This window comes from Ascaphus truei, chromosome 8 (genome assembly GCF_040206685.1).
Source record: "Ascaphus truei isolate aAscTru1 chromosome 8, aAscTru1.hap1, whole genome shotgun sequence".
NCBI lineage: Eukaryota > Metazoa > Chordata > Amphibia > Anura > Ascaphidae > Ascaphus > Ascaphus truei.
In genome coordinates this window covers 57940621-58084799 of record NC_134490.1, presented here as the reverse complement: position 1 = coordinate 58084799, position 144179 = coordinate 57940621, and the positions used below count along the sequence as shown (strand labels likewise).

Genomic DNA, 144179 nt, shown 5'->3' with positions numbered 1-144179 from the left:
TACCATTCTGGATTTTCACCTCTCACAGGCCATTCTTGCCCGAGTCTGTCCTATCAGACAGGGGCATTAACCTGTATCCACACCACCTGGACAATTTCTCTCTGTCAGAGACTTGTGCTATTTATTTTATATATTTTTGTGTAATTATTCATGCAAATTTATGCTCATTTCATATGTGGTTTTCAACATAAAGTGGCTGCTGGGCCTGATCCTAACTCATACAGTATACAGTAGCGCTTCCCTGTTTGTTTGTTTATTGCAAGCAAAAAGCAGTTTGTAGTACTGAGTGTGAGATAAATTACTGTACTGTATTTATCAGTGTTGATCAAAGAGAGTTGATCAGAAGGATTCCCCTTATATACAGTACGTAGAATTAATAAAATTGTATTATTTTCCGATATCCGCAGTGATTCTGGTCAACCTGACAGATTTTTAGTAATACAGTATACTGCAAGACCATGTGTTGTCTACCCTTTACTACAGTATACTGTACTGTATGAATGACAATAGAGTGCTGTATACTTTATAAGGGGAATCCTTCTGATCAACTCTCTTTGATCAATACTGATAAATACAGTATCATATTTACTGTATACCCCTTTAGCACCTGTCGTTCCATCCTATGCACCCATTTACTGTACAATGGTGATTGCGGTCGTATTCACGTACTTTATGTGAGATAAATTAACCAGTTCTTTTATTGCTGAAGTCGCCACAAAATACTTTTATTTACAAATACAGTACAATACAATGGTGAAACTTTTCAAGTTAACAGCAATTCAAAACATCAACACACAATAATACATACTTTACAGTACTGTACAGTATACTGTACTAGTATATTTGGGCCTTGTCTTTGGGGGTTTATTCATGCAATTATTAGGGTGACCTGGCGTTGGAAATACTGACACAGTACAATCCTACAGCTACACCACCCACCCCCTCCCTTAGAGATTTTAATCCCTCCCTGGCCAAGCATCAATCGTCTGGCTAATCCAATCCAAGCCATTGTTTTGTTAATCTGGCCCTGGGCTGTTCAGAACAGCCACTGCTTCTAAATTACTGAAAATATACAGGATAAATATACAGTGATGTGAAATAATCCTTTCTGTGGGTCTGAGAGGGTTGAAAGTCACCAGGTCCTCATACAGTAGAGTACATTCTCGAATACCTTTAGAATAAAAATACAGTATATATAAATATACAGTATAAATATTGCACAGTATACTGTAATGTTAAATAACCCATCCTGTTCTTTTTCCCTTCATACTGTAACAGTATCCTCATTGTGTCTGCGGTACAGTAGTTCATTGAGAGAGGAGAGGTTTTGTGTACATCATTACTGCTGTTTATATACTGTACATTTGACTGCACAAGCAGATTTGACGAACACAAGGCCCCCCCTCCACCCTGGTGCACCCTTTTTCCTGGAACGACAAGAAAACAAAAACTTTGTTTAGTTACTGTACTGTACTGTATGTGCGTACTGTATTATGGTAGACCTACTGTACAGTAGGTGGCTGGTGCAGCTTTCTCTGGAAAGAAAAAATGGAGCAGTTAGTAGGCAGTTACTGTAGTATGTCAAACTAGTCTACTGTACTGTATACTGGAACTACTGTAAACTCTGACTATTGGGAAAGCTAAAATCTGTGCCATACTTACCTGTATCATAGTGTACCTACTGTACAATACTACAGCACTGTACTACTTTCCTGATGCTTGTCCATTGCGCGCGATGACAATGGGCAACACAGTGGCAATATGGTCTATATATTTATTGCATCGTTCCTCGGTGAGTACATCGTTCCAAAAACTCATTATGGCTGTATACAACTCGTCCTTCTTGGAGGGTTTCGCCACTTTACGGATGTGGTCCTTCAGCTGATGCCAGACCATTTCGATCGGATTGAAGTCTGGTGATCTGTGATTGGAAAGAAAGGACAATTAGTTTAAGAGATAGAGTACACAGTAAAAACAGTGGGGAACATATAAATGGGACACGGTCTACTACACTTACTCCGCTGGCGTCTTCACCCAGTTGATGCCGCGCTCAAGGATATGCGCCGTCGACGCGGTGTGCTTGGGATCATTGTCCTGGTAAAAGCGATGACCATTGGGAAAGTCTTGTGTGATGTATCGCACTATCACGGGCACAATGTTGTCTTGGAAGAAATCTTTATTCATGATTCCTATAGCAAGAAAAGAAAAGTGCTCAATAGTACAGTACAGTGCATACGGTAAGGCAACACTAGTCAAGTACAGTGCATTAGGCGGCATTATATTTGAGAAATTGTACCTTCAAAGACGACAATGCATCCCGGTCCACGCCTAGAGATGGCACCCCACACATGCAGCTTCACAGGGTGTTTTGGCCGTGGCTTCAAAGTTATGCGGCCTTTTTTGTGGAACGCAAATCTTGCAAATCTCTCCAGCGACACAGTAGACTCATCAGTGAAGATGCAATCCTGGAAAGTCTCACCGCTGTCGATCCATGCCTGGGCCTGGAGCACTCTTTTGATTTTGTTTGCGTCCCGTATCATGGGGTACGCTCTGTAATGACAATGAATAAAAAATGTTAGCGTCACAGCGCAGTACAGTTTGCAAAACAACATTTTTACTTTACAGTACAGTACCTCCTGTACTGTCCACTACTAACCTCACACGTCCATATTTCCATCCAATTCTGCGTCTCATCTTCTTTATGCTGCTCTCGGATACAGTCAGATTGTGGTTTTCCTGAAGAGTGTTTTTAACCCTTAATGCGCTCCTCTCATCATTCTCCTCACTTATTCTGTCCACCAGAAGAGTAGTCTCCCTACAATGCAAAGAAATTATATTGTGTTATTAATATGCAGCAATATAAAATGTATACTGTATACTGTACATGTAATGTTGTAATATACAGTAAATATAAATATACAAAAAATGTATACTGCTGTACTATAAATATAAATAGACAAAATATACAGTATACAGTACTGTTGTAATATAAATATACTATATAAATATTCCGTTGTCAGATGAATTGCAATATACCAAAAGTGTATACTGCTGCACAAAAAATATAAATTGACCACACATACAGTACACTACAGTATATACTGTTGTAATATAATAAATATACTATATAAATACGGTATACTGTTGTTATATCATAATAAATACACATCATATACTGTATATTCCGTTGTCAGATGAATTGCAATATACCAAAAGTGTATACTGCTGCACAAAAAATATAAATTGACCACACATACAGTACACTACAGTATATACTGTTGTAATATAATAAATATACTATATAAATACGGTATACTGTAGATGTACACTACAGTTTTCTATATTTTTTTTGGTTAAGTTTTATAAATACAGTATACTTACGCATTTGTTACCCTTGGTGCCTTTTTGCGGTCTCTGTTTTTTCCTTGTGCATGATAGCACACAGTGCTTGATGGCACAACGAGGCCAGAAGCAGTTAACCAGCGCTGGATATCTGCAATTCGTTGTCCGCTCGTGTACATCTCCTTCATTCTCATGCTGAGATCCTTTGAAATCTTCTTAACAGGCATTGCTGCGAGTACTGTAGAAAGAAATACAAACACAAGAATGTGTATTCGATGTTTAGTCGATGTGTATTCAATGTGCAGTGAATCCACAAAATGGATGGTGTATTTATATGTTAATGACTCACATAACAGACCACCCACTTTCAACACCTGTACCTGGCCACCATGCATAAAAGGTTGTACACGTTGCATAGCCCACCACTTGCTGATCTTTATCTGAGGCATTGTCCAGATACTGCATTGTGCCTCCCGCTTACATGGAGCAGCCCCGGTTCTATGGAAGAAAGAATCATCTCACCTCTGCTGTGCCTGCCACACTGAAAAAAAGAAAGGCAGTTACCGTTCCCAAGCCAAAGGCAAAGCGACAGGCTAAGGCCAACAAAGAAAACCTTCTGCTGACCCCAAAGGCTAAGGCTTTTAAAACACGTCAGCCTTATTATGTGAAGAAGAAATACGGTACTGTGCTCGGTTCGCAAGACGCATGGCAGCCAACTCACCGAATCCGCAGACCACTTGCTCCCATATGCTTCGACGACTCTGCTGTAGCTGTCCCGGAAATCTTCAGCCCGGCTTCTCCACCCCCATCTTCTCCGGTTCCATCTGAAGATGCTGCTGCCTCTGAAATCAACGGGTCACTGTCTCCTTTGCTCTTGGACGACTCTGCTTCTCTCCCGGAAATCCAGCGGTCACCTTCTCCATCCCTCTTCCACCACGCTGCAGCTTCTCCTGTACCGGGCATCCCCAGGTCACCTCTTCCACTCTCCATCGATGCCGCTTCTCTCCAGGGAACCCCCATCTCATCCTCCGTTGCACCCATCCCCCCAGATCTCCAGATGCCATGCACAAGCAGCTCGTTGGACCGGATCCTGAATGGGCTAAGTGTGGATCTCCCCGGGAATTCTAGTGTGCTGGCAAAGCTAGATCTGCTTCTGGAGTCGGTGCTACATATGGAGCAACGGCTGGATCAACGGATGCTACATATGGAGCAACGGATGGATCAACGGATGGACAAGATAGAGGCAGACATAGCGGGCATACATTATTTGCTCGGTGTTAATGCCCCTGTTTCCCCGATGCTGGAGCAGGGGGGTGACATGGATGTGATGCATGGTACCTTCGACCCCCTTCCATCACCAAGCACACACCCTCCACCAGAAGATACAGTGTACTATGCTATTGAGGAGGACATGACAACCCCATCTAGACCACGCCAGGAGACAACCCGGCGACCACTACCGGAGGAAAGCTTCCTCCCAGACACCCTACCATTGCCCATCGCCTCAAGTACACCCGCTCCCAAAAGACTTCCTACACCCGCTCGCATACAAACAGTGCCCGACATCTCCCTGTGCGATCTGACACCGGCGCTGAGGGAGAAGTATAGGGTGAGGAGTGCTGGTATACCACACAAGTATGCCTTGATCATATTTAAACACCATGTTCCCTACACATTGTACTGCGAGTGGGTGTTCAAAGTGAACTATGATGGGAATCGCCAAAAAAATGCCCTTCCTGCCAATTTAAGGAAAAAGATTGTGGAAGAAATGCAGCGCTATTACCCTGTTACAGATCCTGTAATGAGAGGCGTTAGAGACTGCATTAATGGCGTTTTGCGCCATGCAAGGCATCGGCCATGGCTGGAAAATGGGGAGGACTTTCAGTGAGACCATACTGTAATGTTGTGCTGTACTGTACAGTACATGTTTTACCCTATAGTACCTGCTGTACTTAAACAAAGGATACTGAATGTTGTTGTGTGTTGCACGGTTTTTGTACTGTATTTGTAAATAAAAGTTTTTAGTGGCGACTTCAGCAATAAAAGAACTGGTTACTTTATCTCACACACAGTACTACAGTACAAACTGCTTTTTGCTGCCAGACTGCAAACCCGCAAGACCAGCAACATTGTAACAAAAGAGCAATGAGCGCGCAATTGGCGTGGGAACTTCTGTTCTAAGGCCCCTATAAATAATATTCTTTATTTTATTTATAAACTCACATTTATAAACCCCGTCACCCACCCCCGCTAAACACAATAAAAAATAATCACACACAGCAGCCGCCAAAAAATAAATAAATAAATGACAATAAATACATTGGAAATACATTTTTATTGATAGTGTAGATGTGCAGGGGGTCTCTGGAGCTGAACCGCACAGGTTTTAGGTCTGGGGACCCCGTGCCCCCCGAGATACAGGCCCCTTTAGGGGGTGCCGGTAGCCCTCTGCTTGGTTTAAAGGTCCGATCACGTGACCGCGGCCTGTAAACCAAGCAGAGCAGAGGGATACCGGCACCCCCTAAAGGGGCCTGTATCTCGGGGGGCACGGGGTCCCCAGACCTGAAACCTGTGCGCTTCAGCTCCGGAGAACATCTACACTGTGAATAAAACACACACATCATTAAAGAATCATTCTTTAGCTTAGCGGCTATGCGCTATGGTAAAGAAGCAGCATTTCTGTCTTTTTAATAATATTGTAGAGTGAGCAGGGGGTTCCCTGAGACAGAAATCTAATCTCAGGGGACCCCCTGCTCCTGCACAATATTATTAAAAGTTCAGAAACGAGGCTTCATTAGCATAGCGTATAGCCGCTAAGGTAATGAAGGGGTTAACGCATAATAACCAATAAATACATTCAATACACTACCCACTACCCATGGCAACCTCCGCTGCTGTACAGTAAAACAGAGAAAAAAAATAACACTTTCAAAGTAATGTCCCCTAACCCCTTAATCACCATAGCGGTTATTAACCGCTACAGTCATGAAGGGGTTAACCCGCCCTCACCCACCACTTGGGACGCCTACTGTACATACCCTCCCACTCTAACCCCCCACCCCGTGAGGCCTAACCACCCTCAACCCTCACCCACTAACTACCCACAAGGGAGGCCTACCCACATACCGTTGGGGAAACACCCCACCCCCACCCCAGTACCCACAATAAAAACAGTACAATCACCCACAATAAACAGCATTCTATTTATTAAATACATTACCCACCCCCTGTGCCCCCCCCCCCCCCATAAATACAAGATTTATTCTTTTACATTCAGGGTCCATAACGCAGCCCCACGCTAGTCCCCGGTGGGCTGGCAGGGCACCTGGACAGACCTACAGTTTACCAGCAGCATTCCACAGGTTCTGGAGGCCTGCTGGTGGATCCTGCCAGCACCATGGCGCCCAGGTGGTCTCCTTGGGTCACCGTGAGCCTCAATTGGGTCCACACGGTAGGCCCAAGGATGTCTGGGAGCCCCGGGTCAAACCCACAGGTGTCTGCGGGGCCTCGGGTGGTTCCCATGGGGGTCTGGGGAACTCACGGGTGCTCACTACGGGTCCGCGGTGCCCCCACAGAAGTGGGACCACACATCATCATCCCCGCACCTACGGCTCGGAGGTGCCCCCACAGAAGTGGGACCACACATCGTCATGCCCGCAGACTACGGGTCCGCGGTGCCCCCACAGAAGTGGGACCACACATCATCATCCCCGCATGTGTCACCCGTGGAACCACCAGCCTGCTACCCTTTAGGATACCCGAGGATTCCCCGCGGGTGGTCTCCAGAGGTCCCACGCAAAACCACGGAAGTAACCCTGAATGTAAAAAAAATAAACCTGGCCAATACATTCAATACATACACCCTCCCCCCCAACACCTACAGTACAATAATGTGCAAAATAACTATTATCCAGATATGGATAATAGATTAATTGCCCATTATTAAAAACATTAACTAGCATACTGTATACAAATAAATAAAGTACTACTGACCTCATCAATACGAAGTGTCCGATGCCAGCGCCTTCCTTCTCTTGCCCACACAAAACATAGCCAAAACCAAGCCAATACATTGCAATTACATTCAGATATCAATTAACCCCTTAAACACCTTATCGGATAATAACCGCAAAGGTAATTAAGGGGTTAAGCCACACAGGCACGATACCCACCCTTCACCCATGAATTTGTACTGTGGCTTCATCATGCAACTATATATATATATACTGTATATATATACATACAGAGAGACAGAGAGAAAGAGAGAGAGAGAGATATATACAGTATATATATATACACACGTTATATACACACCCATGATAAACCAAATATACAGTACAAATAAATGTAGAAGGGTTATCAAAACCATACTGTTCTACAACCAAACACTTCTCCATACAGATACTACATTAAAATCAATTTCCTTTAAAAATCCTAACTGATCTCACAATCTACTGTACTGTATATGATCACAAACCAATGAAAAAAAAGTCACATTCCAAAATGCATAAAATCTATGCACCATACTGTATACATTCTGCAAATTAATCAAACGTAAACAAAAATCAGTTAGCAATCATTATTTACACCCCTAAACATTTCACACTCAATCAAGAACAATGAGACCATTAACAGATTCACGCCTAGAGCAGAACAATTAAGCCTTTGAAAAAATATAAGTACCGACAAAAATACAACCTTTACAGTACAGTACAACCAAGGCTATCTATCCCTGACCTTCCTCAAACACACAATACAATACCAAGGAATAATACATCTATCTAATTTTAAAATACTTTAAACTCACAAAATAATTAAAAACACATCTAATCCAGCTTTTAAAACATCATCATTTCTTACCCTGAATGTATACTGTACAGTATATCTCTCTAGACATATATATTGTACATACATACATACAGTGGCAAGAAATGATATACCACAAGCAAAAAAAAAATACACAGGTTAAAAAACCTTTTGAAATAATGAACAAGTTAAATAAAATACATTTCTTTACTGTAGTTCACTTACCATTACTTGCCCCCACCGACTCCCGTTGCCCAGCTTACTCACGAACCAATCCACGATCAGGAACCCATAAAATAATAAACCATTGAAAATAATAAACATTAAACTAAAAATCCAAACCAATCCACGGGTCTTCTACTTGTAATACACCTTCATCTGTATTCTTCTTTCTTCTATCTCCTTCCGGGCGGGGCAGGGCGTGGTCTTCTTTCCATCATCGGCCACGCCCTTGTCTTTTTCCTTCTCCGGAGGTCCTTCCTCCGCGGCGTCTGGCTGCAAAATGAGACGACATAGGCTTTTAAAGGCCTATGACGTCACATTTTGCGTCATGGTTCCCACGGTCCTGATTGGACCGTGAAAACCATGTGTGTTGGCCGATAATAAAAAAATGATGACGTCACTTAAAGGGAATGAAAGCACAGCCAATCAGAATGGCTTTGCTTCAATTGCCTTTAAGATGACGTCATGAAAAGGCACATGGTCGTGCACACATGGTACTAGAGCCAATCAGAGCGTGGGAACTTTATGCCTACTCTGATTGGCTCTGGTATACCATGTGTCAGGGGCTTGGGGGAGAAAGGATGTGACGTCAATGAAAACCTGTCACGTGGTACGGTAGCCAATCAGAGCGTGGGAACTTTATCCTTATTGACGTCACATCCTTTCTCCCCCAAGCCCCTGACACATGGTATACCAGAGCCAATCAGAGCGTGGGAACTTTATCCCTACTCTGATTGGCTCTGGTATACCATGTGTCAGGGGCTTGGGGGAGAAAGGATGTGACGTCAATAAGGATAAAGTTCCCACGCTCTGATTGGCTACCGTACCACGTGACAGGTTTTCATTGACGTCACATCCTTTCTCCCCCAAGCCCCTGACACATGGTATACCAGAGCCAATCAGAGTAGGCATAAAGTTCCCACGCTCTGATTGGCTCTAGTACCATGTGTGCACGACCATGTGCCTTTTCATGACGTCATCTTAAAGGCAATTGAAGCAAAGCCATTCTGATTGGCTGTGCTTTCATTCCCTTTAAGTGACGTCATCATTTTTTTATTATCGGCCAACACACATGGTTTTCACGGTCCAATCAGGACCGTGGGAACCATGACGCAAAATGTGACGTCATAGGCCTTTAAAAGCCTATGTCGTCTCATTTTGCAGCCAGACGCCGCGGAGGAAGGACCTCCGGAGAAGGAAAAAGACAAGGGCGTGGCCGATGATGGAAAGAAGACCACGCCCTGCCCCGCCCGGAAGGAGATAGAAGAAAGAAGAATACAGATGAAGGTGTATTACAAGTAGAAGACCCGTGGATTGGTTTGGATTTTTAGTTTAATGTTTATTATTTTCAATGGTTTATTATTTTATGGGTTCCTGATCGTGGATTGGTTCGTGAGTAAGCTGGGCAACGGGAGTCGGTGGGGGCAAGTAATGGTAAGTGAACTACAGTAAAGAAATGTATTTTATTTAACTTGTTCATTATTTCAAAAGGTTTTTTAACCTGTGTATTTTTTTTTTGCTTGTGGTATATCATTTCTTGCCACTGTATGTATGTATGTACAATATATATGTCTAGAGAGATATACTGTACAGTATACATTCAGGGTAAGAAATGATGATGTTTTAAAAGCTGGATTAGATGTGTTTTTAATTATTTTGTGAGTTTAAAGTATTTTAAAATTAGATAGATGTATTATTCCTTGGTATTGTATTGTGTGTTTGAGGAAGGTCAGGGATAGATAGCCTTGGTTGTACTGTACTGTAAAGGTTGTATTTTTGTCGGTACTTATATTTTTTCAAAGGCTTAATTGTTCTGCTCTAGGCGTGAATCTGTTAATGGTCTCATTGTTCTTGATTGAGTGTGAAATGTTTAGGGGTGTAAATAATGATTGCTAACTGATTTTTGTTTACGTTTGATTAATTTGCAGAATGTATACAGTATGGTGCATAGATTTTATGCATTTTGGAATGTGACTTTTTTTTCATTGGTTTGTGATCATATACAGTACAGTAGATTGTGAGATCAGTTAGGATTTTTAAAGGAAATTGATTTTAATGTAGTATCTGTATGGAGAAGTGTTTGGTTGTAGAACAGTATGGTTTTGATAACCCTTCTACATTTATTTGTACTGTATATTTGGTTTATCATGGGTGTGTATATAACGTGTGTATATATATATACTGTATATATCTCTCTCTCTCTCTTTCTCTCTGTCTCTCTGTATGTATATATATACAGTATATATATATATAGTTGCATGATGAAGCCACAGTACAAATTCATGGGTGAAGGGTGGGTATCGTGCCTGTGTGGCTTAACCCCTTAATTACCTTTGCGGTTATTATCCGATAAGGTGTTTAAGGGGTTAATTGATATCTGAATGTAATTGCAATGTATTGGCTTGGTTTTGGCTATGTTTTGTGTGGGCAAGAGAAGGAAGGCGCTGGCATCGGACACTTCGTATTGATGAGGTCAGTAGTACTTTATTTATTTGTATACAGTATGCTAGTTAATGTTTTTAATAATGGGCAATTAATCTATTATCCATATCTGGATAATAGTTATTTTGCACATTATTGTACTGTAGGTGTTGGGGGGGAGGGTGTATGTATTGAATGTATTGGCCAGGTTTATTTTTTTTACATTCAGGGTTACTTCCGTGGTTTTGCGTGGGACCTCTGGAGACCACCCGCGGGGAATCCTCGGGTATCCTAAAGGGTAGCAGGCTGGTGGTTCCACGGGTGACACATGCGGGGATGATGATGTGTGGTCCCACTTCTGTGGGGGCACCGCGGACCCGTAGTCTGCGGGCATGACGATGTGTGGTCCCACTTCTGTGGGGGCACCTCCGAGCCGTAGGTGCGGGGATGATGATGTGTGGTCCCACTTCTGTGGGGGCACCGCGGACCCGTAGTGAGCACCCGTGAGTTCCCCAGACCCCCATGGGAACCACCCGAGGCCCCGCAGACACCTGTGGGTTTGACCCGGGGCTCCCAGACATCCTTGGGCCTACCGTGTGGACCCAATTGAGGCTCACGGTGACCCAAGGAGACCACCTGGGCGCCATGGTGCTGGCAGGATCCACCAGCAGGCCTCCAGAACCTGTGGAATGCTGCTGGTAAACTGTAGGTCTGTCCAGGTGCCCTGCCAGCCCACCGGGGACTAGCGTGGGGCTGCGTTATGGACCCTGAATGTAAAAGAATAAATCTTGTATTTATGGGGGGGGGGGGGCACAGGGGGTGGGTAATGTATTTAATAAATAGAATGCTGTTTATTGTGGGTGATTGTACTGTTTTTATTGTGGGTACTGGGGTGGGGGTGGGGTGTTTCCCCAACGGTATGTGGGTAGGCCTCCCTTGTGGGAACTGATTGGGTGGTTAGGCCTCACGGGTGGGGGGGGGGTTAGTGTGGGAGGGTATGTAGGCATCCCGAGTGGTGGGTGGGTGAGGGTGGGTTAACCCCTTCATGACTGTAGCGGTTAATAACCGCTATGGTGATTAAGGGGTTAGGGGACATTACTTTGTATGTTTTAATTTTTGTGTCTGTTTTGCAGAAGCGGAGGGGCCATGGCCAGGATGGGGGGGGGGGTTAACGGTATGTGGGTAGGGGGTGAGGGTGGTTAGCAATGCAGGGAGGGAGATTTACTGGTAACAGAAACATCTCTCTCCCTTCAATGTACTGTAATCTGTTTAAAGCCCCCTCCCCCCTAATGTGTGTTTCTGTAAAATCTCTCTCCCTTCAATGTACTGTAATCTGTTTAACAGAAACATTAGGGGGGAAGGGGCTTTAGGCCTTTATATCTCTCTCCCTTCAGTGTAATCTACTTAACAGAAACATTAGGGGGGGAAGGGGTTTTTAAACAATGCTGTGTATAATGTACTGTATAAGGTTTTTTACAATTAGATAGATGTAATCCTTGGTATTGTAAGGGTTAGTTTGGTTTTAAATTGTCTTTTCTGGTTGTTACTTACAGTATATATTGATTTTGGTTTACTTGCTTGGTTAAAATACTTTTTGGTATTGTAGTGTGCATTATCCTTAGCGTTGTATACTGTAGGTGCCTTTAAACCCAGTAACCTACTGTATTGTGATTCACTTTGATTCTCCCTAGTGTTTTTTGAGTCACTATCCTTTTCATGTTTAGGGTTGACAGTGTGTGTCGTTCCCTAGTGCTGTTCATTAGTGTTTAAGGGTCCATGCCTCTTTTTTAAGTGTTTTTAAATCATGTACTGTTTATTCATCCCTTTTTGCACTGTGTCAAATAAATAAACAAATATATCAATTGCATACCTGAGTGCTCCCATACGGGTTACTTTTTTCTCTTTTCACTCACATACAGTATGTATATATATATATATATATATATATATATATATATATATATATATATATATATATATATATACAGTATATATACACAGTGTATATATGTATACTGTATATATATATATATATATATATATATATATATGTATACAGTGTATATACTGTACAGTATATACAGTATTTATTTCTCTTCATGTCTTTATTTATTTATTTATTTATTTAGATTTATTTATTAATTGTGGGGCTGCTGTGCGTGATTTTTTTTTATTGGGGTTGAGGGGGGTGTTTGGCCCTTGGTGTGAGTTTACGACTTGCAGCAGCAGCAGCACAATTAATAAATAAATATAAATAAATAAATAAATAAATGACAATAAATACATTTGAAATACATTTTTATTGATAGTGTACATGTGCAGGGGGTCTCCGGAGCTGAAGCGCACAGGTTTTAGGTCTGGGGACCCCGTGCCCCCCGAGATACAGGCCCCTTTAGGGGGTGCCGGTATCCCTCTGCTCTGCTTGGTTAAACGCAGAGCACTCAGCACTCAGAAACACAGGCCAGCCAGATTGAAACACACACACAATAGGGGGAGGTTTTTTTTACATAGCTTGCAGGGAAGCTTAACGCACACACACAATAGGGGGATAGGGGGATAGGGGGAGGTTTTTTTTACATAGATTAGAGAGAAGGCAGGGCGTTTTAAAAGCGAGAATAGGGGGAGGGGGTTTTACATAGATTTTATTTATTTATTTATTTAGATTTATTTATTAATTGTGGGGCTGCTGTGCGTGAATTTTTTTTATTGGGGGTGAGGGGGGTGTTTGGCCCTTGGTGTGAGTTTACGACTTGCAGCAGCAGCAGCACAATTAATAAATAAATATAAATAAATAAATAAATAAATGACAATAAATACATTTGAAATACATTTTTATTGATAGTGTACATGTGCAGGGGGTCTCCGGAGCTGAAGCGCACAGGTTTTAGGTCTGGGGACCCCGTGCCCCCCGAGATACAGGCCCCTTTAGGGGGTGCCGGTATCCCTCTGCTCTGCTTGGTTAAACGCAGAGCACTCAGCACTCAGAAACACAGGCCAGCCAGATTGAAACACACACACAATAGGGGGAGGTTTTTTTTACATAGCTTGCAGGGAAGCTTAACGCACACACACAATAGGGGGATAGGGGGATAGGGGGAGGTTTTTTTTACATAGATTAGAGAGAAGGCAGGGCGTTTTAAAAGCGAGAATAGGGGGAGGGGGTTTTACATAGATTTTATTTATTTATTTATTTAGATTTATTTATTAATTGTGGGGCTGCTGTGCGTGAATTTTTTTTATTGGGGGTGAGGGGGGTGTTTGGCCCTTGGTGTGAGTTTACGACTTGCAGCAGCAGCAGCACAATTAATAAATAAATATAAATAAATAAATAAATAAATGACAATAAATACATTTGAAATACATTTTTATTGATAGTGTACATGTGCAGGGGGTCTCCGGAGCTGAAGCGCACAGGTTTTAGGTCTGGGGACCCCGTGCCCCCCGAGATACAGGCCCCTTTAGGGGGTGCCGGTATCCCTCTGCTCTGCTTGGTTTACAGGCCGCGATCACGTGATCGGGACCTTTAAACCAAGCAGAGGGCTACCGGCACCCCCTAAAGGGGCCTGTATCTCGGGGGGCACGGGGTCCCCAGACCTAAAACCACCGCGGTTCAGCTCCGGAGACCCCCTGCACATCTACACTATCAATAAAAATGTATTTCCAATGTATTTATTGTCATTTATTTATTTATTTTTTGGCGGCTGCTGTGTGTGTGTATTTTTTTATTGTGGGTAGCGGGAGGGTGGGTGAATGGGGTATTCGCCCCAACGATGGTTGGGGAGGGCTTGCGGGGGGGGGGGGGGGGGGGTGGGGTAGCGGGAGGGCTTAACCCCTTCATGACCGTAGCGGTATTAACTGCTACGATCGTGAAGGGGTTAAGTGCACCCGCAACCCCCCCCCCCTCCCGCAAGTCCTAAACTCACACCAAGGGCCAAATACCCCCCTCACCCATCCCCACTACACACAATAAAGCGGGCACGGTGGGTTAACCCCTTCATTGCCTTAGCGGCTATCCGCTATGGTAATGACGCAGCATTTTCCGTATTTTTAATAATATTGATCAGGAGCAGGGGGGTTCCCTGAGCATTAATTTCTGGCTCAGGGAACCCCCTGCTCACTGTACAATATTATTAAAATACAGAAATGATGCTTCTTTACCATAGCGCATAGACGCTAAGGTAAAGAACGAGTGTTTATTTATACTGTATATTGTATGTGTTTTATTGATAGTGTACATGTGCAGGGGGTCTCCAGAGCAGAAGCGCACAGGTTTCAGGTCTGGGGACCCCGTGCCCCCCGAGATACAGGCCCCTTTAGGGGGTGCCGGTATCCCTCTGCTCTGCTTGGTTTACAGGCCGCGGTCACGTGATCGGGGCTTTTAACGCAGAGCTGGATACCGGCACCCCCTAAAGGGGCCTGTATCTCGGGGGGCACGGGGTCCCCAGACCTAAAACCACCGCGGTTCAGCTCCGGAGACCCCCTGCACATCTACACTATCAATAAAAATGTATTTCCAATGTATTTATTGTCATTTATTTATTTATTTTTTGGCGGCTGCTGTGTGTGTGTATTTTTTTATTGTGGGTAGCGGGAGGGTGGGTGAATGGGGTATTCGCCCCAACGATGGTTGGGGAGGGCTTGCGGGGGGGGGGGGGGGGTGGGGTAGCGGGAGGGCTTAACCCCTTCATGACCGTAGCGGTATTAACTGCTACGATCGTGAAGGGGTTAAGTGCACCCGCAACCCCCCCCCCCTCCCGCAAGTCCTAAACTCACACCAAGGGCCAAATACCCCCCTCACCCATCCCCACTACACACAATAAAGCGGGCACGGTGGGTTAACCCCTTCATTGCCTTAGCGGCTATCCGCTATGGTAATGACGCAGCATTTTCCGTATTTTTAATAATATTGATCAGGAGCAGGGGGGTTCCCTGAGCATTAATTTCTGGCTCAGGGAACCCCCTGCTCACTGTACAATATTATTAAATCTCTCTCTGCTGCAAACACATCTCGCCCCCAGTATGTGCAGTAATTTACTGAACATGTACTGTAGAATAAATGCATACAGTAGTTTTATTTATTCGGGTTTATTACACAGTATACTGTATGGCCGGAAAACATCAGCATACAGTACAATATAATCCATCGAAATCCCCCCATTAGCCGTTTTCTTTTCTGAGGAAAAACAAAATGAAAAGTTTTAATGTACAGTAATGGTCAGCCCCCTAAAGAAGTTCCCAGCCAGCCCCACCAAAATAATACGGCAAAAATACAGTACTCACCATACTGTACAGTACAGTATTACTAAATTTCCCATTCAGCTTGCGCTGGCGCCGGCCCACTTCCAGTCCAGCTTTCATCATTTTGCAGAGGGACTAGCCCACCTGTAGTCAGCGGGAAATCGCTTAGGTACATGCAAGCTTCATCAAAACTGGCTGCGAAATCCATCTCAGATTTGTCACCGACGGCAGGACCATGATGATAAGCTGGTGCTGCTGCTGGTTCTGGTTCTGGTTCTGGCGCATTGCTTGGCAGGGACTGTCGCTTCTTATTTCGTTTTAACACGACCCTTCGCCTTTTGCCGCCTCCATTATCATAGATACGGGAAAAACCCTGTGACACACACCAATACCCTCCAACAAATTGGGGCTCAATACGGTGAAAACAGGGGTCACTACATAACCTTTTCCTTATTGCATGCTTCCACAAATGAGGAGTTGGCGAAAATCTGTAAAAGTCATAATTTTCGATAAAATACTGATAAATTTGAACAACTGTTGCCATCTTATCCTCTGTTGCATTTATAGCGGCCCATATCAAATAAGCATAACTTCTGTCAGGTTTTTGGAACACGGGCTCCACTTGTTCACTCATGTCTCTGTAGAATAGTGTAAGTGAAAATGATCTTTGTCTTTATTTAATACATTACTGTATGTAAAGCCTAAATTGATACATTTTTTGCAACTATTCCTTCAGTCTCAAGGACAAGTTACACAATAGCATACTGTACTGGGATAAAGTAACTTTTTTTGGAAACGAAACAACTTGCAAAGGCCACACATTACTTAAGTCATGAGTTTATGCCATCTGGTGGACAATCGAAACATCGCAGCCTAGTAAATCATTCTCATTATCATTTAACAAGATCAGGCCCCCGTCAGCCAGGCATGAACCGTGGCTGGGAAGGCAAGCGCAACGAAGCATGCAAGAGGTGAGCAGTGGCGGATTCCAGGTTTCTGCCAGGTACAAACCAGGCATTTGCTCGAATAAAGTGTGTCGGTGCAGTAGCTGGTCCTCCTAACTGCTAGGAAGACTATCATGATGAAATGGCTTGAACCAGAAGCCCCAAATATGGAATTCATTAAATCCCTACTAATCAAACTCATTACCAAAAATAAAATTAATAAAGATCAGAGAGGAAATAATCCAGGGAATAAATTCCATACTACACTGGCGACACACTTTATTCGAGCTCGGCTAGTCCCACGAATTCGGGTATACCCGGGTGTATTGAGGTTTGTGACTGTTTTCTGCCCGAGTGCATTGAGGTATTTTCCAAGCAGGGATTGAAGTATTTTATTCCCGCTGGCTGCAATACTGCACAGTATATATATATATATATATATATATACTGCATTACAATTCATGAATTTATGCCATCTGGTAGACACGCGAAGCATTGCAGCCTATTAAATCCTAATCATTATCATTTAACAGATCAGCCGCCCGTCAGCCAGGCATGAACCCAGGCTGGGAAGGCAAACGCAACGGGGCTTGTCAGAGGTGAGGAGCGGCGCATTCCAGGTATCTGCCAGGTACATACTGGGTTTTTGCTCGAATAAAGTTTGTCGGTGCAGTAAATGGAACCTAATTATAGCATCCTTTCCTAAACAGGATCAGACTAAATTCCTTGAGGAACAAATAGAGCTACCCCAGAGATTAGATCACCCCTTAAAATCTTTATCTAAAGACAAAGACTAACTAGATCCCAGTAAACATAATATTTAGAAATAATCTATAAAAATGTTAACGCCAAATGGTGCTTAGATCAATATGCGCTCCAATGTTTGAGGGAGAGGTTAGTGCTTCTAGGAGCCCGAGTTATAAGGGAAAAAGAAAAAATAGGTGATGTAAACTGATGTCCTCATGGTCCTGAGTTTGTAGATAGTCTTGGCCTCCAACTGTAGTAATAGTTTATTTCTGTCACCCCCACGGGGGGAAGCCTGTGCCTGCAATATGGGCATACAACGCATGGTTGCCAGGCTGTGCTTGTATTTCCTGAAATGCCGTGCCACCGGTTGATATTTAAGATCTTCGTCATGTCTGTGCCCAAAAGTACTTTCCTGATTGAGCTTCTGTGAATGGCAATACGCTCATCCAACATCTTCATGGTCTTACTAATGTAGTAAAGCCCACAAGGGATGAGCATAAGACATGCCTGTTTGCAGAAACTGGCAGTTTGTACATCCATGACACCTGTATTTATTTATTTATTTATAAAATATTTTACCAGGAGGTAATACATTGAGAGTTACCTCTCGTTTTCAAGTATGTCCTGGGCACAGAGTAAAACAAATAATACATGGTTACAAGTACAGTTACATAAATGACCAGGGTATACATTATATACAAGACATTGCGTGCACAGTTAAAGACAATATATATTATGAGCGTATGAAACAGTTACAGACCAGATTAAAGTGTGAGACAGCCTTAGATTTGAAAGAACTTAAGCTGGTGGTGGATGTGAGAGTCTCTGGTAGGTTGTTCCAGTTTTGGGGTGCACGGAAGGAGAAGGCGGAACGTCCGGATACTTTGTTGAGCCTTGGGACCATGAATAGTCTTTTGGAGTCTGATCTCAGGTGATAGGTGCTGCATGTGGTAGGGGTGAGGTTTCTCGCCAACCAGGTCGTGGTTGGTGTATACTTCGTCACAGGATCAGAGTTCGTAAGCATGTCGCCAATGTTTTTACCCCTCCGATAGCAAAAAAATGGTGGGGCTACAAAATCCTTGCCAATCTTGCAGTCATTGGCCAGTATATGCTAGTGACTCTGTATGCTCTGTTTAATTTGACTTGATGCAGTGCTGAATGTGCTCATAATCTTGAAGCAATTAATGTCAGCCTTTCCTTGAGCTGTAAATCATCCCTGTTAGGCAGTCGTGCTTTAAACAAAGCTTCCTTGATTTATACAATATATATATATAGTGTAACCAAAATATACCCAATAGTTTGGCAGAATGATTGGTCGAAACTGCATTTCAAGAAAGCTAGCAGAAATAAAGGAGCATATTATGTCCTTGGGCATATCTGTCTATCGAAATTACATGTATAATAGCCCTTTTAAAATTTCTCAGAAAAAAGACAATTCATGGGGAAAAGGCGCTACATATAATAATAGACAGCAAAGAAAATGAAGCAATAAAATGTTGCTGAACAAACTATGCATCCAAGATAATGGAACATTTTAGTGGTACCTGCAGAATAGGTATCTTCAGCCTCCAGACAATATGATATTGTCACTACTTGGTATCATAGTAGTCAGTGATGTATCATTATGATAATGCTAGTCTGATGATCTACTGCAATCACATGTTCAACAACCATGATTACAATTGACATTGTAAGAAATGAATCATTATAGTACATGCAAAGTTCCATTTCTTTTTCTCATGGTCAAACAGTAAAGTCAATAGCCAGTAAGCAGTGTGTAAGAGAATGGGGAAATCCGCTCTCAGTCCTTCCATACAATATAAAATCCATGTACCACTTCTATTAAATGTGAAAAGAAATGATTAAATACCATGTAAAAGTCCTGTTAAAAAAATAACTGTATATGTATGAGAGAGAGAGAGAGAGAGAGAGAGACACACACAGAGAAAGAGAGACAGAGAGAGACAGAGAGAGAGAGACACACACACACAGAGAGAGACACACAGAGAGAGAGACACACAGACACACAGAGAGAGAGAGACACACACGCACAGAGACAGAGAGAGAGAGAGAGAGAGAGAGAGAGAGGGAGACAGAAAGAGAGACACAGAGACACAGAGAGAGAGACACACAGAGAGAGAGAGACATATAGAGAGAGACACAGAGAGAGAGAGACACACACACAGAAAGACAGACATACAGACACAGGCATAGCAAGGCATAGCATAGCATAGCAGCACACACTGAAAAAAAAGGCCTCAGCAGAGGCAGGTGTGGTGCACGGTAAATTATAAATAGTTTCAGTCTGTAAGGATCCCTAGAGATTCAATATACTGGCACAGCACAAGAGATAATTACAAAAAATGGTTTATTGGACCCAAAATGCACACATATGCTCAACATTTCGGTCCCCATGGGGACCTTCTTCAGGGGTGACATGACGTGAATGTGTTTGCAAGCGATATTTTTTTTAGTTGCTATGTATATATACAGCTTAACCCTGTTATAGAATGGTCCTCGGGGGCCACCCGCGACCACCGCGTTATAAACGGGGTCGCGGAAAAAAATGGCCACTTAAATTTTTTTTTTTTTTTTTTTAATTTGATTTTTTTTTTTTTTTTTGTGGTGGTACTGTGTCTGCCGGAGGGGGAAAGCTGAGAACTCTCCCAGTATTTTCAGACCCAGTGGGGCAGCGGCAACAGCACACAGCACTTACCCGGCATCTGGCAGCTCTTCTCCCTGTCTCTGCTTCCTGCTTCTGCTTCCGTCTTGCGAGAGCAAGCTCCCTTAAAGAGACAGTGTGTCTCTGTGTGTGTGTGTGTGTGTATTTGACTGTGTGAGACTGTGTGTGTGTCAGTGTGTCAGTGTGTGTTTGTGTGTGCAGTGTGCTGTGAGTGTGTGCAGTGTGCTGTGAGTGTGTGCAGTGTGCTGTGAGTGTGTGCAGTGTGTGTACAAAAAAAAAACATTTTTTTTTAAATTCGGGGTCCACTCTTAAACCGCATTATAAGCGGATCCGCATTATAGCTTTACAGTACACACACACCATCTACAATATTACTTTTTATTGTAATTCCTAGCTTCCAACTATTATTTTTTCCTTCGTTGACAAAAAAAAGTAATGAGATGGTGATTAATATAACAGCTATAGTGGATGTTATTGCGACAGATTATTTAACTGTAGGGCCATTGAAAACAGTGGTCTAGGAGATGACTCACGTGTTATGCAATTGATTGCGTTATTTTGTGCATTCAATTTTATTAAGCATTGAATGATATTATAATAATAATAATAAAAAAACAAAAAAAACCTTGGAGGCGTTTTTAAATCGGGAGCCACGCTCAGACCGCGTTGTAGCAGATCGCGCTATAACGGGGTTGAGCTGTATATATTTAAAAAAGGGGCCAAGGGAATCTGCTCCATTAATATTAAATAGCTTTAACATTTAAGAGTTTTAAATAATAACGCTGTTTCTTAAGGGTGGTTATAATGTGTTTCAACAATATTCTGCGAATGTTGCGCATATCAAATGCACGGTCTTTCCCTTGATGAAACTGCATTAGACTTTTTCAATCTCTTACCTGTGGGCTCTGCCTACTTTGTATAGTGTATGAGGGAAACAGAATTGTTAATTTAGGGAAGCATTATGTGCAAAGAAGTAATCTCAAAGCAAGGTCAAAGTTGGTGCAGTGACATATCCTTGGCCGTGCTGCCCGCCCCATTTTGGGTATGCCTAGTGCGCTGTAAAGTGTAGTTTATGCGCTGATGAGTTTTTAAGATGCCTTGAAGATGGTCCTTTTGATTTTTCTGAAGCGCTACGAATTACTTTTTCACAATATTCTCTCGGTTCTATGGAAAAGCATAAATAGCAATAAGGTAAAACTCTGGTGAGATTGCTTTCTTGTGATACATTTCACTCCGCTGAAAAGTGAATCATAAAAAGTTACACTAAGGAGTTCTACCCTTATCAAAAATAAACAAATTATGAGGTAGATCCTCAGAAGGTTGCTAATTATTTAACATTACATTAATGTCAATCTAACGCAAGGGTGCGCAAACTGGGGGGTGGAAGATTTTTCATGGGGGGCGCAGCGGTTGCAGAGGCCCTGCGCTCTTCCCCCAAGGCATTTAAATTAATGCTGGGGGATCGCGTGAGGCCTCTGCAACTTCACTTACCTTGTCATTGACAATGGCATGCGGCGTCAAATGACATGACAATGTCCACACACACACTCTTACATTACTAATATTCAGAGACTATTTAACACCTCAAGTCATAAATCGCATACTACACAGGGGGGAGGAATAGGCTTCAGTCACAGATAACATTCCAAGATGCACTGTTTTTAAGTAAAACCCTTGCTTGCTTTATTCAGTGTAACACCGCTGTCGGAAGAAGAGATCAGTGTATCTCGAAAGCTTGCACAAATAAAAGCATTTTGTTAGCCACAGAACAGTATAGTCTATTCATTTTTTATTATTTAAGCTCGGCTAACACGATACAGATACCTCTAAATATATATATATATATATATATATATATAAACACAGAAGAAAAAGAAACCTCTAAAGTAGCACTCAGACAATAATTTGCAAAAATATAAAGGGTACTTTAATTAAATCCAAAAGATAACAGAAATACAAACAACTGACTGATGAGACTGCCTGTCTAAAAAATAAATTGGTGGACACAAAAAAAATTAATCAAAAACACAGTGTAATAAACCCAGAAAAACTAAAACTAAAAAATTGATGCCCTAAGAGAAACCTTGCTCACTGAGGGAAAGAATAGTTTCCCGCAGTGCAGCAGTACAGACCGGCCGGTCACAAAAGATTTTAATGACTAATAGACATCATAAATCAAAAAAATGCAAAACTGAGAGAATATACACAGAAAAAAAATATATACATGTGCTGTACTGATAGCAGTGAGAGTGTCAGATACAGTGTCACTTTTTGCCTCAATAACCATGGTGGTTTTCTGGGTATGCACCTTAACCCTGGCTGTGCTCAAAGCTGTGACCATGCAGCAAGCTTAAGCCTATAGGGAACCATGTTAAAAATGGTTATTGAGGCAAAAAGTGACACTGTGTGCTCATTTGCATGTCATTTCCCAGAATCCCTTGCTGCAGTGGAAGTGCTGTATGCTGGGTGATAATGGGGAAAGGCGGGGTTGCAGACCTGCCTAAGACATGCAGATGAGCATACAGTTATATTTGCATATATATATATATATATATATATATATATATATATATTGTGTGTGTGTGTGTGTGTGTACTAGCTGAAAGTACCATGCATTGCTCAGAAATTTTAAGAAACCAACCTCATCCTTCTCCTCCTCCTCCTCTTACCCCTACCCCTGCTCTCTTACTTCCCTCCCCCTTCCTCACCTCTCTCTCTCTCCCTCCCATCACTTTCCATTTATACCTTATGATGTCCCCAATTGTTTCTGCCTCTCTCTCCTTCTCCAGCGGTCTTACTTTTTCCTCACACGCCAACTAACTTCTTCTCTTTCTTTCTTCATCTGCTTTCTGAGTTAACCTTATAGCTATATGACTCTCATTATTATGTCACCAGTATAATGTCACATGCCTCCCAGGTACTGTACAACACCCAGTGACTGGCTTGCTTGAGAAATTGTAATAACTCTAAAGTTCGTAGCAGCGCTCCCCTTAGGGTGTTCGAGAAGATCCAAACCATGACAGTTCGCCTTATTTTGATACAGAAAGTAATCGTTCCAAGTTTGGCTGTTCTAGGTCTTATAGTTTGGATGCAGAATGAGACACGCAGACAAACATTCTGAAATATATATAAAATATTTACTTTTTTACATGTTGCACATCATCAACTTCCCTCTCCCCCTCCCCCCAACTGAAATCCAAAAGGGGATAGGTGGACAGAAATCTTTTAGGGAGGCTGTTGCCCATTAAGTACCCTAGCCCTCCCCACTCATCACTTTATGGCTCCTCGGGTCAAGCGTCATGTTACCCTTCACTAATTGGTCAGGGCTGTCTTTATTTGATGCACTGCCCATTTTACTGCTCCAATCTGCTTGATTTGTTACAAACTAGGCAATGACAAGGAGGTTGTACAAACAGCCAAAGATGTTTATCTTCATCTCACACTTGGTAGAGAGTTTATGATGCAAAATGTATGGACACAATTGAATACCTCTCATTATAATATTTACAACATGTAACTGCTCCTGTAGACTAATGGTGAACAAACCGGAGCACAACTTGGCCAATAACTGGTATAGACAAAGACCAAAATTAAAGATTTATTGAATTAAAACATAACAAAAAACAGTCCTGGCAGATCCTCTGATGCGTTTCACGCACTGGGCGCTCCTGTAGACTCCCCTCCAAACACTCCTTAAAGTTAAATGCGTCAGTAAATTAACCTTAAAGGGCACAACGTGAAAATTGTGCTTTTTCAATTTTTGCTCCATAATAACTTTTAGACATAATTACCAAAGACTACAGGTCACATCTTCATAAAGATTCCAAAACTTCACAAGTCTCTTCATCTGCAGACGTTTGGGGACGCCCTATATACTCCTCTATGAAGAAATCTCTTCTTCGTCTATCGAAAAGGATTTAGCAAAACGAAAACAAAACTAGAAGGATAATTACTGTAAACATACATTACAAAGGCAATTTAGAAGAGAACCATAAAGATGCACATCAAGCTGATTGCAGCTCATTCTTGCTAAGGCTCCGATGTAACTGATTGTAACTGACCTCAGGTTGTTTTTTAATTGAAGCAATTTAGTTGGCACTATACACAAATATATCAAACTAGGTGTATAATGAATGTCTATTTGTTGGCTAGGAATGGTATGTGTTGTAAAACAGAGGATGACAGTGAAATAATAATCAGTTTAACAGTGATCTGAAGAAAGGGTCGTAACCAGACAAGTACACCGGAATAATAATTAAAGCAAACGGCAGAGCGACAGTCAACAAAGTCATAAAGATTTGCTACCAAATGATAAGTTTATTAAACTTCAAGAACTAATTAAACTTTTGTAATCTTGTTTCTTAACCTTTTAGCCTTTCCAAGACATATTCATGAAAATGAAAAGGCAGAATTATCTCTAGCGATGGAGATAATTTGTTTTTCACATCACACATTTAAACAAAACAAAGAAGGTGTGAAATAAAAATGAGGTTTTGGATTAAGAAGGCAAGGGGCATCATTTATCATTTATGCCATCTAGTTATTATACTGTAGCACATGTTTAAATCATGTCTGTTTTGAGTGCTATATATGTATATATGGGTGGGGGGGAGGCATCATTGGCCCTTATTCTGTAAAGTACAAATAGCGCAGATCCGACAACTTCACTGGTGGGCGATATTCACACTTTACAGAATAACGGCCATTGACACACAAGGGGAACCATATTACTGAAACAAATGCATACAAATTACCAATGTCAATATTTTATATTTGCAATTTTATGAGATTATTGCATATATTATAAAAAAAAAATGTAGTCCTTATTGTTGAATGTACTCATCTGCATGTTACCACTAAACACTGACTTATAATAAGTGAAGTAGGACTTTTGTGAGATTGATACTGTATAATCTTCAAAAACTGTTATTTGGATGGTGGTTTTTTTAGACTATAATATTGGGGAATCGTTAGAACATATGTTAACTTTACCAAATTTGCATCGCCTATGTTTTGCTCAAGCTTTCAAAAACCGTTGAACCAGTTTGTTAGAACTTTTTGCCCAAAAGGTTTAAATACAATTCACAAATCAAGCAACATGCAACACTTTGAATATAACTGTTGAATTTTACAAGTCAAGTCTATCCTAAAATATAGTCTTTGCTAGAGAGAAGAGGAAATAACGCTAATTTAAGTATGCATATAGGATAAATTAAATATAGAAATTAGCTTATTTTTTCCCAGTTATCACATTTGTATTTACAGGTATCTCTCCATGTGTGATGTAGATACTTTGGGAGGTATATAAGGGAATGGGTACTCTCCTAAATAAAGCTCCCTATCTCTTTTTTTGGGGGGATTATTTTTTTTTTTTTAAAACATGATCTTTTTTATAAACAAATAAACTATTGCAAAGATTTCACAAAATTTCAGAAAACTCTGTTTGCAGAGCATTTTAGATTGTATTTCTAATTTCCCTGCATTGGAATGAATGTGATTATTATTGTATGCGTTCTAACACTTTATATCATTATGTCGCTATTCTACAGTCCTCTTTTTCCCAGTAACTAGTAAGCGGTAACGACAGACTGATCAGCTGTAGGCCTTTTCATTTTGTGCCTGAGATCTCCTGGCGAACGCTCTCTGTTTTGCTGGGTCATTGGCTGCTGATTCATTTTTGATTTATATCTCAATCTAGAGATACACTGTTGCAAAGATTTATTTTGATTGTTTTCATATGAACATTATGTTTGTGTATCTGAGGTTAGAATTCCAGCTGATCGCTAAGCCTCACACTCATATCAACATGAATGATTGTATTCAACAAAAATAGTGTTATAAAGTGCATACTACTTTTGTTACTATTGAGGATCACTATTAAAGAATTTAGAAAGAATTAAGACAAACAGAACAATAAATAGTTAAATACTCAGTAACATTTCAGCAAGTAAAGTGCCTAAATCTGGTCTGTAACTGTTATATACGCCTATAGCATATTTTATCTTGAGCTTTGCATGCAATGTCTTGTATGTATTGTATAACCCTGTTCACTTAATGTAACTATGTATTTGTAACGATGTATTTGTCATCATAACTTTATGCCCAGGGCATACTTGATAAAGAGAGTTAACTCTCAATGTATTACTTCCTGGTAAAACATTTTTATAAATAAATAAATAAATAATTTTGATAGGTTTTTGTAAACCAGTAAATGTCCAAATTGTAAGATTTGATAAGCAAAGACATGAGGTCATCTTCATATTTTTTTTTATACATTTCCCAAGTTGCTTTTTTCACTCTGTTATTCTCTCACTTCATATAGCACATAACGATTGGATAATGTCATAAGCGTTTTATATCATGTTTTAAATCAAAATTTTATATAGACTCCCTATATCAGGTATGGCACAGTTTTTACAGTGAAGCCTGAGACAAGGTATAGAACCGTAGTTGTGGGAGGGTAACCACCCAAGTCTCTTTACAAGAAGGAGCTACACGTGGGGTATACATCTAGAAAACACTGCACAAAATAGGGAAAGAGATCCCAAGATACCTCTTGATTATGTGCACACAATCAAGAAGTGTCTTGGGATCTCTCTCCCTAGTATTTGCAGTGTGAAGGCATAGAACCAGTTTACCCAATTCAGACATCTGTTTGGTTATTCTCCCTTCTCCACATTTGGTTACAGTTCATTCACTGCGATGTTGGTACTTGTTAGAAACCAACACAGTAAACTAATGGGAGAAAAAAGTGACAATAGTCTCCATACAGTACATGATACTGCAAAGACTAAGGACCCGTGAGTGCATTTCTATCGGTCTCCCAAAGGTGCTTCATTCGCTGCATTTGTATATAATATTTAAACTAAAGAAAACGATTCTGTGTAAAGACCTGCAAATGATCATACTGGGTGTGTCACTTTTATCTTCCCATTCATTTTTACATGGCAGGTTTAGCCATAGTACGTTTGATAAACATCTACTAAATGGATTGCATTATTTAGAGCTGCGGTTCCTGTTGGCTTATAAAGGAAACCTTTTCAATACAACTTACAAATGTAATTTACAAACTAACTTTTAAAAATACATATGGGTGTCTGTTTTTTTGTTTAAAAAAAAAAGAAGGTGTCAGCCACCATGATTTAATGCCTTTGACATGTTACTGCCATCGGTTAATTTTGGTCCAAGGAGGGGACGCAGTTTTGAGCCATTCTTCAAAACCATAATGGGTAATAGTGTTCAATACCCCTTTACCTGTACCAGCATAATCTGCTGTGCTGGCACTAAATGTTAGCACATTTGCAGGTCATTACCCAGAATCCCTGGCTGCAGTGGAAGCACTGTATGAAAATGGTGAAAGACAGGTTTGCAGACCTGTCTGAGACATGTGAATGTGCTCACAAGGGGTATTTTTGTTTTCTGTACACTGTATGGTGGAGGGTGTTTGTAACTTTTTTACACACGATAACTGTGTTGTGTCTCAATATAGGAGGCAAAGCCAGTAAATGGGCACTGATAAATTGTATGAAACTGGAAAGTCATTACAGCAAAAATAAACACCAAATAATTACAAAGGTGTAAAAATGACTATTTTTGGTCATGGATGAAATAAAATAAAACCTTGTTTATATATGTAGCGCAGTTTCCCCCACCCTATGGGAGATATAGCAGCTACTGAGTGTGTGTGGTACTTTACCTGTGGCTCACAGGAGGCCTGAACCTCCACTGCAGGGAGCCTGGGGTGTACCTGATCCGTCTGGTGACAGCGCCTCCACCTGGGTGGGATCCTAACTATGTTTGATAACCCCGTCCCAGGACCCAATGCAAGAAGCACACACACTGGTATAGATAACAGTTTACTGCATGCATATGATGATAGGGATAGCGATATAACACCTACACCAACAAGGCCACGCATGGCCGTAACTCCACAGTGCTCTCCAGCCCAGTGTCCACACCCTGATGGGATATCCCCAAAGTACTGAGGTGCCCCTGGTCACCTAACCACCCGGTATCCACAGAAGTCAACCCATCCAATATGTGTGACAGCGCTGCCCACAACTAAAATTTTATTGTTGGTGCACTTGGAGATGTAGAGATAACTGCCATCAGCGATGAGTCCGCCTCCACGTGGGATGTTATCCTGCTGGAGGGTCCCACCTTAAGTCTCTGTATGCGTTGGTGGTCTGGTCCCAGACCACAGGCCGCATCTGCTGCGTGGCATCCTTTGCTGTATTCCTGACACTAATGAGATAATGGGACAGTGTCCCTGTCTAAGGGCCTGTCCCTGTAGCAGCCACAAACTTTACAGGGGAGTTGGGGCCTAGCTGGGGCCTATGGGGGTCTTTAGCCTTGTGCAGGGGCCACAGACACCCTGCACACACACACACACCCTACCCTCTCCTTGTCCCAGCTCTGACTGACTTGCGAGGTCTGAGCGTGCCAAATGTATCTATCTTCTGGCAGGAGAATCCAGGAGCCCTATTGGCTGCTGTAGGCCACATGGTACCAGCCCCCTAAGGCTCATGTGACATGTAGTTCCTGCGTGGAAACTTTCCCTGTAATGACCGCCGCTATGGATCCTACTACGCATGCCGCCGCGACCTCAGGTGCCACTACGCATGCGTGAGAACCAATGCGCATGCACGACTACCAACAATATGGTGGTGCTCTGTAAAGGGTGCCGCTGCAGATCTCCGGCGATCCGGTCGCCCCTGCAACAACCTCCCTGCACCAACCTGTCTACAGCGGTCTATCCGCAACCTCCAGCGGCATCCTGCACCAACCACAGGGGAAGCCCAGGAGGGAAACCTGGCCACATATATTTATTAGCAGCCATTATTTAATTTGTAACTAAAATATTGCTTCAGAAACCCATTTTTGTGGAGCCTTTGAGTTCGACACGTGGAAGATTTCAGAGATAAAAGAAGCTAACTGAATTGTTGGATCTGACAAATATTATTTGACCTGTCCTTATTACCCAGCTGTTATCGGCAAAAGTGTCAACTGTTATAGTCTTTAACTCCAGCATTGCTTTATACAGCACCTGTAGTGTACTGTCGTGAAAAAGAACACATTAATTACAGTAGTAAATCATAACATACAGCACTAAAAATCTGTCTTCTCTGCAAAGTATTTTGGGAACGGTTAAGTTTGCTTTAAAGCAGGGGTGCTCAACTCCAGTCCTCAAGCCCCCCCCCCAACAGGTCAGATTTTCAGGATATTCCAGCTTCAGCGCAGGTGGCTCAATCAGTCCCAGCTTCAGCACAGGTGGCTCAATCAGTCCCTGCTTCAGCACAAGTTCTGTTTGAGCCACCAGTGCCGAAGCTGAGATATTCTGAAAACCTGACCTGTTTCGGGAGCTTGATGACTGGAGTTGAGCACCCCTGCTTTAAAGCATAGTAGAATGTAAAGCTCTGACATTTTCAACTGTATGTCTCTGTGAAAACGATGGTACTGTACTGGTACTCGTGGCAGAACGTTCAAGTAAGCTACTATAAAGTGCTATAACTAGTGATGGGGGCATTTTTGGGGAGTGGATTTGGATCCGCAGCAGACCAGCCGGTTCCTTTGGTCCGTGGATTTCTGCAGATCGTGTTTTGCGGATTTTCTATTATTATTACCAATACACTCGGCGTATTCTGCAACCCGTGGACGGATTTATAGAATACAATCCGCAGCTTCAGCAATCCATTGCGCAGAGTCTTAAGAATCCGCCAAAAGATTGCTGAATCTGCGGATTGGATTCTACATATCTGTCCAAGGGTTGTGTCCAATGGCAGATTTTGATTAATCCGCGCAAATAAAAACTGACCAAATTCGTTTGCGGATTTTACACCGCGAAATGAATTTTGGCGGTAAAATGCGAGATTATCCGGGAAACAGATTTGTATGGTTTCGCCGATCTCCAGCTACTGTACATCAGTTAGTAAAGCTTGTTTGGTTAGAGGGCAGGCGTTGGGGTCAGTCTCAGGATTTAGTCGTGTCGGTAGCATGGTCTTACACTGGGGGCAGTGGAGGTAATTGGATCGTTGACGTGGAACAACAATGTCTGAAATACATCTAATTAGCCTCAACTTAAAATGTATTGTAGCATAATGTTGCTTTATCTTCCAATAATGTGACTTTTCGTCAGTCTTGGCATTACTCCTATCCAGACCCAAAATAGGTATTTTGCTGAAGTAGAGAGAGTAGAGGAGAGGGAAACAATGCCAGGAAATAAGGCTATGTTTTGTAAATGATGCTTAACTTTGGCGCTGCGCCTATTCAGTCCTTGCCAAAGCCCTATATCAGTGTCTGGATGAGAGTAACAAGAGGTAGAGGGGTGCTCCACTAAGACAAACTACATCCATGAAACATAAATCTTCAAGGACTCCAATGTTGCAGAGTGGGTTAATATAAAGAATGGCCTGTGAGTCACTCATAATGTGATAACGCATCATAATAGCTTAAAGAATCCCACTCCTTGATAAAGGACCCACGCGTAGGAGACTGTTTGTTACCCCGCCCCCGGGGTGATGTTTTTATCAGATATGTTCTGAAACAAATGGGTATTATATTTTTTCACCACCTGACTCCCTGGCAGTGCGCTATTTGCTTTTGTTCTATTTGTATCTGGATGAGAGTAACACCAAGCTTAGGGATAACCTAAATAATGTAACGTGAAGTTCTTGCATTTAAGTTTAATGGACTTTAGTGGTTATGGTAATGACTCATTTGCATGTCATTATCACTAATGTCCATTATAGTTAACTCTATGCTCTTTACGAGTGAAAACATGGCTTAATTGATTTATTTTATTATGTTTTGTACAGCGCTGCTAGTTTTACGTAGCTCATTTTGCAGACAGTCTCTGCCCCATGGAGCTTACAATCAATGTTTTTGGTGCCTGAGGCACAGGGAGATAAAGTGACTTGCCCAAGGTCACAAGGAGCTGACACCAGGAATTGAACAAGGTTCCCCTGCTTCAAACTCAATGCAAGTCAGTGTCTTTACTCACTGAGCCACTAATGTTATGTTATTGTCCTTTGAAGATACACCGTTACTATTAATGTGAAATTACGTTAGGTTAAAGTGATGTTAAGTGACTCATTGGAGCTTTGAGCACAGGGACCAAAGTGTTCATTCATTAATTGTACTGTACACTCAAGATAATCTATCTTTAAGATGATGCCTTTACAACAAGATACTAATCTGTTTGCAGCTGACTTTATTTTAAGTTTTATTTAAAGCTATCAATTAAGTGATGTAATGGCTTTTCAATTTAAATGGCATAGAATTATACCAGGATTTTATTGTTTAAAATGAGACTTATTTTGTTTATGTAGTTCTTTAATATCTGTAAAAAATCCAGGAATCACCCATATGTCAGTTATAACAGATAGCAGTGTCATTATTTTACATCTATAATAGATAAGACATTTTTAAAGGGTTGCTTTTTCAGATTCAACCTTCCTACGGAGCTTACTCATTACAGAAAGTTTTATGGCCCTGGCAATACCCAATAAAGAATATGGCTTGAATATAATATCTTCATGAATGAATTCTGTATCATATAAAAGCCATGCTGTTTTGCAGTTACAGCACATTCTTCATAATGCTTCTTGCAGAGCCATACAGCGTTTTACAGCTGCCCTAAGATCTCTTAAATTACTTTAGCAACTATGGCTGTGCACATAAGGCTTCTCATGGAGCAATAACAACCCAAATAGTCCATATTTCCACTAAACAAATCTGTCTCAAGATTTTGTCAAGCACAAGATTGAGCTCAGACACTAAAAATAAATATAAAACCAATAATAATCAATACGCACTTTTAAACAATAAATAAAGCTGATATCTCAGTGAGATGCTTGCATTAAGGATTAAATGCTTAAAAGGCTATGGGGCGATTCACTAAGCAGAGATAACAGCTTTTAAGTACGATAAAAGGCTTTACAGACCAATACTGCCTGCTGCGCGATTCACTAATCAGTGATAACAGTGCTTTATCGGCTATAAAAGGCATTTTTTCAGCAAAAAAAAAAAGAAATATGTCCGATCAGGCAAAAAACGGCAAATGCGCCGTTTTTTGCAAGTCAGAGCGATTCACTAAGCAGTGATAAGTGAATCGTACTTTAAAAGCACGCCATATTTATGCACCAGCTTAAACAAATGGAGCCATGAATAAAATCATTGTTTATGGGTTTTTTTCACCACACAATTAATATAACAGACCGGCGGGTGTCCCCGGGTGATTCCCGCGGGAGTCCGGGGGTCCGCTGGCCTGCGGTACCAATCGTGCGGCCAATAAAAATAACAAGCAATACTTTGATATAAGTACACCCCTCTTCCCCGCCCCCTAACACATACAGTACATTAATGGTCAAAATTACTATTATCCAGATATGGATAATAGTGCATTTGTCCATTACAAATAAAACATTAAACTTCAGAAATAAAATAAATAAAACTTGCACTCACACCTGCCAGGCTGCCACGATGAAGGCCGTTCTCATCCTCATCACCGTCCATGTCCACCATTGCCACAAACCCCTTAATCACCTTAGCGGTTAGTAACCGCTCTAGTAATTAAGGGCTTAACCCACCCTCTCCCACTACCCACCCAGGAGGCCTAACCACCCTCCCCAGGCAAATATTCCTACCCTTCACCCATTCATTGGTACTGTGGTACATCATGCTCATATAACAGGGCATGATTTACCACTATAGCAAGAAATGGTGAAGGAATAAAAAACAGGCCCAAATAAAACAACATTACAATGCAAAATGAAGACATTACTAATGACAATCAAACAATTGATTGTCACAATGGGTACATCATGCCCATATATTATGGGCATGATTTAACACTATGCCAGTCAATGGTCAACCTATAAAAACAATCACAAATAAGATCCAATGCATTCAAAACAATCTCAAAATAAAAACAAATAAAGAAATAAATAGAACAAAATTACCACCAATCAATTAATCAAATCCAAAATATAGACCAGAATAAACAATTAAAACACCAAAACAAAACCATGAATAAATAAAATAAATATCCAAATAAACTGCATAATTCAAAATCAAAAGTCAAAAAATAATCCAACATTTAAAAGCAAACACCAATCAAAAGCCAGAAATAAACAATTTAAAACACCACCAAAAATTCCAGAACACGACACGACAATAATAATAGCATACAAATTTAAAAACAAACAACCGATATACATTTAAAATACATACAAGCAAGCATTTGCCAAAAAACCCATTGCTTCTTACTGTATGTATGTACAGTATGTATAGCCCTAAAGGCAGCATCTCAATGCAGCATTTACAGGTTGCTTTTTTTTCTATCAGCTATCGTGTTTTAGAATTGTAATCACGATAGCAGTGGGGTAAAAAACAGCCCGCGCGATCGGGCATGTTTTTGCCCGCACCTACCCAAATGCGCGTCACTTCTTAGTGAATCCCGCGTCTGGCTTCATTTTCTATCGTGGAATTACAAATTTCCAAATTGGGTGCAAAAGCTCACTGCTTAGTGAATCGCCCCCATATGTGTGCTTCTTGGTAAAACAAATGCCTTTTGTATAAAACATACAAAATATTGCTTTTAAAAAAATTAACTTTAAAAAAAAATATATATATATATATATATATATATATATATATATATATATATATATATAATTCGATAATATCGAATAGGGCAAATTGTCAACTCACTTTATCAACATAATGAAACTGTTCTAGAATATTAGTATTTGAAACATGTTGCTGGGAATAGCTAAATAATCAATTTTTGAAATTGTAACAATGATCTTTTCAACTTATGCCATGACAGATTTACGACTGTATATAGCAGAGTTAATGTTGTGCTATTGTATGTATGTATGTATGTCTTTATTTATATAGCGCCATTAGTGTACATAGCGCTTCACAGCAGTAATACACGTGACAATCATAAATATCAAATCATACAAATACAGATCATGGGAATAAGTGATTCAGACATAAAAGTAACATTTAGGGAAAGGCGTCCCTGCTCCAAAGAGCTTACAATCTAATTGGTAGAAGGGACATATAGATACAGTAGGAGGGCATACTGGTAAGTGCGTCTGCAAGGGGCCAAGCTTTATGTATCAGGTGTATAGTGTTAGCCACAAAGCTACTCATATGCTTCGTTAAACAGGTGTGTTTTAAGGTGGGTAAAAGGTTGATTGGGTGCTAGTTGGGTATTGAGGGGAAGGGCATTCCAGAGGTGCGGGGCAGTCAGTGAGAAAGGTTTACGGCGGGAGAGGGCTTTAGATACAAAGGAGATAGAGATGACATCCTTGAGCAGAACGCAAGGGTCAGGATGTGCATAGCGAGAAATTAGGGCTGAGATATAAGGAGGGGCAGAAGAGTGTATAGCTTTAAAAGTGAGGAGGAGAATTGAATGTGTGATACGAGATTTGATAGGAAGCCAGGAAAGGGATTTGAAAAGGGGAGGCGCTGAGACAGATTTAGGAAAGAGTAGAGTGATTCTGGCAGCAGTGTTTAGGATAAATTGTTGGGGAGACAGGTGAGAGGCAGGAAGGCCAGACAGCAGGAGGTTACAGTAATCGAGACGGGAGAAAATGAGGGCCTGTGTCAGAGTTTTAGTAGTCGAGCAACAGAGGAAAGGGCATATCTTTGTGATATTGCGGAGGAAAAAGCAACAGATTTTAGATATGTTTTCAATGTGAGAGGAGAAAGTGAGAGAGGAGTCGAGTGTGACCACCTAGGCATTGTGGTAGCGCTACTGGGTGTATGACTGAACTGCCAACAGTAATGTGGACGGAAGTAGTGGGACCAGGTTTGGAAGGAAGTATGAGGAGCTCTGTTTTTGCCATGTTAAGGTTAAGTCGGCGGAGGGCCATCCAGGATGATATCGTAGAGAGACATTCAGAAACTTTGGTCTATACAGCAGGTGTATGGCTAGGGGTCGAAAAGTTAATTTGTGTGTCGTCAGCATAGAGGTAATATTTGAACCCAAGAGATGTGATTTGGTCACCTAGAGAGAGTGTGTACAGAGAAAAGAGCAGAGGTCCTAGGACCGAGCCCTGGGGTACGCCCACAGAGAGGTCGATAGAGGAGAAGGAGATGTTGGCAGAAGAGACACTGAAAGTACGATGGGAGAGAAGATCCAGGATAGAGCTTTGTTACGAGTGCCAAGAGTATGGAGAATGTGAAGGAGAAGAGGGAGCTCCACAGTATTAAATTCTGCAGAGAGGTCGCGTAGTATGAGCAGAGTGTAATGACCTCTGTCTTTGGCAGCATGGAGGTAATTAGTTATTTTAGTGAGGGCTGTTTCAGTGGAGTGAGCAGTGTGGAAGCCAGATTGTAGAGGGTCTAGGAGAGAATAGGTGTTGAGAAAATGGAGTAAGTGAGAGAGTACAAGACGTTCAAGGAGTTTAAAGGCAAAAGGCAGGAGGGAGACAGGCTGATAGTTAGAAAAACAGGTAGGGTCAAGCTTCCTGTTGTGTAATCGTATGGCTGTTGCATGTTTGAAGGAGGAGGGAAAGGTACCTGAGTAGAGGGAGGATTTAAAAATGTGTGTGAGCATAGGGATTATAGTAGGAGCAAGAGGTTTTAGGAGTTGGGAGGGAATGGGGTCAAGAGGGCAAGTAGTAGATGGAGAAGAGGAGAGTAGCAGTGCTATATCCTCCTCCGTGACAGCGTAAAAAGAGTCAAGGAAGGCAGGAGGAGCGTTTGGAAGAGGTGTAGGATGGGAGGAGGAAACAGAGGGGATGTCCTGACGTATGGATTACACCTTTTCCTTGAAATAGTCAGCAAAGTACTGAGGTGAGATGGAGGAGGAAGAAGAGGCAGCTGAGGGTAGTCTGAGTAGGGAGTCAAAGCCAGAGATATCATCATATGGGATCAATCATGAAGTTACTACAGTAGCTAGTATACTTGCAATACTGATGTGTGGATGGACAATAAGTAGCAGCAATTCTTATTCACAATGCAGTGTGGTAGCAGGCTTAGGACATCAGATAAGGGGGCTTCCAATAGCACTTGATACTCCCCATGGGTTAAGGGGCAGTGATCCCGACGGCCGTTTCACGGAGGCGCTTCTTCAATAGGCTGAACCGCCTATTTTTGTCAGGCTAACCAGCCTTGTTCATACCCCACTGCGGGCTTCAGTCATTCTTGACTGTTTTTTAGTTTGTATTTTTGATACCTATTTTTTGCTCTGGGGAGTTTTTTAATACCCTTTATTTTAACTTCATATTATCAATAAAGTGTGTTTAGTATTGTCAGGAATCGGCGTTCTCCTCGCTTCCCACACGGAGCACTCCCTCTCCGCAGGGAGCCCCTGGACACACAAAACAATCCTGCCTTACCGGCCTCCACGGCTCCTCGCCCCTGCCGCCGTCGCAGGATCACTCCCCTCTGCGATTCCTCTGCTCAGCGCCGGGCGCGCCCACGCCCTCCTGCACGCACGCCAGCCCCAGACGTTATGTGCATGCATTCCCAGCTTACAGAGCACACGCCTAACAGAGCACTTTTAACCACTGCTCCTGCAGTGAGGCGTCGCCCCCAAGCATCACACAGTTCCATGCAAATCAAGGATTACACTCAGCTGGGCTGTAACACCTCCCTCCTATCAGGGAAGACTCCTTGCAGTCCTCCAGGCCTGCCCCCTTTTCCCATTGGCCTGCCCAGCTTTATTATGCCTGTGCTTCCCATCACTCGTCGCTCAACATAGTTCTGTATGGAAGCATTTGACTACTCTCTCAGTGACTCCTCAGGTATAGACGCGGATTGGACGACTACCCCCTCTGGCTCTCGACTTCGGCTCTACTTGGACTTCGTAACTTCTGGCATCCCTGTAACACGGCTTATACCTTCGATCATCCGCAACTCTCCTATCCCTGATCCTGGCAATGGCAATAACTACTCCTCCTCTACTGCTGGTACCGGCAAGTATTGTCTTCATTACTATACCTGGCCTGGCAACACTAACACCACACTCCGGACGCGCTCCCTTTGCTGCGGGTGCGTGTATCCCTACGTCCCACCTCAGCACAGGGGACGGGTCTGGTCTGCGGGCATCACCGGCGTAACAAGTATATAGACATCATATCATTACTGTAATTGGGTGTTCTGAGCTCTAGCTTTCTTGTTTGGTTCATATTGTTAGTATCACACCATATACTGTGATTGAGTGCTGTTATGTAGGTGACCTACTGTGCTGGTTTATTGGCCTCTCTTGGGTCGGTTGCTTACCAGTTTCTCAAATTGTGTTTACCTATTGTTTTCCCCATTGCACCACTCACCTCATTAATTATGGCCCAACAAGGTGTGCTGGTGTCATATACATATTTTTTGTTATATCAGGATAAATTAATAAGAGACTGGTCGTGAAAACTTCCTCTCAGGGGTACAACAAAAAATAATAAAATGTTATTAACATATATATTAACTCACTGGTTGTGTTATACAATATTTACAGTGTGTGAATCTTTAAAAACCCCGGTGGTGAGAACTGGATATACAGCTGTAATGGAAAATACAGTACACAGTCTTTTAAATTTAAAACGTGTAAAATTTAATTCATTAACTCCCTCAATTGCTGGTATGGTAGACCTGATAAGGAAAACAGTGAAAAAACGTATAACCATTTGAATACAAGTTCACTATATGAGATTCACATTTAACATAAGGAAGAGCCCTAATTTTCAGACATTTCCAGTGACATACTTGAAAACGAGAGGTAACTCTCAATGTATTACTTCCTGGTAAAACATTTTATAAATAAATAAATAAATAATTTAGTGAACCCTGAAAAGCAAGATCTTTGCTGATCGATCACGGGTGAACCAATCGATCTGCAGCTTAGGTAATTCGTTTTCAATAAAGGTAATCAAAGGCTGTGTATATTAGAACAAAACAAATAGACTTAAGTTGTATTTATTTATTAAGATGCTTGGATTACCTCTTTCAGGGCTTTGTCATAGTTTTTGATTTTGGAATGTAAGGTTGTAGTAGGTTCTAATTTTACACTCCTAGTTTTGCCCATTTTTTACTATTTATTACATTAAAAAGCAATACAACGGAAGTCTATATGCACCATAAAATGTCTGTGATTAGAATAACAATAGCTTGTCAATGTTCCCATTTGGCTTGGTAAGAAAATTCCTCCATACTGTATATAATTCCCTATAGTATGTTAACAAAGATGGGTCTTAGCTCTGAATCTTTATTCTGCAATTTCTGTCTAATGTCTTCAGAAAACTCAGCTGATTAACTCAATGCCTGAGTTAGGTGGTCTTTCAGGGAATAAGCATAAGATGATCAATCATCTTCCTTTGAGAAAATGGCATGTACAGTAGTGAGACGGGATTACAACAACTCTGTCGACATTCTCAGGAACAACTTCCATTCATTTTTAAGTATGACGTACTTATTATGTCTCTCTATGTGGCCTGAAGACTTGGTGTAATATCTCCCTAATAGTCACATAAACCGTATGGACAGATGACATTAAACATGCCAATCATCTCTGAAGGGAAGCGCTGCTGTGGTTTATGTTAAATCTGGTCATTGTGTATCAACCCCAATGCTTGTTTCTTTCTACTGTTCATATTTAGCCATGCAATGTCACAATTATACTACAGTGTATGAACAGTACATTAGTATCCATAACAGTATATAGGAATCAGATAACAATTATTCTGTCTGTTTAAGGTTTTATAACTGACCCAAATTATCTATTTGAACTCAGATACTTATTACCCCATAGTTCTCTGTAATAAAAATGTGCCACATTTATTGAACTAGACCATTTTTTTTTCATCAAATAAAAACACTTTGCAAACTTTTGGGCATGCAATATTGTATTCCTGATATTAGAGGGTAAGGCTACTGCCCCGTTGTCTGCGCTGCACCCGCGCCTGCCAGGCTGGGGGTGTGTGACGGAGGCATGGCAGGGGGCGCGGCCATGACGTCACCTGGCAGGTTCGCCCTCATTGGCTGAACCACCGGGGGGCGTGACCACTGCGCTCGTCACTAGTATTGAGCACAATTTCCCTGTCTTCACAAAACAGGATACGCCAACAGATTGTTGAATGTGCGGATTGGATTCCACAAATCCATCCACGGGTTTCGGAATCCGCGGAGTGTATTGGTAATAATAATAAAAAATCCGCAAAATGCGAATCACCCTTTTTGGCATTGATCCGCTGAAATCCGTGGACTAAAGGAATCAGCTGATCCGCTGTGCATCCAAATTCGCGGGAAAAATTCACCCATCTCTACTTGCTACAAATAATCTGCAGTGACCATTATTATTTTATCAATTGAATATTATAAATAACACAATAATGGTCGTAACCCTGTGTAAATCATTTTTTCAATTAACGTATCAACCTCTGTGACATTACAGGAGCTTGTACAGAGGTATGTTAGCAGAAACTGTGAGAGGAGCACTTTCATTTTCTATAGAAATACTGCACTTGTAAAAAAGATGAGTACCTCCACGCCCACAGACTCCCACACAGATTGTGTTTTGAAGCTGCAATATCTCTTTTTCAGGAAAATCCTTTAAGCAGCACACAAGGTTCTTCATTCCAGAAAGCATTATCAATCACACAGCTGTGGCTTCAAACACAATTTAAACCCAAATTATTTTAAAGTAAAAGAGCTAGGAATTAAATAGAGCAGCAAGCCTAACACACGCCTTTTATTGCTGTCTGCGTAGGACTCATGTCAATTTGAACGTCTTCAACTTACTCATGTCTAGAATTACTAGAATTAATTGAGTATTCTATAGCTTTCTGCGCAGGCTTTAGTAATTGTGGAAAACACGGAGCAGCAGCGAGCCGGTTATCCAATACCGGAAATCGCACGAGAAGCTGGATTATGAAAAAGTATCAAGTTCTTTAATGAGACATAGTAATTCAATTTGCAATGCGTATTTCTTTGAAATTGCACATTACACATAAGTCACGTGTCACTAACACGTGCGCTAATTGGAACACACGTTATTTGCTTCCCCACTGCTACGATAATCCTTGTTAATGCAGGTAATGTAACTATGCTAGTTTTACGAACGACTGTTGTTTTTGCAAATCATTAGTTTTGGGGATACACATTAAATGGAGAAAAACTAATGTCAATTAAATAATACGTCGGGTAATGTCACGTTAGTAGCCCAAATTTAATGGAGCTTTGAGTATCTACCTCATAGTGTTTCATTATATTTCAAGAAACAACACAACTCAGACCCAGCAGGAATGTTATTTATTGGGATAGAGTTTGTCCAATCAGACTGGAGGGGAGGAAACAGAATTAAGGATTTATTCCAGAGGGAACCATTTTGCATTTTTAAATTAGGGACTTAAGTCCAACAGTAATGAACATTGATCTGAATTCCTTTATTACAGAGGTTTGTTAAGTTATTTTTCTCATTACCTTTAATACTGTATATCCTTTCCTTAGACTCAATATACTGTAGGTGTAATATGGAACATATGTGGGGTGAATTCAAGTTTTCATTTTTCTTTTTTGATATTTCCCTCTTTTGTGATTCTAGTATTTTTGTTTCCGTAAACATTTTACATAAAAATATATATTTTTCATTATGTAGTACATATGTACAGTAGGTCATTATATAATTCTATGATCGGGTTCCATAAAAAATAAGCGATACAAAATGTGCATCTACATATATATTTTTGATTCTTTATAAATATCCTCTTGATATATTTTTTGTAGTATTCTATATGAAGTTTTATTATCTGATCTATATATATATATATATATATATATATATATATCTGCTATAGGTATCTGCTACGGTAATGAAGCTCCTTTTTGTAACAATTTTTTTATTGGACACGTTCATATACAAGTGTACATACAGAAATGTCATGAGCCAATGAAGCTCCTTTTAATGTAATTTTTATTAATAGTGTGCGGGAGCAGGGGGTCTCCTGAGCTGAAGTGCATATATACTATATGCACTTTAGCTCAGGAGACCCCCTGCTCCCGCACACTATTAATAAAAATTACATTAAAAGGAGCTTCATTGGCTCATGACATTTCTGTATGTATACTTGTATATGAACGTGTCCAATAAAAAAATTGTTACAAAAAGGAGCTTCATTACCGTAGCAGATACCTGCTACGGTAACAAATCTGTTATTATTACTAGTGTATTGTAGAAGGGGGTCTCCGGAGCAAAACCGTGTTGATTTGAGGACCCGCTGCTTTCCGAGATACAGGCCCCGTTATAGGGTGCCGGTACCTCCTATGCATTGAAATCTCCCACGTCACGTGACTGTGGGAATCAAATGCATAGTAGATACCAGCACCCCATAAATGGGCCTGTATCTCGGGAAGCAGGGGGTCTCCGGACCTGAAATCAATGCGGTTCTGCTCTGGAGACCCCCTGCTACAATACACTAGTAATAAAATGTAAAAAAAAAAAATTTGGGGCGAGATTTGCTCAGAGAGAGGCGGTTCTCTCTCTCTCTGCAGCAGAAACAACTCGCCAGATGAGCCCTTTACACAGGAGCGATCATCTCGTCGCTGGCTACTCGCCATTTTTCCAAATGTTGCTATCACTGGTATTTGGGGCTTTCTGCATACCGTGCTAGCAACGCTGTCAAAAATGGCGATTTAAAAACAATGGCAATTTTTTTTATCGTTCTTCAGTTTATTTTATTTTTATTGACCCCTGTGTTGTAAAGAGCCATGACAGACATCAGCGCTACAAAAGGGGGCCGTTTGTCACTATATATTATATATAAGAAAAAACAAACAGCGCTAATGAAAAATAGTGCACCGCAAACTGAAATATTAATTCTTATAATAAAACATATATCGAAGGCTGTACATAGAAATGTATAGTTACAAGTCCAATCCTGAATGCACAGAGTTAATGATGAATCCAAATGTAGGGAATCAGATGATGGCAAAAAGCAAAAGGGAGGCAGCTGTATCAGGGAGAATCACTCCCCAAAGGAAATATGCAAAAAAAACAAAAAACAGAACAGCGCACAACCCTAGTGCATTACCAAAAATAAGAATTTATTATAAGGTAAAAAAATGGTCATGCACACTTACAAGAAAACAAGAGGTAAAATTCACATAAGGGTTTCTTTGCTTTTAAGAGGTACAATACCACTGCTGAGGCTTGAATTCATTTGGCACTCTGTTTGTAGGAAAAGTCAGTGTTTGTTGGTGTCAAATGACACCGGCTCCAACTTCCACACAGCTCCAATGTGCTCAGCTTTCCTCCTGCCTCTGTGTTAAATCAATAGCTCTCTAACAGCTAATTACAGCAGCACAAGCAAAGAGTCCCTATATATGTACAGGCAGTCCTCGGTTATCCAACGGAATCCGTTCTGGAAGTAGCGCTGGATAGTGAAACCATTGTAAAGCGAGACCCATGTTAATCAGTGGCTGTGAGCGTTGGCTAACACATTCCAGCGTCGAAAAATGGCCCTTAAGGTTGCATTGTAAAGCGTTGGATATGCCATTCGTTGTAAAGTGAAATGTTGGATAGCGAGGACTACCTGTATGTGTATATATGTATGTAGTGACATCATCGGCTTTACAGGGTACATAATAAGTGGCTAGCATGTTGTATAAGTCCTTGAGGAAGCTGGATGCCAGTGAAATACGTAGGGCGAAGGAACATAGGGAAGGAGTTATCCATACGAGACGGACCCACACCCGGAAGGGACAAACTGGAAGTGTAGCGGGTTACGCAATCGATACGGAGAGACTACACAAGGGGACAATAATCTATATGAGCATCCATGCTGGAAACGTACCTTCTTGGAGAGCCTATCTTTTATGATTGTTTGTATATAAATCAATGCTTAAGATTATACTCACAAAGTAAAATGGAATTATACTATGTATGTTTCCCTTGGATTTTCCATCTCTATCTCTGAGGAAAAGAATTCATATTAGATGAGCCTGGATTCAGTTACCCACATGGGAGTGCATATGTCTCCAAACAAGACACAGTTGATACTTAAATTGGTTGCACTATATTTTATTTGTTTTCTTGTAGCAATACAAAAACAAATGAGCACACACAGGGAAAGGAAAAGTTAGCAGACACAAACTGTTATATGTGCACAAAAGTGCAATGTTTCAAGGCCCTCTGGCCCATTTGTCAGGCTAGGGGCCAGAAGGCCTTAAACATTCCTGCAGTATGCACATTAACCGTGTGTCTGCTAACTTCCTTTCTCTGTGCGTGCTGATTTGTTTTTGTATTGCTGCTTTTTTTTAATATATTAAAGAAGGAACTTGGTGAGATCAAAAGGAAAACATAAGTCCTTCATTTCTATGATTTACTTTTTGAGTGCTGATCCGGTTTGTTTTTTGTAGAGCTGTATGCATCTTGCGGTATAGGTGCAGGGTCCTATCACCTCTAGCTGACTTATATTACATAGGGCGAGTGCTACAGTAGTTCATCATTTTTTTTTGGTCTATACTTTTTGTAATATACTATTGTATTTTTCACTTTCACGAATAACACTAAATTATCACTTGCAGATTAGTTACACCTTCATTTCTGTATTGTGAAAAACATACTGTACTTTCAAAACATTTATGATAAAAGGCAAATTAAAATTGTATGCATTACTTGTAATTATAATAAAGAGAATTGGAGAAAAAAAAACCTATACAATGTTTGTGTATATATATATATATATATATATATATATATATATATATATATATATATATATATATATATATATATATATATATATATATATATATATATATATATATATATATATATATATTAGTATATTACAAAAAGTATAGACCAAAAAAATAATAATGAACTAGCACTCACCCTGTGTAATATATATATATACACAGTTCTGTAGTATTCGATAATAATGACTGTTTTTTTTTTTTTCAATCTACTCTTAATGCCATTTTTAGTGGTGTACCGAGTACCCGAAAGTACCTGGTACCCAGCGTTACCCGGCGGCTTTTCAGCTACCCGGACATTACCCGGACCCAGCAACTGAAAAGTAGGCCCGGCGTCTGGTAATACCTGGCATCGGGTAATGTCAGGGTAGCTGAAAATAATCATCACTTACCTCATCAGCAGACGTCCTGTGGCAGTGGCGGCATCAGAACTGTCTTCAGCCGGTGTGGAAGCAGCACGAATCCATTCCACAGCAGCAGGTAAGCAGTCAGTGTCAGTGTGAGACTTCTGCCGGGGAACCACGTGACCGGAGCAGGAGCGTTTCGATTGGACAGACGTCACGTGGTTCCCCGGCAGAAGTCTGACACTGACTGCTTACCTGCTGCTGTGGAATGGATCCGTGCGGCTTCCACACCGGCTGAAGACAGTTTGGATGCTGCCACCGCCACAGGACATCTTCCTCCACCCTGCAGGTAAGTGCCAACCGGGTAACGGGTACCCGGCCAGGTAGAACTTTAGCTTTTGGCCTGGTACCCGTTACCCGGTTCAAAAAAAAAAACTGTACCCGGTACAACACTAGCCATTTTTAATTAGTTGTAATATACTGAGCTTCCTTTGATTCCTATAGCAGGTTTTAGTACACCTCCCAAGCAGTGCAAGATATTTGCAACACTATAATGTTTGTCATAATTTGTTGCAAATGTTCCCAGCAGTTTGAGCTGTAAACTGTAATAATAGATAGTGTTACCTATAATATTATAAGGTACATTGTAGCTGCTGAGTTACACTGACTGAAGAAGCCATTATGTTAGGCAATCAGAATATTTGGCTAATGTCGCAAAAATGGCGTGAAGTGTAAAGTCTGGAAATTACACTTTAATGACCAGTAACTTAACAAGAAGAATTCTCCTTCACATTTCTGGAGTGTCATATCAGTTTTACCTCGGCTTGGTCCGAGGGGAGGACAAATAAATTGAATGTCATCTGTTCATCCTTTAGTCAAATCAGATTTTGTGGTTATATTCTGTTATATATTTATTTTTATCATGTTTCTTATTACAAGAAGAAATTAAGATGCTTCATGATCGTTTCACCAAATTAATTTTATCTTGGCATGTTCTGATTAGTCATTAGTTTTACCTGACACTTCGGAAATCATTATTAGATATCTCATTAAAGCCTAGCAGATGTGATAGACAGTTGTGACTTGCTTTAGCCAGTCAGAAAATGGATATGTCATATCAATATTTTGACATTTCACATTTTAATTGAATTATAGTGGAACAACAGATAGAAATCTGCATTGGCTGTGGAAGATGGGTCTGACCTTACAGCTGCAGACCAAGCAATATCCACATATGTATTTTTTTTTTTTTTTTTTTTATTAAATCAGTTCTGTACTATGAGAAAATACTTGGAACATTTGTTTTAAACCACTCTGAATGACTTTTTGATGTATTATAATGTAATAAGCATTTTTTGTTTCTATAGCAACCATTTACAAAGTCACATTCCCTTCCTCTTCTGAAACAGGCTCTGGCACACCCCTTTTTGAGCCCTGCCCTCTCTTGAGCAGTGCACCAATTGTATCTAGTGACTGCCTAGTCACCCGATCTTCCCCACAAAAGTTTACATCTTTGGTCCTCTTCTGCTGCACTGACTGTCATTTAGTGAACCCCGAGCCGAATATTCGCCGATCGTTCACAGGAGAATGAATCGATCGGCAACGTAGCTAATTACTTATCATTGTGTGGATTGTATTGATGCACATATTAAAGGGAAAGAAAATGTAAAAAAATAAAATAAAAACGGCAGCTTGGACTGCTGCTTTAATATGAGTATTTACAAAATTTAGCTCATCCAGTCCAGAGATAGATACACTCCTAAAATCCTAAACTTTTATAGGACAATTTGTAGTTGGTGTTTAGGTCATCATCTTAAATTCAATAGCTGATTTGGGAATTCTGCTGTTCTGCTATGGAAATGTCATTTTAATGTACAATATAAGGGCTCTTCCAATGTTCTTTCCTTTAAAACATGGAGCAAAATCTTTTCCCCATGGTTTAAAGCTCGCTCCGCCCCACTTTCCAATTAGCAGTTTTTATCATGATCCTGTGTATCACAGACCCAGTATGGTCTTTCTCGCTCCAGCAGAAGAGAGAGGTGCATGAGAAGTGTGCCAGGTAGGGTTAGGACCTGCAGATTGGTCATGCCGTGAAGTGGCTGCAGGCTTATAACCTTTTGGCCAAAGGGTTTAATTAAATTACCTTTTTTCATGAGCAGATGAGCACTGAGGTATTGCACTATATGCTGTGTCATTTTGTATGATGCGCTGGCCTTTCTGTTTTTGTTTATGGAGCAAAATCATTATTTATTTTTTGTATCACTTTTTTTTTATTGAGAACAACATACATCCAAATGATAACGACAATGTCATAGGCACATGACATGACTCTTCAACTGAGTTAAACAACATGTTGTCCCAAAATGGGTATTTTTCAGTTGGTGGGTGGGGGGGTGGGGGGGGGGGGGCAAAATCATTATTTTAATTTTATTTTTGTTTCTATTTATTTTGAATCAGGATAATCATATAAATCTGATTATGACATCATTATTTATTCCCAAAACATACTGTACGTATAGCATTTAAGGTACATTAATAAGTATCAAATAGTCAAAGTAAAAAAACAACGTCATCATTTAAAATGTAAATTATGCAAGAAACAACAAACTTTCAGAATATCTCCTAAACCAGATGGAAACAAGGTTGGAATTTAGTTTAGTCATCGAGTTTGGCTGGAACTTATATTTTGCCCAACAAAACGCTCATATTTAGTGTACAGTAGGATAAATATGTGCTTAATGTAACACCATTAAAACATTAAAGGTAACATAGTAGCCATGTTGAAAATAGACATACAGATGTAGCAGACATTATTGTACTTGCAGGCTCTTGCCAGCCGGGGCAATAGCTTGGTAGCCCTGACCCTTTTCACATGCAGCGAAGCCTTATATATATCATCTTCTCCCTCTGTCTCGTTGTGTGTTTCCTGATGCAACAATAACATCTGCTAGATTTGTATGAATTCTGCATTTAACCTTTTGCTAAATTCTAACAGGCTGAGACACTATATTGACCCAGAAGAAGGCAAACAAGAACCCCAGTCCAAGATGTACCAGTTACAGTATGTCTCTCAATGGGAAAACAACATTCCTTCCCGACTCCAATAAATAGCAGTCAAATTGCTCCCTGAATCAATGCTCTATGTTTTAACTGTTTCAGTGTATTCATGTAAACCTGCCCTTTTGTACAGATGTACAAAGCAAATATAAAGGTGACGTCCCACGTAGCAGCATTATTGAGTAATGGTACTGGTATGAACAGTAACTGGTGTTAGCTAGGATCAGGGGGGCTCAACTTCAGTCCTCAAGCCCCACAACAGTTCAGGTTTTCAGGATATCCCAGCTTCAGACTCTCTGATTAAGCCACCTGTGCTGAAGCAGGGACTGATTGAGCCACCTGTGCTGAAGCAGGGTTATCCTGAAAACCTGACCAGTTGGGGGTTCTTGAGGACTGGAGTTAAGCACCCCTGAACGAGGCGATTGGTGCCTTTCAAATGATCTGGTCTTTTAAGCATGAAGTATCTAGTTTTAGTATATCTGCCATACAAAGAGTTTTGGTCGTGAAGCTGTTTAACCATGTGGTGTTTAATACAATATAGCATTGGAATTACACAGTAGATTCAAGACCAATTGTAAAGTCTGCTAAGCACTGGAAATCCAGGGACTCGCAAGGAGCACTGATTCATAGTGCACTTATTTGTGCTATAAAAAAAGATTTTATTTCACAATTCATATTTTATTGTCTCTCATGTGGCTTCCAGACTACTGTACAGCTCATGCATAAACTATGTTAATTTGCAACTGTCTAAATATTGGCTACATTGAGGCAAGTTTCTTAATATGAGTTACTGATGATACAGTATCTAGTGACATCCAGCAATTACAGTGTACATGCTTCTGAAAATAGAAGTAACATGGACTTTCTCCTACTCAATATGTTTTCAAGCTGCTTCCCTGTGCTGGAGAAGAGTTAATTTCCACAGAAAATAATAGTACCAAAGTGTTCTTTAGCATGTGGAATATGGCTTCTCTGAATTCTGAATAAGGTTGTTTTAATGAAATACTTCCATATTTGCATACAATAAATCTGTAAAAAATGCTGTCTTCTTTTACCTCTTTTCATGCTGACATTCATATCGTGTTCTTGTCTGTTTGCTGCTTCCTATTGGTTCCAGCCTGTGTGTGTTGATTAAATAATTGTGGGGTGAATTATTTCAAATCAGGTGAAAATGTGTTTGATGCCTAAATGCAACACTAAAAAGAACATAGGATATTTTCAATATTTTATATCTCCTTTTTTAACCTTAGTCAATAAATTAAAAAGGCCTATTTATTTTGTATTTTATTTCAATCTATTTTCTTCAAGCCTGGTGGCAAAATATAGGACATTATTTCAAAATTGCTCATCTTACTGTGTGAATTATGGGTAGATTAGAATTATGTACACTATTTACATTATTTTGAGACGGGTTTAACTGAAATATGAATCATAGATCAAAAGCATATTTTTGCAATATCACACTTTATTTTTATATGTTCCTGGTTATTTATTTCTAGTAAACAAAGTCTGTCATAAGCATATTGTGTTAAGAAGTATTTCTGCTTACACAATAAATAAATAAAAATAAGAACTATTTATGGACTTTTCATGACCCGCCCCTTGGATGAAAAGCATCAATACAGTATGTGAACAAAGTGGACAAATTGTACCTTGCAATATAAATGCACTGCTATCCATGTCTTCCTTGGCATTAGATGGTGTTCAGAACATTTCTATACCCTAAACAGGGATTAGTTTAAAATGGCAGTTTGGCTGTGAGGCAAACCATTGGATTTTTGTATAAAATAGGGACAAGGGTAGTTAAGGGTAATTATGTGCCCCATAATACTTACAATACAGAACTTCTAGTATTCTGTGTGCATGTCTGTATTAGGTGTAAGAGACTTGTTAGTCACTTGTTGCACACTTGATGCAGATTCATTAGCCAGAGTTTAAATTTGCAATCTGTCCAAAAGGGCAATTAGTTACAAAGTGACCCTTTCCAGTGACATGTTTACGGGGTCTCATCTGGGTGATTGATACATTTTATATATTTTTTTATAAATCTGAAACCTATATGTATTTTTAAATTATTTTAAGTTAGACTTCGGAGAGGTTTGATTTCCTCTGGCTGCTCCTTATTGTGTGATGTCACATTGTGATGTCACTGTGTTCAGCAATTACTTTTACAGCCAGAGCCCAACCCATCCCCCTTATCTTTATTGGTTCTCTGGTGATGCCAAGTGCTTATCCAAAAAGCTTTCGTTTGCATCAAGTTATCCATTTCACGACCATAGAGGAGTATGCGTGCAGCTAATGTTATCATTATAAAACAGCACTCTGGGGGAGAGCCACTAACCTCCAGCAAGGGTCAGAACACGGAACCGTGGTGTGGCCGGCCATTAAAGTCAATGGCAATAAACATGGAATCAGTGTGATTACCCATATGGGAGATTAGTGTGCAACATATGCCATATTTAATATACCTAGCATTAGTATTCTGCAAATACTGAAGCAAGCAGTTCAATGCTGTGAATGTTGTTGCAATGGTTGTCTTTTGCTGCTGTCTTAAACTTCCCTCTGAAGCAGGGGTGCTCAACTCCAATCAACCACAGGTCAGCAATCAAGGTATCCCTGCTTCAGCACAGGTGGCTCAATTAGAGACTGTCTTTGACTGAGTTTCTGATTGAGCAACCTGTGCTGAAGCTTTAATATCCAGAAAGCCTGACCTCTTTGGGGGGCTTGAGTGCCCCTGCTCTGAATGAGAGAAAAAGCAGCAGAACAGCAAAAGTTCCAAAGTTTTGGGTGCTACAGACTGCACAATAATTCACTAGCTCCACTACCATAACACATAACAGTGTGCAGGGGAAAATTAAATTTTAATTCCATTAATGTATGTTGTAGTCTTAAATATTTAAAAATGACTGCTTCTGTACTCATGTTGTAGTTGGGCAGGAAAAATGAAGAAAACTCATTTGTGTAAGAGAGGAATTTGATCAATCATAAAACCCAACATTGAAAGCATTTTCCTGCTTGTCTAAAAGCATAATTAATTTTTCAAACCAACAATTCTGTAGAGCACACAACTTGGCAGCATTCACTAACTGACAACTCATTCACTTTTTGGGCCAGATGATGTCATTTCATGGTGAGGGTTGTCATCATGTAGTGGAACATTAGGCATCTATTGCAAAATGCAATTTAGTGCAGAATATCACACGTCTATGTTTCTCAGGGTTCCCTTGTGGTTTTGCCTATGTACATAATGGCTCTCCTGCTATAAGGTTTCTGCAGATTCATTGTTTCCCACCAGACGTTCCTTTTCTCCAGGGCACAGAGATAGCAATTTATGGCTGCCAGACCCATATCCTGCTTCCCTACTGTGCTTCTTGTACACCTAACAGAGCCTGTAACTATGCTGAAGTTTGAGTAACCTGAATCCTCACATGCATAGAAACACATTATTTGTCAGAACATACAGAGAACCCTGACCAATGGGGGAGGGGTGGCATGACCCTTGGCCCCAGAGGCCTAGTGGAGGAGGAGGGAGGGGTAGGCTATTTAAGAGGTGGGTGCATCGTGGGTTACCTCTCCCTCCTCTGAATTCCCCCCCCCTAAAAAAAAAGGTTCCTGCCGAACCCTGTTGGGGTAAGGGTTAATGGGTAATATCATTGTATAAAGTGTTATATTGTATTATTGTATGCTGTCAACACAATGTTATGTTTACATATAATTTTAAAAAATAATTAAAAAAAGAACGAAAGAAAAGAGAAAGAATGGTGGAACGGTGATGATTTGTGGTTTTACGTTTGTCACCACTGGAGAGGTTCAGACTGGTAAGTTTTGTCCAGGTGGTTAATGTGGAATGTGAAAGGTTAAAAGGAGGTGGTCTTAGGTCAGGGGCCGGTGTGGAGGGTCTAAGGGTGTCCTAAAAGGAAACCAAAGGGTCATGAACTGAGTGCTCATGGTAGGTTATGTAGCAAGGGTGAGCAGGATCAGGTTCACATGTTTGGGGCTTTGTGTTGACCAGTTCCAGAAAGGTATATGTTTATGGTTAAATAAAAAGCTGTGGCCATTTGGACCCAACTTAAAGTGTCTGTGTTTATTCGGGTTAAGCGGTACACAGAAGGGCCAAGAAGCAAGGGTACATGTGTCAGAACTATTTGACTTATTTGGTCTTCCAGTTTTCTTTCTACTACTTTAAAAGATACAGAACACCTACACTGGCGACACACTTTATTCGAGCTCGGCTAGTCCCACGAATTCGGGTATACCCGGGTGTATTGAGGTTTGTGACTGTTTTCTGCCCGAGTGCATTGGGTTATTTTCCAGGCAGGGATTGAAGCATTTTATTCCCGCTGGCTGCAATACTGCACAGTATATATATATATATATACTGCATTACAATTCATGAATTTATGCCATCTGGTAGACACGCGAAGCATTGCAGCCTATTAAATCCTAATCATTATCATTTAACAGATCAGCCGCCCGTCAGCCAGGCATGAACCCAGGCTGGGAAGGCAAACGCAACGGGGCTTGTCAGAGGTGAGGAGCGGCGCATTCCAGGTATCTGCCAGGTACATACTGGGTATTTGCTCGAATAAAGTGTGTCGGTGCAGTACAAGCTCATATTGAACCCCCAAAATAACCACAACATATATATAAGCATATAAGTTTCACAGAGGAATGCTACTGAGAATGGCAATATATATATTTAAAACTAGAGACATAACATAAAACACAGACAAAGCTCAGTGCACATCCAGTAAAACTTATACTAGGTACAGTGCCTAAATATACATGTATAGATAACTAATAAATAAAATGGTCTTTTAGTTTAACATTTTGGCCAAATTGTTGTAAGCCCCTGAGCCAACTGCACGGCAGACCACGTTTCAAGGGTCCCTAACACTAATATAGATTGTTAATAACCTGTGCATTGCCAGGAAGAATGATTTATAATAAATCTGTCAAAATTAGTTGCAAAGTCCTAAGTCTGATTGATTTATTAACCTGTACATTACCAGGAAAAGAACTCTGTAATAGATTTGTCACAATCACACTGTAAGCAAGCAAGTTCCCCTGAGAGTGGGAGATGCCATGGAGTGAGCTTTTAACCATTTAAATGTGGGAGGGAGTGAGCTTCAATTAGGTAGGAGGCTGCCACCCTCCAATCAGCTACGACTAGCTGAACAAGAATTATAAAACATACAGAACACCTATAAGCTCATATTGAACCTCCAAAATAACCCTAACCCTATTTTTTTATTTATTTTTTGGTTGCTGGATATTAGTGCTCCGTTTTTTCTTCTCTTCCACTTTCCGTGTGACTGGGGAGGTTAATGTTGAGTGCTTCCGATTTAGATTGGTTAATTTTGAATCCAGATATCTTTGAAAATCTGCTCAGGAGGTCGAATAGGTTGGGCAATGTGGTGAGGGGTTTTGTTATGATTAAGAGGATATCGCCTGCATACAGGGCCGCTTTGTGCGATTGAGAGTAAGCGTTTAACCCTGCGATATCGGGTTAGCTCGTATTCTAGCAGCTAGCGGTTCGATACATAGGGCGAATAGGAGGGGAGATAGCGGGCATCCTTGTCGAGTGCCACTTTTGATTTGGAATGAGGGTGAGGGGAAGCCCTGATGTATCACCCTAGCTGTAGGGTTTGAGTTATGTTTATTCTATGATAACTACTGTATGTAAAACAATAAAAGAAAGTTGGAAAAAAAACCGCATCTAGCTACTACAAAGAGATGCAAGTACCCTTATAACTGAAAGTGTAAACATTGTAATGAGAGTATATTTGATTTTTGTTTAAAGATTGATAATCCAATATTAATCTCATGTGAAATATGCTATATGAAATAGGCAGATAATATTTCTATCATACAGAAATGGTGGGGGGGGGAGGGGGGGAGAAAGAGTTCAGACCAAAATTCACCACCTGAATAGGAAAATAGACATACAGTATACAAGGAATTATAAGATGTATCTGGATTCTTCGGATTCATCAAATATTACTAAATGTCATTGCAAGCTGCACACTGTAGTTGAAACAGGGAATGCTGGCTATTGTTAGAGTTGATACAATTTGTTTAAAAACTAAAAGATGGTTTGAATCAGGGGGTCTCCGGAGCTTAACTGAGTTAATTTCAGCTCTGGGAACCCTCTGCTTCATGAGATACTTACCTCGGAAGGGGGTGCAGGTAGCAGCTCAGATGGGGTTAGTAGGGGCTATTGAAATGGTGGCTCTAACTGTCCTTCTTCTTACTGGCCATAGGAAACCGCAATGTCATCCCTTTGGGCTTCCTATTGGACCATGTGACGTGAGACATTTAAACTGCATGGAAATAACAGCAGTAGCTTCTGATGTAAGTTTCATGGGAAGCAGGGGGTCCCTGTAGCTGAAATCAATATGGTTCCGCTCCGGAGATTCCCCTGCTTCAACCCTATTAAAAAAACAAGAGTAAGAGTGGAGGTTTGAGTGAGAGAAAGGGGAGTGAGAGAGAGGGGAATAAGTGGAGAGAAAGATGAAGAGAGTGAAGGAGAGAGACAGGAGGGGAACGAGAGGCAGAGAGAGAGAGAAAGAGAGAGAGAGGGAGGGGGGGTGAGTGAGAAAGGGTGTGAGAGGGCAGATGGTGGGAGAGGGGGTGTAGATAGTGAGACAGGAAGGGGCTGATAGTGAGAGAGGTAGATTTTGAAGGAGAGGAGAAGAGTGAAAGGGTGGGGAAGTGTAAGAAGGGGAAATAAGATGAGAGGGGGAGCGAGAGAGGAGGGAGATAGGAAGTGGGGAGAGTGAGCGACAGAAAGGTGGGAGTCAGAGAGGAAAGGGGTAAAAGAGGGGTTTTAGAGAGAGAGAGGGAGTTGAGAGAGAGGGAGAGAGAGAGAGAGAGGGAGTTGAGTAAGAGAGAGCAGAGTCAGTGAGAGAGAGGGGAAAATAGTGTGCGAGAGAGAAGGGAATATTGTGAGAGAGGGAAGGAAGAGTTAGGGGGAGAGAGAGAGCAGAGAATGGGAGAGAGAGAGGCGGAAGAGGGAGAATGAGAGAGAAAAGGGGGAGATGGAAAGAGAGGGGAAAGAATGAGAGAGGAGAGTTGAGATGGGGGATTAAAAGAGATGGGGAGACAGAAAGAGAGGGGGAGGGGAGGGAGATTAGGGAAAGGGAGAGGTGAGAGAGAGGGGAAGAGTCAGAAGAGACAGAGGGGAATATTTGAGAGAATGGGGCGGGGGGCTGGGGGGGGCAGTAGATCCCTCCCTCCACTCATCAAGTTGGAGCCCCGGTGGAAATTAAAGTCATGGGCCCCTAGGAAAGCTGTCGGCTGCCCTGTGGGTTACATTTAGAAAGTAACACCAATAGAATTGGATAGCACCCCAAGTGAAATTGTACAGTGCATCAGACATAGTAACACGTTTAGATCTATTTCAGGTAGGAAATAGAATATCTAGAGATGGGCTTCTTCCTAAAAATGTAAGATTCATATAAAGGCAAACCTGGCTTATCAGAATGGTTATTTTTTTGTGGAACATGAGAATTGAGTTCCTCTAGCCTTCTTTAGGGATCAAAAAATAATATTAATAATCCATATAGGAATTATGAAATAATTAGAATGGTGTTTTAAATACTGACTGGCATGGATCCATGCATTTTCCACGATGGTTTTTTTTTTAAAGTGGAATTTTATATATATATATATATATATATATATATATATATATATATCTTTATTTATATAGCGCCATTAATGTACATAGCGCTTCACAGTAGTAATACATGTGACAATTATATATATATATTCCAGAATCCCTTGCTGCAGTGGAAGTGCTGTGTGCTGGGTGATAATGGGGAAAGGCGGGGTTTCAGACCTGCCTAAGACATGCAGATGAGCATACAGTTGTATTTACATTTGCATATTTGCTTTTCTGTGGAGGGTTTTTGTCACTTTTTTTACTCACCATAACTTAACTCAGTATTATGGTTGGCCTATCCTTTAGCTTCTTTGCATACCCAGTTAATCAACCCCACACTGATGAGACCCATCAAGGTCGAAACAGCTGTCTGTGGGTGCCTTGGCCCTTTGGCTTAGATCAAGGCGATATGAGAGCTCCTCTCGACCTGCACAGCTACTGCACCGACACACTTTATTCGAGCAAATACCCAGTATGTACCTGGCAGATACCTGGAATGCGCCGCTCCTCACCTCTGACAAGCCCCGTTGCGTTTGCCTTCCCAGCCTGGGTTCATGCCTGGCTGACGGGTGGCTGATCTGTTAAATGATAATGATTAGGATTTAATAGGCTGCAATGCTTCGCGTGTCTACCAGATGGCATAAATTCATGAATTGTAATGCAGTATATATATATATATATACTGTGCAGTATTGCAGCCAGCGGGAATAAAATGCTTCAATCCCTGCCTGGAAAATAACCCAATGCACTCGGGCAGAAAACAGTCACAAACCTCAATACACCCGGGTATACCCGTTAAATGATAATGATTAGGATTTAATAGGCTGCAATGCTTCGCGTGTCTACCAGATGGCATAAATTCATGAATTGTAATGCAGTATATATATATACTGTGCAGTATTGCAGCCAGCGGGAATAAAATGCTTCAATCCCTGCCTGGAAAATAACCCAATATACTCGGGCAGAAAACAGTCACAAACCTCAATACACCCGGGTATACCCGAATTCGTGGGACTAGCCGAGCTCGAATAAAGTGTGTCGCCAGTGTATGACCAAATGCAGTACTATCCTATCTGGGGTTTCAGTAGGAAAGGTCTGTGGCAAGCATTTGGCCCTCTAGCTCATTGAGAGGTGGTGTCCAGACCCCGGACCACAGAACCCCTGAGCCTTCGGGCTAAGGGGGGATGGCACTCGAACAACCAGCCCTTCGGGGCTGGGGTGCACCCGCACAACCCTCGAAAGAGGGGAGATGATGCGAACTCCCTTGCGGGCCTCGGGCCAGAGGGAGGAAGAGACGGATGTCCTGAATCCTAACGGAGGAAGGCATCAATGTCCCTGGAGACCTAGGCTTTCGGGCTGAAACCTTCAGGGAAACTGTGCACTGAGGGCGGGTCTGACTTTGGTTGGACAGTCCAAAGGCAAGCTCCCTATCCACTGAAGTGGACTGGGACCCGATGAGCGAGAGGGGCAACCGTCTCGGGAGGTTAAAAAAAAAAAAAAAAAAAAAAAAGCTGTCTGTGGGTGGTTTTCTGGGTATGCACCTTAACCCTGGCTGTGCTCAAAGCTGTGACCATGCAGCAATCTTAAGCCTATAGGGAACCATGTTAAAAAAACATTTTGAAGCAAAAAGTGGCACTGTGTGCTCATTTGCATGTCATTTCCCAGAATCCCTTGCTGCAGTGGAAATGCTGTGTGCTGGGTGATAATGGGGAAAGGCGGGGTTTCCGACCTGCCTAAGACATGCAGATGAGCATACAGTATATTTACATTTATATATATATATATATATATATATATATATATATATATATATATATATATATGTATATATATATATATATATATATACACACAGCTGAACCCCTCTGGGTCCACAGAATGAGACAGCGTTTTAACCGGGATCACGATATAAAATGTCTACTCTCTGCAGTTCTCCCTGATTCAGGCTGCGTCCACGTGTGCGGCACTTACGTAGACTTTCGAGCACAGAGGAAGGTCACACTACACACACACTACACACTACACCTCACAAAAAAATGGAGGTGTTTTTAAATTGGGAGCGACGCTCAGACTGCATTATATGTGGATTCGCATTGTAGCGGATCGCACTATAACGGGGTTGAGCTGTATTTGTATAAAAACTTTAGCTATAAATATGTTTATAGTTCTTAGGGTTCCAACACATTTTCTCTCTCTGAAAAAAAAATTGTAACTATTTAATTTTAAGACTAAAAAAGTTTGTAATATTATACCTAGATTTTAAAACATGATATAAGAAAAAGAATAAGCTGGGTTCACTTAGCTATTGATAAACATGACACATTTGGCATACCTTGTGTTCTCAGTCAGGCATGATACTGCAGATGTGTTATAAGTAAAATCATTGCAGTTGTTTTTTTTGTGTTACAGAACTAACAATTGCTTTCTCTTGTTTCCTATAATATGCACTATGAATCTCTAACACAATACATGCTTTCATGTGTCAGGCTTGTAGTGTCCAGATAAGGTTATTGCATTAATGTCAGGGTGTTATCCACAGCTCTTGCATTGACACTATATGTACACCAGTACAGTGGCTAACCCCAGTGCTCAAGGCCACCAACAGGTCAAGTTTTAAGGATATCCATGCTTCAGGAAAGGTGGCTCAATCAGTGGCTCGGTCTATTCTTTTATATTAAAAATGACAAGTACAGCACACAGAAGTTTGGCTAATATTGCTGGATACTTTATTGCATCTCTTTTTCCCTCTGGCATTGTCTAACATTTAAGGATCTCTGCAAATTTGAGGCGCTTACAAAATAAGGTAAGACATTCATTTCACTTCTCATTTCACTTCTCATTTCTCATTCATTTCAATATTTTCACAACAAAATAAACTGCTGATTAAATACTGTAGCATCCCAGTTCTGCCCAGATTAACGTAAAGTAGAAATTAAGGAGCCTCAAACCCATAGAGCCGGAGAGGCCAACTCCAGTTCTCAAGGGCCACCAACAGGCCAGATTGTAAGGATATCCCTTCAGTCCAGGTGGCTCAATCAATGACTGAGCCACTGATTGAGCCACATGGGATGAAGCAGGAATATCCTTAAAAACTGACCTGTTGGTGGCCCTTGAGGACTGGAGTTGGCCACTCCTGTTATACACTGTAGTTGAGAGAAGTTGATGTAATATTCAATATTATTGACACGCGTTGTACAATGATATTCTTTAAAAAAAAAAAGAAATGCAACAACTCTGAATCAGAGAGTACTGTCTCGTGCTAACAAAGTCCCTCTTCCATACAATGACACTTTCTCTCTTGAGAGACTGAAATACATTCATCCCATCAGAATAAAAAGCTATTCCCTGCCATTGGGAAATATCTCACTAATGAACAGTGAAACGGCAAGAAACAAGTACAGTACAAAGAAATAGATCAAACCGGAGAAGAACAAACTTAATCTGCAGCGTATTACAGTGGGGAAACATCCTGTTCTACCAGTACTTAACAAGAGTACGTTTTTGCTCAAATATACTGCATGTACAATGTAGTCCCTTCCATCGGGTAGATCCTCAGAGCTCCGTTAAGGCCGTAACAAGACGTTAACTTCAGTTACCATTTCGTTACGTGCTAACAGGGATCTTCATAGCTCAGTAACGATGCTCTAAGTGCGTTTTCAGCCATAACGAGCCCATGCGTTACTATAACGGACGTTAGTGCTAATGATATGCAGAAGAGGCGTTCCCTCTAACCGCGCAAATCCCCAGAGCGCCGTTATAGTTACCGCAGGGATTTAACATTACATTAGTTAGGTCAGAGCTAAAGGTGGCGTTACTCGCATCCAGGCCCTGATATACTGTAGGTCTGTTACACGGTCTGGATGAATGTGAGACCACAGTTAAGTATGATTTAACTATCGTATTGTTATTTGCCAGTTCTTTTCCTCTCCCGCCTTGTCTTTTTTTACTTCTATTAAATAGCTATTAAGGGACATGATAGCAGTAATGCCATCATTGGGCATGACAGGTTTATAGTTACCGCAGGGATTTAACGTTACGTTAATTAGGTCAGAGATAAAGGTGGAGTTACTCCCACCCAGACCCTGATATAGGGCTGTTACATGGTCTGGATAAGTGTAAGTCCACAGTTAGGTAGGATTTAACTATTGTATTGTTATTTAACCTTTCTCACTGAGTGCCCCACACCTTTTGGAATGCCCTTCCCCTCAATATCCGACTAGCACCCTCTCTATCACCTTTAAGAGCCATTTTAAAACACATCTCATTACCAAAGCATATGAGTAGCTCCGTGGCTGATACTATACACATCATACATCGACCGTGGCACTTTACAGACGCACTTACCAGAACACATTCTTACTGTCTCCATACATCCATCCTACTAGATTGTAAGCTCTTTGGAGCAGGGACTTCTTTTCCTATATATCACTTTTATGTCTGATGCACTTCTTCCCATTATGTGTTATTTGTATTATTTGTTATTTATTTGATTGTTATGTATATTACTGCTGTGAAGAGCTATGTACATTAATGGAGCTTTATAAATACAATTTGTAAATATATATATATATATATATTTATTTTTTTAGAGTTATTTTCCTCTCCTGTCTTCTCCTTTTGTACTTGAATTAAATACTGTACCTATTCAGGGTCTGCATGGGAGTAACATCCCATTAGTAGCCCAGATTTAACGGACTTCTATATATTTACCCCCCATGATGGCTGCAGTCAACGGGTTGAATGATAAGCCTTTACAGCTCTAACAGGGCAAGATATCGCTCATTTTGAAGGACCTGTGTTGAGGTAAATTAGTTGGCAGGATAGCTGGATGAATTAAGCCTTGTCACGTACACAAGTCACGTGCTCACAGGTGTGGCGTTCGTGACAATTATATTGACTTAGTTTATAAAATTCATTAAAATGTAATAAATAATTACGTGAGTCTCAGTTATTTTTGTTAGGTCAATAATAAGGAATGGTAAATAAAACTCAGGCTCAGACAAAATAATACACATACAGTATGAAGAACAAAGGCAATGTATCATAATGCGTTGTCCAGTGCGGCTCTCTCAGTAAGTATTTCCTTTCAATGTACAGTAGAGTGCAGGAAATTGATAGCATAGCATAATTTTCTACTGATTAAAATATATAGCACTAATGTGCTACTCTTGAACATCTATTGTAAATGCAACTTTAATGCCCTTTACAGTATATAAATGAACACCACAGAGGATAAATAATTCCACAGGGTTTTTATCATCACAACATACATTTATTGCTTATAGAGTCTAAACATTATCCAAAAGTGTTCTACATTCTTATGTTACTATAATGAAAGTTGCACCAATGGATTAGAACTGGTGAACAATGTTAGGTTCTCACAAAACACTGAAGGTAGGTAATCAAAAAGGCTATTTTATTTAAAGAGTCTGAGGCTGGTGCTAGGCAACTGAACCAGGGAGATCTACAGTATGTCATCAAAAATGTCCTTATTTGCATAGTATTTATTCACTTAAATGCACTTGACGTATTGATCATTATGGCCATTGAAGTGGACAGCTGCAATCAATCAATAATGTTTATTTTTAATGAACACCTGTACGTTGTGAAAACAAATTCTGGAATTAGACTACTTTGAGTCTTCTACACCCAAGACTAACAACATCTTCCCTTTATATCCAATGGAAACGGCCCCAATAAGAATCACAGGAAATCTTAGAGACGAAGCGTGACATCCTGTCTATTGTTTTCCCAATCTCTTATCAGGAAAGGATCTGAAGATTTGTTTGAAAAAAATGATATACACAAGTTAATGGGATTATAGAAAATATTTAATGACAGGTACAACTCTCAGAATGATGTGGTTTCTGAATGCCATAAATAAACATTGTCACTGAAGCGTGCCTGTATGTGTCATTATTGCACTGCCAGACAGCATAACTATATATGTAAGGCTATTTTCACACAGCAGTAGCTTCATTGTAACAGAACATTTATCAGGTGGGCTATGTGAATATTTCATAGTCACTTAAATGACATGGTATTTTTATACTGTAGAAACAAAGGAAAAATGCCTGTGAAATACAGAGGATGATCATTTCAAAAATTCCATTGAATGCAGCAAAGCTTTGGGGTATACAGATGAAGAGTGGGAACCAATACAATGATGGTTTCTATTGAAAATGTACAATGTTTTACTCACGGTGGGAAAATAAATCATGTTAAATTGCCCACAGATACAAAGACGCAGCATCTAGAAGCCGAGCAAACTGCACCACACTGTCTTGGAAAGTTGATTTTCATTTGATTTAATTTTCCCAACTTCTCTTCCCTTATTTGAGAAATGGCCCCAGAAAATAATGATGAAACAATACACAGTCCCATAAGAAACGTGTGCTGGAATAATGTTTACCAAGTAAATTTGTATGAAACAAATGAAGATGCTGCAGGGCACAATAAACCAAGTGTAACTTGTTACCTTCGAGCTGGAGACGCCGCAAATGTATTTCCCCAAATGTTCCTAGCAAATTACATTTCAGATTTATTGGTCATTTGATTATTGTATAAAATATCTATCCCTTTCCTCTTACCATTAGAAATGTAATACAGATATGTTATGTAATCTACAGATGCAGCCACTAGTATACGACCACTTGCCTTGTAAAATACTGTGGCTATCTCACAGTAAACGCTACCACATTTCTGTGAGATTCTGCAGTTTGAATGGGACTGCAGGGACACCCCGCTGTGTTAATCCGATGGACAATTAGTCTGTTTGCAAAAATCTCACATAAATGTTGCAGCGTTACTTTGAGCAGCCCGAGATTTTCCAAGGCAAGTGGTCAGACACTGGTGGCTGCATCACTTTTATTTAAAAAAAAAAAAAAAAAAAAACATACTTAACAGAGCTATAGACTTGTTTTACCCTAACATTTTGGGGCATATTTTAAATCGTCTTCTGTTATGAAGCAGCTGGAAAACACCTTATAGCCCATCCAAGTCAATGGACTGTAAGATGTCTTCAATACTGGAAAGTGTCTTATGGTAGAATACTGCTTAGTAAATACAGTATATATGGTTGCTCTTTTCTTTTCTACTCATACTGTATGTTATAGTGTTTATAGCTAGCAAGTTTATGGTTGTTGACTAACACTGGGATAGTATGCAAACCATAATATGGCTACAAAACTTATTTTCAGTCCACGGTTATGTATATACCTCACCCAATTACACCTTTATATAACACGTGGAGAGAAACCTAGGCAGAAAAGGGAACACACCTGAGATGCCTGAGAAATATGCAAATTTGACTATGCAGTGTATTCAAATTATTAACATTATCATATTTCCCAGCTATCTCAAGTGTGCTCTCTCTCTCTTTCTCTTTCTCCCTCACTCTCTCTCCCTCACTCTCTCACACTCTCCTTTTTGTTTGGTGAGCTTTAAAGTTCAATCAAAATGTTCGTTTTGTTTGATTTATTGTTTTTGGCAAACTCCTCTCTTTGGAGAAACCCAATTTTCAAGAGTGCACCAAAATACAGATGACATCATCAGTCAAAGACAAAGATGTCATAGAAATCCAATAGCAAAACCAAACCAAACCAAAAAGGTACACAAGCTACACACAATTGAAATACCTTTCAACCTCCTCCAGTAATCCAACACAGAGCAGCGTACACAAAGGTACTTACACTACTACCTAACAGAACACCCACAGGGAGTGAATGAACAAGAAACGAGGATGTGGAGAAAGAGAACAACCACAGTGCAACTAAATACAAAGGGAATGTTTTTGTACAGCAATTACCTTTCCCTGAAAGTATAATGTTTAATACTAAAGTATTGAATTCTTAAATAGAATATGGACCCGAATGTTCCTTTTTTCATTAGCTCCCACAGTGTGTGATAGTATACAGTAATTGTATATTTTCACTCTTACACAGTCTCAATCCCACCACAGTGTTACTTATACTGTAATTACTGAGAGTTCATCTATCTATCTATCTATCTATTTATCTACCTTCCTACTTCCATATACCTATAAATCATTTACTGCTAAAAACCTCTATCCTAACTACTTTTCCTTTCTTTCTGGTTTTGTACTGACGTGTCTACCAATGCGGCTATTGTTGCTCTATCTATATTCTATATGTCGAATATGTGTATATTTCTATATAGATACGGTATCTGTTTTTGTATTATTTTCATTTTTCTCTCCTTAACTATCTGCACATGTATCAATATAGCTATATATTAATGTACTGATCTTTCTATCTGTTCTCTTTATCTCCTCTCAATTATTCTGCACCTTTATCGCTCTCCCTTAGTTTTACAGGTTTTTTTCTCTCTCTCTCTTCTTCGCTCTACTTTTTCTGTCTGCACTTCTACTTCTGCTGTCCCATTAAACTCTCTAATTCACTTTTTTTCACTCAATTTCTCTATTTTGCACTCTCATTTTCAATCCATTTTACACACGCTCTATTCCTCTTATTGTCAAAAGTAAGGCCCTGTCACGATAAAGGCACAAAATATTCAGTAATTTAACAATCTGGCACACCAGAGGTTCATTTGAGTTGCAAGTTGCATTTCAAAAATACATGTGTTGTTTTTATTGCACATCAGGCCACTGACCCCGCCTTGTTTTCTGTGTTTGTCTAGGAGTGAGGTTATCTGAGAACAACCTTCTATGGGACAATGGGGTGATTAAAATAGATCCACAACTCTTTCAGACAGTAGAAATAAGCAACATTCCTTTTAATCTATCTTAACAGGAATGCCTTTATGTTCTGGACAACACCAAAGGGTGTGGCCAGGAAGACAGTCCATATCTGTGTAAGTTTGCTAAATATAAAATATTGCCAATCTGATATTAGTCACAAGAATTACAAATATATCTTTGTAACATTTTCGATCACAGAAATTAAATTATGATAAACAATCCAGGATTATAATGGTGCAAAAGTCAGATTTGCATTTGTCTCTCAGACTTAAAATGATAGATTTGGGGTATTTTCTATATTCTTTTTTTCTCTCCCTAAGCCGTAAAGGTGTCACTGATGATTGATGGGGGTTAAGTACACGACTAGAAGGTGGGTTTATGCTGTGCTCAGTGCAAGGGGATTTTTAAGAGAAAAACCATGCAGTTAGCATAGGAATTGGGAATTCAACATAGAGGGTGTGTTATGTCAATCTCCCACGGAGATTTTGATATTTCCAACTTTAAACCCCATTGAAGGAATCTGAAATCATTATGTGGTAAGGTATGTTAGATTTTCTTTATTTATCCAATTAATTTTATGAAACTGTCTGCGTATATTGTACTGCATGTTTTTGTAATAATCTGTTTCTGTAACCTAAGCACACTACTTCTTTTGTATATTAAATCTAAAAAGTATTGCTTTGGGCTTTAATTGAACATTGCATGCTTACATTTTCAGACATATTTCGCTACAATAGATTTTTGTGTGTTAGTTATATATTTTTCTTATTCACCAGGGACAAAGGACCCCTTGCGATAGTACTTTTCTGTATCCTTAGTGAGGGCAGCGTTTTAAGGTATATTTGTGACAGATTGAGGGGAGATATTGCTCATTTGTAGGACACGGCGAGGGTGAAAAGTGTGTCAGCTAGATAGCTGCGTGCATTAACCCATGTCACATGCTCACAGGTGTGCCCTTCATGACAGACCCAAAAGCACAAACGGGTGATAAGCTTTAGCACGCCTTTTCTCCCATTCATATTATAGGGTGCTACGATGTAGCACCATTTTATGATTCTGGATCTAAGGGGCCTATGTTATTAGCGTTCATAAGCCACTTATAGAGCACTTATCGGCCAAAATACCTACTGCTATTCAGTAAGCCTATATAAGTGGGTGATAAAAGAATGAATCGCCAAAATTTTAAGCCTTCAAAAAAAAAATCGCCGGTTAAGCGCACGATAAGCCACTTATCGTCAGGTTCTGAAACTCATGCAATTCTAGTAGCTTCGGTTAGCTTATAGACGCCAACCGAGGCTAATCACGGTTCTAGAATGGTGAGTTTTTCCCAAAATCCTCACTTTTCCTGGCATGAGGCTGGTGAGAAGCTGCTGAGAGGCGACAAGACAGGACTTAGAAAAAAAAATGCATTTTTCCTGCATCGGATTGATGCCGCGGGTCTCCGGAGCTGATATCCATTAATAGTAGCCCATATTATATGGGTATGATGTACCACTATGCCAATCAATGGGTACAGGGTGGGTATAGTTGTCCCGGGGTGGGTGGTCAGGCCTCCGGTTGGGTAGCGGGGGACGAGGGTTAACCCCGTTAATTACTGTAGCGGTTATTAACCGCTACGGTGATTAAGGGTTTTGGGGCCATTCGATTGTGTTTTTTCTTGTATTCTTTCTGGCATCAGAGGACATGGACCTGCCGTATGCTGATGAGGATGCCATTAATGATGGCAGGGGTAAGTAGAAAGATTGATTTACTTTATTTATGCTGGCTGGCTAATGTTTTATTTAATAGTGGGCAAATTACCTATTATCCATATCTGGATAATAGTTATTTTGCCCAATAAATTTATAGCAAAAAAAATGTTGCCACAGTATTGGTACTACAGGCCAGCAGGAACCTGTGGGGACCACCCGAAGGCCCCCAGACACCCGCGGGGACCATCTGAGGACCCCCAGACACCCACAGGGAGCACCAGATGGGCCCCAGACACCCCCGGACACCTGCAGGGACCACCTGAGGGCCCCCGGACCCCGCGGTCGCTTGTATCAATCATGTGGGGGTAGAGGAGGTGGGTACAGTATTAGTGTTGTGTTTTTAATGTTTATTGTGGTAACAGCTGTTTTCATATACATTTTAATACGTATGTGCAGGGGGTCTCCGGAGTGTAACTGCATTGATTTGAGGTCCGGGGACCCCCTGCTTCCCGAGATATAGACCATGTTATGGGGCGCTGGTATCCCATATGAATCTAAATGTCCCATGTCACGTGGCCGTGGGAATAAAAAATGGCGATTTAAATGACCCGGCGATTTTTTTTTATGAATGCTTATATCATGGGCCCCTAAGCCTCACTGTGTCAATCTCCCATCTGTTTAATTTTAATTTCTCTATTTTTCTGTTTTCTTTTCACTGTCTCATCCATTTTACTCTATTCCCTGCATCTGTCCTCTTCAGTTTCTCATTAAGCTTTCTTCCTGGATTGTAGCACTTCCTGTCTCAAACTGGGTCACTCTTCAACTTTCAACTCTAACATCTCTCCCTTTAAATTCCTGGCTATTAAGCCTCAGCTCGAGCCTCCAGGCCCTTTACAATTCACCCGGCAAACCACTCTGTGATTGGCTCGCAAGAAGTGTGCGTGTCTGGAGTGAAACCGTGTCGCGCCAATGACTACAGAGACACACACTGGAACGATGCCCAGCAGTGGGCTACACCATTGCTCGAATGCTGCTATTCCCTGTAGCCCTCAGGGTAACAGATTCCCCCTGCGGAGCATTTATATTTGAGAGCATTACATTAAGCACTTGCATTTTATTGAATAAACCTCTTTAGGGCTGATTTAATATACTTTTGAATTTGTTTTTAGCCTATCACAGTGCAATGGACCACTTGGTACTACTGTATATTGAAAAATGTTCTTAGTCTTTAAACTAGACAATGTGGTTTCAGTGTATACTGTCTCACTAATAGCAATGGTTTCTCCATTTCCTTCATATGAATATGACAATTTGTGAACTAGGTCATATAATGAGTAAAGCAATTCACAATAATGAACATTATGTACTGTAAAAATATATAATCCTTTTAATAAGTAACTTCTGTTTAAGTACAACACGATTAATAAACAAATATTAAACAGTGAAGAAGTTTCTTCTGGTGCAAAGAATATTAGAGTATTATTATATACAAACTAAAGTAAGAGTATAATATAATGTAAATACTAATCTAAAATGGATGTTTATTATGTTTCCTTGTAACATGTAGTTGCCTCAAGTCCCAAAATATCAGTGATGAATTTATAGCAATTAAATACTTTGCAATTTCACAAATAATCCTGTGAATGTTATCTATAAATGTTGCAGTAAAGTAATAATCCACAAGAACTGCTGGTACGATAATATGGATAAGTTACAAATGCCATATTGTGGTCTATAAAACACTGAGTTATCTCACATTGGTTATAACATACTTGTGTATAATCTATATATTGGTCCAGTAGAATGTGTTGAAACCTGCAAAGAAAATTAAAAGGTAAAAAATAGCACATGCAACAATTTATCCAACTTTCCATTTATAACCTAAAAAGTTCACAACACAGAAGGTCATGTTTACCAAGTAGTGCTACTCCAAGTGACACCTTTGTGTGCTGGAAGATATCTTACAACCCATTCACCTAAATGGTCTACAAGGAGTCTTAAGGATGAACACCACTTAGTAAAGTTGGCTCATGATGTTTTATTAACAATACAAAAATGTGACTGCTTTGTACACGTTAATGAACACATTAAAAGATGAAAGTTGATAATGAGCTTATTTAAAATGTTTATTGATTAAAAAAAGTTAACAATTTTGCTATACAAAGTGGATGAGAAATCCCATGCATACGATCAGCATACAAGAAAAATAGCAACTTTACATTGGATGGTTTTACAAAACAATTGTGTTACTGTAACTTTCATGAACAAGTTACTTGTATCATGTGCTTTCATTAGAGCAATTAAAAACACTTTGAGTCCCTACTTTGTGTTCTATGAACACAGCTTTAAGATTTTCACACTTCCACTAAGAGTTTGACAATTGTTTTACCACTTCGGCAGTGACACGTGAACATTAATAAATAAATAATCTTCCCAGAAACACATTTGCCCAGATCCCCAAGCTTCCTTACCTAAGGGCTCATAACGCCATGTCATCAAAATCATTAACGGATGTAATGTTCCTGGAGGTTAAGGCCAATCCACAAAGTTATTTATATGCAAAAACAATGGGCGTTTGTTATCTCGTTAGCACAGGCTTAACAGCATGTTAAGGAAGGAGAGAGATCCTATTTTACCTGGGATATATGCCATTAGGAGTCATTAAAATAGATTTCTGCATATCCTATTTGCGCATATCCCAGGCGTGTGCTCCTTTTTGTGTACAAGTGGCTCTCTCCATGGTTGGTTTCAGGCGATATATATAGCACTTGGGAATCACCCTCTAAAATAGGTATCTCTTCTCTCTCGCATCTCTGTCTCACCCTCAAATACTTTCTGGGCAAGCTACCCAGCTACCTGAACAAGCTCCTCACCCCTACCACATGCAGCACTTATCATCTGAGATCAGACTCCAAAAGACTATTCATGGTCCCAAGACTCAACAAAGTATCCGGACGTTCCTCCTTCTCCTTCCGTGCACCCCAAAACTGGAACAACCTACCAGAGACTCTCATATCCACCACCAGCTTAAGTTCTTTCAAATCTAAGGCTGTCTCACACTTTAATCTGGTCTGTAACTGTTTCATACGCTCATAATATATATTTTCTTTAACTGTGCATGCAATGTCTTGTATATAATGTATACCTTGTTCATTTATGTAACTGTATTTGTAACCATGTATTATTTTGTTTTACTCTGTGCCCAGGACATACTTGAAAATGAGAGGTAACGCTCAATGTATTACTTCCTGGTAAAATATTTTATAAATAAATAAAAAATAAATATATTAGGGTCTGGAGGGTCACCTTTAGGTGTGACCCAAGTAACGCATTGTTAAGTACCCGAGTTAACTTTAACTGAGGTCTGTGTATAGGTAGTTACAGGGGGTACCTCTTTTATATATTGTTAGCACCAGGGCCGACCATAGCAACATAATGCTGCAGTGTCATGAGACATCCCGTTGTCATGGCAATGCAACACCATTAGATGTTGCGGTGCCATGATGAGAGACAAAGCAGGAAGAGATGGAGAAGGTAAGAGAGTTATGAGGCCTCGGGCTCTCCCCCGGCAAACAGTTTAATTGTGGGGAAGAGCGCAGGGCCTCTGTAACCGCGGGGCAGCAATGACACTGCCATCAAGCCAGCATTGGTTAGCACTAACGTCCATTATAACTAACTCAAGGGCCGTCATGGCTGATGAGCACTTAACACTACTTTAGTGAGCTGTAAAGACACCCGTTAACACTTAGTGATGCGTTAATTTAAGTTAATGCCTTGTTATGCCAACAACAGAGCTTTGTGGATCTCAGACATTGTTTCTTTTAAAGATATATGGGAATGTACACTTAGAAAATAGTTTGATGTTCTTAATATTTTAATGGCATTTGTTTCTCATGACAAGTTAATTCAGCCTATAAATTGTGCATCATTCAGTTATGTGCAGTTATTTGCATAATTGAAGCAACTAAGGATCTGACATACATTATAATGACAAATAGAGACACATTAAACTCTGAATGTCATAAAAAAATAGCTTCAATATGAAACAGATTATTCCTCCTGGAACTACATTTCTTCTTCAGAGAAACCCTTTATAAACATCACTTGTCAAGTAAGAAAAACATTGTATCCAGTATTTTATATTTTTCTCCCTTAGCTAAATCATTAAGGATGTGTAGAAAATATTTCGTATCACTTGGTTTCTGGCAGTCACAGTTTGCAATAGTAGCTAATTGCCCATTCAAATACTTTTATCTCATTTTTCGGAGCCTCATTCTGTTTTCTTTGTCTCTCTTTTTAAGTGAACTAATGAACTGGTTGAAAAAAAGCTCCTGATCTTTCTTCTTCTGCACAACACGAAATCGCTGTTCTCTTCCATATTTCTCGGCAAATTCTTTAAAGGTGGTCCTAAAAAATAATACATTCATGTTAACTTTAACTAAAGACCTACACATTAACTCAAGACAAGAAAAGTACTTTCAAATGCCCAGATCCAAAGAAGGGTACTAAGCTTCAGTACGTTTTTACTCCCATGCATATCAATACTGTATGTCCCATTCATTTGAATGGCAATAAAGGCATACTAAAGATTATCACCCTTTTGTTCATCTGGGCTAAAGTGAGATCTTACAATGGATGAAACCTTCACCCAAGTTTGAGGATGTGACAAAGAATTTTTGCCATCTGTGAAATTCCAAACATGCAAGAGTTAAAATGTAATTGGGATTCAATTCTCCATAAAAAACTATATAATGTTAGTGAATCTGGTAAGTTTTGTCACAACCTTCATAGGTTTTACCATACTTTTAGCATGTTCAAAAAACTTTCGAAACAACTACTGTAAGTGATTTTGTTTGCTGGTGAAAATGAAAATCATTTTTCGTAAACGTTTTTTTGTTTTTTTTTACCTCCATGCAACTTTCTTTCAAAATTCACCTGAATGTTCATGCAGCAAACTCAAGCATCCCCCATGTTCTCTAATCTCAACTAAAAACAGATACATTTGCAGAATTGTATTACAGATGAAAAATGTTCGGTAAAAATCTTAAGCTATGCATCTTGACAGTCCTGAGCAGGCAGTATACCCAGAAAACCTACAATCAAAGTGTTCCACCAGGCACAAAAGGCTTTGCCCCATATTATTAAGTGGTGCTAAGCTATAAGATTCAATTTGGCCCATTCAAGTGTATGAGCCATAAGGTGTTTTACGGCAAAGCCAAAGTCTGTGATCAGTTCATATTTATAAAGGAGATAGGCAATTTTTTTGCCGGGTTTAGATCCGCAGCGGATCGGCTGGTTCTTTTAGTCTGCAGATTTTCGTGGATCAATCGCAAAAAAGACGATTTGCAGATTTTTTATTATTATTGCCAATATTCTCCATGGATTCTGCAACCCATGGAAGGATTTGCATCCACGGGCGGATTTTGATTAATCCGCACGGATTAAAATCGACCAAATCCATCCGCAGATTTTATACTGAGTATGGATTTTGGGTGTAAAATACAAAAAAATCAAGAAAATGGATTTGGGCAGATTAGCCCATTTTTAGTTATAACTTTGAACTAAAGCATAGACATAGGTATAATCAAATTAGGCGTATGATTAAGGTTTGTGCCAAGACTGAAACATTAGCTAAATTAAAGCCAGATTGAACTGAGTTATTTTCCATGCGATGGAGAAAATTTTAGTCCCATACTTTGAAATGGAGCTGAGCTTTTCTACACCCATGTGGGAAGATACTGTATCTTCTCAGCATGTTGAAAAGCAGCCAACAGTACTGTATGTGTACAGCACTTTCGTGGGGGAGGCTTTATTTACAGGGATTTTTCTTCCAGGGTTTTTTGGTGAATTTTCTCCTATTAGTAAAAGCACTGCACAATTTTTCACGGATTTTCGCATTTTTAAGTATTCAAAATAAAATAAAAAGCATTATAGCGAATTTGAGACTATTCAACATTGCAATTATTGCGACAAATTCCAATTGTGGCGAAAAATGTGCCCATCTATAAGTACAGTATGTGCCCATCTATAACTACAGTATGTGCCCATTTGATTTGTTTTCTGCAATTGATGCCAAGCTTTAAAAAATATATGATTATACCTCACAGACAGCTTAGATTCCTCTAGAAGTTTTTTAAATTCTTCTTTGGCAAGCATCAATTTGCCCCGTTTCTCTTTGCATTCTTCCTTAATCCGGGTCTTAACAAATTGTTCGAACACCTGCAAAGGAGAACATGACGTCATTCTAGACACTGCCAAGTATATTTAAAAAAAAAAAAAAAAAACAAGGGTCATTTTTACATAATTTTTAAAAACCTGAACAGTAGCTTGAGAGTGTTACAATCACATGTGAACTGTAAGTATGTTGAAAGTAAACAAGATCCGTAAAGAAACAAGCTTGGGCATTGATTTTTTTTTAAGTACTGTACATGCCTTCCTTTTCTAAGTAGCATTCCAAATATACAAAACACCCCTGTAAGCTCAAAACCCAGACCCACCACACCGTTTATATATATTTTTTTTAAAAAGGAGGAGTGCTACTGGGTGCGTGACAATGTATAAACTAAAGACGGAGAGCCCCAATGTTAAATCCAACATGGCAAATCATTTAGTTAAATACAGTACTTATCTGTTTTTCTCTCATAAGTGAGGGTCACTTAGTTAAATTCTTTGGCCAAAGAATGTGTAAGTTTGAAGAATAAGGCAAATCCTGTCCCCTTTTTTTGCAGAGGAAGTGTTAGGAGTTCCAGAAAAAGGGGGAACTCTTTGACACGGTCTGCAAAATTACAAATGCTTTGGCCTAAGACCAACTATATTATTTGTCATGTTGCGTGTAGCATTGGGGCTCTCGGTCTTTTGTTGAATCATTCCCAATATATCTGCTTATATTGATTAAGAGGTAAATAAATATGCTATTGATTAAATGCACAGTATATGATTCCTTGAAAACACTGCATTTAATGTTTATTAACCATCTGGAATAATTCTATTTAGAGCTTGTCTCATAACTGATTCTAATGACAATTACGTCTGACCATACAGTATGATCATACTGTCCCATCTGTGGACCTACCTGCTTTCGTTCATCTGAGTTTAGTAAAAGATAACGAGGGTCGAATACTATTTTGTGCAACTCTTTTTCCCACGTGGAGAATGCTGATACCTGGGGAAATGGAATTGTGCTAGCTTCAATTAATATATCCTGTCATTAGAAATAAAAGGCATTAATAGCAGGCTATTGAAGCATACACACTTCTATTTGTGCTATGTACAGCTGTTAAAACTTCACTGGTATTTTAATCATAATGAGATCTTGACAAACTCTCATGATACCACCTGTTGTTGAGAATCAGAATGAAGGATTACTATTATAGAAAAATACATGTTTTTATCAAAACAACGATGGTGACTTAAAAATAGCAAAACATGTATAAATACATTGAGTTGAGGGATCTAGTTGTTGTCTGATGAATATAATTATACATAAATCACTGATGTCATAAAAAACAGTCAACTAACTTGTATCATTCATGGGCCAAAATAAAGCTAAAAATAGCCAAAAATAGCCATTCCTACCCCTCTTTCAAGAAGCATGTTTCTAAAGCATGTCATACGTTCTTCCAAAGGAGGCAATAGTTGAGGGGAAGTTGATCTTTCTTTGCTCTCTTCATTGCTGACTTTCTCTTGGTCAATAATGTCAGGATCTTCAGTTCTTTAATAATTTGATAATGTAACATTAGAATAAAGTTAAGCACCCTTTCAACAACAGTAAGCACATGCTATTAGTGAAGAGACAGTTCCATGTATAATTTAACTCCAGAACAGACTATCATTTTTCAGCATCAATACTTCTAACTGCTACACATGACAAATGAACTAGCAAGATCTAAACGTAAAAGGGACACCGGTCAAGAAATATAAAATGTGTTCATTATCATAGGGAAACTGAAATGAATGCCAGTCCAGCATGTATAGCTCTGCTTGTTGGTAGTGTGTTGGTTATGGGGCTTTGTGTTTTCCAGTTGTTAAACCAATTCACCATAATCAGGTGCTTTAAAAAAATGCTACCAAGTAAGAGGAAATGTGGCTTTAACTGCTGGAGAAGTTTAATGAAGAGATACTGTATTTGCATGTGATCCATGAAATGTTACATAAACACGTTTATTGTGCTCTGGAGGTCCAGAACAGTCTCCCTGTTCAGTTTTCCCAAATAGAAATGAGGTATCACTTCAGCTATGCTTCCTATATATTATTCATAGATTTGTGGACATCAAAGCAAGATATACAGTAGCGTATGATGTATGGTGTCATGATTCTAGAAACAAATATTGTACAACCATGGAAACATTCATCAAATACTGTTGTCAAAAGAACCTCTTACAGTAAAATATATGCCCATAAAAATTGGTAAATCAATAATTCTATCTTTCCTTTCATTTTTAACAATTGTTGATAATACTGCAAAATAATGAGTGTCTGTAATATGGCAGAATAGTTTGGTTGTTTAGATAAGTCAATATTACACAAACATTTGGTAATTCCAGAAGACACTTAGCGGTATTTATTAAATAATACTAAGCCATGAGGTACTTTAGAGCCAAATCTTTTAAACATGACATAAGGTGTCTTACAGTTAAGGACTATTTAATATACCCAAGACCAGGGGTGCGCAAACATTTTCCTCTGCACCCCTTGCCTGCTCAACCCCCTTGCTGACCCCACCCCCTCTTACCTTGTCTTCTGCATCAAATGACGCAACGGTGTGATGTGACGCGGCGCCAGAAGCTGTTGGAGCCAAGGTAAGGGAAGTTACAGAGGCCTCGCGCAGCCCCTCGGCATTTAATTTAAATGCTTTGGGGAAGAGCGCAGGGCCTCTGTATGCGCCTTGCCCCCCCCCCAGTTTGCGCACCCCTGTCCTAGACTGTGCCATGCTGCACAACATAGCAACATATCATTACTTTGTTTCAACTAATTACAAATTGCCATGCTACAGCAAGTGAATGTGTTATAAAAGTAATAACCCCAGAAAAACAAAAGCATTACTGGTCAATATTTCCTGGCTTGAAGCGTTGAAGTCCCAAGGCAAAACTGAGGCCAGTAATGCCCTGTTCTTTGGGGATTATTACTACTATAGGCTAAATGTCGTCTTTTTTCCATAAATAATATAGACCCTTTTGTATAGTTATATTGATTTTTATAAACATGATATTCTACATTTTCTTTTGTGCTTCTACTGTACTGATTTATTAAACTTAAATTGTAAATACAGTACATTGCAGCCCCTCTCTATATGCACACACACACAAACTGCAGCCCCTCTCTATACACACACACACACACACACACACACACACACACACACACACACACACACACACACACACACACACACACACACACACACACACACACACACACACACACACACACACACACACACACACTGCAGCCCCTCTCTATACACACAAACACACACATATTGCAGCCCCCCCTCAATATACAAAACCACAAACACTGCAGTCCCCTCTATACGCATACACACCAATCCCTTGCTCTATACACTCACGGGCAGGGCAGCCAACAGTGTGGGTCTGCCGGGGTTGGCGTACCGGACCTGGTGAATCAGAGCAGAGGTCTCGGCGCGCATGAGTAGGGAAGTAGGGTGTCCGGCCTGCAGTGCTCAGGGATGAGATGAGTTGCGCACGTCCGGGGGGCTGCCCCCCACAATCGCCCAACCCCTTCCACGCTCCCCCCCAGTCCTGTCTCCCCACCCGCATGGGCACCCGTGGGGAATGTGGGCCGGAGGGGGGGCAAGAGTATGCCAACCTTGTTCCCCCCGCGCCTACTTCCCACCCTGGGCAGTAGCCACAGGGACAGTGGGCAGGGTGGGAAGCATCGCAAATGCTGCCTGTGGACCCGCTCCCCCCCACTCCCAATGTGGGATGGAGGGGAAGCACCGTGGCGAGCCCGTGCCCACCAACCCAGCTCCCCCAGCGCCATCCTCCTGACCCAGGCAGCACCCACCTACCCAGGCAGTCACCCACCCAGGCAGTCAGTCACCCACCCAGGTAGTCACCCACCTACCCAGGCAGTCAGTCACCCACCCAGGCAGTCACCCACCCAGGCAGTCAGTCACCCACCCAGGCAGTCATCCACCCACCCACCCACCCAGGCAGTCAGTCACCCACCCAGGCAGTCAGTCACCCACCCACGTGCCTTCTATCTCCCCTCAAAAAACCAGCCCCACTGCCTGCCAATTAAAGGCTTCCCCCTCCCACCAGTTAAAGGCTCTACACCCCCCTTTCCAAGCCTCTTGAAGGCTCCCCCAGCCAGTTGAAGCACGGCTGATTGAAGGCCCCTCCAGGCTGGTTGAAAGCCCCCTCGCTTAGTGATCGAAGGCCAACACCGCTGACCGGTTGAAGAGAAGTGCTGTAATTCATTTTAGTCCCATACTGTACCTTACCCCTTTGGTCCATACGTAACCCCCCCAGGCCCATACTTAACCCCCCCCCAGGTCCATACTTAACTCCCCCTCCCCCAGGTCCATACTGAATCCCCCCAGGCCTTTTGTCACATTGGATGTAGCATTGGGTATCTTTGTCTTTTGTTGAAAATATTAAAATAAACAGATTGCATTGTAATGTTTTTTTTCCGTATTACAATAAGAAGAAAACAGTTAAGTAAAAGTTGTGTGCTAAAAAAATTCCGTGGTAGGTGCGCTATGGGGGGGGGGGATGGGGCTGCTTCTTTCATTTATCCTGGGCCCCATGATTTCTGTTAGTGGCCCTGCTCACAGGCAGTAACTTTCCTTTCTCCTCAGTGTCTCCTGTGTGGAGCTGGTGTTGAGGGTCTTAGCTAAATTGTTCCAGAAGTGAGGTGCCAAGTAGGAGAAGGAAAAGTGGCCGGTTTCTTTATTGAAGTCTTGTGGAAGCTGATCTTAGGTGATAAGGGTTGTGTTCAGTAGGTGCATATTGGAGGGTACTGAAATAGGAGTGCACTCAGTCTGGGAGTGCATAGTCTGAGTTTCAGTATTATGGTCCACATTATGTCTTGATGTTATGAAACTTGCACATCTCAAATATTTTAATTGAATGTGTTGGCAATGGCTGTGTGATTAGATATAATAGCATCACCTTTTTGGTACCGGATAGTTCCTGGAAGCTAAATTGATAAAATGTATTATTGATGAGATGACCTTCCAGAATTTTGCAGGATTTGATGTGTTTTGATGAAACCAGCATAATATTGGTCTTTCGCTAGTCTTGTCTGCCTTGTGAATGTATTCCACATGTATTTATAATTATGTAGATCATTAGTTGAGCCAGCAATTTTGCACTTATTCCACAAGGTCTCATGGACTCTGTTTAAGCATAATGCTGCATGGATATCACAGACACTTAAGAACTTAGACTTAAAATACTCAACTGCTGTATTGATGTCAAATATCAATTTGATTCTATACCAAGAGCTTTGGGTATGGTCACGAAGAAATTGCTAAAGATTAACATTTCTAAATGTTGTAGTAAAATGATTTTAGGACTTGGTTTTGTGTACACATTCTACTTATATCATTTCTAAAGCCAATGAACACTTTGATACAATGTAACTAATCCAAGCCTATCTATTGTCATTGTGGATAAGGTATTACACAATGCATAACCATGTATCATTTGTGTGGTGTTTGTTTTCTCCGTTTGCAAGTCTTGGCATTTATCATTGAAGTTGAAGCAAGTAATACATCTCACTGACAGGAAATGAACCAAATCAACGATGTGTCACTGACATTCTACTGGACTTCTTGATTATAACTTTTGCACAATACATAGTAGGAAGCAAAACATTTCTTATAGATGGTAAAGAACATATATTAATGTTTGCTCTGCACTTTCCCTCTGGTCAAGATGTACTTTTCTAGTATTTGCTTATTTATGCACATTTCCAAATGGACTTGTATGGTTGGTATTTGTTATGATAAAAGGTATAAGCCAAGAGTAATTGAACTATATGCTTGCAGCCTGTCGCTTGATGCTTCAAACCTTTGACAAGAATGTCTATACATCACTGATTTCCCTGGCCATCATTGTAAAGCCTTGCTTTTTACTTACTTATTTCTCTTCGTTTTGGTGTTATGGTCATCTTTATTATCTTCTGGAACAAATCCATCTTTTTTGCCTGCTAATAACGACAAGTAAAATTAAATATTGTCTTGATGAGATACAGTGTACACAGGATGTGGAAATACCCACTTGTACATCACTAATGGGAATTTTTTTGTTCAAATGTAGCAGCTTTTTTCATCTCAAAAGATACAGCAAATTCGTCCCCCAATGCTGCACACAAAAATCCTAATGACCTAATATTTTGCTTTTAGTAATATAATGCATACGTTCATTTAGTGCGGCTGGAAGTGGTCCCGGTAGCCACATTAATTCAGATATCTGGCAGAGGTTTATCTAGATCTGTGGATACATTGTAAATGCTATTTCTCCTTATCAAATAAGACACTTTAGTTCAGACGCATAGGCTGTTAGTAGTAGGTACTGTATAATTCACTTAAACAGGATGCAAAATTATATTCCCAATCATTTGAATGTCAAAGATATTATTGCAGACCCAAATATGTTCACATCTTTATATTGCATTGCATGACTGTATGTGCTTCAGTTAATTGATCACAAGCAATATAGCTTGCACAGGGAATGGAATCTGTGCATAGTGTAAGCATTGAATCATATAAAAGCATTAATTTACAGTAGATGTGCATGAAATGTTCCATAGAGACAGAATTTCCATTCAGTGGATACAACGATTACAAAACATGCACATCTGAATATATCATTTTAGCTCAGATGTGGATGAAAAATGATAAATATCAAATATTAATTGAAGATCACCCTGATGCAGTCAATAATAATGTGTTGGTGTAAGAGAGACGATCTGAAAAACTTTACAGTGATATATACACATTTAATGTAACAGATGGCAAAACTGAGAGAATTGCTACTTAAAATCGGATTTAACTACATCCTTTACATAGGCAACTGCCTTAGAGGCATGCAGCTAACCATGCATAGTGATTATCTTTCAATTAAATTATAAAACAATCTATCTAACACTAGACCTCCCACTGGTCTTAAGCTTAAGAAATTCCGAAAACAGCCATGTGAAACCTTGTAATGGAACACATGATAATTCTCCCAAAGAAGAATTATGATGAGACCTAGAAAGAATACAACATGTTTACAAAATGATATTTATATTAGGGGGGAAGCTGTATAACAGTCATCAGAGACAAACTAATCAATTTAGCCGTATCCAAGGAAAGCTCTACATTTTAACATTGCATCTGGATGACCTATGTTATGTTGCAAATTGCAAACAAATAAAAAATATCTATCTTTCATCGAAATGTCACATAATTCCACATGACAACAATGCCTGTCATGGAGAAAAAAATCAGAACATCATTTAGAAAGTGCTTGTGTAGGTTATCCACATAACCAATTGCTTGTCCATCTGTTGCTTGAGGGCTCTACCTGGCTAAAATGAACACCTTGCAGGCTCATTTGCTGTTAGGAATGAAGGTTATGGGCAAAACCAGCCTTCTTCCTGACATCCAAGGTACTATATGTAGAAATAAGAAGGCTGTAGAGAAGTGTGAATTGGTTGATCAGATCACCAGGGATGCATTGCCTGTGCAGAGAAAAGGACATGGCAAGATGTCCCAGTCATAAAGATGTGTGTGCAAGCCTGTCCCAAGGCGGTAAGCAGGTAAGGCACTGACTTGTAGGATTGTAGCAGGGAGTCTCCAGAATTAAATCGCACTAATTTCAGCTCCGGGGACCCCCTGCTTCCTGAGATACTTACCTCCTTAGAGGGTGCTGGCATCTCCTGCTCTGGTTTAAAGCTCCCAGTCAAATGGGTCAATAGGAAGCTGTGACATCACGACTTCCTATTGGCCCATGTGATGAGACATCTAAACCTGAGCAAGAGGTACCGGCACCAACCTAAGGAGGTAAGTATCTCAGCAGGCAGGGGTTCATCTCCGAAGACCCTCTGCTTCCTACCTAAGGGGAGGCGGTTGGCAAAACATTTTTTTTGTGCAGGGAATTTTTATTTTTTCTTTGGGAAGGAGTGGGGGGCATCGTTAAAAGTGCTTGCCTAATGACATCACATAACCTAGGAATGGGCCTGTGTGTGTTAGACTGAGTTCCACATCATAATTCCAATTAAACTTGTCTAATTTCAAGTACTCGTTTAAGGGGCCTTGAATATTTCTAGAGATCGGTGAACTTGCCCAAATTCGGTTTGCCTACGTTTCGCTCAAACCTTCAAAAACATTTGAAAGTTAGCAAAACGTTCGCTAGAATTTTTGAACCATAAATGTTCAGACGAAATTGACTAAGTAAAAAAAATCGGCAATTTCAATCCAATTTCTTTAATTTTTTTAGATTAAGTGCCGATTTTATTTCAAAGGAGTTGATCCTGAAATATAGGTTGAGAGAAAGAGAAAACAGTAAATTAAATATGCAAATAAGCTGATTTCCCAGGTATTTCTCGACATGTTGTATAGGTGAGTGTTTTGACGGGTATAAAAGTCAATGGGTACTCTGCTAATTAGGATTCTCCCTACTTGCAAATTGAAAAAGAAGCTGAGTTTTGCAAGGTTTGCAAATTTGTTAGAAAAGTTTCCCCACTTTCAAAACATATATCTTTTCAGGACTTACTGTCCTAATTGTCACTGTACAGGTATTACAGCCCCCCCATTGTGCTGCCCCAAATGAACAAATACCAGGTATTGCTTGAGTAATGACATGCCAAATTATGAACAGATACAACTCCATACTGTTTACTATATTGTGTAATACTGTACTGTGTATTAATGATTACTATATCTTCCTTTATTTTTTATCTTATGTCTCTTTGGGACCTCTGTTTTAATAACTACAGTAAACATAAATGGCTAAACATATTAACAATACCAATACAATAATGATATATAATTAAATATTATATAGTACTGTATGTCAATACGGTGAGATCGTTTTATATCTAATTTTCCTACATGAAAAGTTGCATAATTGGTGTTTTGCCACGGAACAATACTGCAGAGGTTCTCTTCTTCCCACTAACATCGGAGGGCTTTAGTTTCAGAAATCGTTTCAATAATATTACTTGAATATTATGTGCACAGGCTCCTGTGTATTATGGGTCAACAAACACCCTCTATTTTGCATTCATTTTGTGTAGTGCAGATAATTAGACCATTCTGGTCTTTTCTTTAAAATAATATTACTTGAATATTGTGTGCACTGAATGAAATGGAATGAAATAAATCACAGCTTTTAGTTACTTGCGGAACTTTCCAATTTGCGTTTGTGAGGTGGATCCTCAATAATTCTGTTTATGTCAACTCGATTCTTCAGGTCCACGGGCTTGTCCCATACTGACAGCTGGATTGTAGGATTGAAGAAAAAGACTCTATCATCTCCGGTCCAAACTACGCACCTGTTAAATGCAAAAAGGGTTTCTGTGATTTTTTCTGTAATGATTGTTTTTATATGGCATTGACTCAATACAGCTAAGGAAGAAACTCTGACCCAAGACCAATAATGTGGAAAGTAAAATAGAAGACACGAGTAGTATACATGAGGGCCCCACTAATACGGCGGGTTCTGTTCTGAGGACCCGCCTTAAAGCGAAAATTGACGGAACGTGGAAGACGGCGACGGCGGCAACATGGCGGCCCCCTTCTCTACACCGCCGTATCGGCAGATCGCCGAAAAGTGGAGCGCCGAGTAGCGGGGCCCTGCTGTATAAAAATACATTTATCATACACATAAAAGGGAATATTGTTTGGCAGATATGATGTTAATTAGATTGTAATAATTCATTTAATATTCTTTCTTTTCCTCTGGCAGTATAGTATATCAATATGTTAGCAGATATTTATAATTAGATATTTTTTTTTACTGTGGTTCGCTACTTTCACTCGTGTTTTGGTTGTAAAAAAATGTTTGTTGATTTGGATGTGGTTTTGGTTCTAAAAAAATGTTCCTATTATGATTTTGATTTGTTATGGGCAAAAACTAAAAATAACTAGGAAAATGCTAAAATAGCATAATAATGCATGAAAATGCTTAAAATAAGTATAAAATCATATAAAAAATTAGAAAACTAAAAAATGTAACTGGAAAACGTAATTACAAAATATATTGCGAAATACATATAGCCCTGGTCCCCCGTGGCCCCTTACCTCCAGTGCGGTTGTGCTAGGAAGAGGACAGGTGCTGGCAGTGTCAGGAAAGTTGCGCCTGTGACCCGGTCGCTCTAGGTTAACATCGGCTCCCATTGAAGGGCGTCGCCATGTTGAAGTTGCGCACGCATGCGCAGTGAGGTCGCTCATGTGCAGAGAGGAGCTGCAGGGCGGCCATCACCCAGATAGGGCTCCTCAGGGATTACAGCCCCCAGAAGGCTATGGGGCAAGGTACCACATGCTACACCACAGCCAATAAGGCCTACAGTTTCCCTACACCAGGGAATTGCTGCTTTGCGCGCATTGAAGACCACGCTAGTAGGAGCTGGGACGAGGAAGGGGTAGGGTGTGCATGTGCAGGGTGTCTGTGACCCCTGCACTAGGCCAGAGACCCCTTAGGCCCCAGTTAGGCCCGACATAGATTGTGGCTGCGCTAGGGACTTACCCTTAGATAGGGACATTGCCCACTTAGCACCCCAGTTCAGGGACACAGCCAAAACGTGGCTGTGGACAGGTGATCCGGTGGTCTGGGATCAGACTATTATATTGAGAGACTATCTGCAAAGGTGTTAGACTCCTCGCAGTAGTGCACCCCACGTGGTGGGTGACGTCATCGCTGACCACCGCCATCGCTGGATCAGTGGATCCTATTTTTCTGGGTGGCATTACCCTAGCAGGTACTACAAGTGCACAAACTATAAACACGTTAGTGGGGCAGCGCTGTCTCACACATTCGGATGGGAGTTGCTACTCGTGGACAGCGGAGTGGTTGGGTGCCCGAGGGCCCCTCAGAACTTTGTGGGACTATCTCGCTAGTGTGGAGGCACAGGGTTGGTGGTTACTGGAGTGCACAGTTGTTCGCGACCGGGTGTGTGGGACTGTGTGTGTATATATATATATATATATATATATATATATATTAATTGTTCTTTTGCATGCAGTAAAACTGTTATACGTACCAGCGTGTGTTTTATTGTATGGGGTTCCTGTAACGGGCAAATAGTATGATCTCGTACAGGTGGAGGCTCTACCGATTACCGACTCAGATACACCCCAGGCTCCCAGCAGTGGAGACTCAGGCCTCATGTGAGCCACAGGTAAAGCAGCACATACACCGTAGCCGGCATATCTCCCAGGGGTTGGGGGAACATGCGCTACATACACATCGAGATGGTCTTGGCCAGGTGCTCTGGGTTTGGTTTTAACTCTTTGCGTGCCACGGCCCCTCCGGCACTCCCAATCACATCACCGCTTCTCTGAAGCGATCATGCGAACGCTCCATCACTGATGACGGCCTCCTCCTCTTCCGTTCCACAATGAGTGCAGAATGCGACCTTTCCTACCAAAACAAGCAGTAAACTTATGACGTAGCTAGGTCATGGCACCCCTGGAGTGACAAATCCCATGACTTAGTAGCTACGTCCTTGGGCACCCAAAGGGTAAAATCCTTTTTGGATTTGGCTTTCAATCTTATAATCTTAAGGGTTTTTGTTTTGTAACATGGTAGGTCAGGATTCTACATACACGTCAGGATTTTTACATTGGGATCCCTCTCATAGTTAAGTGCTTTAACACAGGGGTGGCCAACTCAATCCTCACAAGCCACCAATAGGTCTGGTTTTCAGGATATCCCTACTTCAGCATGGTTGGCCACCCCTGCTTTAACAAGCATTGCTCTGCCTCATTGTTGTAGCAGGCAAGTAAGCTGTAAATGTCTCTAACACAGCTGTATGTTATATGTTTTATCTGGATGCGTCTGAAACATTAGCCAACTCTCTCATAGGTCCAGATTCACAAAGCTCCATTAAATCAGGGCTCATTACATCACATTACCTAAATCCGTAATGGTCGTTATTTTCCGTGAGGTTAACGCATATCCTCAAAACAACATATACGGCCATTGTTTATCTCGTTAGCAAAGGCTTAATGGCACTGTTGCATTCGCTTCCAATAATGTGACGTTAGGTATGTCTTGTCCCACCTACAGTAGACTCTGAAATAGATGTTTCACTAAAGTTAAAAAATAGAGGAAAGGGGAGGGAAAAAACACCAGAAATAATGCTATGTTAGTTCAAACTTACCCAACTGTGGTGTTACCGCCATCCCGACCCTATAAGCCTTATTTAAGGATCTGAATGTGAGTAACGCAGTTTAGGTATGACCTGTATATCAGCCCATGTCCAAGTAGCCCATTGTAAGTAGCAAGTAAACTGGAGTTAAAAAGGGAGTTCAAAAGGAGTGAACAACACCTACTGGCCTTGATTCCTGGATTTGATCTACACTGGAAAGGAGGATTCTATCTATACCAGACTGCATCGCTCTGCACTTAACTATTGCTGTGATGCCGCCTTTACTATTTATATTTGCTATGGCCTCACTTCTTTTCAAATTATGCACTTCTTTCTACCAGCTTCATGTTTCCAACACTATTCATATATCTCCATCGCTCCTTTCTTCGTCACTTCTGAGTTTACATGAACTACTTTCTTACCTGCACCCTCTATCACTACACAGCTATGCCACCTGCACTAAAACACACCCCTACAAATCATCCTCACACATTCTCTTTCTATCCATGCTTCTCCTCCTTGCTTCTGGGGATATCTCTCCCAATACTGGTTCCTGCCTTATTTCTACATGCTCTCGTCCTCGCCTCCCACATGCAACTTCTAATCCTTCTGGTGTCAACCCCTCCAACCTCATACCAATCCCCTGCCAACCTCCCTCCTCTCCCCCAGCTCCTGTGCCCTTTGGAATGCTCGCTCCCTTTCTAACAAGTTCCTCTCTGTGCATGACTTCTTTCTCTCTCACTCTCGCTCTGATCTTATTTGCTATAACTGAGACCTGGTTCACTCAGTCTGACTCTGCGCTGGAAGCTACCCTCTCTTATGGTGGCCGTTCTTTCTCCCACACTCCACACCCTGATGGCAGGGGTGGAGGCGTGGGGCTCCTGCTTTCCTTTCTCTGCCATTACACAACCCTTCCTATCCCTCCCTCTCTTGCTTTTCCTTCCTTTGAGGCTCATATTGTCCAAATCTTCTCTCCTCTCCCTGGCCACGTGGCGGTCATCTATCGCCCACCTAACTCTTCTCATCCCCCTTCTGCCTTTCTCTCTCACTTGAAATTCTGTCTCTTTCTTTTTCTAATCAGACTCCCCTGTTCTTCTCCTTGGGGACTTCAACTGCAACATTGATGACCCCTCTCTCCCTTGGGTTCCCACTTTCTCTCTCTCTAACCTCTTCTTTTGGCCTTCAACAGTGGACTGCAGCCAGCACCCACAAAGATGGCCAGTAGCAAGACCTGGTTTTCACTAAAAACTTTTCTTTCTCTGATCTCTCCATTTCTCCCTTTCCTCTCTCTGACCATCCCCTCAGCTCTTTCTCTCTCTCGCTTCCCTCCTTCTCCATCTACCCCTCGTTTCTGCAGAAACCTGCGCTCTATTAACCTATCAGCTTTTGATTCCACTTTACGCTCCTCCCTCTCCTCTCTCAGTTTTGCTCCAGACACTGAAAACCTGGTCAGGACAACCCTGCCTTTTCCTCCTCTCTTTATCTACAAGTCACGCTTTCTCTCTGCCATCCTCGCCCTTCTAACCACAGACTCTGGCTAAATTCCCACACGTGCATGTTGTATTTCTGCACTCGTTCCTTTGAACGCCTCTGGAGGAAATATCACAAATATCTTGCAGACTTCCTTCACTACAAATTTATGCTATCCTGTTTTATCTCTGCCCTCTCAGGCTAAACAAACCTACTTTTCTTCACTAATCAACACACACAAGTCTAACCCACGCCGGCACTTCTGTGTCTTGGACTCCCTACTCAGACCACCCTAAGCTGCCTCTTCTTCCTGCTCCATCTCACCTTAGGACTTTTCTTACTATTTAAAGGAAAAAATGCAAAAAATGCATAAAGCAGCACCCGGCCCAGAAAAGTGGGGAAACAGGTGGTATAAAAATGAAAAATGTATTGCCAAACCAACATACAGTAACAAAAAGGACGTGTGAACCCTCCTATGCGTTTCACACAAACGGGCTTTATCAAGGAGTATGGTGTGATGCATGAGTGACCACCTAATATAGTGGCAATAATAAAATCTTAATTTAAAATTTGGCCGCCAATTGCGGTTGCGCGTGACGTCGTTGCGGGCGCGTTATGTCGTTGCGGGCGCGTGCACGTTCCCACAAGCACCCCGTCCCTTGGGTCATGGATCACATGCTGACACCGCTCTCTCAATGACACCAATGTTAATCCGACTATAATACTGAAGAAAGGAGGCAAAGCTACACCCCCTTCATCAAGTCTGGGGAGATACATGCACAGCAGCTGCAACAGGCACGTGCACGTCCCTCCAAGCTGAGTCAGACAGGGACCTGCTCCCTCCCCATCCCCAGTGACGTCAGCATCAACAAAGGAAAGTCTGAATATCTTGACAGCACCAGTTGTGCACTAAACATTCCTGTAACAGAATTATCAAAGTAAATAATATATTTACATGGAGCTAAATAATTTGCAAATTAGGACCCACTAGCAGTATAGAAGAATACCGAGTATATCTTTGATCAAATATGAATCCCAATTTGCATATAGCAGGTCCCTCCTAAAGCAAAACACACACACACCATTTACACAAAATGGACAAACTAGATATAAACTCATTCTTCCCAGAAAAAAACAAATATACAATACCCTTTAATATCAAAACCTCTGAGAATGAGTTGATTTGTAAAGATGGCTAAAAAAAATGTATATATGTAGAATATTATATATATATATATATATATATATATATATATATATATATATATATATGTCATTGGTATGGAGATTTGCACTCACGTTTGTCAGAAGGCAGATGCTTGTCCCATAGTGAAAGTATAGACATATAGTAACCAGGGAAATCCTGATAACAGAAAAACAGATAACCGAAACGTTGGCGGCCCTGTGTTCACAATACACAATTTTTTGGACTACTATTGTGGTGTGCTGTCTTCTGTTATCAGGACTTCCCTGGTTACTACATGTCTATATATATAATGTATATCTACTTATACAGTGTGAAAAAGAAAGTACACCCTCTTTGAATTCCATGGTTTTACATATCAGGACATAATAACAAGGTTCCTTAGCAGGTCTTAAAATTAGGTAAATACAACCTCAGATGAACGTAATGAAAATGTCAAGCTCCCACGTCACGTGGGTCAATAGGAAGCTGAACCTGATGACATCACGGCGTCCTATTGGACCGGAGGGCGCGGGAGCGTTGAAAAGTTGCAATTATGCGAAATCTGCTAGCGGAGAGGCTACCGGCACCCCCTATGGTGGTCTGTATCTCCGGAATGAGGGTGTCCCCAGAGCTGAAATTAATGGGGTTCAGCTCAAGAGTCCCCCTGCTTCAATCATATGTTAAAAAAAAATTAAATTCCCTAAAATAAATCGTATTCTTGGATTGCCTTTTTTTAAAATCGGCAAAATTGAAAGGAAGCCAATCAATTTGATTTTCTAATGTTTATATGAATGCTAATATTGCAAAAAACAACAAACAAAATAAAGTCACTAGGCAAACTGCTAATAAATATGAGGCACTCAGAGAAAAGGCTCATTAGCAGTTTTTGCAAATCATATTGAGTACTTTTTGATTTGTTGTGAAAAGTCATGAATTAAACTGCAAAGCAAATTTGTTAAGGTTTTTCCATCTTTAGTGTTTTTTTATGGTGACTACCGATCATATTAAAGTTAAGCATATAATATTGTAGTTAAAAAAAAACAAAAACAGAGGGCTGATTAGATTGAATTTTCTTGGTAAATCTTATAACCACTAATTTGTCACAATTGCAACAATGATGCTTAAGCTACTGTAACAGGGACGTATTACTGTTTGAGATAAACTGCTTCTAAATCAGGGGAGCGCAAACTTTTTGTGCTGCGCCCCCCTGTCTCTCTGCCCCCGGCTCTCGCGCCCCCCTGCCTTCCTTCAGCCGCGTCAGATGACGCTGCGTGGGCGTGTGACGTCAGGTCACATGGTGCCGCGGCGTCTATTGACGCCGCGTTGCCATGGTGACGCGACACAGACGGCTGAATCCCGGTAAGTAAACAGTTGCAGGGGCCTCACGTGATCCCCCGGTATTTAATTTAAATCCCTGGGAGAAGAGCGCGGGGCCTCTGCAACTGCCCGCGCCCCCCCAGCACAATCTCCCGCCCCCCCTGGGGGTCGCGCCCCCCACTTTGCTCACCGCTGTTCTAAATCCAGCAGTGTGCTGGTTAATTGCACACATGCAATCAACCAGACTCCACCTGGCTGATTAGGACTTTTAGAAAAGCCTGATGTGAGAAACAGGAGACAAATTTCCTTAGCTCACATTTGGGCTGACAGAAGGAAAGCAGAGAAGCCTGCACACAGACACTGTCTTGAGCACAAAGGATGTGCTGAGATCAAGACACCCAGACACCTCTATTTCCAGAACACAGAGGACCAAGGAACCTGCCAGAGACTGCCATGGAGGGCCAGCTGCTTAAGGTACCTCCTGAGACTTTGGAGTGATAGGCTGGTAATGGTAATATCCCTCCAGTCCTGCAGATAGGGTCTGGGGAAGTAAATTAGCCCTTACAAAGGGATTGGGGTTTGTCATTTAGTTGTTTTTTGTATGTTTTGCCTGGATAAAGGAACAGGCTCAATAAAGCCAAGATATAATTTCACCCTAATCAGTCTCCATTATATTAACCTCTGCACACATCTCTTACAGCTAACTACTGCATAGAGCAGGAGTGGCCAACTCCAGTCCTCAAGGGCCACCAACCGGCCAGATATTAGGGTAATCCCTACTTCAGCACAGGTGCCTCAGTCATTTTGACTGAGTCACTGATTGAGCCACCTGCTCTGAAGCAGGGATATCCTTAAAACCTGACTGTTGGTGGTCCTTGAGAACTGGAGTTGGCCACCCCTGGTATAGAGAGTCTAACAGAGTAAATATATATGTTTATGCTGCACTAAACAGCTGGGCATGTAAACTTTGTTATTGTACAGAGCGTAAAGCAATTAAGGTGCATTGTAAATGATGCAGAATCCCTTAGTACAAATAACCCCACGCTGCAGGAGTACATAAAAGCGATTTTTCTTCCGGAACGCAACACATTTTCACGTGTAATGCAATAAGCATCTTTGAAAGGAAAGAATTACTGTATATGCTGTGGCTCATTACAAACTGATTCATGTAGGAAGTCTCAAGTTGTTTTATATCAAATTAATATGCTCCTGATCTAAGGTATGACAGTGGATATGTTCATTAGTGAATCAAATAAAGTGCTGGGATAAATCACCATCGAAAACCCCTCTAAGTACGGCAATAAGCCCATACGTTTGTAGTTATTTCTAATTTTTTCTAATATGCTACTCACCATGATAACTCTGTACTAGAGCGCGTGTAGGAACTTAGGGAGGACACCTACCCCAGAACTATAATTGGGACCATTGTAGATTGCAGATGCTGACACAATGGCTCAACATTCTTTTATGATGAGAGAATCTTCGGGAGTAGATGAGCAATACTGTACTAAGTGCGTTCCCGAAATTGTAAGCACCCCCCCCCCCCAATTAGATTCCCCAAGAACTTTTTGACAAAGTCTTAAAGGGTTTGTAATGTCGCCAAATTAGTGAGCTTTCAGCAAATTATCACCAGACACTATAAAGTGAGTTAAACAGGGCATGTGCCCTATTTATAGTCTCAGCATTAAGTGAATCTGGGGATTTTAGAGAATGTTACAAATTAGTGTTAAAACCCCCCAAGGTAACATGACTAATATGGAGGTGATGGAGACAAATGGTGCTAGTATTATAATTTCTTGCAAAATCTTAAAGCATAATCATTTTGAAGTCTTTAAATATATCCAAAATTACAATATTTTACTTTGGTGGCTCTTCTACTCGTTTTTTAAAGATCCGGCCCCTTTGGGAAACTTGTTGAAGTGAGGCCTCATGTAGCCCATAGTATATTCTTTTTACTAGCTCTTCTTTGTAACGTGAATCTGGTAGTGATCTCAAACTACAGTAGTAAACTCTTGTAATAAAGTAAGTTAAAAAAAAAGAAAGATATACTATACTATGTCCCACGATCAAGGATATAGTAAAGATATCATATTTCTATGACCATTTACATACCTTTCATAAGTCTCCCAAACCTGCTTCACCTCATTGGCCCATGCCCGGCAGTTAGGGTTGCCAGGTGTCCAGTATTGAACCGGACTGTCCTGTATTTGGAATCTGTCCAGTAAAAAAATATAGAGAGAGGTAATACCAGTATACACAAACATGTCCAGAGACTTAATACCGGTATACACATACATGTCCAGTATTAACTCTCTGGACATGTACTGTCCCGGCACAGCTTATTCTAACTAAAGACGCGAGCTGGCTGAGACCACAGCGGGTCTATTCTCCGGTTTGAACCCGGAGTTTTCCGGCCTGGTTTCGTCCGTCCGGAGACAGCCGCGATTTTTTTTAAAACGCGATGCTGGCCGTGTAAGAATAAACTTTGTCGCTACTGTATGTGTATACCGGTATGTGTATACCGGTATACCGGTATTACCTCTCTGGACATTTATGTGTATACCGGTATTACCTCTCTGGACATGTCTGTGTATACCGGTATTACCTCTCTGGACATATTGACCTGACCGGCTTTGGGGGCTGCAGGATTTCCCTGAGCAGTGAGGGAACAGGGCTGCTGCTAGGGGGCTTGGCAGCTTCTTCCATCCTGATTGGCTGCTGCTGGGTATTGCAGCCAATCAGAAGGAGGCGTGAGCAGCCTGGGGGTGGGGCCAAGGAGAGGAGGAAGCAACATGGAGCAGAGAGGGGTGTGTGTGTCTCAAGCGCATCGCACCTTCCACCATTGTGTCCTGTATTTTTTCGGAAGCCACCTGGCAACCCAACCGACCGTGATTAAAGGAATTCTGGGTAACAACATACTAGGCGAAGGTGTAACTCAGTGAGTAAAGACACTGACTCTGTAAACCACAACACTGAGTTTGAATCAGGGGAACCTGGTTTAATTCCTGCTGTCAGCTCCTTGTGACTTTGAGCAAGTCACTTTATTTCCCTGTGCATCAGACACATAGATTGTAAGCTCTTCTGAGCAGGGGCTGTGCTGTGTGCTATATTGCAATTGTGATGTGCTTTGAATCCCATTGGGAGAAAAGCGCTATACATTAAATAAAGTTATTATTATCATACAAATGTGGGCGTTACGTTTTTCTTCCTCTCCCCTTTCAAATGTGGGTATTTCGACACAACTTTTGTCGACTGCAAATGAAGCAACTTAATAAGAGCTGAATATTTTCAGTTTGTTTTTCTAACAAAGCTTCTCTAGTCAGATGATTACTTTCTGGAGGTTCCATTCTGCATATATTATATAATTATGCTATGGAGAGAAATATTACTGCAAGATAGGTTAAGCATGTACTAACGATGATAAACAAATCCATTGGAGTACGCTGCAGTTATCACCGACCAACTATTACAAAATAAGTAACTCAGTAAAATCAGGTAATTTTGAGACATGTTGCTTAAGATTCTGGTTGGAGACACATTTATTATCCCAGCTGTACAACACATTTTTTTATGATGTCTCTGCAGTGCCATTATTCACTCAAACATATCTTTGGCTACAAAAGTCAGATGCACATTAAATTTAAATGCAAATCCAACTTTATTATCAGAAGTGCAATGAAAATTGGTTTAGTAGTTTCCAAGTAAAAAAAAAAATAAAGATTTTCAAAAAAGTCAAGGGTTTTTTTTTTTTATTATTATTGCCTTTTGCTTTGCATACAAAGTGAAACGTGCAGTGTTCAGAGGCTGGTCATGTACTTTACAGAATTTTTTACGTTTTCAGGTGGTGCTGACAAAGATTATAGATCTGTCCTCTGTGACTTAATTCCCACCGAAGTTTGTCGATGCACCATCATTAATGAACAAAAGAATCCTTAAAAGTGAAACACATTTAATTGAGGTGAATCTTGCCGTTAAATTGCCTACATGTTATTGTGATGGTATACTTAACCCAGGGTGTCGAGAAAACAACACAAATGACCAAATACTACCTGTAGTCAGTGGCGGATTTCCCATTAGGCCCGGGCCTAGGCTGGCAAAATTTTGGGGCGGCAAATTTCCCGTTTTTCTTTTTTTCTTTTCCATGTTTCTTTTCTTACTCCATATACAGTGACCCTGCTTTCTTCCCCACTGATTGTTGGGGGAGACCTTGTCCTTCGTGCCACCCTCCTCCTTCTTCATGGGTCACGGCGTTAAATGACGCCGCAATGACACATGGCATCACGTTGCTATGGCAATGTGATGTCGCATGACATCACATTGCCATGGTAACACAATGCAATGTGATGTCACAGCGTCATTTGACGCCGTGACGCTGAAGGAGGCACCAAGGTAGGTGCCTAGGGGCCTTCAGTATAACCCACAAATCCAGTGGCTAGAGTATGTAGGAGGAGAACCTGGAAAAGGTTACCTTACCATGGTGATCCTGGAACAGGTGTTGACGCCACTGCTTTGTTGCCTTTCGTGGAGCAGCCTTCTTCCCTTGCTCGCTTTCCAAAATTGTCCTTGAATCAAAGATATACAAAAGCTTAACCATCAACAAGTCAAGCCTATTTATTATGGCATCCAAAATCTCATTATTAATCTGCCTTTATTAAAAGCCTTTATGCATCAGAATCGTTTATTTTCGCAGTGAAGGAATTCTCAGCCACAAATAATTAACAATTATATATTAGTTGTTGCAATTCTATGCAACCCTTTATTTCCAACAAGTCAAAAATGCATGAGATTTTATTTTAGAAGTTGTGTCCCTATTAGTCTGATATGAATATTCATATAAAATGGATATTCTAAACATTTTTAATAAGTAAGGATGCTTAAAACAAAAATGACGCTGTTTTCTGTCTTTGATAACTTTACATAAGTGTTTAGCATTGAATTTAGAATAGACTAACCTTTTCATCCGTCTTTGCAGGATTATTTTTCCTCTCAGAGTGTAAAATGAATGAGGTTGAACAAGAGGCTTTGTTTGTTTCTTTGCTTTTATCTGTGGACAAAACATATTTCACAGCCCTTTCAGGAAAATTGTGGGGGGGTTTCTTGTGTTCTATTTTCTGCCTAAATAATTATATATCCATGATAAAATGTAAGTTGTACATCTAATTGTTTAAGAATGAAGTTATCACAGATGAAATGACCAAAGGGAGCACAATCTACTTGACCACATATAAAAAAAAATTGTATTTTTGGAGATTTCTAATTGAAATTGTCCTAGAGCTTGGGTGGCCACAAAGACTGATTTTAACACCTGTGCTGAAGCAGGGATATCCTAAAAACCTGACCTGTTGGTGGCTCCTGAGGGCTGAAGTAGGCCACCCCTGTCCTAGGATATATAAAAAATATTTCATAAATGTGTGTGGAATCACACAAGGTTTACAAGAGACAGTAAACCCATTTTGGGCCTGTAACAGCATTGCATGATGCAAACATTTCAGTCAATTGTACAAAGGTTATTTGTGCCAACTTTGTTCGACTTGCATCAGTGATCAATTTGATCCCAAAAAGGGTTTTGGGAGCAATCTGGATGAGTTGCTCTGCACAATGTTATAATTGTATGTATCAAAGTTCATGCCTCTTACAGGCACCGCTTTCTTTTCTGTTTACATCAATTATTGTAAATCCGTCAGCCGGCTGCTGCATTAACCTCTGTGTCTGAGAGATCAGTGTCAGATTTAAGAAACTCAAATAATATTTATACAATTGGTTCTCCCAACCAAGAGCTGCAAAAATGTTTGAACTGTGTGATACACACATTCAGTTACAGTATATAGCTACATATTCCTGTAAGCGATTAATTCCAGGTGGTGCAATAGCCAATATCGTTTGTTACAGCAGCAATTCTACCTAACACCCCTCTTACAGGATTTGAACGGTGGGATCCTCAAGAGCCGCTATACTTTGAGGATCTCCTGATTCCTGAGAGACTTACCAGTAAAGAGACAGTTATAATGTCCTGTGTTTTAAAGAGGCAATCAAAGCCAGCGATTTTGTTTTTGCAATGTTTAAATTTTTTTAACATAGGATCGAAGCAGGGATGTCTCCAAAGCTGAAACCCATACATTTCAGCTTCTGAGCTACTTACCTTCTCCATAGGGGGTGCTGGTAGCTGCTCCGCTGGCAGGATTCGTGTAATGGTGGCATTTGAAAGCTCCCATGCGCTATGGGCCAATAGGAAGCCATGACATCATCAGGTTCCGCTGCCTATTGGCCCGCGTGACGCAGGACCTTTAAACTTTGTAGAGATACTGGCACCCCCATTGGAGGTAAGAATCTCAGGAAGCAGGAGGTCCCCAGAACTGAAATGAACTGAAAGCTCCCAACAACCGAGCTACAGATCATAACCAACTCTAACAGCATTCTAGTCCATGTCACTAGCTTTAAGTATCTGAGCATATGGCTCGACTCCCATTTAACATGTGGGCTGCATATTGATACTCTGACATTCAAACCCTATGCTAAACTTGGTGTACTTTATAGGAAAAAATCCTCCCTAAGCCCATTGGTCAGAAAGCGCATTGTACAACAGATGCTAATGCCAATTATAGACTACGGAGATATAGTATATGGTAGAGTACCCCTAACTCACCTTAGCAAACTAGACACCCTATACAACTCAATATGCTACTTTGTCCTACAATGTAACTACAACACTCACCACTGCAAAATGCTCCAAGAACTAGATTGGCTATTCCTTGAGTCCAGACACAAAATACATTTTTCCTGTCTTACCTTCAAATACTCTCAGGGTAAACTAGCCGTCTATCTGAACAAGCGCCTCACCCCTACCACATGCAGCACTTATCATCTGAGATCTGTCTCCAAAAGAATGTTCGAAGTCCCAAGGTTCAACAAAGAATCTGGTTGCTCCTCCTTCACTTACTGTGCTCTTCACAACTGGAACAATCTACCAGAGACTTAAAACAAAAACCTCCAGTTTAAGTAATTTCAAGAATTCAGCTGTCTCACATTTCAATCTTGCCTGTAACTGTTACATATGCCCATAACATATGCTATCTCTAACTTTCCATGAAATGTCTGCATTAAATGAACAGAGGTTATACATTCAATTTACAACCATGTATTATCATCATAACTCTGTGCCCAGGACATACTTGAAAACTAGAGGTATCACTTCCTGGTAAAAAGTTATAAATAAATACAAAATAAACTGAAGTGCTTCATTTGAGCATACTGTACGTGCAAGTTGAAAACACAATGATTTGGGGGCACAGCCCCATCATCAGGTGTATAACATAACACTATTGAAACATTGTCAGTTTGTCATATATGTTATACACCTGGCGAAGGGGCTTTCCCATCAAATCGTTGTGTCTTCTACCTGCACGTATGATCAAATAAAGTACTTCCTGCTTTGCATCACCTGTGTGCGTTTGCTGTTTGTTACAAAACTAGCCATTTTATTTCTCCATGGAGAGAGATTAAAACCCTGTAAATGTATTGGTAGGTATCTCGTTAACTGGGGTTTCCATCCTGTAACAGGTGGCATTTCTGCTTTAACAGCCCTTCAGCTTATCTAGCCATGTGTAAAAACTGCATATCCTACTTAATAATATGTGACCGATGGTAGATCTGCATCTCTTCTGGCTCATGATTCCACACATCTGTTTTTTTTTTTAAAGCTATTTGAGGGAAGAGTAGAAAGGGCCATTTTTACTAAGCAGTGCTATGCCTTTAAACACATTCCAGTATCATGTTAGGGCCCACTCAAGGGCATGAATATGAGGTAGTTTTACTAAAATATAAATGCTGTAATACTGTTGAAAGTGCATTTCATTTTTTGTAGATAAATGATTTAATAATGTAAAGAGATTTATTCTATTTAACATGCAAGATTTGTTAAAACAGGACAGTAATACAGCTTTCCATTGTCTACCATTATAAAAGGGAACAACTTGTTCAAATACAGTCTATAAAATGTGACTCCTCCGTGGCAAACCGGTCCAACTGAAAGATATCTTCTGCTTGTCTTATTAGTACAAACAGGGCTAATGCAGCAGTAATTACCAGCTTCTTTCATAAAATTAACACTGAGAGATTGCTGACCTGCTAATGGCCATTAAGTGCTACTAGAAGTTGGCAAAAAGGTGTCAGTTTTAATACTGGTAATAAAAAGAGCGTGATTGAAAGGACAGTCTACGGAATCAAATCGGAAAAGAAAAAAGTTTAGGAATGGCTGCTGAGACAGTCAATATTTAAGACAGCAAAGATCACAAATCTCCCTATTGATCCCATTCATTATTCCCCCTGGATCAGATAAGGATTAAGGAGCAGTGCAGTATATTAAAAAAACATATCTTCCTATTCTGGCATTTGTACATAAAACTGTACGTAATGATGTGCGTTTTCCAACTAACAACGCTGAGCACACTATTTGTTAAGAGAATATCACGGTGAACAGAATCAGATTCAGCAATCAATTTTCTGTGTTAATAAACAATATAGCTATCACCTCAGTAGCTAAGCCAGGATAAAGTGGTTCTATGTTGAAAGGCATATAGAGCTATTGACAATGTGTCAAGAACTACTTATAATCTCAAAAAAGCTTTCATTGGTATTATTTATCATTACATAGCACAAGAAAAGTTGTAGATCATTCACACATATGACTATTTGTTTCAAGATGATGCAAGTGCTGCATAACCTAGAACAAAAATAATAAGAATTTGTAGCAATTTACACGTACAGTAGCTATATGCAGAATACTTGTTAATTATCTCTCTTATATTTAACCCAGCAGAGCATCATTTTCTACCATTTAAACTGGCAGATTTAATTAACTCAAACAGAAAGGAAGAAATATACTGGTTTTACACAAATTTGGATACATCTCATTATAACATTTGGGGGATTTTTTTTTTATGTTGCAATTGCATCATTTCTATTTATTGAAATTTTATTTTTGTGACATTCAAATATGTGGCATTTCAAACATTGCACAATTACTGCTGAAGCTGTTTTTCTTCTATATCACTTTTATTCATAATATAAATAACACAGGTGTTATTTCTACATTATTCTTCAGTCATTTCATCAGTTACAGTGATTACATTACAAATTGCAGGACCCCCGGTACAGTAAGGCTGTAAAGATATTGTTACAGATGACAAAACTTACATTTAACTAGTCATATAGTATATGTTTCATCTCATAAACAGGAGATTAGTCAAAATCGACGCAGTTGGGGAAAAAAATATATACAGTTGTATGAAAAAGATAGTACAGCAGGGCCCCGCTTCTCGGCGATCCGCCGATACGGCGGCACCGAGAAGGGGGCCGACATCTTTGATTCTCAGTCATGCATGTGCAGAACGGGCGGTTGCGCCCGGTGCGCATGTGCAGACCGGTGTCTGCGCGCACATACCGTAGTTTGCGCGTGCAAACCATAGGCGCGTATGCGCAGAACTGAAAATTGCCGGATCCGCTTTCCGCCAATTTTCACTATACGGCGGACCCCTGGAACGGAACCCGCCGTATACCCGGGGCCCAATGATCACAATCAGTTCACACATATTACATTTCAATCCCAAATATATATTTTACTATTTTGGTTCTCGAATGGTCAGGAAACCATATGGGGAGACATACAGGAAGTTAGATAGTCTTCAATCAATCAAATAGCTATATACAGTGGTGTGAAAAAGAAAGTACACCCTCTTTGAATTCTATGGTTTTACATATCAGGACATAATCACAATCATCTGTTCCTTTGCAGGTCTAAAAATTAGGTAAATACAACCTCGGATGAACAACAACACATGACATATTACACTGTGTCATGATTTATTTAACAAAAATAAAGCCAAAATGGAGAAGCCATGTGTGAAAGGGTACCTGTCACTCTGAAGTTCAATATTAACCACATTTGTTGGCATAGCTGTAATCACAGAATATAAAGTTGACTTTGCAATTTATTTGTTAAAAAATTAGTCAACCATAGGAATCTGTTTATTAATATACCGAGTTGAAATTTGGAACACTTTATTTTGACAACAAAATTGGAACCACAAGTTCATTTGTGAATACGCCTGTTTCAGTAATTGAAAATTTCAATAATTTGTTCATTAATACACTGTATTCCCTGTATTTCTCTATATCTCTATAATATAATATTATTATTATTATTATTATCTGAAAAATCACTTGAGCCACTGGGCTAGAGGACATCCTTCTCACTCAACACACATATTATAATGGGTATTACAGGCATACCCCGCATTAACGTACGCAATGGGACCGGAGCATGTATGTAAAGCGAAAATGTACTTAAAGTGAAGCACTATCTTTTTCCCACTTATCGATGCATGTACTGTACGGCAATCGTCATATACGTGCATAACTGATGTAAATAACGCATGTGTAACAGGCTTTATAGTCTCCCCGCTTGCGCACAGCTTCGGTACAGGTAGGGAGCTGGTATTGCTGTTCAGGACGTGCTGACAGTCGCATGCGCGAGCTACCATTTGCCTATTGGGCGATATGTCCTTACTCGCGAGTGTCCTTAAAGTGAGTGTCCTTAAACCGGGGTATGCCTGTATTAGTCTTTGTTTTGCAAGTTTAAGTCTGAAAGCTAAATTCACTAAGCTCTGTTAGCTTATTTTAAGTGATATTATAACTCAGTATTCAATAGAGCAAATAACCAGGGGTGTAGCTATAGCCCGGGCAGCCCGAGCAAAGCCCGGAGACCCATGCTCTTGGGAGGCCAGCTCTCTAGGGCAACCATATTTGTCGCCAACTGCGGATGAGCGAATCTGCCGATCTGCTCGTTGACTGCTCAAGTGCCCGACACTCATGCGCACGAGCAGCCGGCAAACTTTTGTCCGGGGGCCCGTGCATGTCCAGCTACACGACAGCAAATAACATAATGTTTACTGACACAAAAAGTATGGCGTTATTCATAAGGGATTGCCGTTATTCCAAATGGCATGCAAGTGAGTGTATTATGATGTCGATGATTTTCATTTCATATTCACTCAGCTCCATTAAGGTTAATGCCGAGAAATAATGTATTTACTTATATACCTTTGAGTAGTTTAACCCAGGGGTGCACAACAAATTCCCTTACCTTGTCTCCGATAGCTTCGTGCGATGCGTCGTCATGACAACGCAGCATCAAAGGACGCTGTGTGGTCACGCAATGTCGTGTTACCATGGCAATGTGACGTCACATGGCCCGCAGCATCAACTGACAAGGTAAGGGGGGAGCACAAGAAGCGGGGAACAGGGGGAAAAGTTTGTGCACCCCTGGATTAACCTATACACCATGTGATGAGATATCTGTGAAATCACCTGAGATACCTGGGAAATATGGCTAAATCATAGTTATAATGTTCACATTTTTCAATTCATTTGTTTCTCCAATCTAAGGCCTGGGACATAGTGCCCCAAACAGTGCTGAGGCGCGCTGAGGCTCAGGGAAAGCGGTGCTTTCCCTGGCCTTACACAGTGCGCCACCAGGGGGCGGGCCGGGGGCTGGCCAGTGACGTCACGGAGCTGGTTCGCCCTCATTGGGCGAACCGCTCACGTGACCGGCCCTGCGCTCCGGCAAGCGGGGAAATTTCAAAACGCCGTCAGACACACGCTTCCCCAAGCTGACGCGTGCGCGAGCCCCTTGCTAAAGCCGCTCTCATTGCGGCTGCAGGGGCTCAGTGCCGAGCAGCAGCACGGGTCAGCACATAAGCGCTGACCATGCCCTAGGCCTAATGTGATTCTGTGGGTAGCGTGGTAATGAGGCCTGTGAACACGAACAACAGGGGGAAATAAAAACACTTGATTAATTAAGTCGAACTGCTAGTTATGACTAGTTCTTCAGATGTTGTCCTTCACTTAATGTCATCATTTAGTGCTGCCTAGCTCTAAAGTTCTGTGCATTGTTACATCTGAAACTGATTCAACACAAATATTCCATTATGTGTATAACTTCTTACTGAACTCGCACTTTCTCCGGTCCTTGCTTGTTAAATATGCATGATGAGCCATAACTGTACATTTCAGAAACTGTGCCTACGGAGTTAGCAAAAAAAGGATTAAACACTTGGCTGAAATGATTGAACCAGGTGTTTAAATAGAAAGCCTAAATCCTTGCATTATTGAATCAAAAAAAGCTGCGCTCTCTGCAAAATGTTAGACATTGATTACAGCCTTGCTTGATCATCCACAAAAAGAAATCCCATTACATTGTAACAATACCGCTCAAGAATGGTCTTCTAGTTTTCTTTTTGAATTCCCCAAATTCTCTTTTTAACATCAATTCATTGCAGTTCCGCCTTTTGCGTGTCACAGTAAAGTGAGACGGTTTGCTTACAAGTCAAGAGAAAGAGATGGACTGAAATGCTGTTATCATTATGACAATTAAAGCAGTAACACTACAGTTCTTCCCTCCGCTTTTTTTCTTATTATTTATATATGTAAAGCATGTGACAATGTATAATTCTACATTCTTTCCTAAGCTAGCAATCCTTTGGGGCTCCTGTTATAAACCTGTAAAAATCCTGATTGTGTGCCTACATAATGGCTGCCTTTCAGTTTCAATCAATCCTTCAATCAGTAAACTCAGCAGCTACAATGTATCCTTATATTACTAAGGTAACATTATCTATTGTTACGGTTTACAACTCAAACTGCTGGGAACATTGGCAACAAATGATCACAAACAGGAACGTGTTGCAAAGATCTTGCACTGCTGGGGAGGTGGGCTAAACCTACTATGGAAATCAGAGGATGCTTAAAAAAAAAAAAACCAGTCACTATTATCTAATACTACAGAACTCATTTAAAGAAAAAAACACAAGATTTCATGTTTCGTTGCTTTAATAAAATTAACCACATAAATGAGCTGAGAACATTCTTATTTTGTTTTCAAAATTGTTTCAATAATACCTGGGGTAGCTGAAATATGAGCATTAAAGAATGTTCTTTTTGCCCCCTATTGTTTACATGGATGGGAAACGGGGTCTATGGAGCTGAACCGAGTAAATTTCAGTTCGGGGGGCCACCTAGTATCTCAGCTGTGTATCGAGAAATGTGCCACCAGATCATTGAGTCCAGTGGGAACAAAATGAACAAAATGGAGGTTTAAATCTCCAGGGTCAAGCGGGTCAATAGGAAGTCGCAACATCGCCTGTGGCGGATTCCTATCGGCCGTGTTATGTGGCGGATTTAAACAGCTATGAAGTGCTGGCGGCACCTTCCCCTATGTATCTTGGGATCCAAGGGGTCCAGATCTGGAACCCCCTCTTCTCCGGAACACCCCTGCTCTGAAACTCCCTACTAAAGAAGCCCTTGCTTCCTACTGGTGTTAAAAGAAAAGGTATGCATTCATCTCCTCTAGAATGTAAGCTCTCACGAGCAGGGCCCTCATTACCTCTTTGAATCTGTTTGTGCATGTGCTCTCAACTGTATGTTTCTGTTGTTTTTTTTGTATTATACAGAACTCTGTGACCCCATTGTACCATGTTGGCGCTTCACAAATAAATAATAATAATAATAATATGAACTTGCTCCCTTAGCATTCCAATATTGTTCAGTTCTGGGCTAAATTGGAGCATCAAAGAGGGCGTCGATCACGGGGTCGAAAAATACGCACTTTAAAAATGTATTTGAATGTGTGAAACTTATAAACTTTTGCAAAATGTGGGATCAAATGTGAAATGTAATCAAGTAAAATGTTCCCTTTAATGAATTTTCACATTTTCAAGACTTTTTCGTCAAGATTGTCCAACATTTGGTGCAAGTTTCTCTCACATCTATACAATTTATTTGGCTTCGGAATACAGTTTGGGATGGGAACTGTGCCACTTTAGCTATACCAGAAATCAAATGCCCTTTGTATTCTCTGCAAATGAAACAGAGGGATTGTGCTATTCATCAGCCAATATTTATATCTGTTAATATAAGCACACAAAACAGTCTAAATTAAGCCTTTAATCAAAGTTATGCATTATTTATGCAAATCTTATACTTCTGGCTGTAGTCCGATACTTGCAAATTCGAACAAATATAATAAATGTTCCAGCACTGTAGCCTAATTATGCTGCTGCTTATAATTGAGTATCTATGCTTTAAAATGGCAGTTTCTGTTCACACATCCTCCCAATCTCTGCTTACATGCTTCTCCCCTGAAAAGGACACGTTCTGCAGTGTACGGTTGCAGACACAGCCCTTTCTTTTGATTTGTAGGTGTTTTTGTGTTTGATCTGCATTTGGACTGCACAGAGGAGATGAGTGTACTGTATGTGGCATTGTGACATGTACTGTAAAATGTTGAGTTGTGGGATTTTCTTCTTGGTTTTCTCCATCTACTGAAGATTACAAATTAAGACTATACTTGTTTATTGAACACAGTCACATTCGCCTTTGTACACTTAGAGCTCAAAATTGAACACGTTCCCAATGATGGCCAATTTGAATTATATTAGGCAAAGTGTCTGCGACAGACAAACATCACATCTGAATAAGCTTCGGATGAGCCTCTAAGTGCATGTGTAAAAGGAAAGTTACAGTAGTTTAGTTCATTTATGAAAGATACGATCAGATGTATATCATGTTCTCAATTCTGACCTCAGATAAACACTGCAGAGTTCAGTTACATATTTGTGGAAATTAAACCAGGATACACCGACTGTAATCTTTACTATTCCAAATATGTAAAACAATTGAGCGAGGCTCACGCACAAGGAAATACCATATGTCAAATGACATCTGGAAGATTTAGTTGTTGGTTCCCTGCTGGGGAAGTGATTATTGTAGTACATGTCTAAAGTTCTCTGAGTATTACTCTCCTCTGCTAAAAAGTACTGCAGTTAGAATAAAATGTAGCTGTCCCCTGTTTTTATACTCATATTTGTGCACTGATGCAGGAATACAGATGTTCTGCTGACCTATGCATCACTTCTCTGAACTCTTTATCATGGGACAAACTTGGGAACCGTGGTTTATTTTGTATCTTGTTACTTACGTACCATTGGTTTCTAACACCCATTGGTGTGTAATACAGGAATTAAATCTAAATATAGATGCGCAGGTTTAATATATTTCCAGAAAATACGTTTATAAGTTTATTCCAGATTTCAATTATTGTATTAATATTGTCTGTATCCTAATATTAAATAATCAGGAAGCAGTTTAACAAAATTATCTTTATGTTATATCATGTTTTTAATATTAAACTAAGCATTACCATCAAGATAAGCTGTTCTATAGAGTCACTATGGATATATATATTTTCTTTTAGATATTAACATTTATTTTTCCTTTTGCCAATATGGTGACTTATGTATTATTACATATATCCAATAGTGAACACTTGTTTGCTTATTTGTATGTTTTTTACACAACGCTTTCTTATTCAATGTTTAGTGTATTCACATTCATGAGTTTTTACTTGTAATAGTGACCCGCCCCCAGGAGCACAGCTCTCTTAGTCCCTATGTTGCCATCATCTGCCTATCCTTCTTTTTGTGGATCCAGTTCCCAGGGCACACCATCTTTCGGAGGATGAATACTCTTGGACAGCGCGAAACGCGTTAGTGTTCTCTGCCGGTCCTCGATTTTATCTATTGCTATGATAGAATAAAGATTTTTTTTCTCCAAGCGATCCAGCATCCATCTTTTTTTGGCAGTGCGCCGCTTCACTCTTCCCCCTTGGGAGTACTTCCGGTGTCCCCTGTTTTCTCCTTACCCTTTTTCTATTGTTTATATATATATATATATGTTTTTTTAACTCAGTGAAATTTGAATGATCTTTCAGTACAGTAGATTTGACTTGATTCTGGATGTACTTGACATTTCCTCTCCTAGCTTGTTTTCTTGTTCTTCTATAGCCCCCTGTATATTAATAATGCCAATAAAATATATATTCTTCAGACAGTCCTATTTCTCTGTTTGGAAATCTGGTAAGAACTCAACAGTATAATTTAAATTGTATGACGGTACCTATGCTTTCAAGAACACGGATTATGATTCTGTATTGTAGCTGTGTTTAGTAGGTACTGTATTTGGGCAGCTGCCACAATCTGATTCTTGCTGTTTCAGTTTAGGATTCCTATTCCATCTGAAAATGGGCATGTTTCCATAATAAGTGTTAGTATCACACTGAGAAACCAAGCCGTGTTTGTCACAATTTATCCTAACATACACAACACGGCCCCCAAGTTTACCAGTCGCGTACAAACTGAGATTTGCAGGTTCTGAAAAATCTACAGACCTTTGCATAATTTTTTTAAAAATAAAAATGAAATGCAAACATTTGTAAAAAGATAAGGAAGTTCTTCATATGCATTGTAAATAACTGAAGCACTGTATGAATAGAATAGCAATCCATACTGTTTTTTTTTAATTAATTCCTTGTCCGTGTTTTGCATTTCTGCTGGACACGGAATGATGTTTTTTAAATTTTATTAACACAGCCAAACATTTTACGTAGCGCTTGATGACTGGCTAGTGGCTGGCTAGTGATGGTGATTTTAGATTTGGAGACGAACGTGAGGAAATAGTGTACAGTGACTAATAGCAACAGCCATGGCCTCCCATTCCCACTTTTTGAACAGAGAAGTCGAAAGATCCAAAAGACCATTTCAAGGCTGCAGTCCTCTTGGAATACTCTAAAAACGTTACTTGGAATGTGGTTGTACTAGTCTTTGGCAGTTAGATATTAATAAAAATATATTTAAAAAAAAAGCTGAATAAAGTGAGTGAAGGACATAACGGGCATAAACGTGATGTAATATGGAGGGAGAGCATGACTTTGACCTGCAAAGACCTTAGCGTAATGGGTGGAACGTTGTGAGTTACAAGGTATTTACTGTTAGGCACTGGAACAGGCTGGGGTTTTTGTCAGAGAGCAGATCCGGATGGTTGGAGCTGGCATGTCTGGGCCAAGACCAGAGTAGGAGGAGAAATAAACTGTGCTACATAGTTGTGGGTCAGGTCAGACAATATACAGGATGCGCCAGGAAACCGGCTATGCGCATTACTGACGAATGAGGCAGGAGCGAGGTCAGAGCAGGCTGAGGTCAGGGCAGGCTGCAGATAGGAGCAAGGTCAGGGTAGGCTGCAGATAGGAGCAAGGTCAGGGCAGGCTGCAGATAAGAGCAAGGTCAGGGCAGGCTGCAGATAGGAGCGAGGACAGGCTGCAGATAGGAGCAAGGTCAAGGCAGGCTGCAGATAGGAGCAAGGTCAGGGCAGGCTGCAGATAGGAGCAAGGTCAGGGCAGGCTGCAGATAGGAGTGAGGTCAGGGCAGGCTGCAGATAGGAGTGAGATCAGGGCAGGCTGCAGATAGGAGCAAGGCCAGGGCAGGCTGCAGATAGGAGCAAGGTCAGGGCAGGCTGCAGATAGGTGCGAGATCAGGACAGGCTGCGGTCCAGGCAGACTGCAGATAGGAGCAAGGTAAGAGCAGCCTGAGGTCGAGATAGGCAGCAGGAGCCTGGAACAACATCGCTGAACCACATTGATCTGGCAACCAGGTCGCAAGAAAACGTCAACTACAAAGGGAGCTCAGTGGTGTGTCTGAGAGCTTGATTGTTAACAGGTTCAGCAACAGGAGGCTGGTCAGGTAGAGCTTAGTAGTAAACTGAAGCAATAGAGTTATCCAGCAGCTGGTTGAAATCCCTTCTAAAGGTGTTGTTGTGGGTTTGGACTCTCACGACCTGACCTTTAGGTCGGGAAGGGGTATAGCAGAGGCATGATAACCCAGCCTTATGTCCTTCTGTGTTCACGCTCGTCCCCATTTCTTTCAAAGTTTTATTTCTTTTTGTATTGTATTGTCTTGTCTCAAATCCTTCCTTTTTTTGGTTAAAAAAAATCAGCTTTTACCTGGTTTAATCTTTGTTCTTGTTAATATTGAAGGTCTCTGATTTTGGCGAATAGGAGCCTTGATGTTTGGGTAAAAAGAGGGCCGGATCCTTGTGAAAACAGTCCTGAATAGAAATCACATGAATGGAATTAAAGAGCCAGCAAACTCAGCATACATTTGAGGCAGGGCAAGGTACAGTGAGAATAGCGCTGCATTTGTTGGATTTATGTGACAACATAGAAATAGAAATGTAACAAGCCAGCATGACTCACTTGTGGGACAATCCAATACAGACAGAAAACAAAGACATGCCAGCACTAAGTCTATTGATGAGGGCAAAGCCGCATTACTTCAGCTCAAACTGCAAAAAAAGATGCAGCATGATCTTAAAACAAAGCAGAGAAGACAAACAAGGTCACAGACTTGGATGTGGAAAGGCTGGCTGCCTCTAGTAGTTAACAAACTGTAGACAAAATCTTAAACTGATAAGCTGCCTAATGCAGATAACATACAGCGACCAGTAATTATCAGACACAATGGCAATGGCATCAATTACAGACAACTCTTAGCAGATCTTAGGGAAAAGCAGCAACCATGCACACATACAAATGAATTCAAACACACACTGATCATGGTTCATTTATGAATGAGGTTTTAGAACAGGGGGGCTCAACTCCACTCCTCAAGCACCACCCCTCCCCCTCCCAACAGGTCAGGTTTTAAGGATAGCTCAGTTTCAGCATTGGTGGTTCAATCAGTGGCTCAGTTTTCGATCTCACCTGTTGGGGGGTCTTGAGTTGCAAACCCCTGTTTTAGAAAGTCTGCAGAAAAATATTTTAAAAGGCCCTCAAAATACAGATGTAATTCTCCAAAGGAAACTATTTATCATACCACGATGTACCAATTAAAGGAAGAATAGTCAAAATAGTCTAAGAAAGGCAATGGATTTTATAAATGTCACTACACCTTTGAAGACAAAATCAAACACAAGAAAGTAAGGCTGCGCTTGTAGTGCCGGCGACAGCGACGTCGCGTCAAAACAAATGCATTGCCGCCGTCGCGTCGCGCTTACAGTAAGCGCGACGCGACGGAGCGATGGCTTGGTCGCGATCGCTGGAAGTCATATCAATTTGATTTTTCCAGTGACCGCAGCCTGACGTCACCGTCACGTCGCCGTCGCCGGCACTATAAGCGCAGCCTTAGGTGCTTAGGCTTCTCTTATGAAGAACACATTTTAGTTTACTCATGAATTTGGTTTATATTTCTTGTAAACCAAAAGTACCTTAGAAGATGCGGCAAAGCAATTAGACCGACTGGAAGGAAGACATTACGGAGTATTGAGTCCCTGTGTAGATGTATCTGCAATATATTGAATCAAGGTTTATTGACGATCAGATTAAAGGCATTTGTTGCGGTTTGTAAAAAGGGTTAGAAGACGATGCTGCCAAGAATAAAATATCAGTATGCTACATTATAAGGGTGTGGTCAAGAATAATTGATGTGTTATTGAAAACAGAAAAAGCCACAGCTTTTGTAAAACCTATAGAATTGAAGATCTAATGGAAACAGGTATAATATAAGCTAATGATTGATCATCTAAAAATGCTGTTCTAGCTACAAAGTGAATTGTTTAGTGGATTTTTTTTTAAAATAACTATTTTATGAATTGTACTTTTCTTTTTAATGCCATTGAATGAACATCTTTGTTATCAACAGGTGGAGCAGATTTCTTTATCCCATGTTACATAACTGATCAAAGAGCACAAGAGCAGGGACCTCTTAGCACTAGCTCAGGAGTAACCAACTCCAGTCTTCAAGGGCCACCAACAGGCCAGGTTTTAAAGATATTTCTGCTTTAGCACAGGTGGATCAATAAGTGGCTCAGTCGTTGACTTTAAGGATATCCCTGCTTCAGCACTGGTGGCTCAATCAGTGGCTAAGTCGTTGACTGAGACACTGATTGAGCCACCTGTGCTGAAGCAGGGATATCATTACAAGCTGGCCTGTTAGTGGCCCTTGAGGACTGGAGTTGCTCATCCCTACACTAGCTGTTATAGTGCCTGTGAGGGAACCATGACATTCCTCAGGACTGGGAATAGATGCTGAACTGGCTCTAGCTCTTAATTATGTTCATCTCCGTGACAATCACAAATGTGTTCAGCAAAATGGTGAAATATACATGCGCGAAACGTTAGTGAATTTTGGGGCCAAATTGTGAAAATGTCTGTGAACCTGAAGGCATTTGCACATCTCTGCTTACGTTCGGACTGGAAGTTGTTTCTTGTCATTGCTGAGATACAAGAAAAAGTAACTCCATTCAGTTTCTGCTTTTTTGGGATATCAAGGAATTATAGCATCAACTTCTGTATATCCTCCACTATAGGTGAAATTCTGTGTGTCTGCCAAGTAGACTTTTAACTACTCATATTATCCACTTCAGAAAGATGTACTGTAGAAGCATTACTGAAGTGGTAGCATTGATTGTAAGTGTAGTGATTCTTCCGGCACTGCTTTACACTTGCTGTTTGTTATGTACTGTAATACTGTACAGTTGATATGGTGACACACTCATTTGGTATTCCTGTGTGAACTTGACAATGCTAACTAACAAAGCATTCCAGAGTTTCAGGGGAATTTTTTTTTTTTTTTTTTTTGCACATCATATGGCTGTATGAAGGACATTTTGAAAGGCTATAAGTTTTATCAACATGTATCAGTATTGTAGCTAGCAGATAAACAAGAAAATGTGAAGGCGTTAAGGACAAGTCACCCATGTCCTCGAAGTAATATTACATTGCCAACAAGCTGTTTGACATGTATTTCCTGAAAAGATAGCACAGTCTTATTTTACTTACAAATGTGTTCTCTGATCCTCCTTACATTATAGAACTGTATGGCAATGATTTAAAAGCATTTGTAATATGTGATATCTGCTTATAATGGAAGGGGAAGAACAAGGTTATACTTCTTTTTTTTGTACAAAATTTAGAATAGTTTTTTTTGTCTTGAAGTTTAGGTTCAAAAGGAGAAACCTTTTAAAATACGCACTATTTTGAGACATCTTATATCATTGTATTTGAAAACAAACCAAGAGGAGAAAGAAACCCACTTATCAGCACTCGTAATCCCTATTCTGAATGATTTGTGTAATGTTTTAAAATTAATCTTTATTGGTCAAAGATATTAAAATAATAGGGTTAAAATCGTAGACAAGGACACACACTTAGAATCCTATGGCGAGTACATATGGTGCTCTGGATCCGAATTAAAATGAGACAATTGAGTGGTATTAGATCAAAATTCTCTAGGGATCTGATATGCAAATTGCCCTTGCAAAATGGTATCTCTAGGACAGTAGGGGTGTAGGAAGAGGAGGTGGGTGATCACACATAAGCTGTATGTACCTGTGTACAATGGAATAACTAACAGGGTAATGTGTTGACACTATACATGTATATATGACAAGTTTACCCCAGTACTATTGTGTCAGATAAACCACAAGGGCACAACGTCAAATTGAGGTGGATCAATTATCTGAGTGAAAAGGCTATAATTGCATACTCCTGAGAGGTATATAACACATCAGTAAACCACAGAGATACTGAACACCAATTGCAACTACAGGTAAGTATCAAAACCCTACGTTTGGCTGTAAGAAGCCTGAGGAGTGAAAGATACAGTAATCGATATATAAATATATATATAAAACTGAAATGTTTGTCCGTGATGTTTGTCTGTGGGTTTGTGCGTTTTCTGATTGGTTGGTGCCCGCCCACGGCTCTTGCTCTAGTTGGCCTGCGGGGTGGTGTTACGTCACGCCCAGGGCTGCACACACCTTATTAGTCACACCACCCTCCTCACACCGCCTGCGCCTCTGATCCAGTGGTTACCCACACACCGTTCACCGCCTGCGGAAACCGCCTGCAACGCCTGGGGACCGACAGTCAGCAAACCACGTGCCCGCCGCCTCTCACCCACTCGCCACATCACACCCCACCCACAGCCTCACCTGCTGCCTCACTCCCACCCGCCGCCTCACTCTCACCCGCAGCCTTACTCCCACCTGCCGCCTCACTCCCACCCGCTGCCTCACTCCCACCCGCAGCCTCACTCCCACCCGCCGCCTCACTCCCACCTGCCGCCTTTTTCCCACCCGCCGCCTCACTCCCACCCGCCGCCTCACTCCCACCCGCCGTCCCACTCCAACCTGCCGCCTCACTCCCACCCACTGCCTCACTCCAACCCACCACCTCACTCCCATCCACAGCCTCACCCGCCACCTCACTCCAACCCGCCGCCTCTCTCCAACCCGCCACCTCACTACAACCTGCCGTCTCTCTCACACCCGCAGCCTCACCCGCCTCCTCACTCCAACCCGCCGTCTCTCTCCCACCCGCAGCCTCACCCGTCGCCTCACTCCCACCCGGCGCCTCACTCCGACCCGCCTGCCTCCTCACACCCCTGCTTACCGCCCACCGCCGAGAGTGCCGGGGGTCGGGGGGTGGGGGAAGGAGCGCCTGGGACAGGGGGGGGGGAACGAGTGCCTGGGACAGAGGGGGATGCAGGGGGGAAGAGTGATGAGGAGTGCAGGGGGGAGAGTGATGAGAGGTGCAGGGGGGGAGTGATATGAGGTACAGTGGGGGGAGAGTGATGTGCGGTGAAGAGGGGGAGAGTGATGTGACTGTGAGGTGCAGGGGGGAGAGTGATGTGAGTGTGCAGGGGGAAGAGTTATGTGAGGTGCAGGGGGGAGGACAGTGATGTGCGCTGCAGGGGGGGACAGTGATGTGCGGTGTAGGGGGGGGGAGAGTGATGTGAGGTGCAGGGGGGGGGAGAGTGATGTGAGGTGCAGGGGCGAGAGTGATGTGAGGTGCAGGGGGGGAGAGTGATGTTAGGTGCGGGGGGGAATGATGTGTGGCGTTGTGCAGGGGGTGGAACGGAGCTTAACGTGGGGGGGGGGAACAGAGCGGGGAATGGGGGGGGATGGAGTTGTGAACGGGGGAGGGGAGCGGAGACAGAGGGGGACCGGGAAAATTAAATCCCAGGCAACGCCGGGTATATCAGCTAGTACTACCTAAAGTATTTATTATGCGGTGTGGTAGTGTCTATACTGTACCTATGCCCACATTAATGAGTGGGCGCGACCGCTAAGTACAGTATGGAGCAAGAACTCTTCCTAGGATTGTTACTGAAACTAAATCCCCTAGCTGCTAGTGTTCTAGAGAATACCCTCTGTGTAATACGGCTCTGAGCTTTCTTCTATTGTGCAGCGGTGGGACATGACAGCTGATCGCAGTGCGAACCAAGTAGCTGCCACGTCAATGCTGTCCCTGCGCGTGCACGTGTGGGAATAGCGGACGCGCATGTTTCGTGTAAGAAACGCTTTCTTAAGGCAAGTCTGAGAGGGGGTCCCATAGAACGAAGGCGGGTATATACGTGGTGTATCGCGTTCCTTTTTGTCAAAATTATCCCTGCAATTGCCGCATAATGTGATGGTCTTGATAGTCTCAGCGCAGACCATGCAGTATACTCTGGTATTTAATAACATAAATGGCAATACAGACAGACACTTGCGAGTGCACATTGTTATACAACTAAACATGTATGTATAAAAGTATTGTGTAGCTGTAATTAATTGGCCACCCTATGCAAACTTATCATAGGATCAGACCAAAGTGCACATTGATTGCCTTCAGTGTATAAGTATGGGGCAAAGCGGTGTGATAATCATACCCCCCCTGAACCAGTATCAGGGAGTGAGTGATGTTTATTTAAATATCTGTTAGATCAAGAAAGCCCATTAAGAAGTAGGGAATCAATGTGAGGAGGGTTGCTGATGAGCACAACCCTAAGGTGGATACAGAACTTCCACATATGTGATTAGCCTTAGTAAGTATAGTAGAGTAATTATGACAGGAATATAGCCTCCCTGAAACTAGGTTGGCTAATACTAGAAGCTATTTGTTGACAAAGAAACTGAACTTAGAACTAAAGTAAAGGCAGAGGCAGAACTGGCAAGCTGATACGATGAACCCACTCACTGACTGGTATAGAGTTGGTACCCACGCTTAAGCGCCTATATAAATGAAGTGAATAGGAACCCTTCATTTAGGCTGTTTGGTGACAGCGTATTGAGGGTATAAATCCACTTTGCTTCTTTTTGTAATAAAACTGTATCCCAGTCGCCACGTCTTTGACCTAGAGAGAATTGGTCAATACCAATGAACTTGATTGATGTTAGATCTCCTTGGTGGCAATTATTGACGTGTCTCGCAAGTGGTTTATATGCTTTATTGCGTACGGTACCAATATGTTCTAGTACCCTTTGTTTAAGTGGGCGTCTCGTTTTGCCCACATAGATTTTACCGCAGATGCAGACACCTTGGTAGATGATACCCGAGCTCAGGCAGTTAATGAACTTCCCAATCTGGAGCAGATTGCTTCCTCAGGTTCCTGAGGAAGCAATCTGTGAAACGCGTAGTTCCGGCCGGTGCGTGCGAAGTGTGTCCACTATCAGCCACCGTACGCCCAAAGAGCTCTCCACAAGCGGTCCTGCGGTCGAACATGTTTGTAGGAGCATGCCGCAAACTGGAGAACTCGAGGCGAGGACAGGAGCTGATTAGTGCTTTGCTGAAGTGAATCACGGGAGAGACATTAGCCACTCACTACTGAGTCTGGTTTCAACCGAGAAGGGTTCCTTCTTGCTGTGAAGGAAGGCCTGCCGTGGCGGTCTTGCGGTCCCTGGGGCTCATCCACGACAAGGTAGGATGGGTAGCACGTCCTGGTGCAGGACGCCAGAAAGATACCATTATCGCATGTGTGCTCACATATGGCCGTGTGAGTAGTGACTGCAATTGTTATATCCCCACCCCCCATTTCCAAGGTTCTTTTTAAGGATCTTATGTGTAATATACCTTCGTGTTTTTAGCCTTTGTTATTATACAGCGCTCCCCTCCTTTTTTGTATCTGTTCCATACAATTCATCTGATCTCAGATGTGCTATTAGAGAGGGTTGGGATTACTTACAATTCATCTGATCTCAGACGTGCTATTAGAGAAGGTTGGGGTTCCTTACAATGCATCTAATCTCAGACTCGCTATTAGAGAGGGTCGAGGTTCCTCAGAATTTCACATAGGGTTCCTCAACCGAAAAGTTTTTGAAACCACTGATACACAGTAAGATATCAGCTCTAAATGTCCTCCAATGAAGGGAAGCATCTTTACATCATATTGAATATGGGTTGTTTTACTGCAGGGAGTCACGAGTAGCATTGGAGTTGTCAGCCTTTTCCCTGCTTTTATTTTAACTTATTCATAAAGCAAGTCAGAAGATCATAGCACAGGTTATAGTATCCTCTCTCATACTTCTAATGGCTTTGATATATTCTACAATGTACAGCATTTTTTAAGTATTACCTACATACATTTTTTTTCAATCAATACTTCACCTGTAGCTTGGGGTTATTTTAGTTGTAAGGTATTGCATTTTTGTTTTAAATAATTGCAACTCTTGAAAATGTTCACATAAGAAGCAGATCAAAGCAGCTTACACATAGGCGTTATCTACACAAGCATTTTCTTAACATATGAAACTTTGCATGTTTAACTTCTTCACTGTCAGATGTCATGCATTGCAGAGAGAATGGGGTTAAATCGGTAGTTCTAGCTACTTCCCAGCCATGTTACTATTACGGCCCGGTAGCTGTCTGGCACAGGTGCAGAAGATTTAAAGAGGCAGTCTGCGCAGGAGTTAAAAAAATATATATATATATATATATATATATTTTTTTTTTTGTTTAGTTTTAATACAGGCAGCCTTTGATTACCCTTATTGAAAACGAATTACCTAAACTGCCGATCGATTAGTTCTCCCGTGATCAATCAGCAAATATCCTGTTTCCCATGGTTCGCTAAATGGCTGCCTTTCAGTTTCAATCAATCCTTCAGAAAGGGTTACTCAGCAGCTACAATGTATTCTTATATTATTAAGGGAACGTTATCTATTGTTACAGTTTGCAGCTCAAACTGCTGGGAATATTGGCAAGACATTATCAAAAACACCAAAGTGTTGCAAAGATCTTGCACTGCTGAGGAGGTGGGCTAAACCTGCAAAAGATATCAAAGAATGCTCAGTATATAGCAACTCATTTGAAATGGCATTAAGAGTTGAATTTTAAAAAAAATATACAAAGTAAGTATTGTCTAATACTACTGAACTGATTCTTTTTTTATTTTTAAACACACATGTACGATATTGCATGGACTGCCCCTTTAAGGTAGCTTTTAGATTTGATACATAAGTAATAGATATATTTTTCTTTTGACTATTAACCTAATCACTGTGGCTTTTGTTTGGCTATGTACAGTTCTCTCTGGCTCCTACCTTAGATATTTTATATTCTGTATGAACAGTACCTATGAAAACTCTAAACAAATCAAGTATTTCTATGCATGGCGGCCCGTTGTAAATCAATCTAAAAAGTAACAAAAGGGCACATCTTCAAAGTAACATGATTTCCTTAATCTTTTATCATTGAGAAATGTAGCAAGGGAAAATACAGAGCCAGTTTACACCCTAATAAGTATTCATGTTGAGCAGGGAACGCTAGCACACCCATAATCACAACACATAATGTAAGCAACAATTCACAGAAAAAAATGTATGTTCTGAGAAAGGTTGTTAGTAACTCAAAGTTTTAATTGAATTCATCATCAACCAAACCGAATCTGCCCGCGGATTGCTGAATCCGTGGATGGGTATCTACAAATCCGTCCACGGGTTGCGGAGGCCGCGGAGTGTATTGGTAATAATAATTTTAAAAGTCTGCAAAACGCGAATCGCACTTTTTGAGGTTGATCCGCTGAAATCTGTGGCCCAAAGGAACCCCCCAATCTGCGGTCCAAAGGACCCGTCGATCCACTGCGGATCCAAATCCGCCAAAAATATTTTCCCATCTCTAGTATTAAACATGAAACACTAAATAGTTCTGAGATTGCAACCTGTTTGCTATCAACAAACTTCACTATTGAGATAAACTGACAGAGCATGTAAGGATAGGCAGCAGAATAGTTTTTGTTAACACGTAGTATTGCTTGGCTGTTGAGTTACTGATAGATATAAGACTTTGGCACATCCCAGCTGTTCTGCAGCATAAACAAACAATATATTTAAACCATTAAATCATTCCAAGAGAAAACGAACAGGTGGCAAATAGTTGTTTACATAGCAGATGGTGCTTTTTAATATTTCTATGTGTTCACTTCAAATTTCCACAACAAGAGTCAATAACTACCCATTCTTATTTTTCCTTATTGGTTAGATTGTTTCCAACTCCATTTTAATACAAAACAATAAGTTATAAAGTTAATGGAAATACCTGTGTACAGTATAGAGTATATTTTACTTGTATGCCAGATTTTTTTCTTCTATCAATTCATTATTTAAGTTTCATTTTCTTACGCTATTTGCTTTACTTTAGGAGAGAGATTGCAAAGAAAATTAGAGGATATTTGCTGGACTCCAGCATTTTTTCTTTGCTTTAAGTAAGCCCCTGTTCAAAATGCTGCTTAGCCGTCTTCTCTGTTCTAGTGAAGAGTTCAGCCACATTCATTCCAATAAAACAGAGGTGAACTCGACTCCAGCTTCAGTTATTAAATCAGGGCTTTAAAGCAGCACTCCAAGCGAAACTGTTTTAAAAAAAAAATTGGTTTTAAGCAGGGGGTCTCCGGAGCTGAAATACGTTGATTTCAGCTCTGGGGACACCCTGTTTCCTGAGATAATTACTTCCATAGGTGCTGCCAGTAGACGCCATGGCTAGGTTCACAATATGGCTGTTCAAAAGTCCTGCATCCTGCGGGCCAATCGGAAGCCGTAACGTTATCCCTGGCAGCTTCCTATTGGCCCGCGTGACACGGGAGCTTTAAACTGCACCGAGATACCCGGCAGCACCTGCAGAGTTAAGTATCTCAGGAAGCAGGGGATCCCCGGAGCTGAAATCAACGCGGTTCAGCTCCGGAGACCCCCTGCTTCAAACCTATTACAAAAGCAGCGTCGGCTGGAGTGCCTCTTTAAAATGTTGTTGTTGTACTTGGCCAGGACAGCACAAGAGGCAGTTACTAAGAACTTAGCTTGCTAGAACAGTGGTGTGCATGCCATTATTTTCTCAGAAGAAGCCTTGCAATCCAGAAAAAGAGACTCCTTTCCCCTAAAGGCCTACAATTGAGCACTCCACGTCTGACTAGTGATTTTAATCTAGGCAGATTAAAGTTGTTTCTGCACTGTAGGAAACATCGGCTATTCACTCACATAACTCTGTCACTTCCAGCTTTATTGTACTTTTACTGGACTGTTCTCCTACCTGAAGATACACTTTAGTACTGTCAGGAAAAGAAACAATACTCATTGCAATTATTTATAAGAGCCACAGACGTTTATACACTTGACAAAACGTAGCGAGGAATGTGTGATCTTGTACATTCAGCACTGCACGTTTAAGAATGGCTGTAGCAGGAAAGTATGAACACAGGAGGTGATATATTGATTCGTGAAGAGGAGACTTAAGAAATGGAACATCTGTAGTTTAGACATTGTCAGAATTGGCATTAACTATCATGACTTACAGTAGCAGCTACAGCTGTTTCCTGAGCAGCACTTTCATGCAAGAAAACTCCTAAAACATTTCACATTGCAACGCCAGTATAACCAGCCTCACAATGATGAGACCCAAAAATCAGAAATAGCTGTCTGTGAGTAGGTTTACTGGCTCTGTACTTCTTTAACCCAGGCTGTGTAATGCGGTGGAAATATGCGCAAAGGGGTCTGTGTTCAAATGGACAAGAAGCAAAAAGTGACACACTGTGAGTGCTCATTTGCATATCATTACCCAGAATCCTTGGCTGCAGCGGAAGTATTGTATGCTAAGAGAAAAAGGGGAAAAGCCGTTTTGCGGTCCTGTCTGAGACGTGAATGTGCTCACAAGTGGTATTTATATTTACAAGTTAACAGAAACTTCCATTTCTGGTTGGAGTCCCCCTTCTAATCTGGTGTTATTTTAAATAACTTGCACTCTTAAAGGTGCAGCCCGACAGAGGAACAAATTAGACCAATTATGACAGTGATATGACAGTATAAGTAGGGTTACATTATTTTTACTTGATTGTTACGTGAAGTTTACGATGGACTCTACTCCCTTACCTGTCCCTACATGCAGAATGTTTGAATAAATCCAATTTCCTTAATAATTAAGTTGAGCAAAGAATATTTATATGTAACGAGTTACCAGGGCAGATATAGCATCATAAATATGTAATAAGAAATAGAAAACACGTAGAAAAAGAATAATATAGTGTAGTATTTTTTAATTGGTTTAGCTTCCCTTGAAGGTGTATTCTAACAACTCACAAGAGATCTTGAGTAGAGCGTTGTACTGCATGGCTTCTCTCTGCTGGGACTGGAGGTGTGATTCAAGTGGCTTCTTTCACACAATACCCCTTACAAAACCCAGCACAATATAGCCCAAAATAGTGTGTCAGAATAAGTAGTAGAAATAGAATAAGATAAATGTGCTCACATTTGTATTTGACTTTACAGCTTAATAGGAGTGTGGGAGGTGCCCACGTGTCTTGTATGTAAATCTCACATAGCTGTAGAGTCAAATAAAAATGTGAACACATTTATATCCTTCTACTTCTACTGCTTATTGTAACATATTACACTATTTTGGACCATCTTTGTCTTGTTTTTTCTAATGGGATAGCCACAGCAGAGAATGAACGGGCTCTCAAGATCTCTTGGAAGTTGTTACTATGGTGCTTTAAGAGAAGCATAAAACAATTCTGAATATACTGTACTATATTATTATTATTCATGTTTCTTTTTGCATAATTATGAGGCTTTATCTGCACAGGAAAGTGGTTGTCTATGGATTTTTAGGAAGGAATGTGGGATTCTCTACCTATTTTCACCAGCCTTGAGAGCTTCCAAAGACATTTTTGTCAGTTACTTTTGTACAAGTCTTCATTGAATTTATGTATTTGTTTTAATTATTGACAGTTACACTTACAGACTTTTTCTACCTTACGAGCGTTATAGAAGAAGCCCTTAGATGGCAGAGATGGGTTTAATATTGGCTAGATACAGTAGCTAGTTAGTTATAGTAGTTTGGCAAATTATTGGTTATTATTGACTATGTATCATGGATTGGTTATAAAAGACATAGAGGTCTATTCATCAATATCATCTGGTTGCAAAAAGCAATAAGATGGGTCTAAACCACTGCATCTGATTTATCAAAGATAAGGAATTGTGTTCAACGTAATTCGATTTACAGGTATGAGACAATAGAGTCAGACCACTCAACATGACTTTGTGAATTGGAATTAGACAATAGAGAGTCACACTGCTCAACAGGACATTGTGAATTGGCGGAATCCGTTCAAGATCATTCGATTCCCCTTTGATTAATCGTTTACCTTGTTTTTTCACAGTTTTTGCCCCAGTTTCAGTTGTAACACTGATAAAAAAAAACACACATGACCGAAAATAGGCGGTACATTCCACATTTTATTCAAGTAAATTTAGCAAAATAAAATTAGCAAACAAAAAAGTTAAAAATCATTTCTTCATGAACATCAAATGACGTGTATCGCAAAAATGATTTTAATTACCAAAATGTTGATCATTAAGGCAATAATGGCAGATAGGTGATGATGTTTTAGCCCTACTTCCACAAAAGTTGTGCCAGAGATGGAGGGGGAGTGGAAGGTGGAACCAAAAGTTAGGTAAGAAAGCAGACAAAGGGGGACTTATAGGTACATGAAAACGGGGGTTGGTACTGTACCTCTCTCCAATCCAACAATAAAAGGCTCTAGCTTTAAATGATCCATCTCCCCATATATTTAAAACTGATTACTCTTTTATTTTACTTTAGGCCAGCATAAATTCATACTGCAGTCTAACAGAAAGTAGGTTTCAGTTTAAAGTCCTATGTTATTACATTTAAAATCTGCAGATCTAAAAAGCAAAAGGCAGTATTGATTTTTTATATATTGCTCTTCCATGAAAAAAAGTGAACAACCGTCCTTTCATCGTCAAAACAATAGCCTCTAAAGACAAATTAGAAGAACATCCCTTCAACAAATCAGGGAACATCCATTTACAGTCCAAAAAGTACCAGTAACAACAGAAACATATTGAATTATAGCAATTCCTGCCACCAGCTATAGTACTGTACATGTAGAAAGAAGCCAAGAAAAGCAGACTACATTTATGAAATACCTTTTTAGAAAGTAAGCATTAAAAGCTTTCTATTCTCCAAACAAAGATATGACGGGAATCCTTTAAAAAAAACCCATGCATTTAATTCAATCCCTCTGATACTTTAGCATAAGAAGATTCAAAAAGAGGCTAACATTTGTATTTTCATGTTATATTTCTCTATGTTTTTAGTAGCTCTTACTTTCCTTCATGCATATCCATGAGTTTCCAAAATGTGCATGTTATGAACTCTTGGAAAGCTCAGCGTAAGGTGTTTCAACCGCATCCATATCATCAGTTGGGGAACTCACTGCTATGTAATATGCAGGGGCATTAGTTCTCACATTAAAGGACTGAGAAAGTAAAAAATCAAATGGACTTCACTTTGAATATTTACGATGTTCTTGAATGCTGAGGTGCTGAAAGAGAGTCAAGGCACAAGCAGGTTTCTTGGGTCAGCAACTGGTATTGGAACTAACTAAACAGGTGAATATCTTACCTGGCATATGGGAAGCTATAAACGGTAACTTGATTGGTGACAAAGTCAGCATATGGCAAGGTGGAAGGGATGCCGAGGGCACTGCCGGAGATGCTTCTGAATCTATTGCCATTAAAGTTGTTGGCGGTTCAGTCACTCCACCAACCAATGCAATAGTCTGGTTGCTACCAGCTGACTTAATACCACTCTGGCAATTACCTGTGAACATTTTAAGAAAAGTTATTTGGAAATAAATTAAACTTTGCTGTATCGACGCTATTAATATATAGGAAGTCAAAACAAATGAATCATGAATATTTATAAAATAGCAAACGCTACCGTAAACTAATCAGTGATTCTATAAGTTAATGTTGCAAACATTTCTGGCAAATGGTATTCACCAATGCGTGGATAAATCCAATGTGCAGTACTTCTGCCATCAAAGTACTACCAAGAGCAGTTATTTTATTCTATTTATTTATTTAATGGACAGACCAAGAAGTGTCGATTGTGAGTTTACACTTTCATGTGCTAATTTGATCAGATGTTTTCAGACCATATCGTGTGGATCAAACTCTACAAAAAATATTATTTTCTGGTATTCTAAGAATCAGTAAATATTGGGCTATAGAGTTGGGATTTACATAAATTGGTTGTAAACAACACAGTCAATAAGATGCATCATATTTCATTCTCTGCTTTGTTTAAAAAAAATAATACTCTAGAGATTTATATAGTACATGTTTAGATAAACTGAAATAAAGAGCAGTGTACTGAAGGTTCAGTTCTATATTTTTAATTATCAAGTCCAGGGTATTTCCCCATGTCCCCATCTCCATAGTATTGTTATATTTGGAAAGCATTTTAGATCTTGGCAGCAGTCATTGAGTCTAAGCATATAGATTTTCTGCAAAACATTCCCTCAGATCTGTTACCGCAGACAGTAGATCTTATTTAACTGTTTTAAACAATATTATGTAAAACATTGCAGCTAGCTGAGCACAAATCCAACTTTCTGAGTGCCAGAACAGTTATTGATAGTCAAGCTGAATTGTCTTGGAAAGCCTGCATACTGCAATGAAAACTGTATTACCAATCATTGGAAACTACTGGGGGATGCAATACTGGGAATCTAATGTAGGTCAATTGTGGTATCCTGTAACAGGGACTTATCACTGTTTGAGAGAAACTGCCTCTAAATCCAGCAGGGAGCTGGTTAATTGCAGATACGCAATTAACTAAACTCCACCTGGCCACATTAGAGCACTAAGAAAAGCCTCCTGTTGGAAACAGGAGAGAGATTCCTTAGCTCACATTTGGGCTGACAGAAGGAGAGCAGAGAAGCCTGCACACAGACACTGACTAGAGCACAAAGGCTGTGCTGAGATCAAGACATCCAGACACCAGAGACCTATATTTCCTTGACACAGAAGAGCCAGGAACCTGCCAGAGACTGACATGGAGGGCCACCTGCTTAAGGTACCTCCTGACACTTTGGGGTGATAGGCTGGTAGTGGGAATATCCTGCAGTCCTGCAGATGGGGTCTGGGGAAGTTAGCCCTTACAAAGGGATAGGGGTTTGTTATTTTGTTGTTTTTGTATGTTTTGCCTGGATTAAAGAACAGGGTCAATAAAGCCAAGATATAATTTCACCCTAATCGGTCTCCATTATATGGACCTCTGCACACATCTCTTACATACCCGCTACGACCATTAACTACAAGTGTCATGCTAGGTGGCAGTGCTGCTTTGAATAGCTTTACAATAGTAAATATGAACCAACTGGAGATACATTGTCTTGTGTGTTGCTTTGTGGTGTTATTTTAATTTCTAAAAAAAATCAGCTGGCAACTTGGCCTTAAAGTAATAAAACATAATTTTCAGAAGCTAAATACACATGAGTGGAAATAGACCAGAGATGAGCAAATTCTTTTGGTGAATTTGGATCGGCAGTGGATAGGGCGGTTCCTTTGGTCCGCAGATTTCCGCGGTTCAATCTCAAAAAGGACGATTCCCATTTTGCAGATTTTTTTATTGTTATTACCAATACACTCCGTGGATTCCGCAACCCGTGGACGGATTTGTAGAATCCAATCCGCGGATTCCTAAGAATCCGCCAAACGATTGCTGAATCTGTCCATGGGTTGTATCTAATGGCGGTTTTTGATGAATGTGCGCGGATTGAAACCGCCCAAATCCGTTTGCGGATTTTACACCGCGAAACGGATTTTGGGGGTTACAGTACATCAGCGAAAATCTGGGAAACGGATTTGGGCGGATTCGCCCATCTCTAAAAAAGACTTAGCTTAACAAGACACAGTACTGTGCTGTACTATTAGACTAAGGGGCAAAGGCATTTGACAAATGGAAAATGATTGTTTGTTTTCTATATGCCTAGTCTACCTTGTTCCAGGAAAAAATAAATTCGTTTGGTTTGATCCAATGTATTTGTGATTGTTATTTTTTTCACATACTTTGATAATTAGGCAACGGTATTGCTACATTTCACAATGGAGAATTACTGTAAACAAATGGCCAGGGATAGAATAAAAGGGTGAATGGTGCACTTCTAGGAGTCAGCTGTGGATCATGCAGTGCATTTCTCAATGGAGAGATGGAACATGTAGACATTTGTTTAAGAATGGGCAGATTTGGGTGTTTAAAACCTAAAATTTGCAAACTTCGGGGTTTGCAAAATTTCGAAACATCAAACGTTTTGGGGAAAGTTTTTTTATTTGTGAACGTAAAAGGGAAGTTGAAGGGAAAAAAAAGTTGAATCTGAGAATGAGCCGTTCTTTGGGTTTGAGGCATTTTCAGCAAAATTCCTCATTCACATCAAAAGGGAATTTTGGCAAGAAAAAGGCCAATTTGCCACTTTGGCAGATATAATAAAATAAACCCCCTATGGCCGGAGCCATGACGCCGCGACGTGGGACGGCGCACCTGATCTGCCTGTGGATATCCCGCATAGCATCTTAATGGCTCCAAGCCATAGTCCCTAAAGGATGAATTAAGGGTGGGGTGCGCAAACTGGAGGGCGGGAGATTTTCTCTGGGATGTGGCGCAGCAGTTACATAGGTCCCACGCACGGCCTCTGTAACTAACCTACCTAGGCTTCCAGCGACATGTCATCATGGTAACCCAGCATCAAATGACGCCGTGGGATCACGTGATGTCGCGTTGCCATGGCAATGTGACATCACGTGACCCCCACTGCGTCATTTGACACCAGAGCCAAGCAGGGGGGTGGGCATGAGTAGGGGAGGAAAGCAGGCTGGGGGGTGCAGGGAGAAAACTGTGCACGCCCCTGGATTAGGGGATAATTACTGAAACCCTTTAAATAGATTAAGACCATTATTTTATTATGGTTATAGAAAAACAAAATATGTATTTTGCACAGATGTCTTCAAAATGTGTTTCAGCCTCATACACATTCTTCTTTCAAGACTTTCACTGCTTTTCCTCCTCTCAGTGTGAAGGAGAATGGGAGTAGTGGGAAATCCCTAAAATCCAGATCTGTTTTAGTGCATAATTCAGTAGGATAATGTCTAGAGATGTGCAAACACAGAGAAATGTGCTTTAGCTTCCCATTGTTTTTTTTTGTTTTTTTTACAAAAAAATGTGCCCCCCAAAATTGACGGGGGATCACTCAATCAATGTGCAGGTCAAATTGTTCATGGGAGCATGCAATTAATGAAAAAGTTTGGCAAAAATTGTGACATTCCACCATTTTTACTACATTTTTAAAAGGCAGCATTATTTGAATAGCAAGTGTTCCACATTTGACATTTCTTAAGATTGCAAAGTTACAGTACCAAAAAAATAGTAAAATAATTTGCAAAAGGAAAACGTCTCTACTAATTGTCCTCATCAGCCTACCTGGAACTGTTTCCTGCTTTATATATCGTTGCATAGCTTGTCTGTATAAAGATGCTTTTAATGTTCCTTAGCAGTGAAAGAAGCCCTGTCCAACATCCCAGCTTTTTAAGACTTCACGTAAAGCATGTCAGACAATTAGTCATTATTTAAATGGGGAGACGTTGTGGAACTTCTCTGCCAGCCCTCAATCAATATGTGATATACTTTCCTTTCTCTGATCCCTAAACATTAAAAATACCAATACCAATGTCCAAGTATCAACATGGTGATGTGTCTGAATTATGTACCACAAAGAAATTACATTTGAATGGAAATATGTAGGACAGACAGTAGGAGTAAGACTCAATTAAATAGTTGTGTCCCCTGGGACTTACCCCAAATGAGTGAGACATATTCCAAATGACTTAGATTTTAAAGCCTTCACATTTACAGTACTTAAAACCGTTGTACATTTTACCTATCTTCCTCAACCTCCGTTAATGTCACCTGTTCAGGTAGATAGCAGTCATTGTAAAATATAGCCTCAACATTTTATAAAATGTATAAGAATAATGAAATATAAAATACAATTATATATCCTTTGTCATCAGGAATCGTTAATTTATGATTTCATGTACAGCATAACACTGAAAATACCAAAGTCTATATTGTACTAGAATTCCCCACCTGCATACCCTTGTGTTCATCATCTGTTCTAGGGGTAATTAGGATATGAAATATTAATAATTACTCATTGTATTCTGTATTCAATATTCTATTCATACAGTATGGCCCATACAAACAGTAGTTGACTTATTATTACATGTATTATATAACAATCTACAGCATTGTGTGTGAATAGGTCAAATGAAAATGTAAGCAGAACAAATAAAAACTTTGGACAATAAGACATTGAGTCAAAGAAAACACAAATTAAAACAATTTATTTCACTCTCACTGAAACCCGGCTTCACTGGAATAATCGGGGCTAGCATACATAAAACAACAGAAACGTCCAACTGTTTACATCCGTAGAGAGAATCTAATACACAGAAAATGTTATCAATAAAAAATGGTGACACAAAGGGAATTAAGCTTCTTGTGCAGTATTACTAAATCTACTGTGTGTCTAATACTCAATAAAAAACAAACAAAAATGGTGGTACAGAAGAAAATATTTATTTTGATAGAACGCAGCACTAAAACAGCTCCAGCTTAATGAGATTGTCTTATTTCTGAAATATTAAAGCAGGATTTTCAGAATATCTATATTTAATCATTTGGTGGCACGCAGGGATGTCCCCAGTTGTTCTTAATAACTGGCCTTTTCTATACTGTAGTAACATTTTGAAGAAAAAAAAATCTGTATCCAAGTCGCTTTTGGAGAGATTCATCAAAAGGGATATTTGTCAAAGTTGACTGCTGTAATGTAAGGATGTTGTGGGAAAACTAGGCTCCCAGGTGTATCCATGAAAAACGTCCCTGTTTATTTACCAGATGGATTAACTGCTATTTCTTTCTAAAGTTCAAATGAACATTCTGAAAACTGCAATGTTTCTGCCACATACCTGCACTCACAAAATGTGCAAAACTAAGCCCCTCTTTTCACCATGTATGTCCCAGAGATACGCTGCTAACTCAGTACACCAAAGAAACTTAATGAAAGTGATTATATTTCGAGTTTGACTATGGTTAGAGATGGGCGAATCGGCCTAAATCCGTGTCCCGGATTTTATCGCATTTCCCCCCCAAAATCCGTCTCGCGGTGTAAAATCCACCAACGGAGTTGGTCAGTTTTAATCCGCGTGGATTCATCAAAATCCGCCATTGGATACAACCCGTGGATGGATTTGTAGAATTCAATCTGCGGATTCAGCACACCATTGGCGGATTCTTAATAATCCACCAACGGATTGCTGAATCCGCAGATTGGATGCTGCATAATTCGTCTACGGCTTGCGGAATCCGCAGAGTGTATTGGTAATAATAATTCAAAAATCAGCAAAACGCAATTCGCCCTTTTTTAGATTGATCCGAGGAAATCTGCGGACCAAAGGAACAGGTCAATCTGTTGTGGATCCAAATCCACCCAAAGCCCATTTCTTACTATAGTGATTCTTATGAGAGGTGTAGTAGTTATACCGTTTACCTACATATTTAGGTTTATTTACAAATGAGTAAGAGTGGGGTTAATTAGTGATAGGCGTTTTTTTTTTTTTTTGCGGATTTGGATCCGCCTCGGATGGCCAGTTCCTTTGGTCTGCGGATTTCCGCAAATCAGTCTCAAAAAGGGTGAATCATCTTTTCTATATATTTTTTTATCACTGGCAATCCACATGGCGAATTCTGCAATCTGTTGGCAGATCTTTAAGAATCCAATCCGCGGATTCCGTAATTCGTTGGCAGATTTTTAAATATGTGTGCACGCATTGCAGACTCCGCGGATTGGATTCTTAAAAATCCATATGGATTATATACATTGGCGGTTTTGGATGAATCCGTCCGGATTGAAAATGGAACAATCCATCAACGGATTTTACACCGCGAAACGGATTTTGAAGGAAAAGCTCTGGAAATTCCGTGAAATGGATTTTGGCAGGTTCGCCCATTCCTTGTGTTAATATCGAATTTAGGGTAGCATGCTAATTGAAGCCCATCTTTTGTCACAAGCAACTTCATTCACGATATGTGTGGAATAGTCAGTGGGACTAAAGCAGGGCATTCTGAGTGTGAATGTACATATGTATGGGTGCACACAATGGACACTAGCATCCTGGGTTGTATGAGTGCACTGAAGGCTTGCCTGGTTCATCTAATTATTGCCTGTTACTACACCCACCAGGAATGGAATTCTGAAAACGTTTATCTCTGACCTCTAATTAACATTACTGCTGTTTGAGGACATTTCTACCACTTATTAAGAAGAACCCAATGAAGATGGCAGTGATGTTTTAACTAAAATGAGAAGTTTCTGAACATCTTGGATACACCATAGGCAAGAAGTTCACCATAGGCAAGGTGATATTTTCCACCTTAACATGATACTGAAACAATATCCCAGACTTTTGAAGGCAAAGTACAGCTATGAGAATAAAGATGGCAAACAAATGCAATATTCTGGTAATAAGATCCCACTTAGCATACTTTATTTAGTTCTAAAGACCTAATCTTTAGAACAGAAAACTAAAGAGGAGGAAATAATCACACATCTTCAGTTGGTCTTCTGTTGACTAACTCTAAAACATGCTTTTGATACCAGATTTATACATATCAAAGAAATTAATTTAACTAACATCGTAAATAAACAGCTGTGCCACAAACCTGCCATGCGTTGGGGTGTTAAAATGACTGTGTGGCGAGGCCTTGAAAAACTGGCTGGTTTCGATATAGCCATAGTTACTCGACTTTTCCTTCGATGAGGCTTCTCAAGTCCCTGAAATAATATCAATTCCTCAGGATCAATCCATGAAGAGTCCAGAGCAAAGGAGTTATTCAAATAAATCTGTCCAAGATAGAAACGGTTATAAAACATTGTATAGTTTATTAGATTTACAGTGTTAAATAGGTGGCTAACTGTAATTCAGGTGCTCGTAAGATGGCCTTTCTATGCTTAGTTTAATTAAATACAGTTTGGAAATGTAAGATTTTTGTTGCTGATATTTGAAGGGTCTTCTTGCTGTGTTATACATGTGGGCTTCTCCTATTATACAAATCATTCCAATTAGACAATGGAAAGTTAAAAGATCATGAAAGGGGATTGTGCGTTACATTTTAATTATTGATTTTCCCATTAAATGTTTAGTTGCACAAATGTCATGTGTGCAATGAATTTATTAAATCTAGAAAGGGCACAAATAATAGATTTTTTTTTTACTTCACTGTCTTAGTAATGCAGCACACTATTTTTCCTTAAATGCACAAACGTGATCACTTTTAAAGGAGATAAGACTCCCTTGGAAATTTCCCCCATTCATCACTTATCTATTCAGTTTTCATTCCCTGCTTTATTGGAATTCAATAGGAAACCCAAACTGCAGCAAATACACCATCCTTGGAAATATCAGCCCTCACGTCTTCCGTTATGTGCAGCTCAAATGGCAGCAGACTTGATTAACAGACGTTATCTGCTGTTTCCATGCAGTGTACTTGGTTAGGGCCATTGCCAGTACTATCTCCCAAATAAAAATAACATTATAAAGCCTCAAGATCATTCCGGGCTCAGTTAGTCTACAGATCCCCTAGAAGATGTTAGATACTTTGTGCCATGCCTGAGAATACTGGTGACCCCAGAAAAGCCCCCTATCTCCTGATTGTCATGATAGAGTAGCAACAACAGCTCCAAATTAGCTTGGTGGAACCCTGCCTGCATTACACTTTGAAGTCAAGACAGGGAATGGTGATTTCACTCCTGCGATGATCTACAACAGGAGTTATTTAAAGGGCAGGGGTGGGCAACTCCAGTCCTCAAGGGCCACCAACAAGTCAGGTGGCTCAATTAGTCCCTGATTTAGCACAGATTTCTCAATCAGTGGCTCAGTCTTTGACTTTGACTATAAGTGCGCTCACCCTGTATTCTAACTACCTCTTGTTTTTGGGGATCTTGGAATGATTGCTGGTGGTTGGAGCAGCCATCAACTGACACTGAGGTAGTATACTGCTCTATGCAGAGGAATCAGTTGGATTTATGGTAGGATTATCACCGTGCTATAATTGCATCACCCATTCACAGAGAAAGCGCCTTAGTTCCTTCCTGTTTACTGATAGAGCCACCTGTGCTGAAGCAGGGATATCTTGAAAACCTGACCTGTTTGTGGCCCTTGAGGACTGGAGTTGACCACCCCTGGTATAGCAGGTACTGTGAGTAGGCAAATTAATAGACACCGGATTTATCTGAAAGGACATAGGGGTTTATGTATCAAGGCAAACTTAGGCATGGATCAATTGGATTTTGCTCCAATGATGCCCATCTTCCCCACTTTGCGCTTTGAGGAGAGTCAGTAGGACGAGATGGGGAGGAGTTACATGACGCACAAATTATAATGAGATGTATCATATTCTGCATCTCTGCGCCGTTCTTTTTGTCTCAACCCCCCCCCCCAAAAAAAAAACAAATCCTTGATGTCTAACCTACTGCTTCACATGTAAGAAACTGCTATTACATATGATGCATCTCTGCTCCAAAAAAATGAGCAGTGTGTCTAAACACAACTTTCTCTACATTGGTACATTGACCCCCAGGGTCTCTGCACTGATACGTGGATAGCCTCATATGGAGATCTGTAACTATAATTGACATGGTAAGAGAAAATTGTAACTGTCTTAAGTCTTTCAACAAATTATCTTTCTGCAGAACTAAAGTGAATACGACTGGACATTGATTTATTGTTGCACATGCTGTCTGCCAGCAAGGTGGCCAATTTATCAGCTATACATAAATTCTCCAGGATCAGGAACCCAAGTCTCTATACATTTACTTCAGCTGTTTCTGAGTGTTTCCCACCCCAGTTATGTTCCAAGCTCTTCTGCACTGGGAATACCTTCTTCTGATGTTTCATATGATATATATGGTACTCATGTCACTGATATGTAAGAATATTCTTCCCATAGTGTACTCTGTCTATATGTTCACGTTAAAAATTACTTGCTTGGCAATATGTATAATAAAACAATAACAGTTAGGTACACCACACACATTTATTGATTTTCTTTGTGTTTAAATTAGCATAACTGGTTTTGTGATAATTCCATCAAATTCTGCGTAAATATATTTCCCCAAATAAATAGCAATCACTTAATATAATTAATCAAATGCCAACATATGAAAATAATAAGGAAACACATACAAATACCAAATAAATCTTATCAATCATTAATTATTTCAAATTAAATATCATAATTGCATATGAACTAAAAGCAAATAGGTATATTTGCTATTTTCATAAGACAACTTCCGGCACCAGAAGACTCCTTTTAGTCCATTCAATTGCTGCCAGATGTTGTCCAATGGAATAGCACTACTATAGCACTACTATGTAAACATGGACCACAGAGCTAACCAAAAATAACACAAATGTAAGAGCATAAATACTTTCAAAACCTATTTCTATATAGTGTAGGTTTACAGTATTCTAATATTGACATTTGTTGACATGTTTCCAAATGTACAGTATATACAAAGCTACTGCATTTTCTGTGTGGTACTGTATGTGGACATGAATTTAGCACATATTTTAAAATCCACTCAGTGAAAGTTACCTTGCAATTAGGTGTTCTCTTTTCAATCCAACATTTCCCTGTATGAGGAGGGACGTTGGCTGTGTACACATCTGGAAAAAGTGGAATTAGCTCTACACTTGAAGATGGTGAAAATCCCAACGGGGCTGAATGAGTTCCAATCCACTGAACAGGAAACTGTCGGAAAATAAACAAATACAGATATACCAGGTGATATGAAAATAAAAATAGAATTCACTTTGTCATTTGCAGTGTGTACAACGTGTCGTTATTTGTATTGGGTGAAGTGGTGTTCATAACTTTGTAATTATAGTCTATACCTATATAAAGACATATGCCTGGCGATTTTGGGTGTGATACTAGTAGGAATGGATACTGGACAGGCACTTTTTACAAGTATTGTTGTTTTTTGGTTCCAAAAGATTTTTGTGTTTTGAACTCGATTTGTTTTGGACTTATGGGGGAAAAACACACAAAAAGCAGAAGTTTTATTAAAACACAAAACAATGTCAAGTTTGTACAAAGGTTGACAGGTTTTTCATTTGCGAACCCCATATTTTGCCCAGTCGATGAATTTCACTCAGATTTGAAAATGTATTCTGAAATTTGACTCGAATTTTGTGATGTCCAGATGTCCGACCTGGGGACCTACCGATCCTTACATACGATGTGACGATGTCCCATATTGAAATGGTGCTGCTGTTAGAGCCTTAACACTAAGCACCGCTTAATAAATATGTCCCTATACATTTTACATTTTTCCAATCAGAAGAAAATATCCCTTAAACTTGCCTCTAATATATATCATCCAGCACAATATTGAGGCAGGGTTGGTACCAAATCATTGAAATGTGTCATAATAAAACAATTACTATTCTCTGTAATACAATATGTTTTATGCAGCTCAGTTGTAGCTGTTTGTCCTACTCCCTTCAGCCCTAGAAAGGCTTTCTCTGCTGGTGCAATGCCTCCTACTTCACCAATTAGTTGCATAATTGGAAGCATTGTAGAACGACATTTCAACTAGAAATGCTGGTCTGTGCGTTCAGGACAGATAACCAATAGGTGATCCCATGCACTAAACCAAATACTGCATTGGAGTTTGAAAAATATAATGCCTATAATATTGCCTCCGAAAACAGGCATTGCTATAGAACAGGGGTGGCCAACTCCAGTTCTCAAGGGCCACCAACAGGTCAGGTTTTCAGAATACCCCTGCTTCAGCACAGGTGGCTCAATCAGTGGCACAGTCATTATGACTCGTACTCATTTACTCTGCACTGTGTTTAAATAAGAAGCATGTGAATGTCCAGGAACAGGCTTTAAAATGCGAAAGCCATTAAATGCATGCAGTACGTGAAATTCTAATAACAAGAAAAGGGACCGGGTTATTGCAATGCAGCTTGCAAGAGTGTTGCAGACAGGTTTCCTAATAGGAAACTGATCCCCACCACCCATCCTTGACTGAAGATAGTGATACTCTTAGTGGTCGTTTCTATTATGACACCACAAAGAAGATAAATAAAAAATTTAAAAAAAAAAAACATTTATCACTTCAAAGCATATGTGAAAAAGACCACCCTGCAATGTACAACTGACAGGTGCACTGTAACTTTTCAGTGATTTTTGTGATGGGGTTTTGTAGAGCTGAATTTCATTTTAAAAAAATTAGTGCTGATTAGAAAAAAAACTTGATTGCTGTTTAAAAATGTAATTATAAGCAAATAGCTAGGTGCCTAGAAGCACAGTATTTATTTTGATTAATGGTTCAATATTTTGTCCACTTATTGCACACAAAAATGAATTTCCTCGCTGTGAAATCAACTAGAAGATAGTGATGGGGAACGTGTGGTGTAGGGACAGACTTCACAGTAATTGATTCAATCAGCATTTTCTTTTTAAATTGCCAACACAAAAATGTATTTTTTAACTGGTATATTTCCTTATTTTTCACTCTCAGCCTTTGCATGTGTGGCTAATTTAACAGCAAGCCTACTATAAACTCCATGAGCATTGCACACGGATGAGATTATAAGCAAAATAGCATTAGATTCAAGTAACTATTGATTCATGGTCTCTTAAATACAATACTGACGGCTTCTGCATTTGTTATCAACAAGAACATTTGCATGCCTATTCGTGTATAGTGCAGCAGTAACGCCCGTTGGTAAGAATACAGTAAATTACAAGACATTAAAATTGTGTTTTCAAAAAGTTCTGCAGGAGTCAGGCTCATTATTATACACAACTGTCGCAGTCATTGGTAAAAGATTTGCTCACCTAATAGGTGATTACACTAGCTAAATCATCCCTTTTCTGCATATTGTCTCAAAAACATGCAAGTTCAGACTAAGGAACTTTACCTGCCCATTTCCCAGAGGAAACGGATGCACAGCAGGATCTGGTGCAGAGGGCACCGACATCACAGGCAGAAAAGGATCACAGGGAATTTGCCAGGTAGGTACCCCCTGTAGCAATGGAGATGGGTGAGGGCAGGACACAATAAAAGGAGGGGGTACAGCACCTATCCGAAACACACCAGGTGTATCTGGGACCATACAAATCCAGGAAGGTGGTTCTGCATTCATCGGCCAAAGGGAAGGCTGCCGCTTGATTCTTGGAATGGGCAGCATCCTGCATCTTATATACTGTACATACGTATATCCAACTGCTCAAAGATTTTGCCTCCCACAGAATGGGGCTGGACTAGGAATAGCACCAAGCTTCTCTTTCCACTGCAACAGAAATCTCCAGTAGTGATTGTGCTTCTCTCATCCAGATGCCAGTCAGTACAGAAGTGCTGCATGCCTCTCTGCTGGGAACAGAAGCACTGCCGAATTAGACTTTACTGCTCGGTAGCCAGGCAGTCAGTCTCCTCCCTCCCCATCTCACTTAGCAAACCTCTCCTCCCAGCTAGCTCATCATACCTATTACCTACTGATGTGTCGCTCACATCTTATACTCAAAACTATTTGGCGGTCCGATAAAAAGGTATCATACAAAATTCATTTTTCTTTCATTTCCTTTGGTTTTATTGATCACAACGGCGACTTCTTTTCATGATCAATTACCAATCTCTTCTGTCACTCTAGTCTTATCCTATTCCTACTTGTTACATGCAGCTCTAATCACAAATGTATCCCCATTTAATAATCGACTTTTTTTCATTATGAAACACGAGTCAAAATTATTGAACTGGAATTTGCACTGTTGTCGTCATTATACAGTAAGTGTGACACTTGCACTGAATATTTATAAAGATAAGTGATATGACTTTCATTATTTTTGCTTGAGTTCTCTTCTAAATTTTCTTAGCTTTACTCAACTACGGGTGTAATTCTATATTCTAATTCTATATTCCATATGCCAGAAGCTGCCATATTGGCTGTTTATGGACATAAATCCTTACTGATTTCAGTTGAGATTTTTCAGAGAAAACTGAGCTAACGGCCGCTTCCGTATACACTGGCGACACACTTTATTCGAGCTCGGCTAGTCCCACGAATTCGGGTATACCCGGGTGTATTGAGGTTTGTGACTGTTTTCTGCCCGAGTGCATTGGGTTATTTTCCATGCAGGGTTTGAAGCATTTTATTCCCGCTGGCTGCAATACTGCACAGTATATATATATATATATTGCATTACAATTCATGAATTTATGCCATCTGGTAGACACGCGAAGCATTGCAGCCTATTAAATCCTAATCATTATCATTTAACAGATCAGCCGCCCGTCAGCCAGGCATGAACCCAGGCTGGGAAGGCAAACGCAACGGGGCTTGTCAGAGGTGAGGAGCGGCGCATTCCAGGTATCTGCCAGGTACATACTGGGTATTTGCTCGAATAAAGTGTGTCGGTGCAGTACATGGTATAAGGCCCTATGTGTTGTTCAACTGAGCGAAAATAAAAATTCTGCACTTTTCCTTTAATATACAGTTATCTACATGCTGCACCTTAAAGGAAATGTAAATCATGGTTGCCCCAGTGAAAACACCCTAGCCAAATCTATTTAGTTCCTTCGGTGCTCTGTCTTATATCTGTTACTCTTGTGAGGAAGTGAAGAGGTTAACTCCCTCACTGTTCCAGCCATAGGAGACCGCACCATAGCTTTCAGATCTGCTGGGGAGTTCCAATTAATTCCTGATTGGAACTAATGTGTTTAAAAGACAGGCAGCAGACTCCATCTCACAGTTGCAGGCCAAGTAGGAGAGCAGGTTCCCAGTGTATTGCTTGGAAATAGCCGGGACTCACGTCAAACACCAACCCAGAGCTCCAAGCCTATAGGGAATCCGGGCTTACCGTTCCAAAAAGATTTGCCTGGGAACAGCTGGGACTCACATCTAGCATCAGAACTGCAAGTTCTACAAGCCTGCAAGGAAGCGCCTTCACAGAGCTCCACAAATAACAAAAAAGGAAGAAAGGTTATGGAATCCATAGGATTTGCATGGAAACAGCTGAGACTCACGCCCAGCTCCCGAACCAAGAGCTCCACAACCTGCAAGGGAGCAGGGCCACAGAGCTTCACAATCCTGCTAGGAAGCAGGGCTTCAGTTCCCAGAAGAATTGTCTGGGAACAACTGGCACTCACACCCAGCACTAAAGATAAGGACATGTTATGGTGGTTCCAGATATACAGTATGCTGTTTATGTTTGAGCTATTACACTTGGTTCAGCAAGTGCACTATTAACCTGATTTTTCCAGTTTGGTGACTAAAGGGCACTTTTTTTGGAAGTACACACTGTGGACTCCTTACTGACACTACCTTGAAGGTCAATCCATCACAACCAGGCAAAAACAGTCTTTCTGCAAAGTAATTATTTCTATGTTGGGGATTGAAGGATTTTGTCGGAGATAGGGCGTGTCGGGAAATAAAGCAACTTTATATTTTAGGAGGGATGTAACAATGTCTATTGAGTTTTTATAAGACTTTATATTAACTTTGTGATGTCACCCGCTTGAAGCGGGTGTGTTTTTCGGCCATGGTACGCGCACCATCCGTGGGCGTGTCTAGGGGCGTGCCAGTGACCGGCCTGTCGCGCCAAGAAATCAATTTGAACTGATTTCTTGCGCAATGCGCGCCGCTTCCACGCGCACACGCCCACACGCCGCATGGACGCAAACACTGCCTTAAGGCAGTCTGTTCGCTCAGCGGTCTGCGGTACCATGGCCCCAGCCTAAGGTTTTGTAACAGCTTGGATTCAAGCTTCATGGGGGCTAAGAAATGAAAGGATTGCTGGCCCATTTTAATTTTATTTAGCAAACTTATCTGATGTTTGCAACATTGAGATTCTCAGATTTTCTTTTTAAATTCATGATTTTTGAATCTCTTTCTTCCCTTTTCTTCTGATATAGAAGAAGGATTTTGCTTTAGCAAACCCCTTCATGGAACATAAAACGTGAAGGTAGAAAAGACAGAAAAAAAGCTTTTAGAAATGGTTTCTGTTTTTCCCCGCAGGGCTACCACGGTGTAACAGGAATCTCTGCCGCAGTATGGCTATAGAAACGGAATTAAAAACTAAAAATCATGTCACAAACCAAAATAAACTCCAATTCCCAAAGGAAACCCCCCCCAAAAGGATCACTTAGGCTTAGGGCATTGAGGATGCATGTCTGCAGTGGGAACAAGCAATCTTTAGTAACTCTGTGTGTCCTCGCCCCAGCAGCAGAAAGGTACCAAGGCAAACCGATTGTTTCAACATTCTAAATGTCATTGAGAAACACCCAGAATGTGATGCTGGCTCTTTGACTGAAATATACAGTGAAAAATATACAGCAATTGTAAACAATAGACTACAGAGGGCACTAACAGTGTATGGATTTTTATAATGTTATATGACAGAGTTGATGAGCACAGGGATGATCTGGGAATGGACATGCTGTTTTCCATTTTCTGAATACTGTTATCTATTAATTATTGAGGCACTTTCTTCATTTCTATTGCAGTACTTCTCTGCTCTTTCAACTTTTAACAGATCACCTGGCTAATATATGTATAGATGTGTATGTATAGTCAATTAGGGGGTATAGGAGAAGCCAGAATTGTAATCTCTCTTTGCATCAATATATCAAACTACTTTGCACCTACATATGTGCACACTTTTGGCTTGAGGAGGAGAGGAGAAGCAGTGGGGGAAAGTCCTGTTTTTCTAAAATATAAGTAACCTACGTATATACGTGTATACCTTCTGAAACCCTCCTTTATGCAATACGTGGAGAGATACCTGTGCACACAACTGAAAACACTTGATATACCTGGGAAATATTATAATTGGGATATGCAAAGTACTGTATATTCAAATGCTCCAAAGTAGAATATTTTGCATCCATCTAAACCAAAAGCCATATTTTGCCATATACTGTATGGAAAAAGCCATATTTCAGTGCCTGGATAGCAGTAACGTCAAATTTAGTTATAACTTAAATACTGCATCGTTAAAACCCTGCCTTTTTCTTATGGCCTTTCTGTTTAGTAGCTATACAATGTTATGATAATGACTCATTTGTTTATAATTTGCATGTCATTATAATTAATGTCCGTTACAGTTAACACTATGTTCTTTAAAGTAGAAAACAAGCTTTAATGTTGTGTTATTGTCCTTTGAAGAAACACCGTTAGTTTTAATGTGACAATTCGTTAAGTTAATATCATGTTAAGTGACTTAACGAAGCTTTGTGGATTTCATCCTAATGTCAAGCCATTATTTGGGGATCCATAGGGAAAGTTACAAATGAAATGAATGAATATGACATAAGACTTATGCATAAACCAAAAGCCATAGTTCTCACAGAAACATGGCTAACCCCTAAAACCCTCGATGCAAATATCGCCATTCAGGGATACTCCATTTCTAGGAAAGATAGGTCAAAGAGAGGAGGAGGGGTGTAATTTTATATTGAGGACACCTTACAATGTTTACTGTTAAATTGCCCCCAAGCCCATTTTCTTTTGAAATCCTAGTTGGCAAAATCTGTCGCCCCTTTTTTAAGCCCATCGTGGTTGCTGGCATCTACTGCTCCCCTAAAGCCCCTCTACAGTCCCTGACTGATATCACCCAGTTTCATGGCTCCATTTCTTTTCTGAAGCCAGGGTCACGTGTGATGTGTGAATGGCCCCAGATAGCATTAACTCAGCTCCCTTTTACTCACTCCAAGTCCTATAATATTTCCTCCACTTTATTGGAAAAAGCAGCAGAATACAGACACTTGTGGGTGGTATGTAGTGGTGATTTATAGTTGGAAACAGGTAAAAAAAAAGATGGCCTCACCATGGGAGATTAACAGAGAAGGGTGCTGTACTCACTGTCTCCAGGGTGGAAAAGGAAGTGAGGGGCAGTGTGGGTAAAGGGAATAGTCTTGGGACAGACTATCTTTGAACAAACAGGAGGAGGGGCAGACTAGCCCATTCTGGTGAGGATCTCAGAGGCTGCAGTAACAGCTAACTGATTTCATGCCCAGAGGCAAGAAATGCAACATTGTTACATGTCACACAGGCACAGTATGTGTATGCAAACTCCATGCAGCTGAAATAAGAACTGACAGGCAGAAGCTGCAAGGGAAAGAGGGGGGTGAACAAAAAATGTAGTTCTTGTTCCATGACACTCCCCGTCTGGTATCTGGAGATACCATTATATTCTAAGTATATGTGGAACATATGTGCAATATAACAACATAACAATGCAAAGATGATGTCCACATAACGATGGGATACCGGCCGGTACCCCCAGCTATAAATCCTTCGCCATCTCGGTAAGGGAAGTAGGCGGATGCACAGCTCTAGGTTAGCTTGATGCACCACAATGTCTTTGTGTAAAGGTCCCTTGCACTGCTTTCTTTCAACTTTGTGAGAAAACAGTCCCTTTGACTCTGTAGTTTTCTCTACAGAGTGCATCGCCTCATGGATGTGCCAGTTGTGGTAGTTTGTCATCCTATCACCTGGCGTTTGGCTGAAGGAGATGGCCTTTGGCTCCTTGCGGAAGCGGATCAACGCCCCTGGAAGACTGGTTGTCAGATCTAGTCCAGTGAGTAGTGCCCCGTTTGGAGAAGCTTCCTAGTGCCGAGCATTGGAGTTGAACGTTATCCAGATCTGGCTGGGTTTCTGACGGTGGTGGACACCAGATGATGGGAGGTGCCGGCATTTTCTACCTTCCTTCAGTGAAGGCGCTGGTTCTGCGTGGCCGCTAAGGAATCTCTTCCGCGTGAAGACCACAATTTGATTCTTGGTCTCCGGCTCCCTTTGTGGGTTGCGGCCGAGAGAAGTGAGCCTAGGGATGGCAGGTTCTCTATTGTTCGGGAGGCGTCCTTTTGGTGAATGGAATGGTAGCGGAGTCACCCAACTGCCTAGTCCGTCTTTAGAGAGCTCCTTGACTGTTAACCTCGGGAATCCTCTATCTTCCCTCGATGGTGTTTGCTTGTCGTCGGTCCTTGTTGTCTGGAACGCTGTACATCGTAGGCCATTGGTGCATTCCTCTGCACGAGAACATCTCCCCGTAATTTGGTGAAACGCTTTTGTGTTTCTTTGTTAACTGCCATCAGGAGGTTATTTTCTCCCTGGACGTAACGAAGAAGTCTCTTTTGCCCTAGTAAATCCCTTTATGAAATGTCTCTGTGGCTGTCTCCTTTTAGACGTGTGAGAAGACAGTCTTTTTGACACTGTGGCTTCACCTGTAGGGCCTGATCTTTTGCGGCTATGCCAGCCGTGGCAGCTGGCTGCTTTGTCACTTGATACTCTGTGGAGAGGAACAACTGTACGTCTTAGTCGTGCCATTGCTCGCGAGAAGACTGTTTGATTGTTTATTGCCTTTTAGACGATTTGGTGGAATCGACTCATCATCCCTAGCTGTCTGAACTGCTGAGCATCCTAGGCCATTGTCACATCCCCCCGATGTGAGGATGTTTTTGTTGATCTCAGGGGTATGACCTTGTCTTTTCTCTTCACTTGGCCCTTCGGTCACTTGGAGATGGACGAGACATGGTTCAGAGAGAGATGTGTGTCCACATTCTGTTACCACCGTTCTGCAGGCGTGAACATAGTCTTGTCCGTGCTCTTTGTCAGTGCACGCATTGCCCACTATCACCCATCCTAGGTCAAGTCTTTGGGCGTATGGCGCGTTGTGGGGTCTGTTATGCTGTTTACGGACTTTATGTACCCTCATGATGTCCCTGCCGAGCAGCAGCAAGATCTTGGCGCCTTGTTCTACCGGCAGGATGTAGTTGGCTATTCCTTTGAGGTGCGGGTAATGGCGTGCCATGTCTGGTGTGGGAATCTCATCCCTGTTTGTGGCCATGTGGCTGCACTCGATGAGTGCGGGAAGGGGCATGTTTACTTTGCCGTCTATTGAGCATATGGTGTAGCCATTCACTCTTCTCCCTGTGGTCTCCATTCACCCTGCGCACGTTCTGAGAATGTAAGGAGAAGCACCGTCTTGTATGTTAAACATGTCGAAGAACTCTGACCTAACCAGCGATCGGTTGCTCTGGTCGTCGAGGATTGCGTACATCTGAATAGCCTTCTCAGGTTGTCCCTGGGGGTGCACTGCGACAAGGCATATTTTGGAGCTAGATAATTTGTCACCTTCTTATACGCAAACCTCAGTGCGCTGGGATGTGACGGATGTTGACTCTCCTTCTTCTTTCTCCCTGCCATGCTCCGCTATGGAGGATGGGTTGTTGAGTTGGTGGAGTGTCAGCGCCTCTGGGTGTAACAATGTCACGTGCTTGTCACTTTCGCACACTGTGCATTTGATCTCTTCTTTACAGTCCCTGGCTAGGTGAGTCGTGGAACCGCAGCACCTGAAGCAAACTCTGAATTCTCAAAGTAACCTCTTGCGTTCCTCTAGGGACTTCATCCTGAACCCAAAGCACTTGTTAAGCGAGTGGGGCTTCTTGTGTATGGGACATTCCCTGTTTGGGTCCCTCGGTTCCTTGTCTCCGGCGGCCGACTGATCGGGAGTAGTTTGGGTCATGGGAGGCACGTCCGTCCTGTGGACCGAGATGGGTGTTTGAGTGTTACCGTATCTCGCCACTGGTCTCTCATTCCTCAGGCTGCTTGCACTGTGTGTGGTTTGCGCACCTAAGATGAAACTGGGATCGTTCCTTGTCCTTGCCGCTTCGCGGATGAAGCTCACGAACAATGAGAATGGGGGGAAGGCGACTTGCTTCTCCCTTTTGTATTTGGAGCCTTGTGAAATCCATTTTTCTTGGAGGTTGTAGGGTAGCTTCTCCAGGATGGGTCTCACTCCACGAGCTGAGTCTAGGACGTTGAGACCTATTAAGGAATGGTCTTTCCTTGCGAACTCCAGTTCTTTCAGCAGGTCCCCGAGCTCTCGTAACTTCGAGTAGTCTTTAGTTGTGATCTTGGGAAAGCTGTCGACTCTTTTGAAGAGCGAATCCTCGACTGCTTCGGGGCTGCCGTAGGACTCTTTTAGCCTTTCCCACACTAGGTCAAGACCTACTTGGGGTTGGTGCGCGCTTGCCGCCCGAAGTCTCTTTGCGTGCTCCCTGGATTCGTTCCCCAGGAACTTGAATAGCAGGTTGAGCTCTTCCCTTGCTGAGAAGTCCAAGCTGTTGATTGCGTCTTTGAACGTGAACTTCCACGTCCGGTAGTTCTCAGGGCGGTCGTCGAAGCTGATGAGCCCTGCTTGCACCAGGTCACGCCGGATCATGTACTTGGCTATGTCTGTCAGGCCTGAGGCATCGGCGTGTTTGTCCCGTTCTGAGATAGTTGCTTGGAGGGTCCGTGCGGTCGCCTCTTCCTTGGCGTGGACGCGTGATGGCTGCTGGCCAGTGTGAGGGGCTGTTCTCTCCCGTGTGGGTGTACCTGGATTGCGAGCCTGTTGTGGTGCATCCGTGTGCGCGCTGGCATGTGAATCACTGTTGCGGATGTGGCTATCCCAGGCAGCATGTACCATTGAAGGAACAGCGTCTTCTCCTCGTGGACCTAGCAAGTCTTCGGTGTCTATGGAGTCACTCCCTCCGTGTTGAGATGGTGCGCTGGTGTTTACACTGAAGAGGCTCCTTACGTAGTCTTCAGTGCGTTGGGCTGGATCCTCTGAGGCTATCCGTCTGTACGGTTGCTCCCCGCCGTCCTCTCTCGCGGCTGCTTCTAGGACCTCAGCTTGGGCTATGGCGGCGGCGGCGGCGGCTTCCTATTCTTGGTTTAGGGCCTCTAGGTTAACGTCCAAGTCTGTCTTTTTCCGTGCAGCGGCTGCAGCGGCGGTGGCAGTTGCTGTCTGCTCCTCCTCTTCTACGCGGCCCTTTCTAGTTTCATGGCTGCCTCTTTCTGAGCGTATGCGGCCCTGGCAAGTGCGGCCTCTGCGGTAGCTCGCGCCTTGGTGGCGTTTGCGCTTGCGCTAGACACGTGAGATTGCGCTGATCTTGCTGACCTTGATGAGTGCCTGGATGTGCATGAGCGCTGCGATGCGGTCTCCTGCAAAAGGTCCTTTCTCTTATTCTCAGCTTCCGTGATGGCGGTTTGCACGATGCCATCACGTTCTAGGTCAATCGCCTTTTGAAGGTCACGCTCTCTTATGCTGTCTTCCGTGTTAGCCCTTGTTAGGTGAAATATGTGACAGTGCTTGGTAGCGCGAGTGGTCTATCTTCAATTGAGTTATTGCCTGCTCGAGCTGTTGTACATAGTTACCAGCGCCGGCGACATTGCATATCCCAAGTGTGATGGTTTCCCAGACCAACTCTAATTTAGCGCGGTGCGCTTCAATGTCAGTCTCATATTTTTCGCGGGCCTTTTGTGTCAGTGTAACTGTCCGTTTGGGCCTTGCGCCTGCCTGAGCCTGTTGCGTTTGCGCAACGGTCTCTGTGTCTGAGTGGTCACTTTCCTGCGTGATGTCTGGTGAGGCTCTGAGTTCTGCCATGCTGTAGGTGTGTGTAGGCCTTAAGCCAGTGCGTGTGGCGTGCGGTCTTTTACCTGTGTCAGCGGTGGGCGTCTGCCTCAGATGATGCCGAGCGGTGTCCTGCAGCGTGCAGCGTAGGGGTAGCTGTACTCACAGGTGTCTGGTGGCTCTGACCCGTGTCCTGGCGGGTGTCCGGTAGCGTGGCCCTTGATGGCGCTAGCCGTGGGGACGTGCGCAGGGGTAGGTGAGATGGTGGCTCCTCACTATGTAGCTGTGCAGAGGGTGAACTCAGACAGAGAAAGGCAATTAGGTTTTGTGTAAGAAGCACTGTTTGTCTGCAAAGCTGCTGCCTTGTGTGCAAGGTTGAAGCTGGCTGTGTCCAGTGTGAATCTGCTTGCTTATTTGTAAGGCTGCAGGCTGTGTGCAGTTTGGTGTATAAAGCTTGCTGCCCTGTCTGGCAGGGTAAAGCTGCTGCTGTTTGAAAGGCTGCTTGTGCAGTATAAGCTGCTTGCTGCTTTTCAGTCTGCAGAGACTGCTCTGTGTTCTTATTAGCAAAGTAAGGCTGCTTACTTGTCTTTGCATAAAGCTGTAGTTGTTTGCTGTGTAGAGGCTGGTGGCTCTGTGTAGCAATGTGGAGCAGTATGCTTGTACAGTGGTGGTGAGAGACTGCTGTTTATTTGCTGTGTAAGCTGCTTGCTTGTTTCTTTAGCATAAAGGCTGTGGGTAGCAGCTTCTCTGTGTGTGTCCCCAAGGCACACGGTCCTTTTTTTACTTTTTTGAAGCCAGGGTCACGTGTGATGTGTGAATGGCCCCAGATAGCATTAACTCAGCTCCCTTTTACTCACTCCAAGTCCTATAATATTTCCTCCACTTTATTGGAAAAAGCAGCAGAATACAGGTTCTTGTGGGTGTATGTAGTGGTGATTTATAGTTGGAAACAGGTAAAAAAAGATGGCCTCACCATGGGAGATTAACAGAGAAGGGTGCTGTACTCACTGTCTCCAGGGTGGAAAAGGAAGCGAGGGGCAGTGTGGGTAAAGGGAATAGTCTTGGGACAGACTATCTTTGAACAAACAGGAGGGGGGGGGCAGACTAGCCTATTCTGGTGAGGATCTCAGAGGCTGCAGTAACAGCTCACTGATTTCATGCCCAGAGGCAAGAAATGCAACATTGTTACATGTCACACAGGCACAGTATGTGTATGCAAACTCCATGCAGCTGAATAAGAAGTGACAGGCAGAAGCTGCAAGGGAAAGAGGGGGGTGAACCAAAAATGTAGTTCTTGTTCCATGACAATTTCCTCTCTGAATGAGAAGAGTGAGCTGCTAGTTCTTGGGGATTTCAACTACAGTTGGCTCGACCGTTAAAACCACAAAATCCAGATTTAACTCAAGTCACTTAACCTAACGCAACTCATTTCGCAACCCACATGGACAAACCTGAAATCTCACAACCATTCCTTGCTAGACAGGATTCTCTCCTCAAATCCCAGCAGAATCCAATCTTCTGGCATCCTTCCTGACATTTTCAGTGACCATGCAATAGTGTACTTTGTAAGGAAAATTAAACCACCCCAATCAAGCCCTAATGTTCTCCTCACTAGAACAGTTAGAAACTTTAACCCAGAAGAGTTTCTGGCTGACCTTACCAACTGCCCTTGGTACAGAATCAACTTAATTCCTGACCCTGATTCTGCGCTCGACTATTTCCAATCCGAGTTCTTAAATCTCTGTGATACCCATGCTCCACTACGCAGAATAAGAGTATGGGGGGCCCACCTTCCGTGGGTTACAACTGAACTTATAGCACTCTACCATTTCAGGGATGCCTTGTGGAAAAGCTACAAAGTAACTGGCACTACCAAGGATCGTAATAACTACAGATGCCTGAGGAATATGTGCACAAGGCAAACAAGACATGCAAAAGCACAATATTACTCTGACAATCTTTACCAGAATACATCAAACCCAGCTACCTTCTGGAAGGTTATCAACAGTATATTCCAGCCTTCTAGCCATCAACAACCAAGTAATATAACTAAGGAGAATATTACTCGGATAAATCCCACTGACATTGCAAATGTATTCAATGATTACTTTGTGGGGTATGCTACTAACCATTAGCGAAACGCAACCCAAACCACAAACATGAACCACCTTCTGAGAGTACCCCTATAGTCCCACCCTCGCCCAACACTGCTCACAATTTTCAATTTGTCCCAGCATCCGAAGAGGAGATTACACAAGCGCTCCTTAAACTAAAACTGAGCAGCCAATATGGACCTGACTTACTGTACTGCAATCTGAGTTCCTAAGACTTGGTGTCCCAGTCATTGCCAAGCCAATTACTTCCATATTCAACTCTATTCTGTCTTCAGGCCACATCCCTAAGACCTGGAAAACTTTAAAATCTTTAAAAGCGTGGTCAAAAATACTGTCTCAAACTACAGGCCAATCTCTCTTCTCCAATACTATCCCAAGTCATGGAAAAATGTGTTCACTCCCAATTAAGCGATTACTATACCAAGACAAATTTCCCTCACCACAAACACTCCACGGTAACTACCCTGCTAAAAGTTTGCAATGAAATCCAGTGTGGAATCGAACTGGGACAACTCACTGATGCAATATTCCTAGATTTTGCAAAGGCTTTTGATACTGTTGATTATGTTATCTTGCTTAACAAACTCCAGTGCTCTGGAATAGGGAAGCATGCTTTAAACTGGTTTCATTCCTACCTATCAGGTAGATCCCAACATGTGTCTAT

The 144179-nt window shown here is 41.0% G+C and overlaps 1 protein-coding gene across 2 annotated transcripts; it reads right to left on the bottom strand.

Moving 5' to 3' along the window:
• Positions 1-66946: 66946 nt before the first annotated feature.
• TCERG1L (transcription elongation regulator 1 like) lies at positions 66947-132380 on the bottom strand. Of its 2 annotated transcripts, none has more exons than XM_075612207.1 (12): positions 131930-132380; positions 129588-129743; positions 126654-126834; positions 119496-119693; positions 92830-92921; positions 92351-92439; positions 80933-81087; positions 77685-77754; positions 73156-73291; positions 72653-72742; positions 71681-71799; positions 66947-69987 (listed from the first exon to the last, which is right to left on the bottom strand). In XM_075612207.1, the coding sequence occupies exons 1-12, from the start codon at positions 132197-132199 to the stop codon at positions 69831-69833; spliced, it is 1713 nt and encodes a 570-aa protein (XP_075468322.1). In that variant the 5' UTR covers positions 132200-132380; the 3' UTR covers positions 66947-69830. The 2 variants fall into 2 exon arrangements, with proteins under 2 accessions (XP_075468322.1, XP_075468323.1); XM_075612208.1 differs by having other exon boundaries at positions 126654-126765.
• Between the last annotated feature and the right edge of the window lie 11799 nt (positions 132381-144179).

Excerpts from the sequence above, each read along its gene's own strand:
- TCERG1L (XM_075612207.1), bottom strand. The coding sequence starts at position 132,199 with ATGCTGCCCATTCCAAGAATCAAGCGGCAGCCTTCCCTTTGGCCGATG. Across the intron at positions 129,744-131,929 it reads TTCCTCTGGGAAATGGGCAG|TTTCCTGTTCAGTGGATTGG; the intron begins GTAAAGTTCCTT and ends ATTTTCCGACAG. Across the intron at positions 119,694-126,653 it reads AACACCCCAACGCATGGCAG|GTAATTGCCAGAGTGGTATT; the intron begins GTTTGTGGCACA and ends AAATGTTCACAG.